This window comes from Typha latifolia, chromosome 6, assembly GCF_019914945.1.
Source record: "Typha latifolia isolate L0001 chromosome 6, TyphaL0001v2, whole genome shotgun sequence".
NCBI lineage: Eukaryota > Viridiplantae > Streptophyta > Magnoliopsida > Poales > Typhaceae > Typha > Typha latifolia.
The window spans coordinates 7,863,431-8,007,609 of record NC_133091.1 but is presented as its reverse complement, the minus strand read 5'-3'; the positions used below and the strand labels follow the sequence as shown (position 1 = coordinate 8,007,609).

The following is a 144,179-nucleotide window of genomic DNA, read 5'->3' as shown; positions in this document are numbered from 1 at the left end:
TTTGCATACCAAGGAACGGCAGAAGAGTACAAGGTGACGCTTGCGAGCTTCCACCTTGAGGATGCGGCGCTTCATTGGTTTCGAGCAGCCAATGCCACTGAGGCTATCGAAACTTGGGCTGAATTTTGCGCCGATATCACACGGCGATTTGGAGCATCGGGATATGAAGACTTTGATGCTCTCCTCTCAAAGACGGTGCAAAAGACCATGGTTGGGTCATACCAAGAAGAATTTGAGAAAATTAGTAGCCGATGTCATCCACCATGGACGGATCAGCAACTTCGCAGCACCTTCATCTCCGGGTTGCGAGGTGACATACAAGTCGATGTGAGGGCTTTAAGGCCTAGAACTTTAAAGGAGGCCTTCAAAGATGCGGTGCTTATGGAAGACAAACATAGGGCCATGAAGATACACTTGAAACAGAGTTGGATGAGCTAAGGAAGCCGCAATCAAGCTCAACCAAACATAGCGGCGGGAAATACTATCGGAGTACCAAGGGTTGCTGCTACAGTGGTACCTCCTCGAGCACCCTTGAAGCCATCCCAAGATGTGAAGTATGCAACTAGAGGTCCGGGACGAGCACTCACACCAGCCCAAGTAGAAGAAAGAAGAGCCAAGGGCCTATGCTTCCGTTGTGATGAGAAGTTTGTACCCGGGCATCGCTGCGCTAAACCGATGGGATCGGTGATGCTAATCGATGGATTGGAGGAAGCGGAGGATGAGTTTGCAGCTGAAGGTACAGATGTGGCTGGACATCAAGGAGAAGAAACTGAGGAGCAACCCGTGGAGGACATGATAGCCAAAATCTCCCTCCACGCCTATTCGGGGACAGCTGCGCCAAAAACCTTGCGGGTAAACGGGGTAGTCAAGAAAACCACAGTGAGAATCTTGATTGACACCGGGTCCACCCACAGTGAGAATCCTTAGGAAGATTGGGCTCGAGTCGGAACCCATGGAAGGGTTCGATGTGACAATCGGAGATGGCACCACATTGCGAGCAGATTTTATTTGTGGAGGTGTAGAATTGAAGGTGCAAGGCCAAACTTTCACATTGGATCTTTATCCGTTGGCCTTGCAAGGTGCCGATATTGTTTTGGGGACCCAATGGCTTCGAAGCTTGGGGCCCGTGACATTTGATTTTACAAGCCTCACATTGATGTTTTGGAGAAAAGACAAGAGAGTGCTGCTAGATAGAAGCCAACCGCTTCTTTCTCGGCGCCCACCTTTCCTTTCTTCTCAGATCTGCGGAGAGCTAGTGCAGAGGATAGTGAGCTGGTCCAACTCATGGAGGAGTTGAGAGAGAACCCCTCAAGCCACCCCGAGCACGAGGAGCGTGATGGGTTAGTACTAGAGTGCGGGCGAATCAAGGTACCCCGGAACGAAGAGCTACGGAGACTATTGATGGCACACTTCCATGATACTCCTATAGCAGGGCATGAAGGGGTATTACGTACCTACAAGCGGCTGGCCCAAAACTGTACATGGACAGCGATGAAGACGGACGTGAAGAAGTATGTGCGTGAATGTCAAATCTGCCAACGAGTCAAATCAGAGGCACTCAAGCCTAGCGGGCTGCTACAACCACTACCGATACCAGAGCGTATTTGGGAGGATATCTCCATGGACTTCATCGAGGGGCTGCCGGAGGTTCGGGGACAATCGGTGGTGTTGGTTGTGGTGGATAGACTGAGCAAATATGCTCATTTTATAACATTGTCTCACCCGTTTTCAGCAAAAAGGGTTGCTGAAATTTTTGTTCGGGAAGTGGCACGCTTGCATGGGATGCCTAGGACGATCGTGTCAGACCGGGATCGCATCTTCATCAGTGAGTTTTGGTCCGAGTTCTTCAGATTGCGAGGGACTCAAATCAACCTGAGTTTAGCTTATCACCCCGAGACAGATGGCCAAACCGAGGTGGTGAATCGCGGACTGGAGCAATACTTGCGATGCTTTGTGGCGGAATGACCAAGGGATTGGGTCAAATTCCTTCCATGGGCTGAGTGGTCATACAATACGGCTCATCACTCTAGCATCGGCATGACCCCCTTTGAGGCGGTTTATGGGCGCACTCCCCTGTCTTGCGTGCCTATGATAGACTCGCGGCGGCCGATAGGACCGAGCTTGACTTGGAGCTTGCTGATCGAGATGAAACATTGAGATCTGCTCAAGACTCACCTAGCCACGGCCCAAAACCGCATGAAGCAAAGCTCATGACAAAGGCCGACGTGAGCGAGAATTTGAGGTGGATCAATTGGTGTTCGTTCGAGCTCAACCGTATCGGCAATCCACATTGAGACCAATTTTGAACCAAAAGTTGGGTTACAAGTACTACGGTCCGTACCGAGTGCTACAACGAATCGGGCCCAGTAGCTTACCGGTTGGACCTACCGAAGGAACAGGATACATCCGATCTTCCATGTATCAGCATTGAAGGCCCAGATCGGGCCTAACCAGGTGGTGGGTTCGGCCTTACCTGAACTAATGGAGGAGGATGGCCCCACTGAACCGGTCCGAGTATTAGACCGTAGGAGAAGACGCCATGGGACCAGATTAGAGACTGAAGTGCTAATTGAGTGGCTGGGCAAATCTACTGACGAGTCTACTTGGGAGCTAGAGTCAGATATCATGGATCGCTTTCCAAACTTCAAACCTTGAGGACAAGGTTGCGAAAGCGTGGTGGATTGATACGATTAGGACTTCACCGACGTCGTCTCGAGCAGGGATTCACTTTAGGAGTGTTTTTTATTTCATGTTTTAGTGTTTAATTTCCATTAAAATAAGTTTTCTGTAAGTCGCGTTCGAACGCGGGTGGAGTGAGTTCGAACATGGTTTGTGAACGGGGTTGTGAACGTGGAGAAGAGAATGTACTGTGCGTTCGAACGCGGTGCGTTCGAACGCACTGTGAACGCCTGCATCGCGTTCGGAAATACCGACAGGCGCGTTCGATCACGCGTTCGAACGCCTGCATCGCGTTCGCAAATACCGACAGGCGCGTTCGATCACGCGTTTGAATGCCTGCATCGCGTTTGCAAATCCAGAAGAGCTAATTCGGTGCGTTCGAACGCGGTCGGCGAAAATTGTGTTTTAGGGTTAATGTGAGTTGTTGGTTAGCCTATAAAAGGATGTGTAGGGCAACCAAAATCATTATGGATTATTGAGATTGAGTTTTGCCTTGCCTCCTTCGTCTTCTTCGCTCTCGTTCTCTCAATCCCCGGCGACGCCGCTTCTAACCTCCCTCGTCCGGCTAATCACCCTAGTCCCTTAGGGGTGGCCCTCTTCTCCCCCTTCGTCCAATCTATCCAACACTTGCCCTAATCCTTCCATCAACCACAACCGTTCCACTATCACTTTTCACCGGTGCCACCACATTAACGCCGGTCCACCACCATCCACCATTACCTAGGATCTCGTGCCTCCATCCACGAATCCAAAATAGAGCATCCTGACGTTCATCCACTAAACGAACGATATCTCGAGATCCCCAACTCCGATTCGCCTGTAACTAGATTTGTTGGAAAGCTCTTTTACGAGGCTACAACATATCAAAATCTCATGTCGATCCGACGACAGCATATTTTGGGATCTAATTTCAAAGTTCCATGCCAGATCGTATCAAGCTGGTATCAGAGCCTTAGCCCCAAAGAGAAGATCGTATCACAGGCAAGGTGACGAAGGCCTTCGAAGCATTGAAGATAGCCATGTCTACCACACCGGTTCTAGCACTACCAGATTTTAGCAAGCCCTTTGTGGTTGAATGCGACGCTTCAGGTGAGGGTATTTGAGCAGTTTTGATGCAAGAGGGCAGACCCGTGACATATATGAGCAAGGCATTGTCAAACCAGTCGTGACAACTATCCACCTACGAGCGCGAAATGCTAGCAATTCTACACGCCGTCACCAAATGGCGACCCTACTTGATTGGCCAATGGTTTACTATCTACATGGACCAGCGTAGCTTACCGTACTTCATGGAGCAACATGTGCACAACCCAGCACAGCAACGGTGGGTCACGAAACTCCTTGTGTATGACTACGAACTAGGCTACAAAAAGGGGATCGAAAACCGAGCGGTCGATGCCCTTTCGTGCCAACCGGACACAAGTGAGCTCACCTCTTTTTTAGCACCAACCTTTCCTCTATTTTTAGATATGTGGGGAACCAATGCGAAGGATCAAATCATGGAGGAGCTTGAGTCAGAGTTCAAAGATCGCTTCCCTAGTTTCAAACCTTGAGGACAAGGTTGTAGAAGCGTGATGGATTGATATGATTTGGACTTTACTGATGTCGTCTCGAGCATGAATACAACTTAGGGATGTCTTTGTCTTTTATTTTAGTGTTTAATTCTAAAAAAAAATAAGTTTTTTATATGTCACGTTCGAACGCGGGTGGAGTGCGTTCGAACGCGCTTGTGAACGTCTGCATCAGGTTCGCATAACCAGAGAGTGCGAATTGTGCATTCGAACGCCGCGTTCAAACGCGCCTGCGAACGCCTACATCGCGTTCGCAAATCCAAAGAAATGCAAAAAATTGTGCGTTCGAACGCGATTGGGTGCATTCGAACGCGATTGGCGAGAATGTATTATTTAGAGTTATTTTTGAATTGTTTGGCTAGTCTCTAAAAGGTGTGGATGGCAACTATGGAGTCATTATTGATGAATTAAGTTTTTGCCTTGTCTCCTTCATCTTCTTCGCTCCTGTTCTCTCGATCCCCGGCGACCCCGCTTCTAGCCTCCCTTGATCGGCCAATCACCCTAGTCCCCTAGGAGCGGCCCACTCCTCCCCTTTTTTCCAATCTATCCAACACTTGCCCTAGCCCTTCCATCACTCATAACCCTTGTACCACCACATATTCACCAGTGCCACCCCATTAATGCTGGTCCACCACCATCCACCATCATAAAGAATCTCGTGCCACCCTCCACGGATCCTAAGATAGACCCCCTGATGTTCATCCACTAATCGAATGATATCTCGAGATCCCTACATCTGATTCGTCTGGAACTTAATTTGTCAAAAAGCTCCTTTTCGGGGCTACGACATATCAAAATCGCACGTCCATCGACAACAGCATTGTTCGGGATCTATTTTCAAAGTTCCGTGTTAGATCCTGTCTAGATCTAAAAATTGAAATAGATCGAGCCTTGGCCCAAAAAGGGGAGATCGTATTATCTACCATCTTGGATATAACTTCTTTTTGCACATGTGGATATTGATATAGCCTCATGTTTGCTGGTGCAGCACTAGGTACAATCTCTATGCGATGGTCCACCGTTCGCCTTGGTGGCAACTCTTTTGGTTTCTCAAACAGTCCAGCAAATTTATCTAATAAATTAGACAACTCTATGGTAGTATCTGGACTCATTTGAGGCTCATCTCATGCTGGTCCTAACTGAAGAAGATAGGCCAAATCACTCGCACAAGGTAGCCCCACCATCAGCTGCATTGCAGGAATCGGCAGAGAACGAATGCCATCAAACCGCACATCTTTGTTTCCTTGTTTAAATTTCATCCACATGGTTCAAAAATCAAATGTGACGGGTCCCAAACTCTGTAACCACTGAGCGCCAAGGACAATGTCCATTCCTCGTAACGCCAATGGATACAAGTCCACAATGATATCGTGTCCTTGCACCCGTATTTTAATAACCTGCCTAAAAAAAAGTAAATAATTTTTGGGCACGACGTGGTCGGCCTCGTGCCCATGCAAGCCACATGAGCAGCTTGCGTGGTGAGGCACCATGCGCCCACTGCTGCTACCGTGGCCAACCGACTGCGGCCAGCTGACCACAGCGGGCCCTGGCACCGCCGCCCTCCACCGCCTCTTTTTCTCCATCTATATCTCTTTCTCTCGGTCTCTCTCTCTCTCTCTCTCTCTCTCTCTCTCGCTGAGGCCGGCTTACCGTCGCCGTCGCCGGAGCCTCCCTCCCCACCCGCTCTCTCTTTCTCTCTATTTTTTTCTTCTCCCCACCCTCTCTTTCGGTCTCTCTCTCTCTCTCTCTTTCTCCTCCTTCCCTCAAACTCTCTCTTTCTCCCCCTTCCCTCAAACACACACTCTCTCTCTCTCAAACTTTCTCTCTCTTTTTCCTCGTGCTGCCACCGGCCTACCGCCACTGGGGTAAGTTCTCTCTCTCTCTCTCTCTCTCTCTCTCTCTCTCTCTCTCTCTCTCTCTTTCTATCTAGCTCTCTTTCTCTTGCCCTTGGGCTCGGACTCGCCAGAGCCGAGCCGCTAGATGGCCACCAGTGGCCGGTGCTTTCCCTGCCGGCTCGGGTCCGCAACCCCCCTCCCTCGCCTCCTCTCTTTCTTCTCTTCTTCTCTTCTGTTCTTTTTTCTTTCCTCTTCCTTTTTTCTTCTTCTTCCTCAGCTACTTCTTCTTTTCTTGTTTTTCTGCAACAGTGCTGGGCTCAGCCTAGCACTGGAGCAGGCCAGTGTTGGACCAAGCCCAGCACTAGTACTAGTAATCCTTATTTTTATTTTATTATTTATTTATTTAGGTATTTCTATCTTAATTAATACAAATAGATTTAGACATTATTTATTTTAATAATAATATATATTCATCAATATGATTATTGTTAATTATAATTAATTAATGATTAATTAGGTTAGAAACTATTACACATAAATATTGGTAATACTTTATTTATTTATTTACTTATATGTATATTAGAAATTTATTTTGCTATCTCACAAGTAGAAATTCTTCTAAATTCTTTCGAGGAAACACAACTAAAAATTGCATTTATTGCCTTGCTATTCCATCCTACTTTTTCATAATCTGTCCTATCCTATGACTCTATCAGTTTTTCAGCAAGTTTATCATCCACCATGTACATTGGTGGACTCCAACCATTCACAACGGCAAACCATACTCGTTCATCTATAGACTTCAAGTAAGCTCTCATCCTAGCTTTCCAATATCCATAATTTGATTCATCTAGGATAGGAGGTCTAATAGATGATGGTCCATGTCTATGAAAATCCATGCCTATCTGATCTCTCTCAAAGGGTGAGAGAACCTGCTCTGATACTAATTGAAAAACCCCTAGACACAAGTATGTATCTAAATACTAATTGAAAAACCCCTAGACACATGCTTCTTCAACCACCCTAGAGATAGGGCATCACAATCCTTATATATGATCTCCAAGATAGAGCCAAATCCAAGTCTTATTCGTATTCACGAAAGTCCAAGATTTTCAAACTTCGTTGGTGCGTTCGAACGTGACCCGAGTGCGTTCGAATGGTATGACTTGATCTCAGGTGCGTTCGAACGGGCCCGAGTGCGTTCGAACGCGACAACTTGAATTCTTCAGGTTGCGTTCGAATGTGTTTGTGAACGCAGCTCTCGGTCTGTGTGAACGCAGTACCCGTGTTCGAACGCGTTTGTGAACGCAGCTCTCGGTTTGTGTGAATGCAGTACCCGTGTTCGAATGCGTTTGTGAACGCAGCTTTCGGTCTGTGTGAACGCAGTACCCGCGTTCGAACGCGTTTGTGAACGCGGTGTGAACTCAACAGCTTTTCTCCAATAATCTTGCAATTCTTCAAACCAGAGATATTCTAGACTTGGATAAAGCTCATACACATGTAAAAATACACTTAGAATATTTTGTACACAATTGCCAACAATTAAAACTAACAGAGACCTTGCCAACGGTAGAGATGGTAGGTTGGTGAAGAGGGAGGAGGGAGATTAGGGTAGAGAGAATAGAGAGAAAATAGGGAGTCAAGAAACCAATAATCTAATAGCGTAATGATTTTGGCTGCAATCTATATATTTATAGAGGCTAGCTAACAAGCCCTAAAAACAAGAATTAACCCTAATCCTAGTGGAATCCCACCGATCGCGTTCGAACATGCAAAAAGCGTTATCTGTCGATGTGAACGTGATGCAGGCGTCCGAATGCGCCTGACCGCGTTCGAACGCGATGCAGGCATTCAAATGCGCCTGACCACGTTCCAACGCGCATTTCATGTTCTCGGTTTTGCGAACCCTGATGCAAGCGTTCGCAAGGGCATTTGAATGTGACCCCTTTCGCGTTTCAACGTGACCTATAGAAATTTTCTTTTAATGAAAATAAATAACTAATGCAATAACAAAAGACTCTAACAAGGCGTATCATGATTCCTTTTTGGTTGCCATCCACACCTTAAGAAGCTAATTAAACAAGCCAAAATAATAATTATTAACCCTAGAAGTAGTAGATTTTTGCCGATCGTGTTCGAACGGGGTTGAATGCATTCAAATGCACAAATTATGTTCTCTATCGATGCAAACGTATGTAGGCGTTCGCACGCGGGCGTTCGAACGGGGTCAAGCATGTTTCAACGCACAATTTGCGTTCTCTCTTGTTGTGAATGCTTGTAGGCATTCATAACCTCGTTCGAATGCACCCACTCACGTTCGAACGCAATCTATAGAAACCTGATTATTCTCTGAATAAAATACTGACACAATAAGAAAAGACACTCGTAAGGTGTATCTATGCTCGAGATGACTTAGTGAAGTCCAATCGCCTATGACCCTGTGGCATCTATGGATCAGACGGAGGCGGACTTGGCATTGATGGATATAGATGCCATATTGAGGAGGTTGCGTACCTATCTTAAACTTGCTCAAAACTGCATAAAGCAAGTTTATGATCGCAACCACTGAGAGCAGGAGTTCGATATTGGCAGTTTGGTGTTTGTGAGGGTGCAGCCGTATCGATAGGTGACCTTGCGTCTGATACGAAACCAAAAGTTAGCACATCGCTACTTTAGTCTATTTCAGGTGTTAGAGCGTATTGGTATGGTTGCATATCGCTTGGAGCTGCCCAACGGGTCGAGAGTACACTCGGTCTTTCATGTTTCATTGTTAAGGGAGCAGATTAGAGATCACCAAGTCATGGGATTGGTTCTACCCGAGCCATTAGAGGAGATAGCGGTTGTGGAACTGGTTCGTGTACTTGCGAGGCGTCGACGACGTCATGGTACTAGATTGGAGATGGAGGTCCTAGTCGAGTGGCTTGGCAAACCATGCGACGAGATGACATGGGAGCTGGAGACAGGCATCTTAGAGCATTTTCCCAACTTTGCACCTTAAGGGAGTCTTTTCTTATTGTACTAGTTATTTATTTCAAAATGCCCTTGCGAACACCTACATGCGTTCACATTAACAGAGAACGCAAATTATGCATTCAAACACAATCGACGATAATCCACTATTTCTGAGGTTAATAATTATCATTTTCTTGCTCATTTGGTTAGCCTCTTAATGTGTGGATGGCAATCAAAAACATTATGCTGAATGAATATTGATTTCTATCTCCTTTCTGTCCTCTCTACCCTAATCTCCCTTCCCCTTCATGCCCTAGTCGTGTGCCATCTCGACATCGGTGTTCTTCTAACCTCCCTCGTCTATCGAGTCCTCCCTCCTCCTTGGGATCTCGACCACTTCTCCACCTTCATTCTTATCCCCTAAATTCTACAAACCATCCACCCTCATCTTCGTTATCATCCCTAACCTTATCATCACCTCCACCATTCACCACCACTATCACCCCCACTCTTGCACATGTTCATCCCAGTTTCACTCTGAATCTGCGAAGGGCGTAAATACCAAAAACATAGATCAAGAAGTTACGGATCGATCACCCTTAGTTTCGTAATTTTAAGACTAGAGAAGAATATCTAGTGAATATTTTTTCTCGATTGCGCGGGCTGCTTTCCTACAACCAATCCAGATCTTGAAAAGGACGTTCTGTTCTTATCAGTGGTATCAGAGCTAGGTTGATACCAATTGTTATGAGCCAGCTTGATCCGATTCGTACCGGTTCTGCACGAGATTTGGGATCGGTAGGTTTAGACACGAATTCCTAGGTACATGATGGAGGTGATGATAGAGTGGAGGCCGAGTAGTTGATGGAGGTGGCTCGACAATCGATGATAGTGGTGGAGGTTTATGTTGTGGATGTGGATGCGGATGCGATAGATGGTTGAAGGCTATGATTGGTCTACAACTATGGTAAAAATTATATGGGAGGTAGAGACGGTTAAGATAAAGAGACGAAGGGAGAGAAGTAGGCTTGCACTATGGGACTAGGGGGATCAACGACAAAAGGAGATTAGAAGCTAGACGAGACCGTGCCAACAGAAGAGGTGGCGCTGGTTGGTAAAGGAGGAGGAGGGAGATGTACAGGCCAACGGCCCAGTTGAGAGAGATGATAGGGCAAAAGCCAATTAATCTTTTATTCCAAGCATGTCTAAGATGCAAGCCATAATGCCCTATTTATAGAGATTAAATCAAAAAATTTAAAATAAATTTAACTAAACTAGTCTTCCTTATCTTCTCGGATTAACCCTTCATTTTGTCGCAGATAGATTCTGAATCTGGAGAAGTCATGAATATCAAAGTTGTAGATTTGGAGGTTGGAGCTTATCCAATTAGTTTGATATTATTTGGATATCTATAGAATATTTTGTGAATATTTTACTGAAATTGTACAGAACTAGATTTAGATAATTAAATAAAATCCTAATATACTAAGACTTTGACTAAACCACATAAGAATAATAAATAACATAACTAGACTTGATCTATCAAGCCCAATGTCTTTTGAGGTGATCTGATATAGTCTGAATTACATCATTTCACCACGCTTTTCCATTCACCTTGTCCTCAAGGTGAGGAGTAGTCCCCATCTATGAAAAGATGTCTCATTAGTAACCTCTAAATTGCCTTCATGATGTTTTGGTGTGGTCTTTCTTGTGGTCAGCATCTGGTCCAAGGAAGACATGTTCGATACCAATTGTTACCGAACTGGTTTGATCCGATTCGTAAGGGTTCTACACGGGATTTGGGATCCGCGGGTGGAGATGATGATGGAGGTGGCTCGGCAATCGATGATGGTGGTGGTGGTTTGCGAATGCGGATGTGACAGATAGTTGAAGGCTATGATTGGCCTACAACTGTGGTAAAAACTATACGAGAGGTAGAGACGGTTAAGAAAAAGAGACGAAGGGAGAAAAGTAGGCCTGCCAAGTAGGGGGATGCAGATCACACGCCCGCGCAGCAGAGGTGGGTCACCAAGCTATTGGGATATAACTACGAGCTGCAATACAAGAAAGGAGTGGAGAATAAGGCAGCGGATGCGCTATCCCGACAACCCGAATCGACTAAACTGGCGGCCCGTCCTGTGCCTATCTTTCCTTTCTTAGATGACATACGAGTCGTAGGAGCTACTGATCCAGATAACTTGAGAATCTTGTAGGAGAAGGAGGATGACCCCACAAGTCATCCTAGAAAGGTGAGCCAAGGCTGATTGCTATTGGACCATGGGCGCATTCGGATACCTGTGGATGAGGCTTGCGACGAAGAGTGATGGAACGTTTTTATTCCATCCCTGAGGCAGGACACGAGGGACTCCTACAGACTCACAAGAGACTACTACAAAGCTATACATGGCCTAGAGTACGATAGGAGCTAAGGGCATTCGTACATGCTTGCAAGGTATGCCAACGAGCAAAGACTGACTAATTGAGGCCAGTCAGACTACTCTAGTCATTGCCCGTGCTAGAGAGGATTTGGGAAGACATCTCTATGGACTTTATTGAGGGCTTACCTTCTGTGAGGGGGTACTCGGTCATATTCGTTGTGGTAGACAAGCTGAGTAAGTATGCTCACTTCTCAGCCCTGGTGCACCCATATTCAGCAAGGACAGTCACAGAGGTGTTCGTGACATTGCCAAGTTTCACGGTATGCTGCATTCGATTGTATCCGGCCAAGATCGAGTCTTCATCAGTGACTTTTGGACTGAGTACTTTGCACTCCAAGGTACTCGATTGAACCTCAGTTCAGCCTATCACCCACAAATAGATGGCCAAACTGAGGTTGTGAACCGGGCATAAAGCAATAGCTGTGGTGCTTTATGGGCAAGAGACCGAGGAGATGGCTCGACTACTTATCGTGGGTTGAGTGGTCCTATAATACTGCATTTCACAACACCATCGAGATGACACCATTCGAGGCAGTGTATGGTAGGTCGCCACCTACCTTGAGGACATACGAACCCAAGGCATCAACAATGAGGACGGAGGCAGAGATGGAGCTAGCTGATATGATCTCCCCTTGGATTAAGGTTTAATCTATCTCGTTTTCAGATCTGGACAAGATCTTGCACGGAACTTTAATAGAGGAGTCCTAAAGATATAGCCATAAGATCGATATGAAATTTTGACAGGTGGTAGCCCTGGAAAAGAGCTTTCCAATGAATCTAATTGCATGAGAATCGGATGTGCCGCGCGTGTTGTGTGGGCGCGTGGGTGTGGGCGTTACAAGTAAACTATTTTGATTGCTCTAATAGCTATGAATATTGTGTACTGTGAATGCAAAAAAAATTTAGAATATGACTCAGATGTTTATAACAATTACATGTATACTAGGTAGCAATACTATAATCATTTGAAACATCTGACAAAAATGATATTGATGAGTTATTATAAGGTGATCAAACATATGATGATGATGAGTCTGATAGAGTTGCAATCGATCCTATCAGTACTTTTGAGTCGATGCTTTAATTGTACAATGTAGATTTGACACAAAATTCTGATGTTATTAATCCAGTTGTTGGCTTGCCTACTTCTTCAAGATAAAAGAGCGGTGATTTGTGTGTTGGAATGTTGTTTATGAACAAAGAGGAAGTACAAATATGTCTAAAGAGAGATACAATTAGCACTCATCATTCATTCAAAGTTAAAACTTCTATGTCTAAAATTTTAAATGTTAAATGCCAACAAAATGGCATATGCCAATGGAGGTTTTAGGCACTATTACATAAAAGCCATTGAATGTGAAAAATTACTAAATATAATGATCCACATACTTGCCTTTATCAATTTTTGAATAAAAACTGTTGGAAATTGGATATAAAGTTTGTCATCCATGAGATTAGTAGGTTTAGTAATGACACATCAGTTAGTATAGCTTAGTTGCAAACACACATCCTTGAGAAGTATTGCTATTAAATTTCATATCGAAAGGCTTGAAAGGCAACCAAAGACCATTGAAGATGTATTTAGTGGTTGGGTTGATTCTTATAATCAATTGCCTTCATTTATGCTTGAATTACAACATAATAATTTGGGTACCATTGTCATGTGGAAGAAGTCTATTCAGATCAACCAAATATAGAAACTTTTAAACGTATGATTTGGGCGTTTTGTCCTTCCATTGAGGATTTTGCATATTGTAGGATAGTGTTAAATATTAATGGCATACACATGTATGGCAAATACGAAGGGACTTACTTATTGTTGTCACCACTTACGCGAATGATAGTGTGTTTCCTTTTGCATTTGCCGTTGTAAAGAGTGAGAATGCTGATAGTTGGGGTTAGTTCCTATCCTACTTGCGCTTTAGGGTTGTACTTCAAAGGGAATGCATATGTTTGATACGATGATGTGATTCAGACTTCACCTAGTCGTCTTGAGAATGGATGCACCTTATGGGAGTCTTTTCTTATTGTGCTAGTTACTTATTTCAAAAAAAATAAAGATTCTATATGTTGCGTTCGCCCGCGTGAGAACACCTACATATGTTCGCATTGATAGAGAACACAATTTGTGCGTTCGAACGCACTCGACCCCATTCGAACGCAATCAACGAGAATTCACTATTTCTAGGGTTAATAATTGTAATTTTTGGCTTGTTTGGTTAGACTCTTAAGGTGTGGATGGCAACCAAAAAGAGGATGATCAATGAATTAAGTTTCTTGCCCTGATCTTCTTCCTCCCCTTCCCTTTCATTGCCTTCTCCCATGGCAGCAATGTAACGCCCTCGCCCGGCACGGGCACGTGCACGCCCACATGCCCACTCGGACGGGTCATACTAATAACCAAATAAAATTGTTAACCTCATAATCCATCATGAAATAAATCATACTAATAACCAAATAAACTTGTTAACCTCATAATCCATCACGAAATAAATCATACTAATAACCAAATAAACCTGTTAACATAAGAATATCCAAGTCCAAAATAATATACACTAGACCACTACAAAATCTGGCAGGACCCACACAGGCCACAATAAACCATCAAAATACAACTAAAACAACCAAATTCATCATAATGATTTTGGTTGCCATCTACACCTTAAGAGGCTAACCAAACAAGCCAAAATGACAATTATTAATCTCAAAAATAGTGGGCTCTCACCGTTCGTGTTCGAACGAGGTCAACTGCGTTCAAAAGCACAAAATTCATTCTCTATCGATGCGAACATATGCAGGCGTTCGCACATGGACGTTTGAATGTGGTCGAGCGCATTCGAACGCACAATTTGCGTTCTCTATTGTTATTTTTGAAAATAAATAACTAGTACAATAAGACTCCAGCAAGGTATATCAGATTAATGAGTTATGTTTCTTGCCCTAATCTTTTTCCTCTCCTTCTCTCTCATTCCCTCATCCCACGGCTCCGCTGCCTCTAGCCTCCCTTGGCTGGTGACTCATCCTAGTCCCTTAGGGCGGCCCACTCCTCCCCATTCTTCAAATCTCTCTCTACCTTCACCTTAACCCTTTCCACCATCCTTAATCCTTCCCCACCACGTTTGTCCACTCATCTGAAGATTCGTTGGAAAACTCTTTTCTAGGGATACGAACTATTAGAATTTCATGTTGATCTGATGGTTATATCTTCAGGAATCTCCTTATAAAGTTTCATGCAAGGTCCTGCCCAGACTTGAAAATGAGATAGATAAAACCTAATCCAAGGGAGATCATATCAAACACATGGTGGGCTGGCCGATCCCTACTAATACGTAGGAATTGAGGGGATTCCTTGGGTTGACAGGGTACTATCGGCGATTCGTTGCCAATTATAGCAAGATCGCTATCCCGCTAACCTCCTTACTCAGAAAAGGAGGGTTTCAATGGACGAGCAAGGTGATGGAGGCTTTCGAAGCATTGAAGGCAGCTATCTCTGTCGTGCTGGTTTTGGCTCTGCCAGATTTCAACAAGCCCTTCATGGTGGAATGCGACGCCTCGTGTGCAGGTATTGGAGCTGGTTTGATGCAGAATGGCAGGCCCGTGGCGTATATGAGAAAGGCATTGTCAGACTAGTCGCGATAATTATCCACCAACGAGCGCGAAATGCTTGCAATTCTACACGCTGTCACCAAATGGCAACCCTATTTGATTGGCCGACGGTTTACTATCCACACGGACCAACGAAGCTTACCCTTCTTCATGGAGCAACGTGTGCACACCATCGGCACAGCAATGGTGGGTCATGAAGCTCCTTGGGTATGACTACGAGCTAGTCTACAAGATCGAGAACCAAGTCGTAGATGCCCTTTTGCGCCAACCGGACGCAAGCGAGCTCGCTTCTTTTTTAGCACAAACCTTCCCTTTCTTTTTAGATTTGCGGAGAGCCAGTGTAGAGGATCAAGATCCGGTCCGACTCATGGAGGAGCTGAGAGAGAACCCATTGAGCCACCCTGAGCATGAGGAGCGTGATGGGTTGGTGCTCGAGCGCGGGCGGATCAAGGTACCCGTGGACGAGGGGCTGCGGAGACTATTGGTGGCACACTTCCATGATACCCCTATAGTAGGCCACAAAGGGATCTTACGCACCTACAAGCGGCTGGCCCAAAGCTATACGTGGACAGCGATGAAGTCATATGTGAAGAAATATATGCGCAAATGCCAAATCTACCAACGAGTCAAGTCGAAGACACTCAAACCAAGTGGGTTGTTGCAACCGCTACCTATACCGGAGCATATTTGGGAGGATCTCCATGGACTTCATCGAGGGGCTGCCAGATGTTTGAGGCCAGTTGGTGGTGTTCATTGTGGTGGATAGGCTGAGCAAATATGCTCATTTCATAGCATTCATGCACTTGTTTTCAGCGAAGAAGGTTGCTAAAACTTTTTGTTCGAGAAGTGGCGTGCTTACATGAGATGCCTAAGACAATCGTGTTCAACCGGGATCGCATATTCATTAGTGAGTTTTGGTCCGAGTTTTTTAGATTGCAAGGGACTTAAGTCAACCTTAGTTCAGCTTGTCACTCCGAGATGGATGGCCAAATCGCAGTGGTGAACCGCAGACTCGAGCAATACTTGCGTTGCTTTGTGGCAGACCAACCAAGGGATTGGGTCAAATTCCTCCCATGGGCCGAGTGATCTTACAATATGGCTCATCACTCTAGCATCAGCATGACCCCCTTTGAGACGGTTTATGGGCGCACTTCCCCTGTCTTTCGTAACTACGATAGACTTGCGGTGTCGGATCGAGCTCGACTTAGAACTTGCAAACTGAGATAAAACCTTAAGATGGCTCAAGATTCTCCTAGCATCAGCCCAAAATCACATGAAGCAGACTCATGACAAGAGCCGATGTGAGCATGAGTTCGAGTTGGGTCAATTGGTGTTCCTTCGAGCTCAACCATATCGGCAATCCACATTAAGGCCGATTTTGAACTAGAAGCTAGGTCATAAGTATTACGGGTCGTATCAAATGCTACAATGATTGATCAAGTGGCTAGGCAAGCCCACTAACGAGTCTACTTGGGAGCTCGAGTTAGATATTATGGACCACTTCCCCAATTTCACACCTTGAGGACGAGGTGGCAGAAGCATGGTGGATTGATACGATGATGTGATTCGGACTTCACTGAGTCGTTTTGAGCATGGATACACCTTACGGGAATCTTTTCTTATTGTGCTAGTTATTTATTTCAAAAAAAATTAAAGATTCTATATGTTACATTCGAACACAGGAGGGGGTGCATTCGAACGCCCTAACGAATGCCTGTAGGCATTCACATCGATAGAGAACACTATTTGTGTGTTCAAACGCGCAAACGATGTTCGAACGCCTGCGTGCGAACGCCTGCATACGTTCGCATCAACAGAGAATATAATTTGTGTGTTCGAATGCGATCAGTGAGATTCACTATTTCTAGGGTTAATAATTATTATTTTTTGCTTATTTGGTTAGCCTCTTAAGGTGTGGATGACAACCAAAAAGAGGATGATCAATGAATTAAGTTTCTTGCCCTAATATTCTTCCTTTGCTTCCCTCTCATTCTCTCCTCCCACGGCAGCAGCCACCACCACGGCGCCGCTGCCTCTAGCCTCCCTCGACCGGCCACTCACCCTAGTCCCTTAGGGGCAACCCATTCCTCCCTCTTCTTCAAATCTCTCTCTAACTTCGACCTATCCCTTACCACCATTCATAATCTTCTCCCACCACTTCCTTACTAGTTCCACCCTTTACTGCCGCCCTACTACCTCCATATTCCACCTAGGATCACATGCCCCCATCCACGGATCCAAAATCATATTCTGATCTAAATCTAGCAGATTAGACTCCCTGATGTTCGCCCATTTATATGAAGATATCTCCAGATCCTGTCGTCCAAATGACCCAAAATTAGATTCATCGAAAAGCTCTTTTCCAGGACCTATCAAAATTTCATGTTGATCCCATGGTCATATCTTCAGGAATCTCCTTCGAAAGGACTTGCACAGATTTAATAACAAGATAGATCAAACCCAATCCAGGGAAGATGGTATCAATGTTTGGTTTTAGATTATCATGCCAGAATTATAGCAGCAATTAATGATGAAAGAAATGGATGGACTGAGCCATTAGCATACCACCACTTTTGTCTCCAACATATGGTTAGCAATTTAAAAAAGGAATTTCGAGATAGGAGTTAAAGAACTATGTTCACATGACTACTTTGCTAAATCATATTTGAAAACTGTGGATGGCCATCAGTAATCACCATCTGGTCGGTCCTCACATTGGCAGAGCAGCGGTGAACAACGGTGGATGACCAATTCAAGCTCGGGCTCGATCTACTGCAATTGCAGAAGGGACCCATGACCCCACTACAAGGGAGTAGTGGCGACATGAAACCTTGGTGGAAAACCCTGACTTATGGATAGCTTCCCGAGGAAGCCAATTGTAGCCGCTGGGGGTCGTGGCAGCGCTGAACCCATGGCCACGCAGCTCAGTTTGTTGTAGTGAATAGTGATATCATGATTGTCAACCAATCATCCCCTATGGTTGCTGTCGACTAGGCTCAGAAGCGGGCACCAAGGAAAGGGCCACGCGGAGTTCAGTGTTGGTAGGGGCTGGATCATCATGATACACTTTGTTATGGTCTTTTTTTATTATTGCATTAGTTATTTATTTTCATTAAAATAAAATTTCTGTAAGTCGAATTCGAACGCCTGCATCAGGTTCGCAAATATAAAGAACGTGAAATGCATGTTCGAACGCAATAGGGCGTGTTTGAACACGGCGTTCAAATGCCTGCATTGCGTTCGCACATACAGACAACGCCTTTTGTGCGTTCGAACGTGATCGGCGGGAATCCTCTAGAATTAGGGTTATTTATTATTATTAGGACTTGTTGGCTAGCCTCTATAAATGTGTGGATGGCAGCCAACCTATCTTCTCTCAACCATAATCTCCCTCCTCTCTCTTCACCAACCTGTCACCTCTAAATTGGCAAGATCTCTCATAACTTCTAATCTCACTCGTCTGTCGAGTCCTCCTTCTTTTTTGGGATCTCGACCACTTCTTCCCCTTTGTCTTTATCCCTTAAACAATATCACCCATCCACACTCATCTCCATTATCATCCATAACCCTAACTTCCACTCCACCCATCACCACCACCATCATCCATAATTTATCATGTTTTCGTCCCAATTTTAGTTCTAATTTGTGAAGGACGTAAATACAAAAAATGTAGATTAGGGAATTACGGATCGATTCCACTTAGTTTCGCAATTTTCTAACTACAGAGAATATATGGTGAATATTTTCTCTCGGTTGCGCGGACTGCTTCCTACAACAAATTCAGAACTTAAGAGAATCAATCTGTAACCTATCAATGGTATCAGAGCCAGGCGAACCTCAAACCTCCATTAATGGTGGAAATAAGGAGACCAATGGAGAGCACATTGACAAGGGAAGACTCAGTCCACAATAACCCTAACCGTGAGATAGATTCCCTTCGAGCGACCATGGTAGGACTGAGTCCACCAACGTCCATGAGTGTGAACATAGACTTGGCGAATGAACTTAGGGACATGTTCCAAACATTGTTGCATAGAGTTGACGCAATGTAGAATGATCATAATGCTTTAAAGGAATATGTATGAATCGATCGGCTTCGTCATCTCCTCAACGAAGATTGGTGCCTCAAAAAGAACTAGTAGTGGGACCACAACAAACCGATACCCCATAGGTCTAGGTGCGACATGTTAGTGTCAATGATCCTCTTTTACCTATGCCTAGACATCATCCCCCACCTCCGTTACAAAACCCAAGACGGGTAGTGGTGGTACCAAAGAGGCGTGCGGCATCGGTGCGCTTCGTTGATGAAGAGGATTGACACTTTGACGATGAGGTTGATGTTACGATCACGCCTTTTCGGTAAAGGGTCGATATCTTCCAATTCTTGATCTGGACTAGATCTGGCACAGAACTTTGAAATAAGATCCCAACATATTCCGCCGTTGGATCGATGTGACATTTTGACATGTTGTAGCCCTAGAAAAGAGGTTTCCAACACATCAAGTTTTAGGCAAATCAAATGTGGGGATCTCGAGATATCGTCCGATTTGTGGACAAAGGTCAGATGGTCTGTTTTGGATCCGTGGATGGAGGCACGAGATCCTAGGTAATGATGGTTGGTGGAGGACCGGCGTTAATGTGGTGGCACCGGTGAAAAGTGATGGTGGAAGGGTTGTGGTTGATGGAAGGATTAGGGCAAGTGTTGGATAGATTGGACGAAGGGGGAGAAAAGGGCCACCCCTAAGGGACTAGGGTGATTAGCCGGACGAGGGAGGTTAGAAGCGGCGTCGCCGGGGATTGAGAGAACGGGAGCGAAGAAGACGAAGGAGGCAAGGCAAAACTCAATCTCAATAATCAATAATCAATTTGGTTGCCTACCACATCCTTTTATAGGCTAACCAACAACTCAAATTAACCCTAAAAACACAATTTTCGTCGACCGCGTTCGAACTCGCCCGACCACGTTCGAACGCATAGTACATTCTCTTCACCACGTTCACAACCCCGTTCACAAACCGCGTTCGAACGCGACTTACAGAAAACTTATTTTAATAGAAATTAAACACTAAAACATGAAATAAAAACACTCCTAAAGTGAATCCATGCTCGAGACGACGTCGGTGAAGTCTGAATCGTATCAGTTGATCCCTTTGGAGATGGTGATGGACGTGCTCGAGGATTTAGAGAAGGAGATCAACTTGCACAAAGGTTCAGACCTGAACGAAGGATCTTTCGCGAACCCCATAAATGCTATTCGGGGAAGAACCGCACGCTTAGATTTTTGAAAATTCCAATACGGTGATCCAATAAATTGGGTGTTTCAAATTGAACAATGCTTTGATTGTCAAGGGACAGCAAAGGACGCAAAGGTCCAGATGGCAAGCTTTCACCTCCAAGGAACGACATTGCATTGGTATCAATCGGTTATTCATGGTGGAGGATTTATCAGTTGGGCTAACTAGTATAGGAGGATTACACGCAGATTTAGGGTAGTAGCATATAAAGATTTTGCTGCCACATTAAGCAAGATAGTTCAGAGGACGACTGTATTAGAGTACCAAGCAAAATTTGAAAGAGTTAGTAGTCGTTGTGAGCCACCTTGGTCCAAACCAACATTAATGACCACATTCATTTCAAGGCTGCGAGAGGAGATACAAGTGGATGTTCATGCTCTATGTCCTACCACTCTTGAGGATGCCTTTGAGAAGGTCATGAGAATGGAGCAAAGGCATAAGGCTCTCAATATGGCAGCAAAAATAAGTTGGGGCAATCGAGAGGGGCAGTTTGCGCCTAGAAGGCTGGCTAGAAATTTTGTAGGTACAAAGACAATGGCTGCTAGTACTAGACCACAACCACCTTTGATACATTCTTCTAATGTTAGAGGAGGCACAAGACCTCCCGTTTGAACTCTCACACTTGCCCAGGTGGAGGAGCAAAGAGCGAAGGGCCTTTTCTTTCGATGTGATGAACGTTTCACCCCCGATCATCGATGTTCCAAACCGATCGGGAGTGTGATGCTTATCGACGGTCTTGAGGAGGACGATGAGATTGTTGGTGATGGAGATTGTTCAGAAAAGGTCCATGAGGAGACCGTGGAGGAGGGCACGGAGGAAGATATCCAAGCTGAAATATCGATGCATGCATATTCGGGTACTTCCGCACCGAGGGCATTGCGGGTAGATTGACTCGTTAGAAAGCATTATATGCATATCCTCATCGATTCGAGGAGTATACACAACTTTCTAGATGAGAGGTTAGTGAGGAGATTGGGCTTGGATGCTCAACTGACCATGGGTTTTGACGTTGCTATTGGAGACGGCATGAAGCTTAAGGTTTAGAGCTTGTGCCGTCGGGTCGGTATATGGGTTGAAATTTTGGTATATCCATTCCCACTGCGAGGAGCGGACATTGTCCCTGGCACTCAGTGGTTATAGAGTTTGGGACCCGTCACATTTGATTTCCGGAGCATGTGGATGAAATTTAAACAAAGATATAAAGATGTGCGACTTGATGGCATTCGTTCTCTACTGATTCCAATGATGCAGCTGATGGTGGGGATGCCTTGTGCGATTGATTTGGCCTATCTTCTTTAGTTATGATCAACAGGAGATGAGCCTCAAATGAGTCCATGTACCACCATAGAGTTGTCTAATTTATTGGATAAATTTGCTGGACTGTTTCAAGAACCAAATGAGTTGCCACCAAGGCGAATGATGGACCATCGCATAGAGATTGTAGCCGAGATGTTGGAGCAAGGCCTCATACAACCAAATCATAGCTCTTACTCCTTGCCCGTGCTATTGGTGCGAAAGAAGGATGGGACATGACATTTTTGTGTTGACTATCGGACACTAAACGCTATCACCGTTAAGGATCGGTATCTCATTCCAGTCATAGAGGAGCTGTTGGACGAGCTAGTAGGGGCGACCAGATTCAGCAAGCATGACTTGAGGGCCGGGTACCATCAAATAAGAGTTCACCCAACGGATGTGCATAAAATAGCATTTTGGACTTCGGACAGGACTACGAGTTCTGAGTGATGCCCTTTGGTCTTATTATTGCTCCAGCTACTTTCAAGGCCTCATGAATGATATTTTTCGGCCTCTACTGCGAAGCTATGTCTTGGTATTCTTTGATGATATTTTGCTGTATAACATGATTGCATTGGAGCATTGACGGCATTTGGAGGATGTGCTGAATTTGTTAAAGCAAAACCAGTTGAAGATCAAGAAGTCTAATTGCTTATGGGGAGTACCACAAGTGGAGTATTTAGGCCACATCATCTCAGCGGAAGGTGTAGCGGCGGATCCTCAAAAGGTGGCATGCATGACCGCTTGGCCCATTCCTACTACCACCACAGGATTGTGAGGATTTTTGGGACTGACCGAGTATTATCGCCGTTTCATTGCCGAGTATGGCAAGATCACTGCTCCTCTCACTTCTTTGTTGAAGAAGAGCTCTTTTAGATGGACGAATGAAGCCACTGCAGCTTTTGAAAAACTAAAAACAACAATGACAATGGCGCCCATTTTAGCTCTACTGGACTTCACTAAAGAGTTTATTGTGGAATGTGATGCGTCGGGAGTTAGCATAGAAGTTGTACTAATGCAAAGAGGGCGTCCTATGGCCTTTCTTAGTAAGGCTTTATCACAAAAATCCCAGCATTTATTGACCTACGAGAGAACGATGTTAGCAATTCTGCATGCGGTGATAAAGTGGAGGCCTTATTTGATCAGTAGGTGATTCATTATCCAAACTGATCAAATAAGCCTTCCGTACTTTATAGGACAGCGTATACACTCTGGCAGAGCAGAGATGGGTCACAAAATTGTTGCGATATGTTTATGAAATCCGATACCGCGGAGCTCACAGCCTATTCTTCTCCTATATTTCCCTTCCTTAACGAGCTAAGGTATGCATGTACATCTGTCCCAGATGTTTTGAGATTGTAATAGGAGGTGTTGGATGATCCGAGGCGCCATCTAGAGCTGGAGAATCGAGGCGGTTTGTTGCTGGACCGCGGATGCATTCGGGTGCCTGCAAATGATATATTGCGGCAGAAATTGTTTGAGCATTTTCACCAAACTCCAGAGGCTAGTCATGAGGGTGTCTTGAAGACTTATAAGAGGATATCTTAGAGTTGCACGTGGCCAGAATTGAGGCAAGATGTGAGGAGACATTTCTATGAATTTCATAGAGCGTCTTTCACTAGTACATGGTTATTCTATTATTTTTGTGGTGGTTGATAGATTGAGTAAGTACGAGCACTTTTCTGCATTGTCACATCCATTTTCAGCCAAGTCACTGGCTGAAATTTTTGTTAGAGATGTTGCTCGGTTACATGGCATGGCACGCACGATTGTCTCAGATTGTGATCGTGTATTTATGAGCGACTTTTGGACGGAGTTTTTCAGATTACAGGGGACTCGATTGAACTTCAATTCGGCCTACCATCTACAAATGGACGACCAAACCGAGGTGGTCAATCAGGGCATTGAGCAATACTTGAGGTGCTTTGTTAGAGAGATGTTGAAACGATGGTTGGAGTTCTTACTGTGGGCAGAGTAGTCTTACAACACCGCCTACCACAGTAGTATAGGCATGACTCCATTCGAGGTGGTATATGGGTGCATGTCTCCGACAATACGTGTTTATGATTCAGTGGCATCTGCAAATCGGAGGGAGGTGGACTTAGCTTTGATGGATAGAGACGCCACATTAAGGAGGTTGCGTGCCCATCTTAAACTTGCTCATTGGCAATTTATGATCGTAGCCATCGGGAGCAGGAGTTTGACATTGGCAGTTGGGTGTTTGTGAGGGTACAACCGTATTGACAGGTGACCTTGCATCTGATGCGAAACCAAAAGTTAGCATATCACTACTTTGGTCCGTTTCGGGTGTTATAGCGCATTGGTCTGGTGGCATATCGTTTGGAGCTACCAGAGGGGTTGAGAGTGCATCTTGTCTTCCATGTTTCATTATTGAGGGAGCGCATTAGAGATCATGAGGTCGTTGGATCAGCTCTACCGAAGTCATTGGAGGAGAAAGAGATCGTAGAGCCAGTTCGCGTGTTCGCGTACTTGCTAGGTCCCGACGACGTCATGGTACCAGATTAGAGATGGAGATTCTTATTTAGTGGCTTGACAAGCCATCCGATGAGGCAACATGGGAGTTGGAAACGGACATCTTAAAGCGTTTCCCTGACTTTATACCTTGAGGGCAAGGTAGGGGAAGCTTGGTGGGCTGATACACCTTATTAGAGTCTTTTCTTATTGCATTAGTTATTTATTTTCCTTAAAATAAAATTCATGTAGGTCGCACTCGAATGTGGAATGGGTCGCATTCTAACGCCCTTGTGAACGCCTGCATCTGGTTCGCAAATACAAAGAACGTGAAATGCGCATTCGAACGCGGTGGGGTGCGTTTAAACGCGATAAGGCGCGTTCGAACGCGGCGTTCGAATGCCTGCATTGCGTTCGCACATACAGACAACTCTTTTTGTGCATTCAAATGCGATCGGGCGCATTCGAACTTGATCGACAGGAATCCACTAGAATTAGGGTTACTTATTATTATTAGGACTTGTTGGCTAGCCTCTATAAAGGTGTCGATGGCAGCCAAATTAATTATGCTATTGGATTATTGATTTCTTACCTCCCTATCTTTTCTCTACCCTAATCTCCCTCCTCCCTCTTCACCAACTTACCAACTCTTGTTACAATCACGCCTCTGGCTAGGGAGCTCTGATACCAGCTTGATACGATCACGCCTCTGGCTATGGAGCTCTGATACCAGCTTGATACGATCTCGCCTTTTTGGTGAAGGGTCGATCTCTTCCAATTCTTGATCTGGACTAAATCTGGCACGGAACTTTAAAATAAGATCTCGAAATATGCTGCCATCGGATCGACATGAGACTTTGATATGTTGTAGCCCCAAAAAAGAGCTTTACAACAAATCTAGTTGCAAGCGAATCGGATGTGGGGATCTCGAGATATCGTCTGATTTGTGGACAAAGGTCAGATGGTCTGTTTTGGATCCGTGGATGGAGGCACGTGATCCTAGGTAATAGTGGTTGAAGGTGGACCGGCGTTAATGTGGTGGCACCGGTGAAAAGTGAGGTGGAAAGGTTGTGGTTGATGGAACGATTAGGGCAAGTGTTGGATAGATTGGACGAAGGGGGAGAAGAGGGCCACCCCTAAGGGACTAGGGTGATTAGACGGACGAGGGAGGTTAGAAGCGGCGTCGCCGGGGATTGAGAGAATGGGAGCGAAGAAGACGAAGGAGGCAAGGCAAAACTCAATCTCAATAATCAATAATCAATTTGGTTGCCTACCACATCCTTTTATAGGCTAACCAACAACTCAAATTAACCCTAAAAACACAATTTTCATCGACCGCGTTCGAACGCACCGAGTTCGCTCTTCTGGATTTGCGAACGCGTTGCAGGCGTTCGAACGCGCGATTGAACGCACCTGTCGGTATTTCCGAACGCGATGCAGGCGTTCACAGTGCGTTCGAACGCACAGTACATTCTCTTCACCACGTTCACAACCCCGTTCACAAACTGCGTTCAAACTCACTCCACCTGCGTTCGAACGCGACTTATAGAAAACTTATTTTAATAAAAATTAAACACTAAAACATGAAACAAAAACACTCCTAAAGTGAATCCATGCTCGAGAAGACGTCGGTGAAGTCCGAATCGTATCAACTCTACCATTGGCAAGGTCTCTCCTAACTTCTAATCTCACTCGTCTGTCGAGTCCTCCCTCTTTTTTGGAATCTCGACCACTTCTTTCCCTTCATCTTTATCCCTTAAAAAACATCACCCTTCCAACCTCATCTCCATTATCATTCATAACCCTAACTTCCACTCCACCCGTCACCACCACCATCATCTGCAATATATCATATTTTAGTCCTAGTTTTAGGGAGATATGGATTGATTCCACTTAGTTTTGTAATTTTATGATTACGAGAAAATATTTGGTGAATATTTTCCCTCGATTGCGCGAACTACTTTCTGCAATAATTTTATGACCTCGTAACAACTATTGTGGGTGACTCCGGCATGGCAACAGCATCTAGGAGGTTTACAAGGCCGGAGGGGTCTCCACCGTTGTCGAAGGAGGGGTTAAGGCCATGGTCTGGATTGGCTCATCCCCTCCCTCACGACTTGGTATTGATGGCTGCAGCTAGCCAGTTTCCCCCCTGGTCTTTGGAGTTGGCAACGCAGGGTGGCTATGTTGAGTCAAGAGGGCTGCCACCAATGCTTGAATAGCCTTTTTCCATTCTCTCAATGCTTTTCTCAGCGGATGCTTTAAAACATGCCTTTGCCCATGCAGGCGGCTCATCATCGACGATTGCTGGTAGTGGAGGGGGCAACGAAGAATCTCTCACAGGAATGGAGATGAGTTCCTAGTCCTCCATCATCACTCCTTCATCTTAAATCGCGTGATAACTATTGTACGAAGAACATCGACTCTAATGCCAATGTTACAAGCTACATCTAGGTCAATCTAGACGTAAGAAAATTGTGATATTTTTGTGGGTGATAGCCTCGGAAGTTGAGGTTCTAATGGATTTGATACGGTTCGGCTAGCTAATCAAGAGGGGGTGGTTCACATTGGGTTCAACGCCCATTGGAGGAGTTATTCATATTTCCCCCTATTCTTTAGCTATTTGCTTTTTGCATTGCATTTGCTTATTATTCATTGTATTTTAGTTTAGATCCTATGGGTCATGTTATTTGATTTGGAGTCATGTATTAGTTTGAGTCGAACCTAACCACTTGGGTTAGGTTGACCGAGTCATAGGTAACCACCTACTTATACTGTGCTGCGCACCAGATCAGGCATGCTTGATTGATTAGACTAACCCCCTTCCTTCCTCTCTCTCTCTCTTTCTGTGTAACACTCGTGTTTTAAAAAAAAATTTAGCGCACACGCCATGCGCGTGCACTCTAACCGCAGCGCACGCGCTCGGCGCGTGCACTGACTCCTTCTTCCTCCTCCCCCACCTCTCGCAGTCAGTTGCGAGAGGTGGGAGAGAAGTACACTGGAGTGGAGTTAACTCCACTCTGTTGCCCTCTCTGCCTCTTCTCTATTTAAACTCCACTCCTTCCCCTCGAGTTCCCTTCTTTCACATTTCCTCTTCCTCGCTCTTCCCTTCTCTCTTTTCTCTTCTAAGCCGCCGAAGTCCCCGTCGCGGATAGCGAGTCACCAGAGCGCCAGCAGCCAACCAAAACCCCCTCATCTCGATCCTCAGGTTAGCCTCCATCCCCTCTTTAGTTTAATTTGAAAATAGCCTAGTTAATCATGTGTAATTAGGATTTATTTATGTCTGCCTTCACCGGAGAAATTTGTCGGCCAGCGACCTCAAGTCGACAACCCACCGGTCCGGGAAGTTTCCCCGCTTCAACCCCTTGCTGTGGGTACCCAAATTGAGTACCCACGGGGCGCGAGGGAGAAGATGCCATGTCGCCTCCCAACGCCAGGTTTCTTTGGCACAAGCTGCCATCACCGGCGGTGGTGTCCTCACTCGTCAGCCTCGACTGACTCACCTCTTCACATGGAAGAGGTGGGTACTCGAGACGAGGGCTTCGAGCTTATCTTTCACTGCACTTGGAAGCTCCATGGCCGCCGACCATGGAGTTCCTCAACTCTCACCATCGGCCACTGGCCGATGGTTCAAGTTCACTTGTGATCTCGTCGACTTGGGGAGCCGAGGGTGCTAGGCTACCGGCGACAGGGATCACCGGCAGCAGCACCACTGTTCTTCTCAAACTTCTTCTTCTCCTCTATTTTTTTTTCTTCTCTAAGAAGGAGAATGAGGAGAAGGGATGGGGGTTGGGTCAACCCCCACCGCACTCCCATCTGCACTGTGGGGGTGGGCCGCAGCCCACGCCCCCGAGCCATTTCCTAAGGCCTCGGTGGACTGGGCTCTAGAGCCCAGTCCACCACCTTAGATTTTGGTGGGCTGCGGTAGGTCCACAGCTCACCTCGTCACCTCTTGGGTCTTGTGGGCCACGGTAGGCCCGCAGCCCACCATCTCACCTTACTGGACTAGGCTCTTGAGTCCAGTCCAGCACACCTTAGAATCTAGTGGGCTGCAATAGGCCTGCAGCCCACCTCCTCACTCTAGTGGATTGGACTCTTGAGCCCAGCCCACTACCTCTAGTCTTGTGGGTTGCAGGTAGATCAACAGCCCACTCTATCTCACTTAAGCATACTAGGCCTTGAGCCAAGCCCAACCATTAACCCTAGACTAATTTATTATTAGTCTGTTTTTTTTTAAGAAAAAAAGTTCTGTTACCTACATAAATGGTAATTAATTAAATTTTTCTCAACCATATTATTAATAAAATTAGGATTTATACATAATAAAATTAGACATTTGAATTTATTAGTCTTTTCATTTATCTTCGACACGTACATTGTAAATGTAATAACTCAAGCCCAAGTTTAAAAAAAAAATCTGCACTGCATGGCACGACAACTCGTGCCATGCAGTGGCAGTGGAGATGGGCGCCACGCGCCCCAAGCGCCGGCCCGGCCAACCTGGCCGAGCCAGCTGGCGCGGTGGGCCCTTGCCGCCGCCGCCGCAGCCCCCTCCCCACCGTTTCTCTCTCTCTCTCTCTCTCTCTCTACCCGCTGCCGCCACCACATCCACTAACGTTGGTGAGCTTCCCTCCTTCTCTCTCTCTCTCTCTCTCTCTCTCTCTCTACCTCTCTTTCTCTCCTTGTCGGCTTTCTCTCAGACCGTTGGAGGATTGAGCCCTCCACGAGAGGCCAGCCGCTGAGTGGCCATTAGTGGCCGCACCCCTCCCCCATGGCCCTTCTTCTTCTTCTTCTTTCTTCTTCTTCTCCTTCTTCTTCTTCTCTTTCTTCTTCCTCTCCTCCTCCTTCTTCCCTTCTCTCCCTGGCTGCACTCTGCAAAGGGTGCTAGGCTCGTCCCAGTGCCCTTGCAGCGCTAGGCGCTGGGCTCGGCCCAACGTCTTGCTGTGCAAGGTGCTAGGCTGAGCCCAGCACTATATACATTTATATATATATATATATATATATATATATATATATATATATATATATATATATATATATATATATATATATGCACAATTAGTTTAGCTTAGTTAATTTAGTGTATTTAAGTTATACAAATTAAATATAATTGTATTATAGTTAGTATATAATTCTAATTATATCATGTTTAGCAAAATACCTGCAATATAAATTATTATTTTAATCCTAAGTAGGTAATAGTAAATATTAGGGTTATGTATGTATATTCTTACATAATTAATTGCAGTAACTTAATTCTTATTTTCCTAATTATCAAAGAGAATAATAGACAGATAAAATATATTCTAAATACACAATTAAATAATATAATTATGATTAATAAATAACAAAAACAAATATAGAAATGAAGAGTACATAATTACAATAAGAAACTATTCTTTTGTCGGGTTAATTTTAATTAATAGAAAGACTGACATATTTGTTATAAATAATTTCAGATCCCGACCCCCCTGTTCAAGACCCTGTGGACCTAGCTATTGAGGCCTGATCGTTATCGTAGCAGCGTGAACGAGTGGTGGTTTGGTATTTCAGTGGTGTGAGTAGTCTTATCCCTTAGACGCCTTTCTCAAATTAGGCTATATTATATATTTATGTACATGCATGTTTTGGCCTCCAGCATGATTATATGATTTTATCTAGAGATGATTATAGTCGAGCATATTTTATCATTCATTCGATTATGCTGATTTAGAATATGAGTACATTGGTGATATATATAGAGATGATCAGAGATAATTTTACTATTATGATTGTTTACCGAGTTGATCTGTAGTATGAGTATGCATGTAATAGATTAGCATGAGTATGCATGTGTTGACGATATAGTTGGAGACTACATTGCATCATTTTCTCTTGATTCCTATTTCACCTAAATTTATGTTATGCATTGACTTGTTATCGTACTGGATATATGCATTTGCTCTGTCATTTCGAAGGAAAGCATGAAATATGATTGATAGGATATTTGATAGAAAGCGTGAAGATACCCGAGTGGGCGCGAGGGTCAGGGCGTGCCAGGAGATGATTGATCGCTCGACATAATCGCGATCCTATTGGCCTTACGTCTGAGGTCGTTAGTCTGTGTGCGCAGCAGACATTCGGACGCATGCCGTTCGCTAGGGCATATGTGGCGAGTTATCCTCACGAGGTTTCTATCAAGTATATAGGTGCTCGGTCTGGATGGATGTTGATACCCTAGCGGGTGGCGGGGTATGGTTATATTAGAGATAATATTGCGGGTGGCGGAGTATGCTCTGAGCCTTTGGACTTGATGTTGAGACCGGGTACCGGGTATTGCACAGCGGTCTAGTATGATGATATTATACCGAGATGTTGGTGATGATCGTGATGTTGAGAAAAACATATGATTTCATTATTATCTGACATACCTGATTATTAAGTGGTCAATATACATTACATATGATTGCATTTGATATCATAGCATTGTCATGGTCGGCATGCATCATATATCATATTTGAGAGAGAGTTATGAGGATCATATGACGCGGTGACCTGTTTATTCATTGTCGAGGATTATGTATTCTTATCAGTTTTGACATGTTATCTATATTTCATTTATGTATTCTTGATAACACATTCATTTACTCATTCATGACATGATACTCTTTCTGATTCATATTATCCAGTACTTGATTTACTCTCTATTTGGCATCACTGATTCGGGGTAAGGTCTATTCACTGAGCCTTTAGCTCATGACTCTCTTTTTTTCTCCTTTCCAAAAACCCAGGTGAACGAGAGAAGTAGGATACTCCCTTAGAGGTCTTACCGGTGAGTGTGGAGTAGAGTGGGGTTAGTGTTATATGCCAGATAAGTTATCTTATCCGATGTACTAGTGGACATCCTCCAAAGTGTATCTGTATCCTTGTCTTATATTTTAGCATGTGACATTGTACTTGTATAATTATGTATATACTACTATTGTGTATATATAGTTGTGAAAAGCTCTTGATGATGTGTTGTGGCCTGTGTAGGGCCCATGTAGGGTTATTTGTATGCTGTTGACAGTTAGACTTGAATTATTCTTAATTTAGAGGTTGTGGATAAAATTATGATGTTGCTACAGGTTTATTTGATTGTTAGTATCTAACCAAATAGTCAGGTGCTACACACGTGCCATGTGGGCTCATGCCATGCACGTGTTTTGATACGATTCGGACTTCACCGACGTCGTCTCGAGTTTGGATTTATTTTAGGATAAGATTGAGTTTTAGGATAAGATTGAGTTTTAGGATAAGATTGTGTTTTAGGATAAGATTGAGTTTTAGGATAAGATTGTGTTTTAGGATAAGATTGAGTTGTTGGTTAGCCTATAAAAGTATGTGTAGGGCAACCAAAATTGGGAATGGAATATTGAGAATTGAGTTTGCCTTGCCTCCTTCATCTTCTTCGCTCCCGTTCCCTCAATCTCCCCGGCGACGCCGCTTCTAATCTCCTCGACGGGCCAATCACCCTAGTCCCTTAGGAGTGGCCCTCTTCTCCCCCTTCTTCCAATTTATCCATCGCTATCTCTAACCTTTCCATCATCCATAACCCTTCCACCATCACTTTTACACCGGTGCCACCCCATCAACACCGGCCCTCCACAATCCACCATTACCCAGGATTTCGTGCCTTCATCCACGGAATCCAAAAACAGAGTATCCTGACGTTCGTCCACTAAACGAACTATATCTCGAGATCCCCAACTCCGATTCGCCTCAAACTAGATCCGTTGGAAAGCTCTTTTCCGGGCCTACATCATATCAAAATTTCACAGCGATCCAACGGTAGGATATTTCGGGATCTGATCTCAAAGTTCCGTGCAAGATCGTAACAATCTGGTATCAGGGCCATAGCACCAAAAGAGGGTTCGTATCAAGCTGGTATCAGAGCCTATAGCCGAGGAAGGATCGTACCAATCTGGTATCAGAGCCACCGTTCCTCGGACAAGCGCTTCCAATGACGACCACCAGATCCATGGCTGCACGGCGTGATGATGAAGAAGAGATTCTCCCAATAGAGGAGGAAGAGACGATTGCGGGGACTTCCACCCGCGGAACCATCCGATCTAATCGGAATACGGAAGAGCCTAGCGTTCTATCCATGTTGGGGTCTATTTCAGAGCAGATGGCCATCAACCACCAGATGATGATGGAGATGATGCGAGAACTACGGGCGCCAAGGGAAGCAATGTCTAACGGGAAGGCACCATCGACCCCACGACGCGAGTCCACCCCCTTGAATCAATCCTCACCGGTTCAGCCTTTGCAACCACAAGAGCCGCTGCTACCACCACCCTATGGGCAGAGGCAAGCAAGGATGGTTACACCAGGACCAGTTGCAGGTGAACCCATCCGACGAGCGAATCACCATGGAGACCACATTGGAGATCAAGATCCATGGGCGGGCCGATACGATCCGGAACCACGGCGAGTTGATCTAAACCGAAGGAGGGATCATCAACCCTTCATGGTGCATCCTCCGCCGGTTAGACAAGGAGAAGAAGTTGAGGAGCAAAACGTGGAGGACGTTATAGCTGAAATCTCCCTCCACGCCTATTCGGGGACGGCGGCGCCAAAGACATTGCGGGTGAACGGAGTAGTCAAGAAGACCACAGTGAGAATCTTGATTGACACCGGGTCCACCCACAACTTCATTGACAAGAGGCTCCTTAGGAAGATTGGGCTCGAGTCGGAACCCACGGAAGGGTTCGATGTGACGATTGGAGATGGCACCACCTTGCGAGCAGATTCTATTTGTGGAGGTGCAGAATTGAAGGTGCAAGGCCAAACTTTCACATTGGATCTTTATCCATTGGCCTTGCAAGGTGCCGATATTGTTTTAGGGACCCAATGGCTTCGGAGCTTGGGGCCCGTGACCTTTGATTTTATAAGCCTCACATTGACCTTTTGGAGAGATGGTCAGAGAGTGTTGTTGGATGGAAGTAAACCGCTGCTTGAACTTTCAAAAGAAAGGGAGCTCGCTTCTTTCTCGGCACCCACTTTTCCTTTCTTTTCAGATCTACGAAGAGCCGGTGCGAGAGGATAGTGATCTGGTCCGACTCATGGAGGAGTTGAGAGCGAACCCCTCAAGCAACCCCGAGCACGAGGAGCGCAATGGGTTAGTACTAGAGCACGGGCGAATCAAGGTACCCAAACGAAGAGCTACGGAGGCTATTGATGGCACACTTCCATGATACTCCTATAGCAGGTCATGAAGGGTATTACGTACTTACAAGCGGCTGGCCCAAAACTGTACTTGGACCGGGATGAAGACGGACGTGAAGAAGTATGTGCGTGAATGTCAAATCTGCCAACGAGCCAAATCGGAGGCACTCAAGCCTAGCGGGCTACCGCAACCACTACCGATACCGGAGCGTATTTGGGAGGATATCTCCATGGACTTCATCGAGGGGCTGCCGGAAGTTCGAGGACAATCGGTGGTGTTTGTTGTGGTGGATAGACCGAGCAAGTATGCACATTTCATAACATTGTCTCACCCGTTTTCAGCAAAAAGGGTTGCTGAAATTTTGTTCGGGAAGTGGCACGCTTGCATGGGATGCCTAGGACGATCGTGTCGACCAGGGATCGCATCTTCATAAGTGAGTTTTGGTCCGAGTTCTTCAGATTGCAAGGGACTCAAATCAATCTTAGTTCAGCTTATCACCCCGAGACGGATGGCCAAACCGAGGTGGTGAATCGTGGACTAGAGCAATACTTGCGATGCTTTGTGGCGGATCGAAATGCTAGCAATTCTACATGCCGTCACCAAATGGCGACCCTACTTGATTGGCCAAAGGTTTACTATCCGCACGGACCAGCGTAGCTTGCCCTACTTCATGGAGCAACGTGTGCACACCCCAGCCCAACAAAGGTGGGTTACTAAACTCCTTGGGTATGACTATGAATTAGTCTACAAAAAGGGGATTGAGAATAGAGCGGGCGATGCTCTTTCGCGCCAACCAGATACAAGTGAACTCGCCTCCTTCTCGGCACCAACATCTCTTATATCTTCAGATTTGTGGAGAACCAAAGCGAAGATCATACCATGGAGGAGATAGAGTCAAGGTGCAAAGATCGCTTCCCAAATTTCAAACCTTGAGGACAAGGTTGCGGAAGCGTGGTGGATTGATACGATTCGGACTTCACCGACGTCGTCTCGAGTTTGGATTTACCTTAGGATAAGATTGAGTTTTAGGATAAGATTGTGTTTTAGGATAAGATTGAGTTTTAGGATAAGATTGTGTTTTAGGATAAGATTGAGTTGTTGGTTAGCCTATAAAAGTATGTGTAGGGCAACCAAAATTAGGAATTGAATATTGAGAATTGAGTTTGCCTTGCCTCCTTCATCTTCTTCGCTCCCGTTCCCTCAATCTCCCCGACGCCGCTTCTAATCTCCTCGACAGGCCAATCACCCTAGTCCCTTAGGAGTGGCCCTCTTCTCCCCCTTCTTCCAATTTATCCATCGCTATCTCTAACCTTTCCATCATCCATAACCCTTCCACCATCACTTTTACACCGGTGCCACCCCATCAACACCGGCCCTCCACAATCCACCATTACCCAGGATTTCGTGCCTTCATCCACGGAATCCAAAAACAGAGTATCCTGACGTTCGTCCACTAAACGAACTATATCTCGAGATCCCCAACTCCGATTCGCCTCAAACTAGATCCGTTGGAAAGCTCTTTTCCGGGCCTACATCATATCAAAATTTCACAGCGATCCAACGGTAGGATATTTCGGGATCTGATCTCAAAGTTCCGTGCAAGATCGTAACAATCTGGTATCAGGGCCATAGCACCAAAAGAGGGTTCGTATCAAGCTGGTATCAGAGCCTATAGCCGAGGAAGGATCGTACCAATCTGGTATCAGAGCCACCGTTCCTCGGACAAGCGCTTCCAATGACGACCACCAGATCCATGGCTGCACGGCGTGATGATGAAGAAGAGATTCTCCCAATAGAGGAGGAAGAGACGATTGCGGGGACTTCCACCCGCGGAACCATCCGATCTAATCGAATACGGAAGAGCCTAGCGTTCTATCCATGTTGGGGTCTATTTCAGAGCAGATGGCCATCAACCACCAGATGATGATGGAGATGATGCGAGAACTACGGGCGCCAAGGGAAGCAATGTCTAACGGGGAAGGCACCATCGACCCCACGACGCGAGTCCACCCCCTTGAATCAATCCTCACCGGTTCAGCCTTTGCAACCACAAGAGCCGCTGCTACCACCACCCTATGGGCAGAGGCAAGCAAGGATGGTTACACCAGGACCAGTTGCAGGTGAACCCATCCGACGAGCGAATCACCATGGAGACCACATTGGAGATCAAGATCCATGGGCGGGCGATACGATCCGGAACCACGGCGAGTTGATCTAAACCGAAGGAGGGATCATCAACCCTTCATGGTGCATCCTCCGCCGGTTAGACAAGGAGAAGAAGTTGAGGAGCAAAACGTGGAGGACGTTATAGCTGAAATCTCCCTCCACGCCTATTCGGGGACGGCGGCGCCAAAGACATTGCGGGTGAACGGAGTAGTCAAGAAGACCACGGTGAGAATCTTGATTGACACCGGGTCCACCCACAACTTCATTGACAAGAGGCTCCTTAGGAAGATTGGGCTCGAGTCGGAACCCACGGAAGGGTTCGATGTGACGATTGGAGATGGCACCACCTTGCGAAAGCGAGATTCTATTTGTGGAGGTGCAGAATTGAAGGTGCAAGGCCAAACTTTCACATTGGATCTTTATCCATTGGCCTTGCAAGGTGCCGATATTGTTTTAGGGACCCAATGGCCGGAGCTTGGGGCCGTGACCTTTGATTTTATAAGCCTCACATTGACCTTTTGGAGAGATGGTCGAGAGTGTTGTTGGATGGAAGTAAACCGCTGCTTGAACTTTCAAAAGAAAGGGAGCTCGCTTCTTTCTCGGCACCCACTTTTCCTTTCTTTTCAGATCTACGAAGAGCCAGTGCAGAGGATAGTGATCTGGTCCGACTCATGGAGGAGTTGAGAGCGAACCCCTCAAGCAACCCCGAGCACGAGGAGCGCAATGGGTTAGTACTAGAGCACGGGCGAATCAAGGTACCCCGAAACGAAGAGCTACGGAGGCTATTGATGGCACACTTCCATGATACTCCTATAGCAGGTCATGAAGGGGTATTACGTACTTACAAGCGGCTGGCCCAAAACTGTACTTGGACCGGGATGAAGACGGACGTGAAGAAGTATGTGCGTGAATGTCAAATCCGCCAACGAGCCAAATCGGAGGCACTCAAGCCTAGCGGGCTACTGCAACCACTACCGATACAGAGAGCGTATTTGGGAGGATATCTCCATGGACTTCATCGAGGGGCTGCCGGAAGTTCGAGGACAATCGGTGGTGTTTGTTGTGGTGGATAGACTGAGCAAGTATGCACATTTCATAACATTGTCTCACCCGTTTTCAGCAAAAAGGGTTGCTGAAATTTTTGTTCGGGAAGTGGCACGCTTGCATGGGATGCCTAGGACGATCGTGTCGACGAGGGATCGCATCTTCATAAGTGAGTTTTGGTCCGAGTTCTTCAGATTGCAAGGGACTCAAATCAATCTTAGTTCAGCTTATCACCCCGAGACGGATGGCCAAACCGAGGTGGTGAATCGTGGACTAGAGCAATACTTGCGATGCTTTGTGGCGGATCGAAATGCTAGCAATTCTACATGCCGTCACCAAATGGCGACCCTACTTGATTGGCCAAAGGTTTACTATCCGCACGGACCAGCGTAGCTTGCCCTACTTCATGGAGCAACGTGTGCACACCCCAGCCCAACAAAGGTGGGTTACTAAACTCCTTGGGTATGACTATGAATTAGTCTACAAAAAGGGGATTGAGAATAGAGCGGCCGATGCTCTTTCGCGCCAACCGAGATACAAGTGAACTCGCCTCCTTCTCAGCACCAACATCTCTTATATCTTCAGATTTGTGGAGAACCAAAGCGAGAAGATCATACCATGGAGGAGATAGAGTCAAGGTGCAAAGATCGCTTCCCAAATTTCAAACCTTGAGGACAAGGTTGCGGAAGCGTGGTGGATTGATACGATTCGGACTTCACCGACGTCGTCTCGAGTTTGGATTTACCTTAGGATAAGATTGAGTTTTAGGATAAGATTGTGTTTTAGGATAAGATTGAGTTTTAGGATAAGATTGTGTTTTAGGATAAGATTGAGTTGTTGGTTAGCCTATAAAAGTATGTGTAGGGCAACCAAAATTAGGAATTGAATATTGAGAATTGAGTTTGCCTTGCCTCCTTCATCTTCTTCGCTCCCGTTCCCTCAATCTCCCCGACGCCGCTTCTAATCTCCCTCGACAGGCCAATCACCCTAGTCCCTTAGGAGTGGCCCTCTTCTCCCCCTTCTTCCAATTTATCCATCGCTATCTCTAACCTTTCCATCATCCATAACCCTTCCACCATCACTTTTACACCGGTGCCACCCCATCAACACCGGCCCTCCACAATCCACCATTACCCAGGATTTCGTGCCTTCATCCACGGAATCCAAAAACAGAGTATCCTGACGTTCGTCCACTAAACGAACTATATCTCGAGATCCCCAACTCCGATTCGCCTCAAACTAGATCCGTTGGAAAGCTCTTTTCCGGGCCTACATCATATCAAAATTTCACAGCGATCCAACGGTAGGATATTTCGGGATCTGATCTCAAAGTTCCGTGCAAGATCGTAACAATCTGGTATCGGGCCATAGCACCAAAAGAGGGTTCGTATCAAGCCGGTATCGAGCCTATAGCCGAGGAAGGATCGTACCAATCTGGTATCAGAGCCACCGTTCCTCGGACAAGCGCTTCCAATGACGACCACCAGATCCATGGCTGCACGGCGTGATGATGAAGAAGAGATTCTCCCAATAGAGGAGGAAGAGACGATTGCGGGGACTTCCACCGCGGAACCATCCGATCTAATCGGAATACGGAAGAGCCTAGCGTTCTATCCATGTTGGGGTCTATTTCAGAGCAGATGGCCATCAACCACCAGATGATGATGGAGATGATGCGAGAACTACGGGCGCCAAGGAAGCAATGTCTAACGGGAAGGCACCATCGACCCCACGACGCGAGTCCACCCCCTTGAATCAATCCTCACCGGTTCAGCCTTTGCAACCACAAGAGCCGCTGCTACCACCACCCTATGGGCAGAGGCAAGCAAGGATGGTTACACCAGGACCAGTTGCGGGTGAACCCATCCGACGAGCGAATCACCATGGAGACCACATTGGAGATCAAGATCCATGGGCGGGCCGATACGATCCGGAACCACGGCGAGTTGATCTAAACCGAAGGAGGGATCATCAACCCTTCATGGTGCATCCTCCGCCGGTTAGACAAGGAGAAGAAGTTGAGGAGCAAAACGTGGAGGACGTTATAGCTGAAATCTCCCTCCACGCCTATTCGGGGACGGCGGCGCCAAAGACATTGCGGGTGAACGGAGTAGTCAAGAAGACCACGGTGAGAATCTTGATTGACACCGGGTCCACCCACAACTTCATTGACAAGAGGCTCCTTAGGAAGATTGGGCTCGAGTCGGAACCCACGGAAGGGTTCGATGTGACGATTGGAGATGGCACCACCTTGCGAGCGCAGATTCTATTTGTGGAGGTGCAGAATTGAAGGTGCAAGGCCAAACTTTCACATTGGATCTTTATCCATTGGCCTTGCAAGGTGCCGATATTGTTTTAGGGACCCAATGGCTTCGGAGCTTGGGGCCCGTGACCTTTGATTTTATAAGCCTCACATTGACCTTTTGGAGAGATGGTCAGAGAGTGTTGTTGGATGGAAGTAAACCGCTGCTTGAACTTTCAAAAGAAAGGGAGCTCGCTTCTTTCTCGGCACCCACTTTTCCTTTCTTTTCAGATCTACGAAGAGCCGGTGCGAGAGGATAGTGATCTGGTCCGACTCATGGAGGAGTTGAGAGCGAACCCCTCAAGCAACCCCGAGCACGAGGAGCGCAATGGGTTAGTACTAGAGCACGGGCGAATCAAGGTACCCGAAACGAAGAGCTACGGAGGCTATTGATGGCACACTTCCATGATACTCCTATAGCAGGTCATGAAGGGGTATTACGTACTTACAAGCGGCTGGCCCAAAACGTACTTGGACTGGGATGAAGACGGACGTGAAGAAGTATGTGCGTGAATGTCAAATCTGCCAACGAGCCAAATCGGAGGCACTCAAGCCTAGCGGCTACCTGCAACCACTACCGATACCAGAGCGTATTTGGGAGGATATCTCCATGGACTTCATCGAGGGGCTGCCGGAAGTTCGAGGACAATCGGTGGTGTTTGTTGTGGTGGATAGACCGAGCAAGTATGCACATTTCATAACATTGTCTCACCCGTTTTCAGCAAAAAGGGTTGCTGAAATTTTTGTTCGGGAAGTGGCACGCTTGCATGGGATGCCTAGGACGATCGTGTCAGACCGGGATCGCATCTTCATAAGTGAGTTTTGGTCCGAGTTCTTCAGATTGCAAGGGACTCAAATCAATCTTAGTTCAGCTTATCACCCCGAGACGGATGGCCAAACCGAGGTGGTGAATCGTGGACTAGAGCAATACTTGCGATGCTTTGTGGCGGATCGAAATGCTAGCAATTCTACATGCCGTCACCAAATGGCGACCCTACTTGATTGGCCAAAGGTTTACTATCCGCACGGACCAGCGTAGCTTGCCCTACTTCATGGAGCAACGTGTGCACACCCCAGCCCAACAAAGGTGGGTTACTAAACTCCTTGGGTATGACTATGAATTAGTCTACAAAAAGGGGATTGAGAATAGAGCGGCTGATGCTCTTTCGCGCCAACCAGATACAAGTGAACTCGCCTCCTTCTCAGCACCAACATCTCTTATATCTTCAGATTTGTGGAGAACCAAAGCAGAAGATCATACCATGGAGGAGATAGAGTCAAGGTGCAAAGATCGCTTCCCAAATTTCAAACCTTGAGGACAAGGTTGCGGAAGCGTGGTGGATTGATACGATTCGGACTTCACCGACGTCGTCTCGAGTTTGGATTTACCTTAGGATAAGATTGAGTTTTAGGATAAGATTGTGTTTTAGGATAAGATTGAGTTTTAGGATAAGATTGTGTTTTAGGATAAGATTGAGTTGTTGGTTAGCCTATAAAAGTATGTGTAGGGCAACCAAAATTAGGAATTGAATATTGAGAATTGAGTTTGCCTTGCCTCCTTCATCTTCTTCGCTCCCGTTCCCTCAATCTCCCCGACGCCGCTTCTAATCTCCCTCGACAGCCAATCACCCTAGTCCCTTAGGAGTGGCCCTCTTCTCCCCCTTCTTCCAATTTATCCATCGCTATCTCTAACCTTTCCATCATCCATAACCCTTCCACCATCACTTTTACACCGGTGCCACCCCATCAACACCGGCCCTCCACAATCCACCATTACCCAGGATTTCGTGCCTTCATCCACGGAATCCAAAAACAGAGTATCCTGACGTTCGTCCACTAAACGAACTATATCTCGAGATCCCCAACTCCGATTCGCCTCAAACTAGATCCGTTGGAAAGCTCTTTTCCGGGCCTACATCATATCAAAATTTCACAGCGATCCAACGGTAGGATATTTCGGGATCTGATCTCAAAGTTCCGTGCAAGATCGTAACAATCTGGTATCGGGGCCATAGCACCAAAAGAGGGTTCGTATCAGGCGGGTATCGAGCCTATAGCCGAGGAAGGATCGTACCAATCTGGTATCAGAGCCACCGTTCCTCGGACAAGCGCTTCCAATGACGACCACCAGATCCATGGCTGCACGGCGTGATGATGAAGAAGAGATTCTCCCAATAGAGGAGGAAGAGACGATTGCGGGGACTTCCACCGCGGAACCATCCGATCTAATCGGAATACGGAAGAGCCTAGCGTTCTATCCATGTTGGGGTCTATTTCAGAGCAGATGGCCATCAACCACCAGATGATGATGGAGATGATGCGAGAACTACGGGCGCCAAGGGAAGCAATGTCTAACGGGAAGGCACCATCGACCCCACGACGCGAGTCCACCCCCTTGAATCAATCCTCACCGGTTCAGCCTTTGCAACCACAAGAGCCGCTGCTACCACCACCCTATGGGCAGAGGCAAGCAAGGATGGTTACACCAGGACCAGTTGCAGGTGAACCCATCCGACGAGCGAATCACCATGGAGACCACATTGGAGATCAAGATCCATGGGCGGGCCGATACGATCCGGAACCACGGCGAGTTGATCTAAACCGAAGGAGGGATCATCAACCCTTCATGGTGCATCCTCCGCCGGTTAGACAAGGAGAAGAAGTATCAAACTAGATCCGTTGGAAAGCTCTTTTCCGGGCCTACATCATATCAAAATTTCACAGCGATCCAACGGTAGGATATTTCGGGATCTGATCTCAAAGTTCCGTGCAAGATCGTAACAATCTGGTATCAGGGCCATAGCACCAAAAGAGGGTTCGTATCAAGCTGGTATCAGAGCCTATAGCCGAGGAAGGATCGTACCATGTTTAGAGTTGGGTGTCATAGTAAACGACTCTAAATGACCATTATTTTTTTAAATTAAGACAAATAATATCTCGGACCTAGAAAAATCAAACTTAAATTCATACAACAAGATAATTAGTTTATAAGTCCATTAATCTTATGTTTATTTTATTTATAAATTATTAGATCTATTATTGTGCGGGAAGGATCTTGAAAATCAAGAAGAGCCGACTAATTAGGAGAGTAAGACGGATTCCAGAAATATCTCAGGCGAGTAGAATTCTATAATAGTCTACGAAAATGCATACTTATGTCATTTCTTATCTATTTTAATCTAAGGTCGTTTATTACTTGTAAAAATTACATGATATTTTATACTTGCATTTAATTGCATGTCAATTCTTACTTGCATTATTTAACACTTAATGCACATGTACGATAGACTCTATGCTTGTTATAATACCGGTTATTTGATGATTATGTTAAATGAATAATAGAAGTCATGGCACCATGTGCACGTATCATTGTTAGTCAAGTCTCAACTAGGCAGTGCCCCTTTCGCTCGCTCAACCCGGGATTAAGGGTAGAGTGTAGTATATATTATTATATTAGCGGTCTACACTTGAGGTCAATAGCTGGTGGAGCATTCAGGTGATTACACTGCCCTAGTTGGAGGCTAGTCTAGTATGATATTAGAAAAGATGATTGAGAGGTAGGGATTGTAGTCCTAGCGGTACTTGAGGACATAGGGTCAGGGCATCTATCGAGCTGTGTGCTCTTAACCACCGTATGTGATGATTCCGCTCTGAGCGATGATTCCGCTCTGAGCGATGATTACTAGAGCGGTGATGATGGGCCTATGATTGGGGTCATTAGTCTGATGGCCACAGACAACCGGTCATATGCAGCGACGCCAGGCATGTATGGGCGATATTATCGCAAGATGACTAGTCCCCCTCGATTTTTTGGGACTTTGTGAGATATGTCTTTGTGACTCGGTTTCTGTGTGGATTTCTATGTAATTAAAACTATAGTGATGAAAGTTATTAAAAGTCATAATGTACACTTTTCTTGACATGTTACGGTTTTGCATTTCTATTTATCATGTGAAATTCTTAGATTACTATTAGATTTTATTTGTTGGGCCCCGTGCTCACTGCCATTTTGGTGGAAATGTTTCAGAGTTGATTATGAAGGATGCGGATATCGAGGAGTAGCAGATTCATTCCTCTATTTTAGTATTTGCTTATTCTATTATTTCTAGTTGGACTTGGCCCCTGCGAGGGTATTTATGTTTTAAAACTTGTGTTGGACTTGTATTTCTAGAGGCTTGTTGAGGCCTGTGACATTATAACTTTGGATTATTTATTGATTTATTATGGTATTTCTAGACTTATCCAGATACTTTGTGAGATTATTTCACTAACGGGTCTCGTGAGAATCACGTGGAATTTCTCCACGTGAGGAACACCTGATTTTTGGAAGTGGGTGTTTCATTCTCTCTCGACCTAGGCCGACCACCACCATGGCCGACCTCCCTCCTCTATCATCCGGCCGCCCACTCCCTTCTCTGAGCACAGCCCCCTTCTGCCTCCTCATCCCTTCTCAATTACCTACACCTTACGCCACCACCTAACTATCACTTCCACCACCTTCCCACCATACCGAGCACCACCACCACTTGACCTCCACTTCCACCATCCAACTCCACCACCATCTTCCCCTTACCTCGATCTACCTCCCTAGTAGATCAATCCCTTATTTTGATGGTCGGATAGAGAGATCGGTATCGTCTTCTACCCCCAATTAAAATATTGATTTCTCTAATGTCGTTAAGTTTGAACTTGCTTTGTAGATTCAGATTCTTTGTCACCTAAGGAGTTCGGATCTATCATCGGATTTCCAAATGAAAGCCCTATCAGTGGTATCAGAGCTCAGCGGACCTTGGACCTCCATTAATAGTGGAGACAATGTTGATGGCATCAAGGAGATCAATGGAGGGCGCATTAACAGCGGAAGACTCAACCCGTGAAAACCCTAATCGAGAGGCCGAGCCCCTTGGTGTGGCAGTGATAGGGCCGAGTCAACCGACACCAGTGAGTATGAGCATGGGCTTGGCGGATGAACTTAGTGACATGTTCCAAACATTGCTGCAGCGAGTGGACACAATGCAGAATGATCATAATGCCTTGAAAGAGTACGTCATGAACTAGTTGGCTTCGTCATCTCCTCGATGAAGATCGATGCCACAAGAAGGACGAGTGGTTGAACCACACCTAACCGACGTCCCACAGGCCCAGGTATGACATGTTAATGTCAATGAGCCACTTTTACCTATTCCTACACAACATCCTCCACCTCCGGTACATAACCCAAGGCCGATGATGGTGGAACCTAAGAGGCACACAGCTCCAGTGCGCTTTGTCGGTGAAGAAGATTGCAACTTTGACGATTATGTCAATCCCTTTGGAGATGGTGTTGGACATGTTTCAGGATTCTAGGAAGGAGGGCAGCAACCATAGTGGTTCAGACCTGAACCAAGAACCTTTCGCGAGCTCGACAATCCTATCTAGGGGAGAACCACACACTTTGACTTTCCAAAATTCCAAGGCGGGGATCTGACGGATTTGTTGTTTCAAGTGGAGTAGTATTTTGATTGTCAAGAGAGAGTGGAGGACGCAAAGGTGAAAATGGCAAGCTTTCACCTCTAGGGGTCGGCGTTGTATTGGTACGAATTTTATAGGAGGATTACACGCAGAATTGGGACAATAGTGTATGAAGATTTTGTCGCCATATTAAGCAAAATGGTTCAGAGGACAATCGTGTCGGAGTACTAAGCAAAATTCGAAAGAGTTAGTAGTCTGTGCGAGCCACCTTGGCCCGAACCGACATTGATGAGCAGTTTTATTTCAAGGCTGCAGGAGGAGATCCAAGCGGACATTTGTGCTCTCTGTCCTATCACTCTTGAGGAGGCCTTCGAGAAGGCCGTGAGGATTGAGCGAAAGCACAAGGCTCTAAAAATGGCAGCAAAGGCAAATTGAGGCAGTCGAGATGGGCGGTTTGCGTCGACAACGCCAGTCGGAAATTCTGCGGGTTCAAGGGCAGTGGCTGCTAGTATAGGGGCACGACCACCTTTGAGACTGTAAGGTTTTTATTTGTTGGCAATTGTGTATAAAATATTCTAAGTGTATTTTTTCATGTATATGAGCTTTACACAAGTCTAGAATATCTCTGGTTTGAAGATTATTGGAGAAAAGCCGTCGAGTTCACACCGCGTTCACAAACGCGTTCGAACGCGGAATCTGCGTTCACACAGATAGAGAGCCGCGTTCACAAACGTGTTCGAACGCAGAATCTACGTTCACACAGACAGAGAGCCGCGTTCACAAACGCGTTCGAACGCGGGTACTGTGTTCACACAGACCAATAGCTGCGTTCACAAACGCGTTCGAACGCAACCTGAAGAATTCAAGTTGTCACTTTGAATGCACTCGGGCCCGTTCGAACGCACCTGAGTTCAAGTCATGTCGTTCGAACGCACCCGGGCCGCGTTCGAACGCACCAACGAAGTTTGATAAAATTGGACTTTCGTGAGTACGGATAAGACTTGGATTTGGCTCTATCTTGGAGATCATATATAAGAATTGTGATGCCCTATCTCTAGGGGGGTTGAAGAAGCATTATTAAAGGAGACTTCTTGAGGCTACATCGGTTCTTCAACTAACAAGGCTCTTCTCATCTACAAATCTTAAGCTTTCGTCTTAAGGGCTATCTAGACGAAAGATCAATCTCGAGGGCTACTAAAGTTAGACTTCAATCATGAGAAGCAGTGAATCGTGGGTTCTAGTGAGCAAGACTGAGAGGAACAAAGTCGTTTGGATCGACGGGTTGTTTTGTTAGTCAGTCTTGTAACTGCTACTATTCTAGTGATTGGTTTTGATCCGAGTTTGGATCCGTAGTTTTTTTCCGCTTGGGTTTTTCCACGTTAAAATCTTGGTGTTCATCTCTGCTTTCGTTTTTAATATTTCATCCAATTTTTACTTAAGCGAACGAGCGAGATCATTGCCTAGTGTTTAGATACATACGTGTGTCTAGGAGTTTTTTCAATTGGTATCAGAGCAGGTTCTCTCACCTTTAGAGAGAGATCAGATAGGCATGGATTTTCATAGAGATGGACCATCATGTATTAGACCTTATATTCTAGATGGATCAAATTATGGATATTGGAAAGCTAGGATGAGAGCTTATTTGAAGTCTATAGATGAGAGAGTATGGATGGCCATTATGAATGGTTAGAGTCCACCAATGTACATGGTGGATGATAAACTTGCTGATAAACTGATAGAGTCACGGGATAGGTCAGACTACGAAAAAGTTGGATGGAATAGCAAGGCAATAAATGCATTTTTTAGTTGTATTCTAGTGATTGGTTTTAATTTGAGTTTGGATCCGTGGTTTTTTTCCGCTTGAGTTTTTCCACGTTAAAATCTTGGTGTTCATCTCTGCTTTCGTTTTTAATATTTCTTCCAATTTTTACTTAAGCGAACGAGCGAGATCATTGCCTAGTGTTTAGATACATACGTGTGTCTAGGGGTTTTTCAGAGACCATATTCCGATGTTAGAGGAGACACAACCGTCTGAACTCTCACACTTGCCCGAGTGGAGGAGTGAAAAGCGAAGGAGCTTGCTTTCGATTCGATGAACATTTTAAACCGATCTCAAGTGTGATGCTCATCGATGGTCTCAAGGAGGATGATGAGGTTGTTAGTGATGGAGAGTATGCAAAGGAGGTCCATGGGGAGGACATGGAAGAGGGTGGAGAGGAAGATATCCAAGCTGAGATATCGATGCATATATATTCGAGTACTTTCGCACCGAGGACATTGCGGGTTGATAGACTCATTAGAAAGCATTGTGTGCACATCGTTATCGATTCTGGGAGTATACGCAACTTTTTAGATGAGAGGTTGGTGAGGAAGATAGGCTTGAACACTGAACTGACCGCGGGGTTTGAGGTTGCTATTAGAGATGGCATGATGCTTCAGGCGGAGAGCTTGTGCCGTTGGGTCGGTATACGGGTGCAAGGATACGACATCATTGTGGACTTGTATCCGTAGGCGCTGTGAGAAGCGAACATTGTCCTTGACACTTAGCGATTGCGGAGCTTGGGACCCGTCATATTTGATTTTCAGAATATATGGATGAAATTTTAGCAAGGAAACAAAGAGGTGCGGCTTGATGGCGTTCGGACCCTGCCGAGTCCAGCGTTGCAGTCGATGGTGGGGCTGCCTTGTGGGAGTGATTGGGCCTATCTTCTTCAGTTAGGACAAATAGGGGATGAGCCTCAAATGAGTCCAGGTATTACATTTAATTTGTCTAATTTATTGGATAAATTTGCTGGATTGTTTGAGGAACCAAAGGAGTTGTGCTGCCAACGCGAACGGTAGACCATTGCATAGAGTTTGTGCCTGTAATAACCCAAGCCCACAAAAAAAAAAAAAACTGCACTGCATGGCACGATGATACGATCACGCCTCTGGCTATGGAGCTCTGATACCAGCTTGATACGATCACGCCTCTGGCTATGAATCGATCTCTTCCGATTCTCAGATCTGGACTAATCTTGTACAGAACTTTGAAATAAGATCACGAAATATGCCGCCGTTGGATCGATGTGAAATTTTGATATGTTGTAGCCCTAGAAAAGAGCTTTCCAACAAATCAATTTTCAGGCGAATCTGAGTTGGGGATCTCGAGATATCGTCCGTTTAGTGGATGAATATCAGGATGCTCTATTTTGGATCCGTGGATGGAGACACGAGATCCTAGGTAATGGTGGTTGGTGGAGGACCGGCGTTAATGGGGTGGCACCGGTGGAAAAGAGGTGGTGGAAGGGTTATGGATGATGGAAAGGTTAGGGCAAGTGTTGGATAGATTGGAAGAAGGGGGAGGAGAGGGCCACTCCTAAAGGACTAGGGTGATTGGCCAGTCGAGGGAGATTAGAAGCGGCGTCGCCGGGGATTGAGGGAACGGGAGCGAAGAAGACGAAGGAGGCAAGGCAAACTCAATTCTCAATAATCAATAATAATTTTGGTTGCCATACACACCCTTTTATAGGCTAACCAACAACTCAAATTAACCCTAAAATACAATTTTCACCGACCGCGTTCAAACTCGCCCGACCGCGTTCGAATGCACCGAATTAGCTCTTCTAGATTTGCGAACGCGATGCAGGCGTTCGAACGCGGGAGCGAACGCGCCTGTCGATATTTGCGAACGCGATGTAGGCGTTCGAACACTATCTTCACCCACGTTCACAACCCTGTTCACAAACCGCGTTCGAACTTACTCCACCCGCGTTCGAACGCGACTTATAGAAAACTTATTTTAATGGAAATTAAACACTAAAACATGAAATAAAAACACTCCTAAAGTGAATCCATGCTCGAGACGACGTCGGTGAAGTCCGAATCGTATCACACGACAGCTTGTGCCATGTAGTGGCAGCAGGGATGGGCGCCACGCGCCCAATCGCTGGCCCGGCCAACCTGGCTGAGCCAGCTGGCGCGGTGGGCCCCTGTCGCCGCCGCCGCCGCAGCCCCTCCCCACCGCTTCTCTCTCTCTCTCTTTCTCTCTCTCTCGGATTAATTTTCATCCCCCTCTCTTTGTCTCTCTTTCTCTCTCTTTCTCTCTCAAACACCCCTTCTCTCTCACTCTACCCGCTGCCGCCGCCACCTCCACGAACGCCGGTGAGCTTTCCTCCCTTCTCTCTCTCTCTCTCTCTCTCTCTCTCTCTACCTCTCTTTGTTGGCTTTCTCTCGGACCGCCGGAGGGTTGAGCCGTCGGCGAGAGGCCGGCCACTGAGTGGCCACCAGCGGCCGCACCCCTCCCCCATGGCCAACCTTCTTCTTCTTCTTCTCCTCCTCCTCTTTTTTTCCCTTCTCTCCCTGACTGCACTCTGCAAGGGGTGCTGGGCGTGTATGACAGCTTGGCCAATCCCTGCCAGATTATATAACTGTCTAGTATAGTTGTTGTGGGCTTGGATATTCATATCTTAACAGGTTTATTTAGTTGATAGTATGATTGATCTTTGAGATAGATTATGTTGAGTACAGGTGTATCTGTGCATGATGGGCCCCGCTCGTCCTGTCGCGTGTACCACACGTGCTGTGTGGGCGCGTGGGCGTGGGCGTGCCCGTGCCGGGCGAGGGTGTTACACAACCTCTTTCAAACTTTTGTAGATATTTATAATACTAATAATTTGCTAATTTGTTGTATCATTGCAACTTAGATTAAGTTCTCTTTAGAGAAAACCAAACAATTTGAATTAGGCAATTCTCTCCTTTTGAAACATTAATTATAGAGATATTGTCTCCGATTAGAATTTTATTGTATTAATTAAATAGCGATTAAAAAGACTTGTATAGAGATTAAACGGAGATAATGGTGAGATAATTATGATTAGTTAAACGGTCACAATTTTATACTTAAACTATGAATTTGTACTTAAACTAGGGATTCTTCATTTCGTATTAAATTGAGTTCGAATATGAAGAAACTTTTAATACAAAATTTATAGATCATGATGCCACCAATCTTATCTAATTAGTTTTATATTATTTTACGTTAGATGTATATCTTATAAATAATTTTCCAAAACTATTAGAATTAGAATTTCATAGTTTAAGTATGAAATTCACTTAAATACAAAAACAGATCTATTTTACTGTAGCCCAAACTAAAACACTTAACTATTAAGCATTTTTATAAGTAAATACCTCATAGGCTAAGGGATGTGAATTATCATCTTAAATATTTTAATAAAAATGCTAATGAAATTATTGTTTTACTTAAGAAAATACTAATCTTATCAACGTTTTACTTAGGGCTATTGTAAAATAGATTCGTTTTGATATTTAAGTATAAGGGTAATCTTCTCTTTGGGGCTAAGGCTCTGATACCAGCTTGATACGATCTCTCCTTTAGGGCTAAAGATCGATCTTTTCTAATTCTCAGATCTGGACTAGATCTTACACGAAACTTTGAAATAAGATCCCAAAATATTCCGCCGTCAGATCGACGTGAAATTTTGATATGTTTTAGGCCCGGAAAAGATCTTTCCAACAAATCAAGTTTCAGGCGAATCTGAGTTGGGGATCTCGAGATATCCTTCGTTTAGTGGATGAACGTCAGGATGCTCTGTTTTGGATCCGTGGATGGAGGCACGAGATTCTAGGTAATGGTGGATGGTGGAGGACCGGCGTTAATGTGGTGGCACCGGTGAAAAGTGATGGTGGAAGGGTTGTGGTTGATGGAAGGATTAGGGCAAGTGTGAGATAGATTGGACAAAGGGGGAGAAGAGGGCCACCCCTAAGGGACTAGGGTGATTAGCCGGACGAGGGAGGTTAGAAGCGGCGTCGCCGGGGATTGAGAGAATAGGAGCGAAGAAGACGAAGGAGGCAAGGCAAAACTCAATCTCAATAATCAATAATAATTTTGGTTGCCCTACACATCCTTGTATAGGCTAACCAACAACTCACATTAACCCTAAAACATAATTTTCGCCGACTGCGTTCGAACTCACTCCACCCGCGTTCGAACGCGACTTACAGAAAACTTATTTTAATGGAAATTAAACACTAAAACATGAAGCAAAAACACTCCTAAAGTGAATCCATGCTCGAGACGACGTCGGTGAAGTCCGAATCGTATCAATAGGGTCTAATTCATTGTAGCCCTAAGAATAACGCTAAACTAAATAATATTTTTAAAAATGCTAATCAGTTCAGTGTTTTTATCGTTAGTTAATTTTTTTTCTTAACTACGAAAAAATTAAGTTAAAGGAATTTATATACATAAAACGATGAACTGATTATTGTTGCAGTTCTTGATTTAGATGCATAGTAAAATTGCTTCGAAAATAAAAGGCCAATTAAATATGCTAAGTGCAGCTCCTTAAGCAGTTTGTATTAATTTCTATTTATATTTTAGAAAAATAAAATAGTTTTTGATAAGTTCGTTCGAACACAAATGAATGGCATTCAAACGTGGTTGTTCGAATGCCTAATCTCGCGTTTGCATATACAGAGAACACATTTTGGATGTTCGAACACGATCAGGATGCGTTCGAATGCACGATGGGAAAGTTGAATTGTAATAGAACTTATTTATGGTTAAGTTGAGTTGTAATAGGATTTGTTTATAATTTTTTAATATTTAGCTAGCCTCTATATATATGGAGAAGCAGCCTCTATTGATTATTGAAGATTTGAATTGGTTTTCATCTAGGGTTGAGCCATCTTCTCCCTCCTTCCTTCACTTTGGTATCCAACCCAAGTTCTCGGCCAAGATTATTCCTCTGTCGCTTCTCCCTCCTCTCTCTAGCAACCACTCATATTTGAAAGCTCCCTTCTCCCCCTTCATCTACTTCGAAGCACTAATCCATCCACCATACCCATAATCATATCCATAACCCTAACCACGTATTCCACATCCATCCAGCTATCTCCTAACCTTCGGTTATTATTTTATATGTAACTTTCTATCTTCTCATCCGATCATCATGATTCTAGTTACGTTGGATTTCTAACTTATAGAGGTACAACATATCTAAATCTCAGATCAATCCAATAATTAGATCGATCCCAATTATCTTCGTAAGTTGCATGATGATTTCTATCTAGATTATTAATTCAGATAGAAACTCATCTTCACCAAAAGCAACTGTAACATTAATCAGCATTTTAGGACCAGACAAAAACGTTGAACTGATTAGCATTTTTACTTAGAAATAAAATGTTGATTAGTTCAATATTTTTATCAGGGCTATAGTAAATTAGACCCTATTTGGTAATAAGTTTGAAGAGTAGTCTACCTTGGTAAAAATAAATTGGAATCGGGCTAATTTGGTCAAAAACTCACAAATTTTCTACTTAAACTATAAAATTTCTTCTTTACAAAAAAACAACTCTTTACAAGGGCAAGGTTGCTAAATCTGAAATAGAAATATCAAGCTTGTTCCATCAACATCACTATTTTACTCTTAAATGAAGGGTACAAAAGTAAATAATCAGGTGATAATAAGATTGGACTATTAGGAAAGCTTATGCGGTAATCACACCCAGCGAAGAAATCGGAAAGTTTGGTGGTGGCCTTATAATATGAATCTACAAAAGGATCCACCACCGACGGGACGGGATGCGTGTGTGATAGTTTTGCTAAGAAACCAGAGGAAGAAAAATACCCTCCCCCTCGTTTTCCCCAAATCATCCATCCACATTTCCCAGGTTTCGATTTGGCACTCAGCCGCATTTGATTTGGCTATTACATATAGAGGCTAAATCTGGCCAACGTCGGGGGATTGAGGTCGCGGAAGGCCGGGAACGCGGTGGAGGGCGACGACGAGGAGGACTGCAGGCCGTGGCGTCGGAGGCTGTCATCCATGGCCGTCTCTTGGTCATCCCTTTTCAGGATCTCTCTCCTCATCCTCCTCGTCGCCGCCATTGTCACCGCTTTCATCACCCTCCCCGTTGAAAAGGTAAGTTGTGTTCTCTCTTGAATGATTCTTTCCTTAATCTTTTAGTCCCTTTCACGGCATGTTGTTATATTTTGGTCGATTTGGGTGCGTTGGTTGTTTCTGATTCTTGTCGCAATGTGTTTTCCTTCTTCGAATTATAAAACTGGGTTCTGAATTGTAACAAGGGAAAAATAACACTTTTGAATCTTGTAGCCAATATTGTGAAAAATTTCTTTTCTCGAGTTTGTAGGGAATTTATTCTAACGACTATTTAATTCTGAGAATCTAAAGAGTGTTGACCTAATTCCTAGGATTAGGAATGGAAAACAAATGTGAAGAAGCAACAGAGAGATGGTCTATACAAGAGTTGTTAGTTGCTGGAATGACTGTTATTGGTGAATAAATAGTTCTATGTATACCAGTTGTCTTTACTAATGAACTACGAACTTATAATTATGGAAGGATGCCATGATGGATTTATCTAAATGACATAAACCCAGATGGTCGGGATAAAAGGAAAGCTGGACATCTTGTCAAACTTTTGTCATGCTCGGGCATGTTGTTTTTATCTGGACTTCCAAAATTCTGTTATTTTTTTCAATACACTCTAATAATGTCAAATTTTAGTTATCCTATTTACACCCACCTAAAAGTGCATAACGAAATTGCTTAAATAAAATGAGCTGAGAAGCATGATTGGCACACTAGAATTTAGTTACATTCCAAATGTGCCAAAATAGATTTGCAATTTGAGTGAACAGCCTGTGATACTATTGAGAATTTGGAATATGGACCAAAGACCACTGTAGAGCAGAATCTGATACTGGTAGTCGGAACGACCAAGTGCCACTTATTGTTTAGAAGAAAGCAAGATTCCAGTCAAATACTTTTCATCTAACTTGGCAAGGGGTCTCATCACAGCTGTCTAACCATTAGTATGACCTTGACCAAATACAGACCTGAATTGAAGTTCACGGCAGCTAATGGAACTGAGTAAATGGGTTTAACCCCGGTAGAAATTCTGTTCATGAAAGCAATGTGTGCACCTGCTAGATATTGCCCGAATGATAATATGATTTCTAAACCTAAACCAAACAAACCCTAAGGCCTCTTTTACTTTAGGAATAAGATCAATTCGAGAATATATATTCTTGTTTGTTATTTTTAAAATGAGATCTTTATTTAAGGAATAACTATTATTGTGATCATTTGTATTCAGGAAGAAGAGTGTAATAATTACTTTTAATGTGATATAAAGTAAAGAAAAGATGGAAAAAATATTTTATTTTTTATGAAATTATTATGAATACCCTTTGACTTGATATAAATTAGGTTGATTGGATAGGTATCAAGAGTAAATTAGTAATTGAGTTAGTGTGTGATATAAAATATAGTTTTGATAACTAGTGTTTGTATTCTAGAATGTTGTTATTATGATGTTTAGCTGTTATTTTGGAATAAGAAATTGTATTCCATGAAGAAAATTTGGACATAGTGGTTTAAATTAATATCTGTTATGGACTGACTAGAGATGATCCGCAACAAGGAAGTGTAGGCTTTGATTAGGTGAATGATGGTAGATAGAGAGGGTGGAAGGAGGGTTGATGGCAGTGGTGATGGTGAGGAAGATGATGGGCAACGATGGCGGTGACGAAAGGAGATTAATTTACTTCTACTCCTAGGTTATCTTATTCTTATTCCTAAGATAAATTCAATGCTAGAATACTTTCTCAATACTTGGATGCCTAATAAGGAGCTCGTCGGTTACAACGAGTCTCACTCGGACTAGCCCTAAATGCTGACACGACTTGAATTAAGATTTGCCTTAAAGGGTTACACGACTTAATTAGACTTGCCTTAAAGACTTACTTGACTTAACTAGACTTGTTTTAAAGGTTGTCATGACTTATTTCGATTTGCCTTAATGACTTATATAACTAAACTAGACTTGCCAAAAAGGCTTACATCATAAAATAATTAAAAAATAAGTAGACTTGATCAATTGAGCCCAATGTCCCCGTGAATTGATCCGATCAGATCCGAATCACATCAATATCATTGTAACTTACTGGTCATACCATTAGATTAGATTACACACAAAAGTGAAAAAAGTTTTTTTACTTAACTCAAAATGTTTTGACTACTATATTACCTTTCAGTTTCTAGTTCCAGATATTAATAATAATTGACAACTAGGTGCAAACCAAATATTTGAATAGGTCCAAACATTAAATTTTTTGTTTTTTTCCATGTTTCTTATAATCTCTATCAGTACTTTTTAAAAGGTTAGTATATACCATAAAATAGATCCCCACTCACATAAAAACTGCTTTTGTAATTTTTTTGTTTACTTATTCATTTGTCTTCAATATAGTATTCTTGGACTTCTCCTTCCTTTCTGGTAGATTTATTCAATAATTATTAGGACTCAAGGACGATTTATATTTCAAAGAGCCATTATTGCTGTACACGTATTACTATTTTTATAAGTCCACTGCTTAATGCTCCTTTTGCTTCTGATATAATTATGGCTTTCTTAAACTCTTACCTATTCTTAGCGATTTTTCTTGCAGAAAAAAACCTATTTTTAGTGATACTATATGCTGCTTTTGGGTTCGTTTGCTTCTTTAGTTTATCATTTCTTAGTATGGCCTTATGCTCTTAATTTCTTTTTGAATTCTTTATTCTGATCAACTCGTCGTGCTAATCAAGTTCTTTGCTGTACTAACGCAATGCTCATTGACTTATTGTCATTTCTATTTTTATGTTTTTGGACAGATTTTGAAGGATTTTCTATTTTGGATCAAGCAGAATGTTGGTCCATGGGGTCCTCTTGTCCTGTAAGTATTAGTGCTGTGCTATGTTTTGACTATAGAAACTGCTTTTTTATTTGAACAACCTTTTATTTGGTGGTTCTAGCAGCTCTAATGAGTAACTGTTACTATGCTATATTGTTTCTTGTTTCATTTCTGACTGACATGACGGATCAAGTTTCCAGTTGAGTTTGGTTGATACTTGATAATCTTATAAATGCAGGTTCCTCACATATATACAAGTTATATTTATATATATATATATATATATATTCCATACTGTGGTAGACCATGAACCTAACTATCTTTAATCTTTTAGTGTTTCTTGTCTGCCACTAATGTCAATCTGTGGACTTTTTTTTCCTCTTCTTCTCCATTGCTCTTTCTTTGTCAACACCTTGCATCATTTGTCGTAGGTACTCCATGTAACATATCTTGATTGGCATTGTAATTTTTTAATTTGAACTTGTTAGATATCTTTTCTTTTTGCCATTAAATTATTCAAATGAAGCGAGGAAAACTCCCAAATCTTTATTATATACATATTAAATATGTATGGATATATTTGCAGTTCTGAAAGCTATTTTGTGAATGCAACATTATCTAGTGCTATGTAGATAAACTGTCAAACTGATACTAAGGATTTGTTACATGCTTGCTTTTATCTTATGTCTTCATTCACTATCAATTGCTAGTATAGAATATCAAATTAATTTTTTCTTGTCTTTGATATCTTTTTACATTTTCCATTGAAAGATGAGACATTCTAATGTGGCAAACTATGTGAAGTAAATTAAGCCATCCTTCCAGGAGGATCAAGGCTTCAGGCTCCTTAATAGGGCTATTGATCATCCATTTAAAGATCCAAATTGTTAAAATTAATTTTTCTTGACTTTCTCTTTCTTGTGCAACAAGTATTTTTGACTAAGCAAGTTTACCATCTAAAAGTCATTCGCATGGAAAATTTTTCAGGACTCAGAGCATTAATTAAGCTAAAAGAAATTAAACAACAAGCTAGATATGTTTGTTAGATATTTTTGGGACTTCTAAATGTGATATTAATCCACAGTTTTCCATCTAGAGCCCCAGGAATTTGGCTGAGTGGTGCTACCTAATGAGTTTTACTCAAATCTCTAAGTCTGTCTCGGGTACATTTAAATACTATAGCTTCGGTGGCCATACCAATGGATGCTCAAGAAAGATGTTTTCAGAACCAATCTAGTCTACTTTTCAAGTAATTGTACATCTTTAATACTGTTCACCTCATTTACAAATGTTGCCATTTCACCGTGATTTATTAAAAGGTACAAATAATTAGGGCAGCATTATGTACATTATAATTGATGCCACAATGTCTGCAGCTCCTTGGAATAGCTAGACCCCATCATGGAAAGGATTGAATAGCAATTATTAGACATGGACCTGCCTAAAAGATGCTCATAGTATCTTAAAGTTTGCCTATTATTATTTTTATTTCTTTCTTATTCAGTTCTAAGTTATCCTTTTAAATTTAAATAAATGAATGCTATTCCACTTTGGCACTAAATATGGCTTGAATAAAACAAATCTGGTTTATTACTTCTTTCCCATCAAATTACCAACATCTAAACATCATATTTGGAGAAGATATATATTTTAAAATTTCGGCAAGAATAGAACAGTTATGAAACATATTCAAAACAAGGCCGAATCTCATTGTTCGAAGATGAAACTAGTAAGATTGCTTTTTTTGACCTTAATTTTGAGGGCGGGGATTTGGTGCAGGCTAATCTGTCCGAGTTAGTCTTGGTAGCCATGGGATGCATGTGTGATGACGCGCCCGGACCAACTCACTCGAGGTCGGCCCATACTAAATCCCGATCCTATTTTCAGACTGTTATAGGCTGAAACCAATCCATTTTGGCCCTAATGTTTTTCTTGTTTCCTTCTTTTCTAAGTGCCAAGACTGGAACCAATTGAAACTGAAACTGAAACTTTGAACCATCATTTATTTGGAACACAACTATAGTCTATATTATTTCTTGATGAAGAAAATCATGAATTTGAGAATTCTAGATGCGAGATTGATGATCAAACACTCTCTCCTCTTAATTACAGGGCTATTGCATATATTCCTTTAACAGTGCTAGCAGTTCCTGCATCAATACTTACAGTAAGCATGATTATCTTATTGTAACTTATAAATATTGAAAAATACTTTTTTATTAACTGTTATTCTTGTGAATTATGATTGATAGTTTGCATCACTTATCTTAGAATATGTTATAATTATGTGGATCTATCAAATTATCATTCTTAAACTGTTCTATTATGTTAATTATTTTTCCTAATCATGTGTTTTGGTTGATTTTTGTACTCGTATTCGATACTACATGAAATGCATCGTATAGTTCTTCTACATACAAACTTGGGAGCAGTTAAAAGTTCTAGATCCTTCATCAATGACAATAATATTGAATTGCACCTAGAACCTATTTGTAGTAAGAAAGTAGGCAAGCATGCAGGATTTAAAGTATTAAGTTTTTGTTTTGTTGCACTGGCTGGGCTTTTGGTGCGTTAATTTTGGTATTTTGTTGATAGCTTCAAGTTTGGTGATTTTGTTTGGAATGTACTGAGAATATTAAGTTTCAGAACTTAAGACAAGCTAAAGGATAAGAAAATATACGCTATGAATAAAAGAGATTATAGGGTATGTCTATTTTGAATTTGATATATTATGCATTAGTTGCTTGCCTTCTCAGCTGCAAATATAAGAATATTAATGTCTAGACGAGAAAAGAAAAGTACACCATTTGTCATGACTTCAAATCAGAATCATGAACAACTATGTACCTCAATAAACTTGAAGAACACGAAGCCTTAACAAAAGAATTATCTAAATTTGCAATAATAAAAAATTTAATATGAATTACTAATTGCCAAATAAATATACTAATTAATAATAATAATAATCAAATGTCACCACTAATGTGTCTTTAAATGACATTCAAGTTATATGTTTAATTCATTATCAATTAAACAAAGCCTTAAAGTATCATGAAGGATTGGATAACTATGTACACATATAAAAAAATATATTTATATAATCTTTTAGCACAACAAAAGAAAAAAAAAAGATGATCAAGAAATGTATCGGAGTCGTATCCTACCGTATTGGAAAATTTAAATTAATTTTTATAATTCAGATACTTCTCCAGTCGTATCCGATACATATCGGACCGTAATCGGTGCTATATTGGTATCTAATACGTATTAGATACTCGTATGGAGGGGCAAACGAAGTATCTGTGCTACATTGGTATCCGATATGTATCAGATACTGGTATGGAGGGGCAAATGAAATATCCTTGCTTCATAGGCTCTTAGTAATCTCTTTTTAATTATATTCCATGGAATTTTTCAGATGTTCATTTTGCTTACTAATTGCTTGGGAAATTGGAGTCGTTAATGTTTCTCCCAAGTCCCAACATGAATTTCTTTTCTACAGTGTATCTCTTTAGTTCTATGCTGTTTCCTGTTTAATCATAATGCCTAAGTTCTAAGTATGCTAATGTGCCAGCTTGGAGGTGGATATCTCTTTGGTTTACCCATAGGCTTTGTTGCTGACTCTATTGGAGCAACAATTGGTGCAACAGCTGCATTTCTCCTTGGCAGAACGGTATGAAAATAAGTTCCACTTTTTATAATATTTCTTTGGCATGCTAAGTAGTATGTTCAGACAATTTCATTTAGTGTAACGATTAAGAGTTATTTAATCCACCTTGTTGCATACTTTCAATTGCGGGGGCCTTTCACACCAGCTGATACAGGTTTTATACATAGTAGTATATTTCTTGATGTTTGATTTTATGTTCTTTTAAATGAAAATGACTGGTAACTTAATGGAAATTGATTGAACTTCTTTTTATAATCTTCTTAAGAATCATACCTCTTTTAAGAGACATTTTCTCTTAGGATTCTTCAACTGGTCAAAGTTCATGTATTATCAATTTGCTGCATTTCACTTGGTAATGTGGTTATGCTGGTTATTCAATCTAGTTTTTGAAGTCAACCTTTTTTTTATTATCTTGTCTTATATCCAAAAGGAGAAAGTGACATTTTTCATGGAGTTTGTTGAAGTAATAATTAAGGTTCCCAGTATCGGGATCGGGATTGGTATCGGCCGTCCAGAAAAACGATACGTATCGGCCGTTCGTATCGGATCAGACTATTTTTTAATTATATAAAATTCTAAATATTATTTAAAAATGCAAAAAAATGTAGAAAAATTTAGAAAAAATGAAAAAAAATAAGAAAACAAAAATTACTCATATATGAAGTCTAAAAATTTTACTCAAAATTTAAAACTTTAATGAATACCTAAAGATTTATCTTTAAAGTTTCACCTAAAGATTCACCTAAAGATTTATCTTTAAGTTTTATATTCTTAATTTTTATAGACCACTCCTGTGATGTAAACATTCGCATAATATCATCCTTGTAGCGCATGATGCTCTCAAAGGCTAAAAAGTGAGTGGCAAATCTAGTGACGCTAGGTTTGATGATCTCCCTACCACTAGTCATTTGCCTGAGTAAATTAAGAACCCAACCATAGTTATATATAAAATTTGTTAACATCTAACCTTTATGTATGACTATTTTAATTTCAGGCTCTTTTGCAATATATTCTAACATTAGATCAATACAATGTGCACCACATGGCGTCCAATATAAATGAGGTTTTTTTATCATCAGTAAATTTTCAGCAGCTTTATAATTTGCCCCATTATTAGTAACCATTTGGACTACTTTTTTTTCATCGATTTCTTATACTACCTCATCCATCAACTGACAAATATAATCTGCATTTTTGAAAGAAAAGAGAGAAATAGAGAAAGAAAGAAAAGAGAGAGAGAGAAAAGGGAGAGAGAGGCATGTGGGTTATTGATGTCCCTCGGGTCGGATTTGGGTCGGATCCGACCTGTTTCGACCGATCCCAACCGAAACAGATCGGGTTTCGGTCGAAACGGCCGAAACCCCAGCCGAAACCAGATCGGGCTGATCCTGATCCGTTTCGGTCGATCTCACTCGGGATCGGCCGAAACTGGAAACCATGGTAATAACCTCACATTGCCTCCATAGGTTTATAAAAAAAAGAGGTCATAGTGGACATATTAGCGACATTGTGGCAGCATTTTGCTCTTCCTGAACTGGAAGTCCTTTGGTTGCCTCATATGGGCAGTGCTATTAGTGTTCGATGCTATGGCATTTTCCATGTACTTATGGAGGCTGCGATTAGCCTTAGCACCTGAAAGTTCTAGCCTTCGAGGTGGTTTTTTTGGTCAACATTATCCTCTTATTGTTTTCTATAGGCGTAATTGGATTAGTTTTGTTAGGCTATTGAGGCTTGAAATCTTTGTCTTTTATTATCCTTTCAAAAGCTTTGGGTTTGTCTAATAAGTCTTTTGACTAATCATATACAAAATAATGGACAACTTTGCATGCATCAGTTCCTCTGGGATGGAAAATCTTGACTCTGTTTGAGATTGAATCCACGTTTTACTTTTATAAGGCCTATTAGTGGCCACTGGCTCTTCAGAATTTGATGTTTTATGTCCACATGGTCTCTTCTAGTGATCAATTTCATTACCTGAGGATCAATTATTGTTTGGTTTGGGTCAAATATGATGAAAATCTGAACAATCACATTAGCTTCAACAGATATAATTGTCTTATATAGACATGAATCTTAATATGTTTGGCCTTTCATCTGCATAATTGTTGTAATTATCCCACCTGAACTTCTGCAGTCCTGCTGCAGAAAACAACGCAGAAAAGGACTAAATTAATGAAACAATTAAAGTGAAAACGCTAATCTGCATAATGATTAGAGAGTTATTAGGAGTATTAGGAATGATAATATGAAGGTTAACTACAACGCTCTAATATTCAACTGTTAATAGCAGTTAGGTCTGACAAAAGAATTGCAGCAGATTGAAAAGAATTATTGCAGAATTTCTTAGAATAAGAAATGAAATTCTATGAATCAACATGTATAACCAATCTATGAAAAGATAGAGTTAAATTAGAAGAGGAAGTAGAGGAATGCAAATACATGAGGTTTGTATTAATGGACTTGCAGTTTAAAACTGATCTGATTGTTTTCCTATTTCATTTGGTCCTTTAGCAAAACTATTTTGAAAGAAAAAAAAAACGCATTTGATGTATCTTGTACTGCTTTATTAATTTCATTTTTTCTGAGTGCACAATTTTGCACCTTAAATGGTGTACAAGATTTTAGTACATATACAATATTGTTCATTAATCCACTTATTTTTTTTATCCCGTAATTCTTGTACAGATTGGGAGGCCTTTTGTTATTTCAAAACTGAAGGATTATCCTAAATTCCAGGCAGTTGCTATTGCAATTCAGAGATCTGGCTTTAAGGTAGGAGTTTGCTCAATATTTTGTTTATACCTGCTTTTAGACAAATCTTTGAATTGATTGATAATTTTATTTTCTAATAACTTCATAGGCATGATATGTATGGGAAGGGCATACGTGAAATGTTTCATATACTAATAGGCTAAGTTATATGACCATTTTCATAAGGAAGGCTGAATACTTATTGGTAGAGTCATGAGGATTTGAGGTGCTTGCTTACAACTTTTCTTTCATTCAGTAGCAGACAAGCACTTCAAACCAGTGTATTTTTAAAGGCGGCTGCCTTGGCGGGGGGACGACCCAATCGCCCTGCCATGCAACTAGGCAGCTTGCTAATGGCGGGCAGGCCGCCATTTGTTTTTTGGCGGGCCTCCTTTTCCTTTTAGTGGCCCGCGTGGCTCGCTTAGTTGTCATAGCGAGTCGGGTAAGGTCAGACTATCCAATGGATAGTGACTAATTTAAAAAAAAAACCAGCTGCTAGCCCTAACCCAAATACCTGACTGATCTCTCATCTTTCTCTCCTTCCCCTCTTGAGCGATGGAAGCGAGCGATTGCAGCCGGTAGGCTTTCTTTTCTTTTTAACTTCTCTTTCTTCTTTACTTCTTCCCTTTCACTCTCAACACCAATGACGACAAGTGATCGCCTTCTCTCCCTCCCCCTTGCTATCTGATGCTTGAAGTTACTAGTGAGAGATTGAAAGAAGAAAAGAAGACAAATATCACTTTTCCTCTCACTAGCTAACAGCCTGGCATGCACCCACTTTGACTAAATGGTCACTAGCATAGAAATGTGAAATGTCCTCTCTCCCCCCTCTCACTAGCTGACAAATGTGAAATGTCCTTCCCTCTCTCTCACTAGCTGGTATGCACCAGACCCACTTTTAGTAATTTTAAATATATTAATAAAATATGTAATGTAAATATATATATATATATATGTATATAAATGTAAATTATGATATTTTGTTATGATTGTATATTACATTTTTAAAATATTTATATAAACTATATTAATATATATATATTATATATATAATTATTATTTTTTATATATTAAAAATACTAAACCGTTTTGGCGCTCGCCTTTCGCATCGGCACTAGGCGATGGGGTGGGTGACTGACTGCCACGCGCTATCACCTTTTAATAAATTGCTTCAAACTTTAAATTAATGTACCAAAAGGCACTTGCCGTATGTGAACGATCACTCCACAACATAGCACTTAGATGGTACACAAGCACCTATATGGTTTAGCATTTTTAATATATAAAAATTAAAAATAATTATAATAATATATATTACTATGATATATATATATATAATTTTTATTAGTTCACCACCAAAATATAAAATAACATAATTACAATTCACAATCATGACCATAATATTACAATCATTATTAATATATAACAAATAACATGCCATGCCATCGTCAGCATGGGGCATGCCAGTGGCACACATTTATAATATTTTTAATAAAATTTTTAGGATATTTAGAAATATTTTTGGTTCTTCGGAATGTTAATCTTTGCTTTTTGTTTTAAATATATGTATTAAAACCTATGTAATAGTGCTTTATCTTTAGATTATTTTTGTAAATGACCTATTTTATTAAAGATAAAATAACAGTTGAATATAAATATTATTCAACAAATAATATGATTGAATACATTCATTAAAATTAATATTAATGATTGAATACTCCATAATATAATTAAATACTCTATAATATAATTGAACAGATAATATTAAGGGATAATTCTTTTCACCCTCTAAATTTTTTTTTAGTACACATGACTCTCTGAACTATCAGAAATATCTCAATTGACCCCTTCCGTTGGGGTTTTGTCATCCATTTTCGTCCATAAGTTATCACGTGGTAATCATGTGACAAATATATGACAGTTTTACCCTCATAAGCATGTGCAAGTCACATGCAAGCTAAGAGGAAATTTTATGTGGACTAAAATATCCCTCATTCTCAATAGATTTTGACCCCTTAGACACCCATTGGCACCCTCATCCTCGTCGTTGTTGCCCTCTTCTCCGAGCCCGCTCTCTCTCCAAATGCCTCATGCCCATTGCCGCTCTTATCCTCCCTATCGCCCTCCTCTCTGAGCTTGGCGTCACCGTCGCCTTCTTCTCTGAGCATGGCATCGTCGTCGCCCTCTTCTCTAAGCCCAGTGTCGTCGCTGCCTTCTTCTCCGAGCCCTCTATCCTCTCTCTCCAAATGCCTTACGAAATCCATCTTTACCACCTCCATATCCAAGAGACCCTTCTCTCCAAGACAATCTGACCAAGACGTAGCTCTCTTTGCCAGTCATCAACCAAGCCATAGCCTCCGAGACCTCCTATCACTGTCGATGGATCGACCGCCTAGGCTTTCATCTCGATCCTCTCCGACAACCGCGACGAGATCAAGCCCATTAAGCTCTTGGCGATGAGGAGAGTGGCAGTGGATGGGCGGTCGGCACGGAGTGCCTATAGTTGGCGGACAGAGAGATCGTGGCACCAGATACTAGCAAGGACTTGGCAGTTCTCGAGCTTGTGGTGGAGGGCTTCGCGCTTTGAGAAGGATACGGCGGCACGGATGGAGAGGAGGGAGGAGGTAGTGGCGGAGCGAAGGAGGTCATTAGTGGTTGTTTCTAGGGTTTGGGTAGGAAGACGACAAGGGGGAGAAGATGGGAGAAAGGGGATTAGAGCATCTCCAATGCTTGCTCCATATTTGGAGCCCAAAGGCTCCAAATATGGAGCCAAAAATGGAGCAAGAGCCCGGTGCACTCCAATGCACCGGGCTCCATATATATTATAATAGTAATATAATATATATTATTATATTAGCTATTTTAAATTGTTTAATAGATCATCTTAGCGTTATTATTTTTTATTAAAAAATATATTGTTAGAAAACTCTCATCGAGATCTTTAAAATAAGATTAATATTCAATAGTTTTAGAAGTAATTTTAAATTACTAATTTTTTAATTAAACGCATCGAAATTACATTACATGTCATTAACTAAAAATATCAAAATTACATTACCTAAAATAAGCAGAAATTAACCAAACATAATAAAATCAATAGATGTTTAATATTCTGGTAAGTTATCTCCGTAGCCACCGGTTATAATTTTGAGTAATTATATTTTAGGATACATAATTTATTAGACTCATTTTTATAAATAATAAAAAAATTTAAATTTAAATTAACTCAAAAATAATTTAATATTAGACTCATTTTTATAAATAATAAAAAAATTAAAATTAAAATTAACTCAAAAATAATTTAATATTAGACTCGTTTTAAAGATCTCGATGAGACCTTTCCAATGGTATTATTTTTGTTAAAAACCGATTAGTAAAACTAATTATATACTCAGTTTAACTAACTAAATTATTTAACAAAGGATACAAATAGAATTAAAATTATTGAATATAATACTTATTGGGTAATTTTGGCATTTTTAAAAAGTTGATATGACAAATGGAGCCCGGCTCTATTTTCATGGTGCGGCTCCAAATTTGGAGCCCCACTATTCATGGCTCCAAATTTGGAGCCCCATTTAGAGCTCGGTTGGAGCTCCACCGGGCTCCAAATTTGGAGTTTTGGAGCCCGGTTGGAGATGCTCTTAGGGGCATTGAAGGTATTTAAAAAAAATATATTTTAGCTAAGCCACAATTATTCCATCATTATAAGTGGAGGGGCAGTTTGGTCAAATCACATATTCCGTCAACAACGCCAGGAGGTGAGATATTTTTGATAGTTCAAGTGGTCAGTATGTATCAAAAGAAAATTTAAGGAGTCATTGTGGAAATGTGTGATAGTTTAGGGAGTGAAAAAGGAATTATCGTTAATATTAATTGATAATAAGAAAAAAAATTTCATCTCACAAAAGAAGTTTGGTAGAAATCTCTTAACAGGCGCAAGAATGATATTTTGTACTATGTTAGCCTTTGAGCAAGATCATGGAGTCACCAATATATCATTGGACTATCGAGAAAAGAATCTTGAGATATATTTATGGTACCCTAGGAAACACAGATACCTTCATACTCTTGGCATATCCGTATCAGATATCATATCAGATACGATACTCGTTGGATACACATTGGGTACTTCCTTAAGGTATCCAATTTTATAAAAATAAAATTAATGTTGTAGATACTTTTTGGATACTCCTGAGATTCCTATCAATATGAGTCAAATTGAAAGAGATTATTACCTTTCATTTCTTATCAAATCTAGAAGGTTTCTTGATGTAGCATAAGCATTGATGGGTTCATGATTTCATTCACGAAGATGAGGGTGTGTTGATATCGTTCACCAAGACGAAAGAAGATTAGCTCAGAAAAAGAAATCTGAACTAAACTCTTAATAGAAAATTCTATTCATGAAGAAAATGATCAAAAGTCCCAAAAATATAGATGTAATTAGTTTAAATACTTGGAACAACCCTCCAAGAATAGGAAAAGCTAAATTAAAGTTCCAAATATAGATCTGCTTTCTCCCTCTGTTGGCATTGAGTGCGTCACCACGTGTAACACAAACATCAATACATATTAAATAAGAACTAAAGATAGTTAAAATAACTAAATGATAAGATTTAATGCTTCTTTGACTCTATTAAGTAGGGTTTGAGTTCTGATTGGGCTTGGGCTGTAAATTGGGCTCCATATTGTTGACTATCCATGGGCTGTTGTTCCCCATCATTCTCCTCCAATTGCAAAGAACTCGACCTCTAGTGATCATATAGGTTGCCTTCGGATGATAGGTGGAGATATTTGCTACATTGAAGGTTTTGGATATGCCCTTATCCATCGGGTAGGTTTATCACATATGCACTGTCATTGATCCTCTTCAAAAATTTAAAAGGACCATAACGTTTCTGCCTTAGCTTGCCACGAACTTCCGCAGGCAGCCTCTTCTTGCGCACATCACCTGATCACCCACCTTAAACACTTGATGCTTCTGATGCTTTTCTACCACTGCCTTGCATTTGAGATTATTCTCCTTCAAGGATTGCTGTACTTCCTGGAAAACCTTTGAATACTTTTCTACTAAAGCAAATGCAGCTGCACTAGAACCTGCACTAGAGGGAAGTTTTACAAGGTCCACAAATGTCTTGGACTCTTAGTATAAGCAACAGAGAAATGACTCCTTCCAGTGGAACAATTAACTAAGTTGTTGTAAGCGAACTTAGCTTGTGCCAAAACAAAGTCCTGTTGGCTCTTCTTGTCTCCACAGATGCATCATTTCCTAGAGAATGGTTCACTTTTGTTCGACCATCGGTTTAAGGACGTGCAGTATTTGAAAACTTCAATGTAGTCCCAAAATTTTTCTATAAAGTTAGCCAAAACGCTGACAAAAATTTGTTGTCCCTATCTAAAGTGATGAAAAGGGGGACACCATGCAAACGAACAACTTTTCTAAAGAACAGCTTGGAGACATGATGAGCATCAGTTGTCTTACGACATCGAATGAAGTGTGACATCGTGAAAAATAATCCACCACCACAAATATAGCATCACTTCTCCTCAGTGTTCTTGGCAAACCAAGTACAAAGCCCATAGAGATGCCATCCCAAGGAGCATTAGGAATAGACAAAGGCATGTATAAACCTGTGTCTTGCGATTGCCCCGTACTTATTTGACAAGTCGGACACCTTTGCACAAACTACCTAGCATCTCCTTTTAAGTTGAGGGCCAGTAGTAACGTTCCTCTAAACCAGCTATGTTCTTGTCTCTTCCCACATGACCGTTCAAGTCATTGGAATGCATCTACCTTAGCAACTTGTCACGTAATGAGTAACTTGGAATGCACGATCTGCTCCCCTTGAACAAATACCCATCTTGGACAAATATTCACCTAAGGGCTGCTTTATCAGATATTTAGCCTAAACATCACCAAAATCTTCATCATTCTGATATAGCTTCTTGAGTTGTTCAAAATTTGAAACTTCAGTAGAAATAGTAACAAGTAGAGTGGCATGATGACTTAAGAGCATCTTGTGATGCCCCATTGAAATTTTGGTCGAAACCGAAGTGCTATGACAGTCCAAGAGCTTAAGTAGTGCAATAGCAAAGTTGGACTCGAGGGACACTACGGCAATTAGGCAATTCTTGAGCTTATTCGCTGCTAGACAAGTCTTGAGTTTATCCGCTACTGGACCGATAATGATAAAGATGATAACTCTTGATCTTATCCGTAGCCTCCCAAATATCTTAGAGAAGACATTTAGGTATTTTAGTAGCTAAGTTTTTTTTGGCTTATACAAAGGCTTGTACATTTAGTTGTAAAAGGTATCTAAAGTTTTAGTGAATGACATAGAAGTGAAAATTTCACTAAGAAAGTTGTTTTCTTTAAGTGTTATTGAAGCCTCTTTTTCTTTTCTTACTTTTACACTATCTTTACTTCGAGGTTTACTTTATATTGCAAAGAAGATGGAGTGTTGTGCGGACTTGCCAAATGATTAAAAAGGTTAAGTCTGTGACAGTCTGCTACTTGATTAGTAATTCCAGATTGAAGCAATAACATAATTTATTCTTTCAAGATAAGCTGCCAACCTAGGCAACATGTGATCAATATGCTTCTACCCACAGAAGTGCTTGAGAGAATGGTGGTCTGAATATCAACATGTGATCAATTAATTGATTTGTTGACCACTTTTGTCTTGCTTCACTTAACTTTTCACTAAAGAATGCAATGGGCTTCCTCTTTCTTGGTGAATATTTTAGCACCGCTAAACTGATCGAGTAAGTTATCAAGCCTAGGGATAGGAAACTGGTACCTCACGGTTATTTTATTGATACCACGGCATCCACACACATCCTCCATCTCTCATCCTTCTTTAGAGTAAGGCAGGCATGACACAAGGACTAATGCTCTCTCTTATGTGCCCCTTTTGTAACTGCCCCTCCACCTTTTCCTTCAAGATTTCATACTCCTTTGGACTCATATGATAATGGAGCAGATTTGGTAGGCTAGCTCCAGGAATAAAATCAATGCCATGTTGAATATCTTGCATTGGAGGTAATTGTGTTGGTTCTGCCATTACGTCATCATATTTTGCCAATAAGCCTTGAAACTCCCTAGGTGCGGGCTGTATAGGTTGCTCTTCTCCCTTTATTATTAGGAGACTACAGGTTTTGGCACTTTTCATGTCTCCACAAACTCATCCTCCCTAAGAGACATTGAGAGCAATGCCTTCTCCATTTTTGGCGAAGTGTTCTCTCGTTGATTTGGAACCACAACTATCTGCTTGTGATCCCAAGTGAAAGCATAGGTTTTGTCCCTCCCTTTCTGAGTTGCATCAACATCAAATCGCCACGGTCTGCCTAATAGCACATGGCATGCATCCATCTCCACAACATCACACAGAACTTCAGATTTATAAGTCTTTCCCAAGGACAAGGGCAAATAACATTGTTTTGTAATTTTCATGCTAGGCCCCTTCTTTATCCAATCAATGCTATAGGGGTTGGATGCCGCCGTGTTTTAAGCTTGAGATGCTCAACAAGGCTTTGTGAAACCAGGTTCTCACAACTGCAACTGTCAATTACCAGCTTACACATTTTGTTAGCCACGGAACATAAAGATCCATTTGCATTGTGTCTCTTCAGGTTGTCTTGGAGTGTATAACAGCCTACTTACAACGCACACCACTTCCTCACCATCTTCCTCGGCCACTTCAAGCCATCATCCTCCTTGGCTGTTTCTTTGCCATCATAATCCTCCTAATGCTCCCGCTGTGTGACATTGGCAAACTTTCGTCTAGGGCAATTACTAGATCTATGCCCTATTTCATTGCACTTGAAACATCGAATTCCCTTTGTAGTACTTGCTTCTTCTTTTCCTTTGGTTCTGACTTCTTAGATTCAGCTCTTTTACCCCATGAATCTACGGTTTTGGTTTCAGCTCTACTTGATGAAGCTTTGTTATTGGGGTCAAACTGCTGGTTCATGGGACTCTGGTGTTTTCTTTGGTTGCAAGATGCATTGTGCCCTTAATGCCAAACACTGAGCTTCATCAACCGACCTATGTTTTGCATGACCAAGCGATCTTGAACACCATAATTCAGCCCATTTACATAACATGCAACTTACTGGTCTTCAGTTTCATTCACATTACATCTAGCTTGCAATCGTACGAACTCTTTGGTATATGAGGAAACTGAATGTGTACCTTGGTAACAATTTTAAAATTGTTGGAAAAGGGTTTGCTCATAGTCAAACAATAGAAAACAACCCTTTGAGAGTGCATCTGAACCCAACTCCAAATAGGGGGCTGTCCCCTTGATCTCAGTAGATCTTGGTGACGTTGCCACCATGCACTGGCACCTCCACATAGTTTGTAGGCTACAAAGTCTACCTTGCGTCTAGGCTTAACTCTCATAATTTCAAAGAAACGTTCTACTTCATATATCCAATCATGAAATTGTTCAATGTACCCCATTGAATTAGGGCAGGTCAGCCTTCATTTTGTAGGAATCACCATGCTAAACTCCATTCCTTGCATGCGGTTTGAACTCTTCTTCCAATTACTCTTCATTTTCATCTTCCAAAGCATTATGTGGAGGAATAGCATTTTCCTTATGTAGGTTCTGCCTTCTCCATGCTTCCATGGGTCCTGCCCGTTGGGCTTCTGGAGCTGGAGTGTTGGTTTGCAAACCTCTAACAAGTTTGTTAGCATTTTAATGCTCTTAGTCATCTCTTCTACATGTTGCTCCATTTTTGTAAGACATTCTCCATCTTCATACTTGCGGTGCCATCTCAAGACTCGGCTCTAATACCACCTGGCGCAGCACAAGCATTGATAGGTTCGTGATTTCATTCATGAAGATGAAAGTGTGTTGATATCATTTGACAAGACGAAAGAAGATTAGGTCAGAAAAAGAAATCTGAACTGAACTCCTAACATAAAATTCTATTCATCAAGAAAATGATCAAAAGTCCCGGAAATTATAGATGTAACTAGTTTAAAATACTTGGAACAACTCTCCAAGAATAGGAAAAGCCAAATTAATGTTCCAAATACAGATGTAACACAAACATCAATATATATTAAATAAGTACTAAAGATAGTTAAAGTAACTAAATGATCAGATTCAATGCTTATTCAACTCCATTAAGTAGGGCTGAATTCTGATTGGGCTTGGGCTGTAAATTTGACTCCATATTATTGGCTATCCATGGGTTATTGCTCCCTATCATTTCTCTTTGTGAAAAGGTTGTGCTTGCTTGTTTATTTTATGATCTATATTAAGAAATCATGTTACAATGGTCAATTTCTCCTTATTAATAGATTAAATTTGCTTGTTCATTCTACACCATATCAATAAACTATGTAATATATTGGACCTTTATTGTGAATGGTAGTTCTTTTAGTGGATAAATTGGGGACCTCTTTATATAAAATATTATACGCAACAATAATATATAATTCCATAATTAAGAAAATAAAGGTACATAAGTTCACTAATATATGTTTAGACATAAATATATATATTTGAGCTATGTATCCTTAACTTATCGTATCTTTTATTTTCAAGATTTATTGTATTGGCGTATCTGTATTCTATATTCATATCCATGCTTCATGGGTGGTATTTTAGATGTAGATATTACTTACAAAAGTGTTAAAAATTTATGCTTAGTTGGCTATTTTGATAGTGATTAAGGTGGAAACATTGACTGTAGCAAGAGTATTTCTGCTATATTTTCAATGTTGGCTTTAGTGCAATCTCATGGATTTTAAAAATGGAAGACAAAGTGATACATTTAGTTAGGATCTTTTCTTATTACATTAGTTGTTTATTTCATTAAAATAAAAATTTTATAGGTCGCGTTTGAATGCAGGAGGGGTTGCGTTCGAACGCCCTTGCGAACGCCTACATCAGATTGGTAAATACAGAGGACGCGAAAAGTGCGTTCGAACGTGGTCGGGCGTGTTTGAACGCCTACATCGCGTTTGCACATACAGAGAAAACCTTTTGTGCATTCGAACACAATTAGACACACCCGAATGCGATCGGCGGGATTCCTCTAGAATTATGGTTACTTATTGTTATTAGAACTTGTTGGCTAGCATCTATAAATATGTGGATGACAGCCAAATTCATTATGCTATTGGAATATTGATTTCTTGCCTCTCTATTTTCTTTCTACCCTAATCTCCCCCTCCTCCTCTTCACCAACCTACCACCTTCACCGTTGATAAGGTCTCTCCTAACTTCTAATCTCTCTTGTCTGTCGAGCCCTCCCTCTTCTTTGGGATCTCGATCACTTCTTCCTCTTCATCTATATCCCTTAAATAACACCACCCATCCACCCTCATCTCTATTATCATCCATAATCCTAACTTCCACTCCACCCGTCACCACCACTATCATCCGCAATATAACGTGTTTTCATCCCAATTGCAATTCGAATCTGCGAAGGGCGTAAATATGAAAAACGTAGATCAGGGAGTTACGGATCGATTCCACTTGGTTTCATAATTTTCTGACTATGGGAGAATATTTGGTGAATATTTTCTCTCGATTGCGCGGACTGCTTCCTGCAATAAATTCAGATCTTGAAGGAATTGTTCCGTAGCCCTATCAAGTGGTATCAGAGCCTATCTTTTGTTACCGTAGAACTTATCACAAAGTGAATCTATCTACATGGAAGTGAAGTATATTCTCTTGATGTTGGCAAGTTTTTAAGTATTATGCCTAAGGTGGATTTTAAAAGAACTTGAGCATATTCAGAAAAATGGAACAAAATAATTTTGTGACAATAAATTACAATTGCACTTGCAAAGAACCCGGTTTTTTATAGCAAAAGTACACATATTTGGGTCGGGTATCATTTCATTTGAGATTTAGTCATAGATGGTGAAAATGAAGTCAAGTACGACAACACCCAAGATCAATTAGCGGACATATTCACAAATCAAAGAACCTTGGTGTGGAAATGATCTAGCTTAAGAGGAGAATGTTGGAAAAGCTAGCTCGTTTGACTAGTCAATTAGATTAATTGACAAGTACAGAATTTAAGGATGATTAATATGGTTCTTTAGTTTTGAGGCGAGCGTTGATCTTCTCTATATCTTGGACTTATGGCAACCTTTTGTGTTCTCTAGGAGTTAGAAAATGAAAAGTCATATGTGGTTTACGAAGAGTTATTTTTGTTATTCTAAGAATCATATGTGGTAGACCAAAGGTCATGTAAACCACTATATATATGCGGTTTTAATTCTATGGGATGCAAGCAAGTAGACTTTACAGTGTTTTTTACTATGTTACCTTGTGATATAGTATCAAGAGAACAATTTTCTTCACTTCAGTTATCTACTATGTTTCTTCTAACAGCCTTTCCATCTTTTTGCCAAATCTCTCCCGATGTATACTCGTCAGCATCTATTACCTTTGCTTTCATAAGGCAGAGCCTTATTGTTGTCTTCTGGCCTTAGCTTGCTTAACTTTTTTTGTTTCTTAGAAATTTATTTCGAATTTAAGTAACCATTTATGGGTTCAAGCAATTTTGACTTTCTGCCTCATCCCAGATCTAACCAAAAACTGAGCTGATTGCCACCTTTATCAGTTATTAACCAAAAAATGCTATATCTGGTGTTACTTATATAAACAGTTAGAAATTGGTTGGTTTTGTCATGTTAAGCAAGTGTAAACTTTAAAAGAACTATCTGATTTTGTCATTTGTTTAGAACTTCTCACTTTACTAGCAAAGATAATCTCATTGCTTTTTCAAAGAATTGTTTTGACAAGTTATTTCAATTATTACGCCCTTTTGATTATCCTTTGAACAACTGGCATTGATGAATTGTGATATTGATTTAATCTTGAGGATTTTGTTCTTATTCAATTCAATATGGTTTTACATCTTTGTAAGGGAATTGTATAAATTATAGCCTAGAGTTTGCTATAATAACTAGAGTATGCAACAAAAAATTTGCATGCTTTATTCTTACGTATTATGTTTTTGTTGCATGTGTTATTCATACTTAAGTTGTTTTCCTCTTAAACCCTAGGCAAATTGATCAAAAGGAAGTTACCAGGGCATTACAGAACGCCATACTTAGAAGCAGTGATGGTCGTGCTAGTGGCACGGGGCGTGCCGAGCGACACGCGTCGGCACGCCCCGGCGTGCTAGTGGCACACCCTCCGTGCCAGTGGCACACATTTATAATGTTTTTAATAAATTTTTTAGAATATTTAGAGATATTTTTTGGTTTTGGTATATCAATATTTGATTTTTTGTCTAAATATATGTATTAAAATTTAAAATCTACATTACAATATTTTATCTTTAGATTATTTTTGTAAATAACCTATTTTATTAAAGATAAAATAATAGTTGAATATAAATGTTATTCAACACATAATATGATTGAATATATTAATTAAAATTTATATTAATGATTAAACACTCTATAATATGATTGAATACTCCATAATATAATTGAACACATAATAACATTCAATACATGATTGATCATTCAATATATAATTGATAATAGTTCAATAATTAAAACTAATATCTAGTTGAACGTAGAATGACGAGGATCAAAGACTTCATTTGCTGGCATAAAAATAACACCAGAATGTTGTGTTAAATACTGTCGATATTCTTCAAAACTCATCCACTGATAATATTGCTCGTTATAACATCTCACGTACTCTTCATACAAATAAGAATTTTGTAATTCCTCGATGATATGATATAAATATTGAATATGCACGAGAACGACCAGCACCGGCACAGGCACAGATATACCATAAGCATATGCAGATTGTAGATATGGAGTATAATAAGAGTGTTGCGGCTTTGGTAGGTGTGATTGATATGATGGTAATGATGATGAACTCATATCATCCTGTGGGCGCACCTCTCCTAATGTCCTGCTACCTATAGACTCAAGTCCTTTCCTCATTTGACTGTAATCATATTGAGCTTGAGATAGTGCCTTTTTTTTCTTTTGTCTCTGATAAATTCGGTTTTGTGGTTGTCTAGGTCTGGCAAATGAGTTGTCATTCTAATTTAAAAAAATGACAAATAAGTTGTCATTTAAAAAATGACAAATGACAAAAGTTAATTGATGGAAATAAGAAAAAGTAAAAAAAAAATAGGTTTCACATGTCATATCATGTTTGTTAAAAAAATAAGTAAAATTGATTTGACAAATATTTGGTGGAAATAGAAAAATTAAAAAAAAAATGTCTCTACATTGGCACATGACCGGCACGGATCGGCATGGCACACGTGCCGGTCGGCACGCCTCGGCACGGCAAGTGCCAGTCGGCATGGGGCGTGCCGACCGGCATGTCCATCCTTGTTATAAATATAAAATTTTTGTATTTTTTGTAGAACTTTTATAATAACATGGTTGTTTTGCAGCTTGGTCCTAAAAGGCTGAGATGTTGATTTACATTCTCTATTCTGTGATATATAACTAGTTTTCTTCAGCAACTTGTCCTTGCATGATGTGTTAATTTCTCTTTCCGCTGTCTGCAGATCGTTTTGCTACTTAGGCTTGTGCCTTTACTTCCATTTAACATGCTAAATTACCTGCTATCTGTTACACCTGTTGGCATTGGAGAGTACATGCTGGCCTCTTGGCTTGGGATGATGGTAGGCTTATTTTTCTCTTATTACATCATAGATCTTCAGTTTAGTTCAACTGCAAAGTACATGAAACTATACCTTGATTATTTTGACTGATAATGGATAGATACTGCTGTATCTTAAAAGTCATGTGATAGAGTATGTACTTCATCATTTTCTTACCAGCATTATATTCTACTTTCAAATTTATAATTAATATGCTTCATTCATACTTGTTTGACCAGCATGTATGTGATCATATCTTTTTGTTGTATGTTTTTATGTGATTCATTCTTTATCATTTAATGACAACTATTCTCCTAGTTAGACAACAGTCAACATTTACAGGACAGCAGGCTCCTCCATCATTATCGTAGTTATGGTTTTATTTTAGTATTGAGTAATTAAGGTGCATTTTCTTCTAGTTTTAGATTGATATACTATGTAATCAGTTTTGTATCAATTCTGTTATCCACTTTATGAAATCTGAAACATAAAACTTGTTTACTACAGTTCTATTTTACAGAGAAGGGAAAGATGAAGTGGCATTCAAGTCATTGCTATGTTCAAGGCTAATCAATTTGAAAAAAAAATAATTGAATGATATTCCTTTGTTTTTTGCCCTTTTTTCATTCCATCAGATTCCAAATATTTGAAACTGAAATTTAATCACATTTGCATTAGTAGAATTCATATTCATTACAAAAATGGTTGTTGATTATATAGCTTTGTCTTACACAGCCAATCACGCTTGCATTAGTATATATTGGAACAACCTTGAAGGATCTAGCTGATGTGACACATGGATGGGGTGAGATTTCCACAACTCGTTGGGTAAGTTTATTAAGCTTCTAACTATCACAATTGCTGCAAATGCATCCTCCTGCACTTTTTGTTGTTGTACTTTTCTGGTTGTCTCAACCATCATTCTAGTGAATGTTATAAATAAACAAACTGTTATGTCCTTTTTGATCTCAGCTTCTTTTCTAAATTATTATATGCTTCGTTATGATCTTCTATTTTTCACTTGCTTAAGTATATTCTTGCACACAGTGGTGAATTTCAATTCAAAGCTCATATATTACATATCTTGGAGCTATTAATCTGTTCTTGCATATTAGGTTCCTTGAGAGAGAACATGTTCAATTTGCATATTGGGTTCCTTGAGAGAGAACCAAGAAGCTAGTGAAGCTGATTAACTTAGTTTTGATCATGGATGTTGTGTTGATGCTAATGCAACACATGGCATTGGTAGTGTTGACGACACCTCGTGAAAAGGCTTTTGGTGAGGGAGAAAGTGATGGAGTTTGTTTAGAAAGGTGGCTAAAAAGAGGGAAAGAAAGATGATAGGAATGAAGTTTTACACCTCCACCCTCGAACTAGGTTACACAACTATTAGAGTTATTAGTCATTTTTATTCATTTATTTAGATACATGGTGGCCTTGCATTAATAGGGCTAAAGTTCCCTTTTCAATCATGCACAATACATTCTTCATGAAATCCTATCTTCTCTCTTCTCTTTATCCCGTTCTAGGATTAAGGCACTTATTGTTTCATTGTATCAGAGCTTCCCAATCTCTAGGGACCTCTTTTTATGTTGTATCTCTCCTCCAACAACCTCTCTTTCTTACCGCTCAAAATCCCTTCTTCTAAAACCGTCAGTCGCATTATCCTCTCGCTCTGCCGACTTGTTGCAAAATTCTCTGCCTCCTCGAGCTAGCCAGCAGCTGCAGCAATTGCAGCAGCTGTGAGTTTTCCGACCTCATTGAGCTCGAGAGCTGCCGCTGACTTCATACAGTCTCCTTGCTGCCTTCCCCTCGGTCGAAGTCAGGGCATCTCATCGTTAGCTTTATGGCCTCCTTGAGCTCGGTGGAAGTCAGAGCACCCGTTGTCTTTTTCTCCCTCGGTGCGAGGCCCCCTCTTTTTGCCATCCTTTGCAGGTGCATCAACCACTGCAGAAGCCATAACAACCTACAGTCGCAGCTGCAGCAACAGTAACAACCACAGCTGCAGCAGCCACAGCAACCCACAGCTGCAGCCGCAGCAACAGTGGCAATTGAAGATGCAGCAGCCATAACAACCCACAGCTGCTGTTCTCTCCCCTCTTCTCCATAACAGCAGCACAGCAGCCTCTGCAACAGCAACTGCAGTTGTTGGTTCTGAGCAGCCTCTGCGGTCTCGGGTCTTCAATTCTGCAGCAGCAGCAACACTGTTTTCAGCAAGTGCCAATCAAGTATTCGACGAAAGTTTACTGTGTCGAGCTCTCTTTTTCAGCAGTTATGTTTTTAGCAAGTGTTCACCAATTTTTTTGACGAAAATTCACTGTGTCTACAACCCTCAATTTTTCAGCAGCACTTTTCAAGTTTCCGCTCACCAAATGTTCGACAAAAGGCTTGAGTAGGAAAATTCTGAATCACCCTCAAGTTTGATAAATTGCCATATGTTCCAATGACATCCCATGTTCCAGTTAGTTGTGAGAGCGTGTTCTTAATTTGCTTTCTACTTATCACTCAAAGTGACTGGATCACATGGGCATCATCTATCAACATAGTCCTTTGCGAACGACACCTCCTCTGGCACATTGACGACATCTCTGTGGGGTGTGCACCCTCTCGCGCTGTCATCCAAACCACCACTGTGACCTTTGCTGAGTTTGATATGCCCAAAAATGTTTAGCTAGAGTTTTCTTCCCTTGAGTATGCAGGGTGGGCTCTGTGTGACATAGAGATGATATGCACCTATCTCATCCTATAAGTCGATCGATCGTTTTGACCTCAGCTTTACACATTAGCTTCAACTTAGGCTGTTTGGGCTCACGTCAATCATCAATTTGTTTAATCAAGTGTGATCCATAGGTTTTAGCTCCATCATGGCACCTAGGAGGCTAGACAACGTCAACTCTCCACCCAAGATTTTTATGCTAGCATGGCTAACATTTGGCGTGAGCTTACGTTAATAAAGCCTACTCTATGCCCCTCTAACTCGGCGACTACATCACCACGACGAAGATCGGTTGATGGATTTCTTAGTTGCTCTATGTTTAAAGTTTCGGGATCTTACTCGTCGCTTGTTGCAAAGTCCCCCCTATCTTGAGCTTAGATAGTGCCATCATAGAGCTACAAGCTGAGGAGCTTAGGCAGCATCTTTTGCCTTCTCAGTAGGTCTGCCTACTTCACCTAATGTTGCCATAGATAGTGCTGGCTGCTGCTCCTACTCTTCTACTTGTCATAACTGATATTTTCGCTACTGCTTGCGTCACTCATTTGTCAAAATGAGATCATCACTCAGCATGCCTTATGTGCACTCATAACGGTCATCCTAGTCATCTTGCTGCTCGTTACTATTGTCTTCATATTAGCTCGCTCCTTGCTCTAGCGAAAGGGAATCAAGCTAGGACAAGAGTCATCACTTGGCTTATTGACTGCTGCCCCAAGCACTTGCCCATCTAATTTTTCCATTGGTTTCACTATTAGTAGTGCATAGCTATAGCAGATTCAACAGCTCATTCATAGAGCTCTTAGCTTCACTAGCGCCTCTATTTCTATCTCTATTATGACTAAATCCTAGATCTTTGATTCTAGCACCTCATATCAAATGACTGATGACTCCTCTATTTTCACTAGTATCACCTCTGCCCTTATCGCCCTTCCTCATGTTCACATTGTTGACCGGACTTGTTGCCCTATCACGGATCCCACCTTTCTGACTAGTTACAACAAGTGTTTTTTTTCTACTTGTGTTCTGTAAGATTTGTCTACAGGTCAGAGAATTGTCAGCTTCACCTTTCTCCATCTTGTCACGGTGCTTGTCCCATTGCTCCTTTTCTCATTTTTAGACCTATGGCATTGACGTTTAGGTAGTAGTCATTTTTCCTATTTGTCTCCATATACCTGTTGTAGGTTGGCGAAACATTGGGCCCTTCCTTTTTCCTTTTAGTGAGAGTATTGCTGATTTCCCTTTTCATATTATGAACTTTAACATTTGGGGCTCTTCTTCCCTTCATGTATTGGTTTTCTCTATTATGCATTTTATTGATAATTTCTCTCGTTTCACCTTAGTTTACCATATGCATCAGTGTTTTGAGGTGTTGCATCTATGACGATTTATCTTCTGTGGTTCATAATTAGTTCGATTGATCAATTAAGAATTTTTGGTCTAATGGTGCTCGTGAAAATCTTCCCTCTAAGTTTTGATCTATTCATGCTTCTGCCAACACCCTACCTCAATAATTAGGTTCCTATACTCCTGTTTAGAATGGTGTTGCCAAATAGAAGCATCGTCATCTTCTTGAGACCACTCGTGCTCTTCTCTTTAAGGCTTTTGTTTCTAGCTTTTATTGTGTTGCGACTCTTCTTACTGCTCATCAATCTAACGTTGTCATCTATCCTTGCTAGTGTTACTCCATACAAGCACCTTATGTTGCTTTACTATCTTGTGGTTATCTTCGTGTCTTTAAGTGCACTTGTTTTGTTCTTCTTTGAGGTGAACGCAACAAGTTGTTCCCTCGAAAAGCTAAGTGTGTTCCTAAGCACAAAGACTTATTATTATGACACTTTTGCTTGTCGTCTTAGGACATCATGCTATGTCACTTTTCTAGAAGCAATACTCTTATTTATCTCTGATACCTTGGCTCCCTCAAACTTATCCTTTATGGATCTACTTACCTTTATCCTATCTTTCATTCCTTTGGATTCCCTGGTCCTATCGCGCTATCTTCTTCTCATACACTTGGTACTCCTCTACCCATGGGCACTCCTTTTATTACTATTTCTCTCTGCCTCTCTAAACTGCTCTCTCATTGATTCTCCTAGCCTTTCAAGAGGAGTACTCTCCACCCATGATGGCCCTGCTTTACTTTTACACTTACAAGCTGTGTTCCCCTCCTATAGTTGAGCCTTCTTCTCCTAGTAGTTATTGTCCAATCATCTCATCCTCTATCGTGACGGTTTTTATACCTGCTTATGCTATTCACAATGTGAGTGTCACCTTCTCAATTGTTATGGTTTTCTAATATCTTTTGCTATATGCTCTTCCTAGTTTTACACTTTCCTTGTAACTATTAATATCCTTTAACCTATGTTCTATCGTGAGACCGTCTAGGTTTTAGAGTAGTAGCTGGCCATGACAGATGAGTTTTAGGCCCTTTAGGAGATGCATACTTGGGATGTTGTCACTTGCCTGCACAATATCGTGCTTGTTAGCTGCAAATGGATTTTCAAGATTATGTATTGACCTGATGGATCTATTGCCAGATACAGGGCTTGTCTATTTGCTTGAGACTTCATTCAGGAGTATGGGATAGACTATAAGAAGCCCTTTGCTCTTGTTGCTCAGATGACTTCCGGTCGTTCTTTTTTATGCTGTTGCTTCTAGTTGCTAGCGGCTTCTACATCAAATGGACGTAAAGAATGTGTTTCTTTGTGGTCTTCTTGATAGGAAGTATACATAGATTTGTTGTCTAGTTTTCTTATTCTTCTAGGCAAAATTTGTCGATGACAATTGCCATCTATGGGCTCAACTAGGCTTCTCATGCCTAGTTTGATTGATTTCTCAGTGTTCTCAGATACTACGAATTTCAATAGAGCCCCGCTTAGTTATCAATGATTTTACAGTCTTCTGCTTAGGACTGAGTCCTCTTTCTTTTGTATGTTGATGATATGATTATCACTTGAGATGACTTGGGCAGTATTCGCTCTCTGAATTATCATCTTTGGCCCCAATTTGAGATGAAGAACCTTGGTTTTTTTCGGTACTTTTTGGATATCAAAATTATTCATTCATCTCACAATCTTCTGCTGTCCTAGCATAATTATAATACAGATATTCTAAGTTGCCACTGTCATCGATACTTATTTCGCTGCTACCCCAATTGAGCTTCATATGAAGCTTCCCCCTAACGACTGTCAGCTTCTTCTGGCACGCGTGGCGCAAGCGACAGGTTGGGCGGGGCTCGTCACGCACAGATACTCTTCTGTGCTCATATAATTATGACATCATCAAATAAAATCTCGACAGGACGGACAAGGCCGGAACGCACAGATACACCTGTACTCAATATAATCCATCTCAGAGATCAATCATACTATCAATCAAATAAACCTGTTAACATATGAATATCCAAGTCCACAACAACCATACTAGACAGCTACATAATCTGACAAGGTCTACACAGGCTATGACAAACCATCAAGATACAACTTATAACCATTAATACATGAGTACACTATAATTCGACATGTATTATACAAATCATCGTCTGATACAATCAAGTACAAATATAACAAACAACGATACAACTCAATTTCTATACAAATTATCATCTATACCTTCTCGCACTTATAGCTCACCTTATCGTTTTAAAATATCTTCTCAGGATATCTCAAGTTACTATCACATACCACATATCTAGAGGGGTTAGAAAAGAAATAAAGAGTGTCCTCAATAATATATAAATTAAAGGTAGATATCATGCCATAACTAATAAAAGTATATAATTCTCGACAATGAATAAACAAATCTCCATGTCATACCATCATCATAACTCTCTCAATATGACACATATGATACATGCCGACTATGACCATGTTATGATACCAAATGCACTCACATATGATGTATAATGACCACTCAAAAATTAGGTATATCAGATGATAATGAAATTATATGCATTTCTTAACATCACAATGATCATTGATATCTTGGTAAAATATCATCATACTAGACCACTGTGCACTGTCAACATTCGGTATCCGGTCTCAACCTCATGCCCGAAGGCTCAGAACATACTCTGCCATCCGCAAAGAGTATCTTAATCATAACTATATCCTGCCGTTCGCTAAGAGTATCAATATCCATCCAGACCAGGCACCACACCTTTCTAGCTAATAGAAACACGTGAGGATAACTCGCCACATATGCCTTAATAAATGACATGTGTCCGAATGTCTGCTGCGCATATAAACTAACGACTTCGGACGTAAGGCCACAAGATCAAGACTACGTCGAGCAATCAATCATCCACCAAACGCGTCTTAACCCTCACTCCCACTCGGGTATCCCTACGCTTTCGATTAACTATCCTATCAATAAGATTTCATGCTTTTTTTCTAAATGATAGAAATATGCATTTTATCCAGTACTATAACAAGTTATGCATATTAGGAATTTAGTTAGAATATGAGTCAAAAAAGATATAATGCGATGCAATTTCGAATCATACATCTATTACATGTATACTCATACTAGTCTATCACATGCATACTCATGCTAGAGATTATCTGGATATAAAATTATAAAACTATAGTCATCTCTAATCATCTCTATAGATCACCAATATACTCATATCCCAGATTAGTCTAATCAAATGCATGATAAAGTATGCTCAACTGAAATCATCTCTAGATAAAGTTATAATCATGCTGGAGGCCAAAATATGAATATACAAAATTATATAATATATCTTAATTTGAGAAAGAGGTCTAGAGGATAAGACTACTCACAGTCTGATCAAAATATATGAATCACGTATCCCTCACATCCGTTAAACGAGAGTCAACTCATCGCTAGCAAGGTCTACGGGGATCTTAAATAAGGGGTTCGGGATTTGAAAATATTTAAGTAATATGATGTTAGCCGTTTATCCCATTTAGAATTCATTGGTGTAAAATATAATGCATTTAAATTTTATTAAATAACTGGGTTTACAATATATATATATATAATTATGATAATCTTATTCTAATTATATATTAGGCATATAATAATTAATCTCTTTAAGCATGAAAGAATCAGATATACAATAATATAAATAAAAATACATGTAAATAAATACAATAACTAAGTACAATTCAATTATTTTGAAATTACTACTCTTACTAACTAGTCACTAGTTATACATAAAATGATTATTATCCATTTATATAAAAATAATTATCATAGCTTAGTATTTCATTTTATATAAAACAATATATAATAATAAAATGCTAAAATAGTAATATACAATATAAACATGAATATTAGATTATTATCAATATATCTATATATATTAGTCTAATAACAATGTATAGTTGTAGCTATATTTATATACAGATACTAATAATTATAATTAATCAATTATTATACTAATTATACTTAGCTAAAATTATATTAGTGAGTGTAAATTATCAAAATAATTAATTATCTAAATAAACTAATTTACCTAATATTAGAAAATAATTATATAATTAACAGAAAAGAAAAAAAAAAAATCCTCTTTGCCACTGCTGCAGCAAGAGAAGGAACTGAGAAGGTAGAAGAAGAAGAAAGGAAGAAGGAAAGAAAGAAAGAAAGAAAGAAATGAGGAAGAAGAAAAGAGAAAGAGGAGGGGAGCGCGGACCCGGGCCGACAGGGAGGGTATCGGCCGCTGCTGGCTAGCCAGCGGCCGGCCTCTTGCCAGCAGCTCAGCTCCGGCGAGCTCGAGCCTAAGGAAAATAAGAGAGAGAGAGAGAGAGAGAGAGAGAGAGAGACATAGAGGGAGAGGGAGAGGGGGAGGGGGAGGGGGAGGGGGAGAGGAGCTCACTAACGCTTGGTGGAGGTGGTGACGGTGGGTTTCGGTGGCGGCACATCCATGAGAGAGAGAGACCGAGGGGAGAAGAGAGAGATTTAGAGGGAGAAAGAGGCGGTGGACGGAGGGCTTGGCGGTGGCGAGGCCCACCGCGCCTGGGGGTGCGTGGCGCCCTCAGCTTGCCTTCCACTGCATAGCATGTGCCATGCACCAATTAATTTTTATTTATTTTTTAAGATAGGTTGTTACACTTCGTCTACTTGACCACTACCTAGCCTGATATCTTTCATATAGTTGGACTTGTTACCCAGTTCATGCAAGCTCCTTGATTTGCTCCTATAATAATCTCATGTGTATTCTTTGATAACTTTGTGGCACCATCGACCACTCTCTTCATGCCACCAACTTCCATCTTGGCACTGCAGGTTTATTCTAATATAGATTATGCTGGTGACAAGTGATTAGGAGTTTACTACTATTTTGGACAATTCAGCAATATTTTTGAATTTTGAATTCCCTCTCATCTCTCTCTCTCTCTATATATATATCTCTCCGAGTCGAGTATACCACCTCCACCTTGACTCGCAGCTTTGGCCATGACCACAACCGGACTTTCTCTTTGACGGACTGTCCCCCTCACTCCTCGATGCCAGCCCACTCTCTTCCTCCTCGTCCTTTTCACCCATCTCCACCATATCTTAGATCTACAAAACTCCATTAAAATTCTTTTGGCAGAACTAGCCTGATAACTACCCGAAAGCACCTATCACCACTTCCTCCTTCCAAATGCCGGCCAAACCTCCAGCACCGACCAGATCCATTACCCTGAAACATGCCCATGTCATTTCTTAATCATAAACCTACCTAAGCTTCCATTACAACCAGGAAATCCAGATCTAAGCCCTGATCTAAATCGAAACCCATAAAAATTCATATTCTATTGTTGCGAATCGATCCCAAAAGTGGTTCATAACAATTTTCGTATCAGAGCTTCTAGTCCTTGGTGCACTTCCCTACATGATAAGGACTAGATCTATGGCTCAGAGAAGAGAAGAATGTCTCATTTAGGAGGCACCCAACCATGGCCAGTAGGCCACCCCTCCACCGGCGGATGGACCCCACCGCGGGGAGACGACACTAGCGACTCCTTTCGGCATTCCGATTGTCAACCATACTGATATAGCCATTCTCATCTAAGCTCTCATCACCGGCACCACAGAGAATGGTATTGAGGAGGATGAGCGGGAAGCAAGATCGGATGATTGAGAGCATGGATCGGTTGATGCCGGAGAGCTCCAACCGTACAGCGACACCGGAACCACCATGAGCTCAAGCGGAGGCACCTCCATGGTGTGAAGTCCTGCTGCCCACACCTATGGACATTAGGCTTGAGCACGAGGTACCCCATGGACCAGCCATGGTGGAGCCGATTTATCGTCTGACACAAAGTGGGCGCCAACCAATGGTCGACCCTGACAAGTGGGCAGATTTTGATTGTGACGACTATCCTTCTGTCAACCCAGATCAGAGGAGACCCTACCACAGATATGAATAGCACCCTCTTGCTGTTTAAGGAGGCTTAGGACTAAATCTAAATCGAGAGAATGCGATTTGGGGATGATTCACTCGAGGGGAGTTTCCAAAATTCAAAAGCAGAGACCCAATGGATTGGATCTATAAGGCTGAACAATATTCTCTTGGCAAGGTACTCCTAATGATCAGAAAGTTTTACTTGCTTTTATTCATCTTGAAGAAACAGTCCTTCGGTGGTCTCGATTGGCGAATACACAAAACGAATCTGAAATGTGGGAAGAGTTCAGTAATGAGATCTATCAGCGGTTTGGTACATTCGGGTACGAGGACTTCCACCCTTCTCTGACCAAGTCCATCTAGAATTTGGCAGTAGATGTCTACAGAGATGAATTTGAAAGAGTTAGTGGAAGATGTGTGCTGCCATGGTCAGATTTATAGCTGAAGTCCACGTTCATTGTAGGCTTGCGGTGTGATGTATGAGTTGACGTCAGAGCGTTGCGGCCTAGCAACTTGAAGCAAGATATCGAAGATGCTCTCCTAATGAAGGAGAAGCACGCAAAGCTGAGGGTGATTTCAAGGCCTAGTTAGACTAGTAGAGATGGAAGGACTGTAGCAGCTTGGCCACCCCAAAACACAGCCAACCTGGCGGCTGCTCCAATCGGGCTGAGGGCACAATTTCGGGTGTCCAACGACACAAGGATTGCTGGATCTCTAGATGAGCTCTCACACCAGCCCAGGTTGAGGAGTGAAGCACTAAGGGTCTGTGTTTCAGGTGATTAAAAATTCACACCTGGTCACCGGTGTGCAAAGTCAAAGGTAACTGTGATGTTGATCGATGGACTCGAAGGTGCTGAGGAAGACTTTGTGGATGAAACTCTAGATCTAGATGCTGCAGGAGTTTAGCCTCACGAGGAGGCTGAGGAGCTAGAGACCAAGTGAGGGCGGAACTCTCACTCCACGCCTATTCTGGGGTATCTTTAGGAAAAGCATCGCGCGGATTCTTGTTGACTTGGGGAGTATACAATTTTTTGGATGGCTGGCTGGTCCGGAAGCTTGGATTTGTGACCGACCTATTGTAGGGATTAATGTCTCTATTGGAGACAAGATGATGTATGCAGCGGTACGCAATTGCGGGTGCAAGGCAACCAATTCAGCTTGGATTTGTACCCTATCGCCTTGAGGAGTGGACGTCATCCTTCGCACTTAGGGGCTGCAAAGTCTTGGGCCCGTAACATTTGATTTCAACGAGCTATGGCTCACGTTCAGGCTCAATGGGAGAAAGGTGTGGTTGGATAGAATTTGGTCGAGCAATTGTGCAAGTTTGCAGCAGATGACTGTTTTGTCGAGCCTACAAGACGTCTCCTATTTGATACAACTGGCTCCTACGAAGGTGGAGATGAATCGTGGCTCAGGTATACTTGATGATCTGTTGATTTGCTGCAAGAGTTTGCTGTACTGTTTGAGGAACCAAGAGGACTACCCCTGCCCCGCGAGAACGATCGCATAGAGATCGTTCTAGGAGCTAGGCCCGTGAATGTTCAGCCATACCGCTACCCACATACACAGAAGGTCTCAAGGCTGATAGTGGAGATGCTCTATTAGGGAATTATCTAACCGAGTAAGAGTGCATACTCATCGCTCGTCCTACTCCTGAGGAAGAAAGATTACACTTGGAGGTTTTGCGTCAACTATCGGGCGCTCAACGCCATTATTGTCAAGGACCGGTACCCAATACCAGTGATGAGGAGTTGCTGGATTTGTTGGCGCGAGCGGCTTATATTAGCAAGTTAGATTTGAGGGCTGGTTACCACCAAATTAGAGTTCACTCAGCGGACATCCATAAACAACGTTTCAAACTCATGACAGCAGTTACGAATTCCTGGTGATGCCATTCAACCTCACGAATGCCTAACAATGTTCCAAGGCCTTATGAATGACATCTTTCGGCTGCCTTTGCACTAGTATGTTTTGGTATTTATAGTCGAATATTGCAAAACCACTTGCGGCATTTGAGAGAAGTCTAAATGTTTAGGGATGAGATGCAAGTGGAGTACCTTGTGCATATTATTTCAGCGGATGGAGTTTCAGCCAACCCTGGGAAGATAGCATGTATGGTTGGTTGGCCTCAACCGAGGACCCCTCGCGAGAGGCACGGCTTCTTCAGTTTGACGGGGTACTATCAGTGATTTGTGGCAAATTATGGGAAGATCGCTGCCCCTTTCACAGCGTTGCTAAGGAAGGACGGAGAAAGCCACGATTGCTTTTGAAGACTTGGAGGAATCGATAATTTCAGCCCCTATTCTGGCTCTACTTGATTTCAGCAAATAGTTTATGGTGGAGTGCGATGCATGGGAGGAGGGTAGACCTATTGCCTTCCTAAGCAAGGGTTTGTCGGAGTGCTCACAGTAGATATCAACTTATGAGCGTGAGATGATGGCAATTCTGCATGCGATCAGAAAGTAGTGGCCTTATTTGATCTGGTAGCACTTTGTTATTAGGACGGACTAGAGGAGCCTACCATACTTTATCGAGCAACGGGTGCACACTCTAGCACAACAGAAGTGGGTGACAAAGTTGTTGGGGTATGACTACGAGATCACCTACAAGAAAGGAATTGAAAACCGGGCAGCCCATGCACTATCGTGCCACCTTGCTGCCGGCAAGCTTGTGGCTTTCTTCGCACCCGTTTTCTTTTTCTTGTTGGACTCGACGGAGTTAGTATTACTGACCCAGATATTGTATGTTAGTTATAGGAGGTAGTAGCTGATCCGACGAGCCATCCTGAGATTGATGCACGAGATGGCTTGTTGGTGGACTGGGTGCATTCGGGTGCCTGCGGACTCGGTACTTTAGACTCGTTTGTTGGAGTATTCCCACGACACTCCCACGGCAGGTCATGAGATGTCTTGAGGACATTTAGGAGGATGCCTCATAGCTGTACCTAGCTGGTATAAAGATCGACGTGAAAGCTTATGTGTAGGCTCAAATTTGCCAACCGGTGAAAGCTGAAATGTTGAAGCCGATAGGTTGCTGCAGCCTTTGCTGATTGAGCAGGTGTAGGAAGCTATTTCTATGAATATCATTAGATAACTCTATGAATTACATCAAGGAGCTGCCAAAGTCCAGAGGCCATTCGATGCTCTTTCTTGTGGTGGATTGGGTGACCAAGAGCATTCACTTTTTGGCAATGACGCATCCATTTTCAGCCAATACTATCGCTGAGGTTATTGTTCGGATGTCGCCAAACTTCATGGGATGATAAGGACTATCGTTTCAAATTGATATGAACCGAAATCAGCCCAGATCAATCTTGGGTGAGGAAGACAGACTACGCAATCTGAGGAGAATATTCGCCAAATATTGTGCCGTCGTTAGAAAATTATGAAACTAGTTGGATTTGATAATTAACTTTTTGACCTACGTTTTTGGTTTTTACAGCATTCGCAGATTCGGATCACTGCTAGGGGTAAAATACGGTGGAATCTCGGTGGAAGGGTTGGTGATGGTAATGGTAGAGATGAAATGGATGTGGGTTGCGATAGGGATTGCTCGAGGGCTATAGGGTGAAGGAAGAGGAAGGAGAAGTGAGTTAGTGTCCTGTCTGCGAATGGTAACCGGCGTAGATGGTGCACGTCTAGGGCTTAAGAGTGGGGGGAGAAGCTTTCAGTCTAGAGGGGAGAAGAAATGACAACTTGATAATTTCATTCATAATCCCTAATGAGGCTGCCATCCACGTTATATATTGGTAGCTAACTTAGCAAAAGCAACCTAATAATCTTGTCCTAATATAAGCACCCTCGTCGAGTGCATGCGAACGCACCTGAGAGGCGTTCGAACGCGCTTTGAGCGGTCTCTGTATTTGCGAATCCACTCAGGCGTTCGAATGTCCTTTCCTGACGTTCGAACGCACCTGCCAGAAACTTTATTTTCTAAGGAAAACTAAAAATTACACAAGATATTGCACCATAAGTCAAATCCTAACACAAATCATGACTGCATCTTCATCAGCGACTTCTGGACACATTATTTCAGATTCGTGTATCCATGCTAAGCCCATGGCATTAGCTATCGTCCAAGGATTGAAAGATTTCACTTTTAGTTGTATTTACTCCTGTAGCCCTTCGATGAGGCAACCCAACAGCGCTGACTCTAGCCATTCATAAACTCTCGAGGCTAGTTTCTCGAACTCGTCCCGGCATTCACTGACGATTCCTATTTGCTGCAACTTGTTGAAGTCTTCATCAAAGATATCATATTCAAACAGCCAGAACCTTGATGTTAACCACCGAGTAAACTCCGACCAATCTATTAATTGGTTTATCTTTTTAAAGCACCGGATTCATTGTGAAGCCTAATCCTTTAGGTGGAACATGGGAAGCCTAACTCTCTTACTGGCTGTGTTCCTTCGTAGACGAAAAATTGCTTTGTCTTAAATATCTAACCTAACAGGATCTTCCCCCAAAAACTTCAAAAAGTCTAGACGGGTGACTCAGTGTTGAACTCCCCAAATCTGGATGCCCTTAACTGCTCTAGCAGGAGTGGCCTCTAGCCTCCCCTCCATCCTGGCCAGCATCTGATCCTTCATCTCCGTTATGTTTTTATTTAATATGTATGGCTTCTTCATGCTCCAATTCTTATTTGCTTGTGGACGAAGAGTCAACTCTAGTGCATTGAGATGGTCCTCAACCAATGTCACCTGTGTCTTCGACATCCTCCCAACTTTGCTGGTAAATATAACAAAAATAATTTGAACAAGTCTTAGCTTGCTACTTTCTCTTCTTTCATCGCCTATGGTGCTATCCAAAATGCTTGTGCCATTGTCATTTCCTCATGTTCTAGATGTTGAGGTAGGGCAGGCTGCAGCATGCTTGAGTTTCATGCTTTTTTTTGGATCTATAAATTTGTACTTTAATCAGGTCAGTCAAGCTTGAACATATTGAATTTTGTGCTCTGACTAAGGCCATGACCAACATGTGGTTTGCTCACGTCTATGCAAAATATGAAACATACTTATAAATAAAGGATTCTTGACAAGATCTTTAGTGTATAAGTCCTTTTATGTATAAGTGTTCTTACTTCTTAATGCTTATGTCAACTATATTGTTGATCTCATAATTACTTAAGTTATCTTTATATAGTTTCATCCTGATAATTATTTTAACTCTTCTGTTTTCCTTAATGGTTTCAGGTTGTCATAATATCGGGATTTATAGTATCTGGTAAGTGAATTTTCATATTCAAATTTTTTTCTTTTTTCATGCTAAATGCTGGCTTTAAAGTATCTTTTCATCCGTTTCCCTGTGAAGTAAGATTAAAAGAGCTATCTTCCAATGAAAGAGAGCAATGTCATGTGCCTTTTGATATGTATCATTTCTAAGGTATAAAAACCATATGATTACTGTATATTAGGAGAAATACATGTAGAAGCATTCAAGACCATCTTGAAAAATAGCCTGAGATGGGATTTGTGCATTTGAAACATTTTTCTTCAGTAGAACAGTTTAGGAAAGCAACCCAGAATCTGTAAAGATTCCTTTATATGAACAGTTTGCATAAGATAAAGTGTGTTTATTAGAAATTGGCATTGATCAGTACTAAGCATCCTGAAACATTTTTCTCAGTTTGAATGGTTTACGAAAGTTACCCAGAATCTTTGAAAAATGACTTATATGGATGATTTGCTCAAGATAAATTGTGCTCATTAGATATGTCATATATCAGTATTGAGTATATATATAAGGCCATAATAAATAAATAAAAAATCCTAGTGCACGAGGCTCTTGCTTATAAGGAAGGGGAGATGTATGCAGCAAACTTTTTGGATAATTATATTTCTGTTGGGAATACTTCTATTTACATAAGAACATATTGTTTAGTATTAGCTACTTGCAGAGCTTGTTCTTCCTAGGCAACCATACTCTTAGACCTTTAGATCTCTTATATCTCCAGTGCTTTCCTATTAAATATAACTATGTTAGGTCCTTTGTGCCTCAGCTGTTCAATCTAGAAAAGGTTTGATATAAAAAAATTGGCTATAATATTGGAGCTTCTTACTTGTTCCTATCGCTTTTGAAATTTCAGTTTGATAGACCCACTGTTTTTAAAGGCGGCCGTCATGGCAGGGCCGCGAGCCGGCCGCCATGGCCATGCACCTAAGCAGCCTACTGCCATTAGCAGGCCGCCATTCCTCTTCTTCTTCTTCTTCTTTTCTCTCTTTTTGCCTCAGGAACCCACTTTTCTTTTTCTCTCTGTGCTTTGGGAGCCCACTACTTGTTTCAAAGCATTGTGGGCTCCCAATGTAAAAAGGAGAAATGGTGAGATAAGTTGTCATGCTATATATATATATATTTTTTTTTTTTTAATAAAAATGTATATATATATATTAATTTGTAATTTTTTATGGCTGTAAATTACTATTAAAAAATTCATATATGCTATATTCATAAATAATATATATCATATATAATTAGTTTTTATTTTTTATATATTAAAATGTTAGATCATCTTGGTGCCCACTTTTCGCCTTTCAATACACTGGATAGACTAGAGTATTCAAGAAGTTGGGAAACTTAAGTGTGAAAGGCAACCTGAAAATGACAAATATTAGAATATGTCCTATGTAGTTATACTATACACTAATCCCCTGTATATCCTCTGGTGTTAGGGGATGCGAAGGATTAAACAAAAGAAATAATTAATGGGATTTTTTATCCTATATATCTTAAAGGAAATGAACACCAACTGAATTAGTGTCGCACCCCACTACTACTACACTATAGCAGAAGGGGATGGGGACTGGTCGCAACCTACTGAGACTATGCCCAGTAGAGTCCAAGACCTACAAAGCACCTATCACAATGTTCTATCTATAGAAAATAGCATAGATACCATATTAGCGCAACTATAAATTTAGTCATCTCTTTATTAAATAAAACTTGATGTCTAATTTACATTAATTCCCATAAATGGTCTATACAATGCCATATGTACTAGTTTTGACTTAGAAATACAAGCCACATGGGGCTAACAACTATCCTTAATTGGTAGGATACAAAATAATACAACTGTCAAAATCATAGTTTTAAGTTTTGGTCGATCCAGAGTGGGATCGACTGAAATTGATCAGGAAGCCAATCCCGATCCAAACTGGTTTCAGCCTGGTATCGGCAATCCATTTCGGGTCGGGATCGGTCAAAACCGATCGAAATTAGGAGAGAGAAAAGGAGAAAGAGAGGGAGGATAATAAGGATAAAAAGAGAAAAAAAGGAGAGAGAGAAAGAGCTCGTTAGAGGGAGTGAGAAAAGGAGAAAATACCTCGTCGGAGCTCGTTGGAGAAGCATCACCGGAGAATAATTGGAGAGAGAAAGACTAAGAGAGAAGGGAGTCGGTGAGGGAGAGGGAGAGTTAGTGGAAGAGATCGAGAGAGGAGAGAGAATCAGAGAGGGAGAGATCGAGAGAAGGGAGTCGGTGAGAGAGAGTTAATGAGAGAGGGGAGTCAGTAAGGGAGAGGGAGTGGTAGTAGAAGACTGAGAGAGGTAGTGGGAGAGTTAATAAGAGAGAATTAGTGGGAGTGAAGGAGAGTTAGGTGGGAGAGGATTAATGAGAGAGAATAGGAGAGGGTTTAATAAGAGAGTTTGTGAGGGAGAGTAAGAATTTCTTTTTATTTGTACGAGGGAGAGTGAATGGTAGAAAGAGAAAAATTAAAAAAATAATATTTATTTTTTATTTTTAGATTTATATATGAATAATTTATATTTATATCTTATTATTATTATTTTTTTAAAAGTTTAGAATTTTTCTGTAATTTAAAAATTATTTTAAAATATAAACCGATACAGACGGTCGATAATGCCGATACTGCTAATACGGCCGATACATATTGTTTTTTTAGACGGCCAATTTCGATCTCGTTTTCGATACTTGAAACCTTAGTCAAAATGACATAATTACTAATGTGTTATCCAAAATAATATAGTTGAGAGTCCCGTTATGTCCTCACACATCTTAAGATACATTTGGAATGGGGAGAATAACATAATGAGTTCGCAGCTCAGCTCAATAAGTATTACTATTTTAAAAATCAAATATACAATAAAAACTATGCCAGAGTATGCGAATAACCGCAGTAGCAAATGAAGCTTCAATGCACAAATCCAAATGCATGTTGTATAATCAATACCACGTCGTACATTATATAACTAGGATATAGTTAACATTTCAAATATATATATATATATCAACTCAAGTAATATCAATTTAGAAAACCATGGTTAGTATCACCCATTGATAGGCCAATTCCATTTTAACTTCGGGATACCAGAGTATCAATCTATTGGTCCCACCGATAGAGCCCGTCCCTAGTAATCCCCAAGGTAACAGGGTCCGTCCCATTTATACTTTAGGATATTAGAGTTTTTGGATTTCTATCCGTGTAATCACATATTAGTATTCATCTATTAACCAACCAGTATAATACATGGTTCTAGTCAAATGCCTCAAATGATAGCATTCAAGCTCATAATCTATAACATATAGCTTTAGAAAGCCTCCAAATATCGAGTTCATATCAAGCAGAAAATCAACAAATATAACTCTTTCAAAAGAACAAATCTCTATAGTGCATTCATACAAATACATATATCAAACTAGGTCATCTGTAGAGCCAACTGGCAACATCTATATTGAGCAAAGCATATAAATGAGTACCAAATAAAGAACTCATATAAACCAACTAGTCCATATCCCATAGCTCAATGATGCTTCACATAACTTTTTAGTTGCATAAATAGGAAAACCAGCCTTACCCACAAGGTATAAAACATATTTCATTTATTTAAATACACTAATAACAAAACCAGCCTTACCTTGATATCTATATAATTGTCCACAAGAAATACCCATCCGCTTAATCATATCCAAGGATGGTTGTCCCATAGGCATGGCACGTGCCACGACATTTGTCGGCCGTTCCACTAGAGAGGGAAAGAAGAAAAGGAGGCAGACTACTCACTCACCTTCACTCTTCAACCTCATCGTCATCGCCGCTTGCTGCCGAGCTCGTCGTCGCTCATCGTTCGCGTGCCAGAGATCGTTGATGAAGCATTGCTCGCATTAGCTGCTTCGATGCCGATGCCCTAGCTCGAGGAGGAAGAAGAGCTCGAGCGGGTCGGGTGCGCGGGTTGAATAAAAATACTTAAGTTATAGATCTGAAGTCGCTGATGAAACAATTGGGGAGGGAATCAACCCATGGTTATCCTTGTAATATTACATAACACTATTAAGGAAGCACACGAACATGAAACAAAGTACACGAGATGACGAGATGCATACATCTAGAAGAGAAGGTTGACGATAGTATATTAAGGGATTAGTCTTAAGTAACCATTGTGGAATCAGCTTTTAAGATGTAAGTGTAGGTTCATCAAGGTGGCCGTGGTTAGCAAAACATGAGTTCTCAGGTGTGGTTATGTTCTACTGAAAGTCGACACGAGGTGGATGAGATGAAGATAAGTTTGACAGCGATGGCTGGGTGGGGTCATGGAGGCCAAGAGGGTCGCAAGTGGCTGAGAGGATAGTAACGTGGGTTGTGGGGTGGGTGGGCTTCGTGCTTAGCTCGGATTGAGGAAGGGCAGTTCATGAAAGTTGAAAAGAAAATGTTAATAAAGGGAGAGTTGGTGGTAACGGGTGAAAAATGATAAGTTTGGGCACTTTTGCATCTATGCCCCTTAACTATATAAAATTTTAAAGCAATCCACATATGAAGTGTTATGCTATTTTTCTTTTTCTTTTCTCTATTCTTCTCCTCTCTCTAACTCTTAGAGTTACACCAACTTACTGTTGATTCCTCATTTGAGAATTTGCTCACCCTTATCTAACTTACTATGAGGTGTCAAGCCATCACAATTAGCTAGGTGGTAACTTTGTCATGCCTAACATTAGTTAGATAGTAGCTAGATTAATAAATAACTAAGCATAATAAGTTTACTAAATTATATTAAAACCTAAAAGAAAATCGTTCTAAATCAATAAGACACTAATTTAAATAATTAATCTTTACCATGGAATATAAACTCAATTAAATCACTAGTCAAATCTTAGCTATCTAGTCATTAACACAAGAAATCTAGTTTTGCACAACATGATTGAGAAAATGCATTCATTACTTCAATTCTTGTCATGCTTAACTAGTTCTTTTAGACCTAATAATACGATTGCAAACTTCGAAGAATGAATTTTCTTATCTAGTCTAAATAACATGAAGAATACCAAAACTACTTCAAATGTGTCACTAGAGATAAATCTAAGATTCATCAAAGATTAAGGGTCACCACATTCTACTATTGTTAAAATAAGTTTTGTCCTTGAAACTAAGTAATTGCCACTAGATATCATACTATATATATATATATATATATATATTGTATAAGGATATCACAATTAGTTATCGTTCTCTTAAGTTCTACCACTATTTTACATATTTTGGACTTGTTTGCACTCTTGTTATGAAATTGCCTCCATTTTACACATGCCATACTAGATTCCATTAGTCAATATTTAATAAAGAGATTGAATTATTTGATACAATGTTCTTTTAAAAAAAGTATATAAACTTCTAAATGTTTCAAAGAAGTATTATCCCAAAATTATTACCATGGCAAATGCAACTGTATTACATCTGTCTAGTATATTGATAATCAGTTACATACTGGGCCCCTAAATTTACCACATCTAATTTTTTTTTCAGCCTTAATTATAAAAGCAGTGTGATTCCTAGCCATGCTTTTTACTCATATTCTTTTAGATTAGTATAAATATATGATGATGATGCAATGACTATAAAGTTATAAAGAAAATAAATAGTTCATACTAATTATAATACTAATTACCTAAAACTACTGAAGAGTTTGTCTTGCGCTTTTGTTGAGGAGCATAAGATCAAATAAATATAGTGAAAAATGGTGAAGAAGAGGAAGAAGAGAAGAGAACAATGATTGAACGAGAGTTGAACGCATGTATTAGGTTTTGATGCGTGAAAATGGAAGGACAACGCAGAGGAAGAATAGGAAGGAAGGGCTTGATGCGTGAGAGAGGAAGTTGGGATTTGATGGTGAGGAGAGAAAAAATTGAAAGAAAAAAAGGGGTTTTGAGCTGTTATAGTTTTAATCAGATGGTTGGTTGGATTAAGAAAAGAGTAAATTTAGTATTATGAGTAAAAGAGGCCCAAAAATGTAATTAAAAAATAAAGGAATTCATATATGCCAATATGAAAATTGATGGGGCTTCTTTATGCAAATTGTCCTAGTTGCTAGTTCTCCTTCCTTAAAGAAGCTTAGTATTCAACATTATCCTAGATTAATTAAACAATATTATCTGCAAACAATCCTACACCTTGCACCATGAACCATGTAATCTTATCTTGAATATCCTTAGTTAATTAATCCATGACCAATGCAGACAAGGACTTCATGTTTAATATTGATGCAAGGCTATTGTCACTGGAAACTTGGTCAACTCTTCACAAAGGACCCTCATGTTAGTTGTGACTACATCATACGTCCTTGATAACATCAATGTACTTACTAACATTGATCGTCATGTTGACCAACACGTAGCCAGCACATGCCGTGTTGGTGAAGTGCCAAGCGCATGGTACTCTCCCTTTCATCTCCTAAACTTCAATCTATGGTAGTGTAGGAGTTATTTGGAGGTGGAGGAGGCCAGAGCACTTGGGGCGATGAAGGGGTGTCCGAGATGGATTTGTGTGTTGCCAGGGTTTGAGAAGCCTGGAATGCTGATGAAGATCTAATGAAGTGGATCGTTTTTCTTAAAGTTAGGCTTTTGGACCCGTTTATAGCATCTTTTACTTAAGTTAGATCAGCTAAGGAATATAGAGAATGTTTCAAATCATGGCCCCTTCTCTTCTTGCCATTCCACTCCATTAGGATACGGCACGTTGACAGGGTATGCCTAGCACGTGTCATGTTGGCTGCCTCTCTGTAAGTCGTGCTTCTTTCTCCAACATTTTTCACCGCTTGTCTCACCAAGTAAAATAGTTTTTGCGTTCATCTCCTTGGCATAAAAATAGTTGTTTCGCATCTTAATCTGTGTTCAATTATTCTTTCCAAGATTTTCATAAACACTCTCTTTGTTCTCTTTCTTTCAAGGATATTTGGGGTTTCATTCATGCATTTCTAGTAGTCATTTTTCTGTTTTTTTTTTTTTTTTTTTTTTTTTTTTTTTTTTTTGAAGTTTGAAGGAATAGTAGGGCTAGATTTGTGGAAGTTGCAGACTGAATGGGCCTATATAAGATGTTCAATCACTTCAGGCCTATTTCTTTGTCAACTCCTTAAAGTACCATCAATAATAAGAATAAGGCTATACCACTTCCCTTTCCGGTGCTAAACGAGAACCTTGTGCACTGTGCACCATGAACGTAACATGATCATGTAGTCAACACAATGTTCTCTTCCTCCTAATTCTAGTATTTTTAATATGTGATGATATATTTTTGTTTCTAATATCATTCTTTCGTTGGCCATGTGGTTCTCTGCAGCTATCCTAATGATATGCGTAACAAGAGTTGCAAAGGCATCTTTAGAGAAGGCATTAGCTGAGAACCCTGAGGTGGAGAATATCTTGGTCACACCTCAATTGCCTGTCGTGTCTGCTCAAGCCTCAGGCCTACACCAACCTCTTATAATCAAGATTGACCCTTCAAACGACGATCATGAAAAGTAAATTCATCAGTTACATGTAAATTCTCTGGCTTTCTAAAATTCTCCGAATCTTAGCAGGTTGTGCTTGTGTTAGTTTACTTTACTTGGATCCATAAGACACTAGCATGTGTGCTAGCTAGTCTCGTTCTCAGATAATGTAGCTATGTTTCTTGTTACTTCACACAACTTGAATATCAGATGTCCTGCTTTCTTTTCTTAGTGGAATGCAATTGTGATTTAGCTCTTCCTTTCCTAGAGTTGTCTGTAATTTTAGAATGCTCATTCTGGAACGTCAGAAATTCTTAATGTGATGAATTGCAGCATGTCCGAAAATGTCGTGCTTATCTTCTCCTTTTCTAATCTTTAGTTGAGGTAACCCAGTGTTATGCAAAAAGCCTGTATATCCTGCATTACAAACTGGGGAAGTTTTTAATTCTACCAGGCGTCTTGGTTCAAGTATCTACTGTTTTTGTTTATCTTGGTTCTTGGTTCTTGTTCTATCTTGCAAACAGAAGTTTCATTTCTAAATCGATGTCTTGAAAAGCACACGCGTAGCACATAGGTTGCAAGATCTAATATATTAATGTGCTGAAAATATATTATGAAAAACCCTTAAACACAAGTATGTATCTAAATACTAGGCAATGATATCACTTGTTCGCTTAAGTAAAAGTCTGAAGAAATATTAAGAACGAAAGTAGAGATGAACGCGAAGATTTTAACGTAGAAAAACTTAAACGGGAAAAAAACCACGGATCCAAACTCGGATCAAAATCAATCATTATGATAGTAGTTGTTATAAGATTGACTCACAAAACAACCCGTCAATTCAAACGACTTTGTTCCTCTCAGTCTTGCTTGTTAGAACCCACGATTCACTATTTCTCATGATTGAAATCTAACCTCAGTAGTCCTCGAGATTGATCTTTCGTCTAGATAGTCCTTAAGATGAAATATTAAGTTTTTTAGATGAGTAGAATTTTGTTAGTTGAAGAACCGATGTAGCCTCAAGAAGTCTCCTTTAATAATGTTTCTTCAACCACACTAGAGTTAGGGCATCACAATCCTTATATATCATCTCCAAGATAGAGCCAAATCCAAGTCTTATCCGTACTCACGAAAGTCCAAGATTTTCAAAACTTCGTTGGTGCGTTCGAACGCGGCCCAGGTGCGTTCGAACGAGCTGACTTGATCTCAGGTGCATTTGAACGTGCTTAGGTGCGTTCGAACGCGACAGCTTGAATTCTTTAGATTGCGTTCGAACGCGTTTGTGGACGCTGCTCTCGGTCTGTGTAAACGCAGTACCCGCGTTCGAACGCATTTGTGAAAGCAGCTCTCAATCTGTGTGAACATAGTACCCGCGTTTGAACGCGTTTGTGAACGCAGCTCTCGGTCTGTGTGAATGCAGTACCCACGTTCGAACGCGTTTGTGAACGCAGCTCTCGCTCTATGTGAACGCAGTACCCACGTTCGAATGCGTTTGTGAACGCACTGCGTTCGAACGCGTTTGTGAACGCGGTTTGAACTCAACAACTTTTCTCCAATAATCTTGCAATTTTTCAAATCGGAGATATTCTAGACTTGTATAAAGCTCATATAGATGTAAAAATACATTAGAATATTTTGTACAAAATTGCCGACAATTAAAACCTAACATTCTCCCCCTTTAGCAATTTGTGGCAAAACAACTAGATTACAAGATATTACAAGGAATTCAAAATGAGCATTCAATAAGTCTAGAAGATTTAGCACTTCAATTCTGCAAAAAAAAAATATATATACTAATTCAAGATCAAGTGAAAATAATTTGAAATGAATAATAATCCAAACACAAGTTATCAAGCAAGCAGTTCAGAAGTACTCAAGCAAAGTTATTATGCAGTAAACATAAACTAGTAAACTCCCCCTATGCCAGTACGCTCCCTACATCAGTAAACTTCTAAACTCACACACACTCTCCCCCTTTTGACACAAATGCCAAAGACCAGGAACTCGGAGGGAACTGACGATGAAGAATCGACAACACAGAGTCGAGTACGGTCCCCTGACGAGCTTGCTCAGCTCGTAAATCATTCACGACCGAATGGAGGTCCTGCACCTGAGTGTTAAGCTGATCAAAACGGTCAAAGAACTGTGGTAATTCACCTTCAGTATGAGATGAATCATCGTCGAATGGTCCAGCGGCGGAAGAGGAGGACGGCTTGAGAGGAGACGGCTGATCATGAGCTTGACTCCGCTTAAGAGTTATCCGATCCAACGGTTTTTGCGAAGTAAGCGAAGCTTCCGAGGCATCCACTTGCACCTCACTCTGAGTGCACAAATTGGTAATAAAAATGCCAAACGACAACCCTTCACGAGGCGCTTTTTTCTATGCAGTTGTCAAAATGGAATCGTATATCACCGTAGCCAAATCAATAGAAACCCTCGACATCATCGCATGAAGGAGGAAGGCACGATCTGGACTAATACTTGAATGTCGAGTCTTGGGGGTGACATTGTACAGACAAAACAGGTGAAGTATGCGAGCTACTGATGTCAGTTTCGCATGAGGCATCATGTTTCCTTTCCAACGTTCCCCTTTGATTAACACAGTACTAGCATAATCTTTGACATCAGGAAGCGGAGCAGACGATGGATACTGGAACTCGCCATCAGGAAGTTGGAGTTCAGCACAAATAACATCAGAGTTCAAGTATATCGAAACCACACGGATAGTAGAACGTATACAGCGTTCCAAAACCATGGCATTACTGAAAAATTCCCTGACAACTTCCACATATGCAGTCTCGCTCATCCGACACACGGATAACAATCCTCGCTCAGTAAAGATCTGTTCGATCCCTAAGGCAGAAAAATTAGAAATGACCACCGGTCGTTCGTAGATAACAGGTCGAGTGCCAAAATTATGTTTATATCGCCCTGCAGCCATAGATGTAGAAAACTTCCGAGCCGAAGTAGGCGACGAAGGCGGCCTTGGTTTCTTGGAAACTACAACTTTCCTAGGCATTCTTGAGAAAGAAACGAGTTGCAAGATTCAATACATGCCCAAAGCAAACAAAAAGATAACAAGAAATCCAAAAAATTCTAGAAACCATAAAGGTCCTAAATGAAATCCATCTTCCACTTGAAAATACTAAAATATCACGTTCAATTGCACAAGAAACATCAAGATATTAACTTTAACGTGATCAAAACTCGAAAACGCATGAAATCAATCAAGATCAAGAGACTTAATTGAATAAAAAAATAGAAAATTTGATGGATGATCATACCTCGCAAAAGTGAAGAAAAAACTAAAAGATTCGGCCGAAAGACGCTAAATCCGGAGGAGAATTACCTTCTAAAAGGTTTGTAGTGAGAAATTTGATGAAAAAAACCAAGATCTTGAAGATTTGAGAGGGAGAAAATGAAAGGTTTCTTGGGTTTGGAAGATAGAAGATGAAAACCCTTGGGTTCATACACAATATATAAAGAATCCTCGAGTGTGTTCGAAGGCACCAGTCTGCGCGTTCGAACGCGCCAGTCACCGCGTTTCAACTCAAAAATTTGCGTTCGAACGCCCTTTTTTTTAAGTAAAAAGTCTAGGAAAAAATTAAAAATTTTTTTTGGAGATGCACTTCTAGAAATTCAAAATAGATTCAAGACATAGAATATGACAATCAAATGAAATAAGTCATACACATATCAATCAAATCATCAAAGGCATATTATAATCAATTTTAATGCATCACTCAAAATTAAATTAATTTTGATTGATCATAACAATATGCATATCCAAGTTGAGCATAGATAACATGAAACATTCTTCTTAAATAAACTTTCCTATTTAAACAATGATACAACACAGTAATCAAACCGATTTAGTATTTAAATTTGCACTTTTCGACTTATTCTCCATAACAGAATAGAAATTTTTTCTGTAATTTTTTTTATATACTTAAACCATATAGGTGCAATGATGGCTTTCATACATGAGTAGGTAGCTCTTTTTTTGTAGTACATATCAAACAATGTGTAAGAAGATATTCACATATATTAAATTTTTTTTTATTTAATTTGCAAGCAATGTACTGAGTCAAACTGGACTCTAAACAAGATGACTTTCACACTAACTCATTGTAGCCCTTTTCATTGATCTTTTATGAATACATTTGTGATGACTAAGCATGAGGTCAAACTGTGCAAATCAAAGTCAATAGTGAGCTATTTAAAAAAAATATTTCATGATGTCATGCTCACTCAAGAATATACACACATTATGAGTGCATTAAATTCAGTTTAATTATCATAGAAGTCGAGAGAGTGAATAAATCAGAAATGATACAATATACTACAAGATGACAAAATTGACTATAATAATTAATAATCAAGAGAAAAATCATATCTATATGTCAAGAGTATATTATTGAATTTAGGAGTGCATCATTTTTTTATGACAAAAACTCTCGACAAATCTAAAACTAAAACCAAAGAGAAAATTTCAGAGTAAAAGAAAACCTAAAAAAACGAAATGAAATAAAAAAAAAACACGCAAACCAAAACAAAAAAAAAATAATCCAAAGCACAAATCCCTAGAGAAGTATGAAGATACTCAAATCCAAAGCAAAATCATAATTTTATCCACAATATCTAAACTAAGAATAACTCAAGTCTAATTGTCAAAAGCATACAGATAACCCTACCTAGGCCCCACACAGGCCACAACACATTATCAAGAGCTTTTCACAACTACATATACACAACAGAGGTATATACATAATTATACAAGTATAAAGTCACCTACTAAAATATAAGACAAGGATACAGATACACTTTGGAGGAGGTCTACCGATACATTAGATAAGATAACTCATCTGGCATATAACACTAACCACACTTTACTCCTCACTCACCGGCAAGACCTCTAAGGGAGAATCCTGCTCCTCTCAGTCACCTGGGTTTTTGGAAAGGAGAAAACAAAGAGAGTCATGAGCTAAAGGCTCAGTGAATAGACCTTATTCCGAATCAGTGATGCCAAACAGAGAGTAAATCAAGTACTGGATAATATGAATCAGTAAAAGTATCATGTCATGAATGAGTAAATGAATGTGTCCTCAATAATACATAAATGAAATATATATATATAACATGTCATAATTGATAAGAATACATAATCCTCGACAATGAATAAATAGGTCATCACGTCATATGATCATCATAACTCTCTCTCAAATATGATATATGATGCATGCCGACCATGACAATGCTATGATATCAAATGCAATCATATATGATGTATATTGACCACTCAATAATCAGGTATGTCAGATAATAATGAAATCATATGCATTTCTTAACATCACGATCATCACCGACATCCCGGTATAATATCATCATACTAGACCATTGTGCACAGTCACCACTCGGTACCCGGTCTCAACAGTATGCCCGAAGGCTCCAAGCATACTCTGCCATCGGCAAGGAGTGTCTCAAATATAACCATACCCGCTAAGGGTATCAACATCCATCCAGACCGGGCACCCCACATAGTTGATAGAAACCTCGTGAGGATAACTCGCCACATATGCCCTGGCGAACGGCATGTGTCCGATTGTCTGTGCGCACAGACTCAACTGACCTCGGACATGGGCCACGAGATATCGCATAACAGTGACCGTAATCATCACTCCAGGCAGCCCTAACCCTAGCACCTACTCGAGTATCCTCACGCTTTCTATCAACTATCCTATCAATCACATTTCATGCTTTCCTTCTAAATGTCAGATCACATGCATATATCCAGTACGATAACAAGTCAATGCATAACAGGAATTTAGATTGAATAGGAATCAAAAGAAAAATAATACAATGTAGTCTCCAACTATATAGTCAGCACATGCATACTCCTGCTAGTCTATCACATGCACACTCATGCTAGAGATCATCTCGGTATAAAATCAGAACAGTATAATCATCTCCAATCATCCCTATATATCACCAATGTATTCATATCCCAGATCAGCCTAATCAAATGCATGATAAAGTATGCTCGACTGAAATCATCTCTAAATAAAGTCATATAATCATGCTGGAGGCCAAAACATGCATGTACATAATATATAATATAACCTAATTTGAGAAAGAAATCTAGGGGATAAGACTACTCACCACCACTACAAATACCAAACAACCACTTGTTCACGCTGCTACGATAACGATCAAACCTCGATAGTTAAGTCCACGGGGTCTTGAACAGGAGGGTCGGGAGCTGAAATTATTTATAACAAATATGTTAGTCTTTCTATTAATTAAAATTAACTCGACAAAAAGATAGTTTCTTGTTGTAATTATGTACTCTTCATTTATATAATTGTTTTGCTATTTATTAACCATAATTATATTATCTAATAGCGTATTTAAAACATAATTATCTACCTATTATTCTCCTTGATAATTAAGAAAATAAGAATTAAGTTACTACAAATAATTACGTAAGAATATATGTACATAACCCTAATAATTACTATTACCTACCTAGGATAATAATAGTAATTTATATTGCAGGTGTTTTGCTAAACATGATATAATTAGAATTATTAACTAACTATGATATAATTATATTTAATTTGTATAAACCTAAATACATTAAATTAACTAAGCTAAATTAATTGTGCACATATATCTATCTATATATATATACATATATAATATATATAATTGTATATAGTGCTGGGCTCAGCTCAGCACCATGCACAGCAAGGCGCTGCGGGTGCTGGGCCGAGCCCAGCACCCCTTGCAAAGTGCAGCCAGGGAGAGAAGGGAAGAAGGAGGAGGAGAGGAAGAAGAAAGAGAAGAAGAAGAAGAAGAAGAAGAAGAAGGAGAAGAAGAAGAAGAAGGTTGGGCCATGGGGGAAGGGTGCGGCCACTAGTGGCCACTCAGCGGCCGACCTCTCGCCGACGGCTCAATCCTCCGGCGGTCCGAGAGAAAGCCGACAAAGAGAGAAAGAGAGATAGAGAGAGAGGTAGAGAGAGAGAGAGATAAAGAGAGAAAGAGAAGGAGGGAAGCTCACCGGCGTTAGTGGAGGTGGCGGCGGCAGCGGGTAGAGAGAGAGAAGGGGTGTTTGAGAGAGAGAGAGAGAAAGAGAGGAAGATGGAAATGAATCTGAGAAAGAGAGAGAGAAAGAGAGAGAGAAGAGGTGGGGAGGGGGCTACGGCGGCGGCTGCGGTAAGGGCCCATCGCGCCAGCTGGCTCGGCCAGGTTGGCCGGGCCGGCACTTGGGGCGTGTGGCGCCCATCTCCGCTACCACTGCATGGCACGAGCTGTCGTGCCATGCAGTGCAGATTTTTTTTTTTTAATAAACTTGGGCTTGGGTTATTACAGTTCCAGTGCTATTATTTTGTGTGCAACTAACTCACGTATAAAATGATGTCGAATATCAATATGTTTTGTACGCGAATATTGAACAGGATTTTTCGATATATTAATAGCACTCATGTTGTCACAATAAAGCACCATAGTATCATGTTCAATGCCGCAATCTTTGACCATCTGTTTCATCCATAGTAACTGAGAACAACAACTTCTCGCTGCAATGTACTCGGCCTCCGTAGTAGATAAAGATATCGAGTTTTGTTTCTTACTGTGCCAAGCAACCGGATTGTTTCCAATATAAAAATATCCACCTGAGGTACTTTTTCTATCATCACATGAACCTGCCCAATCAGAATCTGTGTATCCAGATATGATAGCTCCCGAGTCATAAGTAAACCAGATACCCAAGTCAACTGTGCAAACTCCTTAGCTAAAGATTGACTCATTGCCCCGAAGACAATGTCATCCACATATATTTGTGCCACAACTAAACTCTTGTTCAACCGTCTAATGAACAATGTCTTGTCCACTCCCCCTCGAGTGAACCCCGCATCCACTAAAAAAGTAGTCAACTTCTCATACCAAGCTCTTGGAGCTTGTTTTAGCCTATATTTTTCAGTTTAAACACATGAGAAGGAAATTTTTCATCTTCGAACCCTTTTGGTTGTTCCACATAAACATCTTCATTTAGAGTACCATTCAAAAAAGCTGTAACGCCCCCGCCCGGCACGGCACGTGCATGCCCACGCGGCGCACGCGATAGGTCGGGCGGGGCCCGTCCCACACAAATACTCTCCTGTGCACATATAATCATGACATCATCAAATAAAACCTGTTAACCTATCCATGATCACATAATCCATCACCAAATACATCATACTATCAACCAAATAAACTTGTTAACATACGAATATCTAAGTTCATAATAATATAAACTAGACCACTACATAATCTGGCAGGGCCCACACAGGCCACAACAAACCATCAAGATACAACTAAACAACTGATACACGAGTACTATAAATTCTAATATATACTATACAAATCATCATTCGATACAATTAAGGCACAAATATAACAAACAACGATACAACTCAATGTCTGGTTAAACTATCTTCTATACCGTCTCGCATCAATAGCTCACCTCATCGTCACTCTAAAATATCTTCTCAAGATATCTCAAGTCGCTATCACGTACCACAAATCTGAGGGGTTAGAAAAGAAGTAAAGAGAGTCATGAGCAAAAGGCTCAGTGAATAGACCTTACCCCGAATCAGTGATGCCAAACAAAGAGTAAGTCATGTACTGGATAATATGAATCAGAAAGAATATCATGTCATGAATGAGTATATGAATATATCCTCAATAATACATAAATGAAAAGTAGATAATATGTCAAACTGATAAAAGTATACAATCCTCGACAATGAACAAACAAATCTCCATGTCATATGATCATCATAACTCTCTATCAAATCTGACACATGATGCATGCCGACCATGGCTATGCTATGATATCAAATGCAACCATATATGATGTATATTGACTACTCAATAATCAGGTATGTCAGATAATAATAAAATCATATGTGTTTCTCAACATCACGATCATCACTGACATCTCGGTATAATATCATCATACTAGACCACTGTGCACAGTCAATACCTGGTACCCGATCTCAACATCATGTCCAAAGGCTTACTCCGCCACCCGCAAGAGTATCTCTAATATAACCATACCCCGCCACCCGCTAGGGTATCAACATCCATCCAGACTGGGCACCCATATAGTTGATAGAAACCTCGTGAGGATAACTCGCCACATATGCCCTGGCGAACGGCATGTATCCGAATGTCTACTGCGCACACAGACTAACGACCTCAGACGTAAGGCCAACAGGATCGTGACTATGTCGAGCGATCAATCATCTCCAAGCACGCCCTAACCCTCGCGCCCACTCGGGTATCCTCACGCTTTCTATCAACTATCCTATCAATCACATTTCATGTTTTCCTTCTAAATGACATATCATATGCATATATCCAGTACGATAACAAGTCAATGCATAACATGAATTTAGGTGGAATAGGAATCAAGAGAAAATGATGCAATGTAGTCTCCAACTATATCGTCAACGCATGCATATTCATGCTAATCTATTACATGCATACTCGTGCAAATCTATTACATGCATACTCATGCTACAGATCAACTCGGTAAACAATCATAACAGTAGAATCATTTCTGATCATCTCTATATATATCACAAATGTACTCATATTCCAAATCGGCATAATCAAATGCATGATAAAATATGCTCGACTATAATCATCTCTAGATAAAATCATATAATCATGCTGGAGGCCAAAATATGCATATACACAAATATATAATATAACCTAATTTGAGAAAGGCGTCTAAGGGATAAGACTACTTACCGTCTGATCAGAAGCTACAAACCACGCATCTCTCACGTCCGTCAGGTAACTAAGTGACTCTCATCGCTAGCAAGGTCCACGGGGTCTCAAATAAGGGGTTCGGGATATAAAATATTTAAGTAGTATGATGTTAGTTGTTTATCTAATTAGAATTAATTCAGTTAAAATATAAAAGTTTATTAGATTTAGAATCACTCTTCTTTATTTTTGATTACATAACTAGGTCTATAATATAGATACGATTCAAATATTATAATTCTTTATTATTATAAAATGTTAGTTATAATATAAGGAGAAGAGGCCTGTTTCCTTTTATATAAGTGTATTTCTAAATATATAATTATAAAATAAAATAAAAGGCTAAATAAGTATAGAGGTGGTCTAATTTTAATTAATTTTATAATTCATACACTATCTTGCTTAATTAGGGACAACGCAGTCTCTACTCAATAAAATAATAAATAAATAACTAAATAAACTTAGTATTTTATTTGAAACACCCAAACCTCCAAATACACGTGTAAACCGCGTGGGTAAATCCTCCCACGCGGTACATCACATGACCTGTCAGTACAAGGATTTCACAAGGCACACAACCGCATAAATTCACCATAAAACTCAACTAAAGGAGTCCGGATACAAGTTCCACAGGCCACAACAAGCCTTCCAAATATACATCCAAAATATTATGTTAAAGTCCAAAAAGATACAACGTCATCATCATACCCTCGCAGGGGCTTAATACAACTACGTACGTACTAAAAAAGAAAGAAAGCGGCTACTCCTCGCTACCCGCACCTGCGTCCCCTAGCTCTGAAATAATATGCCACGAGGGTGAGCTTACAGCCCGGCCGGTAGGATTCATACAATCTAAAATAATGACATCACAGCTGTATATCCAATGTATGCCTAAATTTGCTAACGATAACGACATGCGTATTTAAAATGACTTACCACAATTTACTAAGTCAATGCAGTTGATAAAGATTACCAATCACTATCTTGGAACATGCTAGTTTACCAAACATATTATGATCAGTTCACACAGATATAAAGTTTGAGACAATCTCTTATTCGTACACATCTCAATCATAGGTTTACATGTTATGCATAGCAATAAAATAGCAGTCTAGTCATCTCATGTCTACCAAAACAATAATCATACTTATCATCGCTCACCGAGTTATTCACCACACAGGTAAATACTCCTACAAAACAATCATCCATCATCACATACATCGAGGGGGGATATATACACACCTAGCGGTAATGTCACCTACACGTGTATGGCGACACTACATGTGACCGGTTGTCTGTGGCCATCAGACTCAGGACCCCGGTCGTAAGCCCATATCTCACTCTCTCTAAATCATCACCGCCCTCGGGGAGAATCAGAGCCCTCGGCTCATCAACGAACGCCCTAACCTGCGTCGTCGGGTACCGCTAGAGTTATATCCCCGCCTCACAATCATATTCTTCTATCATTATAATCTAGTCCCGACTATGCGGTATAACTACCCGAATGCCACACAGGCTTCCCGACCTCAGGTGTAGGCCGCTAATAGTATAGACATATATGATACACTCTGCCCTTAACCCTGGGCTGAGTGAGTAGGGGTACTGCCTAGTCAGAATCCGACTACTAATGATAGGTGGAAGTGATGCAGTGTTTATGCGTGTATAAAGCATGTTATAGTCATCATGATCATTATAGTCCATATCCACATCAATCATACATCTATGCAACGGTATACCATACAGGACACATGTAAAGCATTATCATACACATTATTTTTCTCATGATACTATACTGAACAGATTATAAATAACTACATATGCAAAAGATATAACAGGGAGTACCAACTGCATGCATTAATACTGACATTTCCTACTGTATCATGTTATTCTAGATTTGTATAACTCTACTCGCCTGGGAGGTCTCCACGGTAAGGTAAAACTCGTCAGCTAGTCCGGTATCCCAAAATCTTCCTCACGCGGTGTCAATCCTATTAATTCACGCAAGTAAAGTCATTAGCGAACTACTAGAATTAACTATCTTATTAGCACATTTATGTTTGGTACGAGTCAAGGGCATCCTAGGAATCTTATATTATCCCAAAATTAAGGATCAGGCTAATCAAATTAGGTGAAAATGGTAAACAGGGTTACAGGGTCCAAATGGCCCCAAATGGGCTAGGCTAGAGACAAAAGGGGGGTAGGCCCAAACCCAACCCATAAGCAATAGGACCTTGGTGGGCTGGGGGCCCAGCCACAGCCCACCAAGGTTGGAATAGTGGGCTGCAGACTGCAGCCCACTCCTGATGGGCTAATGGGCCGTGACTGCAGCCCACCCGGATCTAAGGCTGGGTGGGCTGCGGCCTGCAGCCCACCCAAACTGGCTGGTGGGCTGCGACCCGCAGCCCACCCCAACTGGGTTGGTGGGCTGCAGCCCGCAGCCCACCCCAACTAAGCCGGTGGGCCGCGGGTGCAGCCCACCCCAGGGATTAGTGGGCTGCGGTGGTGTGCGGCCCACCAAGGGAGGAAAATGGGTGGGGTTTAACCCCCCACCCCTCCACCTTATCTCCTTCCACCACCGATGGAAGGAGGGTGAGGCGAGGGAAGCGCCCCGAGGCTGCGGGGACGCAAGGCTGCGGCGGCGCGGCACGGGCGGCGGCGCAGCGCATAGGACAGCGGCGGCACGGCACAAGGCGGCGGCGCGACACGGGGGGGCGGCGGCACGGCACGAGGCCGGCGACGCAACGCAGGGACGGCGGCGCAGCGCAGAGGCGGCGGCGGCAAGGGTCCGGCAAAGCACGAGGCCGAGGAGGGGAAGGAGAAAGAGGGGAAAGGGAGGTTTACCGGAGGGGGCGGGGGTCGGCGAGCCGGCGGCTGTCGGCGGCTGTCGGCAACCACGAGGGAGGGAGAGAGAAGAAGAAGAGAGGCTGCGGTGAGCGTGGAAGGGATAAGGGAGATGGGGGGAAGGGTGGCGTGCACGGCAAGGAAGGGAAGAGAAGAAGAAAAGGAAAGAGGGAGGGTGGCAGGGTGGCAGGCCAACGCACGTGCTCGGCACGTGCGTCGGTCAAGGAAAAAAATATATTTTTTTTTATTTTTTTTATTTTTTTTATTTTTTTTATTTGGGGTGTTACAACTATCTCCAACAACATGGAATTTCGCCCTCGAAATTACGCACCTGAGTCGATAAATAAATGAGGGTAGGTAGACTGAATCTCTTCCTCAGGCTCCCATGTAGCTTCCTCTACTCCATGATGCCGCCAAAGGACCTTGACCAGGGTACGACTCTTCTTCGGAGCGTCTTCACGCATCTATCAATGATCCGTCTTGGTTGCTCCTCATAGGACAAGTCCCGATTTATTTGGATAGGTTTTCCCTCAAAACATGTGACGGGTCATGTAGATACTTCCTCAACACCGACACATGAAATACATTATGAATGCGTGATAGCTCGATGGCAATTCCACCCGGTAAGCAACCGGTCCTATCCGAGCCAAGATCTCATAAGGGCCTATATAACGAGGGCTCAGCTTGCCCTTCTTCCCAAACCGAAATACCCCTTTCCATGGCGAGACCTTGAGGAAAACTTTGTCCCCGACTAGGAACTCTAGGTCTCGACGTCGACGGTCAGCATAACTCTTCTGTCGACTCTGGGCAACCTGTAAGTGTTCCCGAACCTTCCGCACTTTGTCCACGGTCTCCCTGTATCAGCTCCGAGCTCTCTATCTTCCGTTCCCCCACTTCATCCCAGGCGACGGGTGTCCGACATTTCCGTCCATATAACGCTTCATAGGGGGCATCCCAATCTTTGGAGTGATGACTATTATTATAGGCGAACTCAATTAGGGGAAGGTGTCGGTCCCAACCGATTCCGAAGTCCGCAGGCGAGGCACGTAGCATGTCCTCCAAGGTCTCGACCGTCCGCCCGACCGGCCGTCGATCCGAGGATGATAGGCGGTGCTAAATTGCAATTTGGTACCCAAGTGACTTAGCAAAATGATGCCACGGCCTAGAGGTGAACCTAGGGTCACGATCGAGGTAATGGAGACCGGTGCCCCATGGCGAGCAAAGATCTCATCCCGAAACAAGGTGGCTCGATGATCCATAGAATCGGTGGTACCGGCGGGAGGAAATGAGGCGACTTCGTCAATCGATCCACAATCACCCATATAGAGTCCTTTTTCTTCAAGGTCTTGGCGGACCCACCACAAAGTCCATGGTGATATGCTCCCATTTCCACTCAGGAATAGGTAATGGCCTGAGTGTCCCAGCCGGCCTCTGATGTTCAATTTTGACTTGCTGACAAATCAAGCATCGAGCTACAAACTCTGCAATGCTCTTCTTCAATCCTGGCCACCAAAAGTATCTACGAACATCATGGTACATCTTCGTCTCCCCAGGGTGCACACTGTAAGATGTCTGGTGGGCTTCCTCTAAAATCTCCCGACGGAGTCCGCCCACGTCAGTACACACAGAATCTATCTCCAAACTTCGGGGTTCCTACCCCATCAAGGCAAAAACCCTTTTTACCCGAGTCTCGAACTCTTTGGAGGACTTGCGAGAAACGGGGTCTTCGCCCGTGCAACTCGATCCTCTCCGCTAGAGTCGGCCTCACAGTTAACGGGGCCAGCGAGTCCAGTACCCACATCTTTGGCTACGATGTGCACATCCATCTTCTGCAGTTCTCGAAGGATGTCCTGGCGCTTGAGTAATCAAACTAGCCAAATTCCCCATCGACTTTCTCGCTCAAGGCATCCGCCACTACATTTGCCTTCCCGGGGTGGTAGTTAATAGTGCGAGTCATAATCATTCACCAGCTCAAGCCACCGCGCCTGTCTCATGTTCAGCTCCCTCGGGTGAATAGGTACTTCAAACTCTTGTGGTCGGTGAAGATCTCGCACTTCTCCCCGTAAAGATAATGCCTCCAAATCTTCGGGGCGAACACTACCGCCGCTAGCTCCAAGTCGTGGGTAGGGTAGTTCCGCTCATGGTTCTTGAGCTGCCCTGGATGCATAAGCGACAACTCCGCCCTCCCGCATGAGTACACAACCCAAGCCCGAGTATGAAGCATCACGGTAGACCAGTAGCCTCCTCCTTTGCGAGGAACTACAAGGACGGGTGCGAGATGTAAGTCTCTTCTTCAGCTCTTGGAAGCTCTCCTCACAATCATTTGTCCATTCAAAACACCGATCCTTTCGGGTTAGCTTAGTGAGGGACCGGCAATTTTCGAAAATCCTCCCACAAAGCGCCGATAATACCCGGCCAAACCCAAGAAACTACGGACCTCCGAGACGGTGCTCGGTTGCCTCCAATTGAGAACAGCAGTGATCTTGGATTGATCAACCCGGATGCCCTCTCCTGAGACCACATGCCCAAGGAACACCACCTCCTCCAGCCAAAAATCACACTTGGAGAACTTAGCAAATAACTTTTCTCTCCTTAGCATCTGCAGTACCAAACGAAGGTGTTCTTCATGCTCCTGTTCTGAGGCAGAGTAAATCAAGATGTCATCAATGAATACCACCACGAACCGATCCAAGAAAGTGCGAAAGACTCGGTTCATCAAGTCCATAAAGATAGCTGGTGCATTGGTCAAGCCGAAAGGCATAACCAAAAACTCATACGGCCGTCACTAGGGTACGGAAAGCGGTTTTGGGATATCCGCTTCCCTAATCCTCAATCGATGATACCCGGATCTCAGATCGATCTTCGAGAAGACGCGAGCTCCACGCAATTGGTCAAACAAGTCCTCAATGCGAGGCAATGGGTACTTGTTCTTCACGGTCAGTGATTGATTCTTGCCGATAATCAATGCAAAGGCGGAGGGTACCATCCTTCTTCTTCACAAACAAGACTGGAGCGCCCCAAGGAGATGAGCTAGGACGGATAAGTCCCCTACTCAGTAGGTCATCAATCTGCTCTCTCAATTCTTCCATCTCCTTCGGAGCCATACGGTAGGGTGCCTTGGAGACTGGTCCCGCCCCCGGGATCAGGTCAATGATGAACTCAACTCCTCTGTCTTGGGGAAGCCCCAGAATGTCCTCAGGAAAAACATCTGGGAACTCTTGCACCACTGGTAAGTCAGTCATGGTTTGGGTCCCAGCTGACTCGATAGACATGATTGCCACCAACTGTGAACGGTCCACCTGTCGATCCTTACACAATCGACACTCCATGCCATCATTAAGCTGTAAGATGACCTCCTTGCTGTAGCAGTTGATACTGGCATGGTAAGCGGCTAACCAATCCATCCCCAAGATTAGGTCAAAGTCCTGCATCTCGAGGGGTAGGAGGTCTGCCTTAAAGTCCCACTCGCCAAAAGTCAAGGTGCAAGAGCGATAAACATGGCGGACTTCCAGGAAATCTCCAAGTGGGGTGGCTATGACTAAGGGTTCCACAAGAGGTCCCGGCGCTACATCCACATTTTCCAGGAAGGATGTAGAAATAAAGGAATGGGTGGCCCCGGGGTCAAATAAAATCCTAGCAGCGTGTGCAAATAAAATCATAGTACCTGCCATTACGTATGTAAGCCTTAACAAAAAAATAGGAAACACATTTTCCACAATAGGTAGATTTGCACATACTTAGGAAGGGGGATCTAATATTATGTATGAATAGGACATACGTAAAATTTAAGACATGCTTAATTTACTCGGTTACCTGTGGCCACGTCATTGGATGCTTCGGCATCCCGTAGGGTCATAGCAAACACTTGGCCGGTACGTCCGCCCCGCCCTCTGCTAGGAGGTCCCGATCGCGCGCCCCCATGACCCCTACTCGCGGCAGTACTGGCTCCCGACGCTCCAGATATAGCAGGCGTGGTAGGAGTGGCCGGCGCCCGCCTACTGGGGGACTTTGCGTGCGGATATGTCCAGGACTCTCCACTTTGGAAGCGGTGTAACGCGAGCCCCGAGGCAGTCACGAGATATGTGACCCCTCTTGCCGCAAGCAAAACAAACCCGACCCTCAGGAGTAGATGGCCGTGCAAAACCACCACTGCCCGCACTGCTCAAGACTGCTGCTGACCGCCCGCCACCAACTGAAGGTCGGGCCCTACTCGGCCCGCTTGAACCCTGAGGGCTGGATCTACTCGGGGTAGCACTAGATCCCGCGCCACCCGCATAAGGGTGACACCTCGGTCGTAGGAAGGTCCCACCAGAATGGCCTCCACGAGGACGCCCATCAAAGCGGCCCGTACGACTTACTGCCCGCTCCTGATGTTGTGAGCGCTCCTCAAGTAAGTCCCTCTCTGCTATCCCGGCATTCTCCACCGGCCCGCATATGTCGGGTTCTTCACCATGTTCACCGCTTGCGGATCTCGATTCGGAGGCCCATCTTGAACTGGTCAGCCCTAGCAGTATCATCCGGTATAACTCTAGGGCAGAAGCGGGACAAGGCATTGAATCTGTCCTCATACTGAGCCACTGTCATATCCCCCTGCCTCAACTGGGTAAACTCCCTCGTCAGCTCGAAACGCAAGGATGCAGGGAAATATTTCTGGTCGAAGGAGTCCGAAAATGCCCTCCAAGTGATGTACTCCCCAGCAAGGCGATCTGGCATCAGGCGCTCTGTGGCTCTCCACCACTCTTCCGCCTCCCCACGGAGAAGGAAGGTGGCAAAGGTCACCTGACGACTCTCCGGGCACTCAAACGCAGTCAGGATCTTCTGTACATCCACCCTCCACCTACTTGCCTCCATGGGGTCTGTCGTGCCGCTGAACAAAGGGGGGCTAAGCTGCATGAACCGGTTCAGCGACCAGGCGGACCCACCTCCAGTCTGCTCAGCCGGAGTAAAATGACCTGGCGGCTCCCTCGGTATGTGCATCCCAGACATGGCTACCGTGCGCTCTCGCACTAACTCCTCGATGAGCCTCTCTTGCTGTCTGACAAGCTGTCCCAGAGCCTCAATGCTAGCTGAAGCACCGACTACTGGTTCGTCGACAGGGGCTGGAGCCCGTCCACGACCAGTCGCACGAACAGACCGAGCACGTCTAGGCGGCATTCCTGCTAAGTTCAAAGCAGTTTAGCTCTTAATTTGCAAGTATAGCGCAAGTCGTGAGTGACTATATTATTCATTACTCCTAAGTATTCATTATTATTATCCATTTCCTATGTATTTGGATGATATATAGGAAGACTTGCCGGATTTATGGTGAACCTAGGCTCTGATACCAAGTTGAAACACCCAAACCTCCAAATACACGTGTAAACCGCGTGGGTAAATCCTCCCACGCGGTACATCACATGACCTGTCAGTACAAGGATTTCACAAGGCACACAACCGCATAAATTCACCATAAAACTCAACTAAAGGAGTCCGGATACAAGTTCCACAGGCCACAACAAGCCTTCCAAATATACATCCAAAATATTATGTTAAAGTCCAAAAAGATACAACGTCATCATCATACCCTCGCAGGGGCTTAATACAACTACGTACGTACTAAAAAAGAAAGAAAGCGGCTACTCCTCGCTACCCGCACTTTGCGTCCCCTAGCTCTGAAATAATATGCCACGAGGGTGAGCTTACGGCCAAACAGTAGGATTCATACAATCTAAAATAATGACATCACAAATTTGTATATCCAATGTATGCCTAAATTTGCTAACGATAACGACATGCGTATTTAAAATGACTTACCACAATTTACTAAGTCAATGCGGTTGATAAAGATTACCAATCACTATCTTGGAACATGCTAGTTTACCAAACATATTATGATCGGTTCACACAGATATAAAGTTTGAGACAATCTCTTATTCGTACACATCTCAATCATAGGTTTACATGTTATGCATAGCAATAAAATAGCAGTCTAGTCATCTCATGTCTACCAAAACAATAATCATACTTATCATCGCTCACCGAGTTATTCACCACACAGGGTAAATACTCCTACAAAACAATCATCCATCATCACATACATCGAGGGGGGATATATATACACCTAGCGGTAATGTCACCTACACGTGTATGGCGACACTACATGTGACCGGTTGTCTGTGGCCATCAGACTCAGGACCCCGGTCGTAAACCCATATCTCACTCTCTCTAAATCATCACCGCCCTCGGCGGAGAAGAATCGAGCCCTCGGCTCATCAACGAACGCCCTAACCTGCGTCGTCGGGTACCGCTAGAGTTATATCCCCGCCTCACAATCATATTCTTCTATCATTATAATCTAGTCCTGACTATGCAGTATAACTACCTGAATGCCACACAGGCTTCCCGACTTCAGGTGTAGGCCGCTAATAGTATAGACATATATGATACACTCTGCCCTTAACCTTGGGCTGAGTGAGTAGGGGTACTGCCTAGTCAGAATCCGACTACTAATGATAGGTGGAAGTGATGCAGTGTTTATGCGTGTATAAAGCATGTTATAGTCATCATGATCATTACAGTCCATATCCACATCAATCATACATCTATGCAACGGTATACCATACAGGACACATGTAAAGCATTATCATACACATTATCTTTCTCATGATACTATACTGAACAGATTATAAATAACTACATATGCAAAAGATATAACAGGGGAGTACCAAGCGCATGCATTAATACCGACATTTCCTTGTATCATGTTATTCTAGATTTGTATAACTCTACTCGCCCGGGAGGTCTCCTTTGTAAGGTAAAACTCGTCGGCTAGTCCAGGTATCCCAAAATCTTCCTCACGCGGTGTCAATCCTATTAATTCACGCAAGTAAAGTCATTAGCGAACTACTAGAATTAACTATCTTATTAGCACATTTATGTTTGGTACGAGTCAAGGGCATCCTAGGAATCTTATATTATCCCAAAATTAAGGATCAGGCTAATCAAATTAGGTGAAAATGGTAAACGGGGTTACGGGGTCCAAATGGCCCCAAATGGGCTAGGCTAGAGACAAAAGGGGTAGGCCCAAACCCAACCCATAAGCAATAGGACCTTGGGTGGGTGGGGGCCCGGCCACGGCCCACCAAGGTTGGAATAGTGGGGCTGCAGATGCATGACCCACTCCACAATAGGCTAATGGGCATGACTGCGGCCCACCGGATCTAAGGTGGGTGGGCTGCGGTCGCGGCCGCGGCCCACACCAGTCTTGGTGGGCTGCGGCCCGCAGCCCACCCCAACTAAGCTGGTGGGCTGCGGTCTGCAGCCCACCCCAAGGGATTAGTGGGCTGCAGTGGTCTGCAGCCCACCAAGGGAGGAAAATGGGTGGGGGTTTAACCCACCCCCACCCCTCCACCTTATCTCCTTCCACCACCGATGGAAGGAGGGTGAGGCGGAGGGAAGCGCCCCCGAGGCTGCGGGGACACGGGGCTGCGGCGGCGCGGCACGGCGCGGCGCGGCGGCGCAGCGCGAGGGACAGCGGCGGCACGGCACAAGGCGGCGCGCGACGGGGGGGCGGCGGCACGGCACGAGGGCGGCGACGCAACGAGGGACGGCGCGCGGCGCAGAGGAGGCGGCGGCGGCAAGGGTCGGCACGGCACGACGAGGCCGAGGAGGGGAAGGAGAAAGAGGGGAAAGGGAGGTTTCTCGGAGGGCGGGGGTCGGCGGCGCGGCTGTCGGCGGCTGTCGGCAACCACGAGGGAGGGAGAGAGAAGAAGAAGAGAGGCTGCGGTGAGCGTGGAAGGGATAAGGGAGATGGGGGGAAGGGTGGCGTGCACGGCAAGGAAGGGAAGAGAAGAAGAAAAGGAAAGAGGGAGGGTGGCAGGGTGGCAGGCCGACGCACGTGCTCGGCACGTGCGTCGGTCAGGGAAAAAAATATTTTTATTTTTATTTTTATTTTTATTTTTTTTATTTTATTTGGGGTGTTACATTATTTGTTGCAGAATAATCATAAAATTAATAGAAATACTTAAAATATATATGATGAGGGTATTAGAATATAAATCTAATAATTATAATTTACAAATCTATCTATTAATCTAATAGATATGTAAATAAATAAATAAATATAAGTATTACCTATATTTATACCTAATTAATCATTAATTATAAAAATTATCATTAATAAAATTATATTGAAGGATATATAATATTATTAAAATAGTTAATGTCTAAATAATCTATTTGCATTAATTAAGAAGAAAAATACCTAAATAAATAACATAAATAAACTAATTAATAAATAAATTAATTACATCTGCCATCAGTGCTGTAGCAGCCCAAAACTGTGCAGAAAGAAAGAGGAGGAGCTGAGGAAGAAGGAGAAAAAGAAAGAAAGAAAGATAGAAAGAAGAAGAAGAAGAAGAAGAAGAAGAGAAGAGGAAGAGAAGAAAGAGAGGAAGTGAGGGAGGAGGTTGCGGACCCGGGCCGGCGGGGAGGGCACCGGTCGCTGCTGGCCAGCCAGCGGCCGGCGCCGACTGCTCGGCTCCGACGATCCCAACCTCGGGCAAGAGAGAGAGAGAGAGAGAGAGAAAGAGAGAGAGAGAGAGAGAGAGAGAGAGGGAGAGAGAGAAGGAAAGAGAGGGGGAGTGAGAGATCTCACCGGCGGCGGCGGCGGCTCCAGGGAAGGTGCCGATATAGATAGAGAGAGTAGAGTGAGAGGGTGGCCGAGCGAGAGAGAGAGAGATAGAGATAGAGAGAGAGAGAGAGAGAGAGAGAGAGAGAGAGAGAGAGAAGGCGGTGGAGGAGGAGTAGTGGCTGCGCCGGGGCCCACCGCAGCCAGCTAGCCGCAGGCGCGTGGCGCCCCACCAAGCTGCATGAGCAGCTGGCATGGGCACGAGGCCAGCCACAGTGTGGCCGGTCGCGTCGTGCCCATGAAATTTTTTTTCTTTTTGGGATTGGGTTGTTACAAAAGCACTTTTAACATCCATTTGAAATAATTTAAATTTTAAATGACAAGCAATAGCAAATAGTATACGAATAGACTCTAATCTAGCAACAGGAGCAAATGTCTCATCAAAATCTATACCCTCAACCTGAGTATATCCCTGTGCTACTAGTCTAGCTTTATTTCGAACTATATTGCCATGTTCATCACTTTTATTATTGTAAATCCATTTTGTTCCAATGACATTCACATTCTTAGGTCTATGAACTAAATACCAAATATCATTCGTAGAAAATTGCTCTAATTCCTCATGCATAGCATTAACCCAAGAATCATCTAACAATGCTTCATTCATATTTTTAGGTTCAAAAGATGTATAATAAGTAAATGATACCTCACTTTGGATTTGTCGTCTTGTCTTAATTGGTTTATTCACGTCTCCGATCACTTGTGACAGTGGATGATTTGATTTCACTCTAGCAGATGGTTCTAGTACGTTGCAGTCATCTTTGTTCATTTCAACTTTGTCCTCGTCCTGACTCTCAATTTCCAGATCAAGCTCCTTTCCAATTTCTTCGTCATATGTATCTGCAGAAACAAAAATAGGAGTAGCTTCAGTTATATCAGTCGTGGATTCATCTATCATAACATTAGTAGATTTAATAACAGTAGAAGTATCAAGATTAAATACTCTGTAGGCTCTGCTATTATTAGAATACCTTAAGAAGATGCCTTCGCTACTTCTAGTGTCAAATTTAGTCAAATATTCTCGATCACACAAGATATAGAATTTACTACCAAAAACTTGAAAATATTTAACACTAGGTTTCTTACCTTTCCAGATTTCATATGTAGTCATTTTTGTACCTGGTCTTAGATAAACACGATTTATCACATGTACCGCTGTATTGACTGCCTCTACCCAAAACCATTGAGTAACTTTTTTAGCGTGAAGCATAACCCTAGCCATTTCCTACACAACTCTACCCAAAACCATTGATCCGAATTTGTTTTCCAATTTGACACGAACCGCACACTATTTTTGACATTTCTTTCATCTTAGGTAGTACTCTTACCACTTCTTATTTAGATAGAGTAAATAATTCTTTGTGATTCACATGTCCAAGACGTTGATACCAAAGATCTGCAATGTCGAAAGAGGCACTATTACATTTCAATTTATGTGAAGTTCCAACAACATAGTAATTATCAGATGTTCTAGACCCATAACATATAACATTACCATCATGATCTAGAATAGTACAATCAGTTTTGGAGAATTTTACCTCATAATCTTCATCACAAAATTGACTGATGCTTAGTAAATTTGCTTTCAAGCCCTTAACGTAAAGAACATTTTCTAGAATAGGAACTCTCGGAGAACTTACTTTTCCTTTAACTATTACCTTGGATGAATTACCATCTCCGAATGTCACAACTCCCCCTTCATACTTTTCGAGATTAGAAAATAAAGACTTATCACCCAACATATGTCTTAAACAGCCACTGTCTAAATACCACAAATTAGAATTTAAAGCTTTCAAGGCTGTATGCACAACATAACATTTCAAATCACTTTTTTTGACCCATATGGCTTTTGTTTTCATCCCATAAATGAAAGCACTTCTAGGTTTTTGCAAAAATTTGCATTGAGGTCGAATATGCCCTAGAATGCCGTAGTGATAGCATATCGAAACAAACTCTTTTCTACTCACCTTTTGTCGAGGAGTGTGACTAAAGTTTACCTTTGGTGCCGTTGATGATTCACCTATTTGTAGATTCAACTTAAGTTTAGAAGCATTGGTAACATATCCTGATCATCTGTACTATTAGTATCAACAATAGAGTCAGTATTAAGTAGAGAAGAGGCAAAAGCTACAATGTTTTCTTCGTCTTTTTTAGAATTATCATCAGATTCATCTGAGTCATCCTAAGTAACTTTCATAGCTTTACCCTTCCTCTTAAGACGATTAGGGCATTCTTGTGCGATGCGTCCAAAACTAGAACATTCAAAATATCGAACTTTATTCTCAAAATTCTTATTTTTCTGTTTGACATTGTTTTTGCTTACCTCTGTATTCGCAAAATTCTTAGTTTTCTCGAGCAGAATCATTTTTGTTTACCAAGAATAAAGGTTTTGGCTGTCATGTTCGAACATAGGGAAGTTGTGTTCGAACGCCTGCATACATTCGCAAATAAAGAGAATGCGATTTGCCCGTTCAAATGTGAAAAAGTCGCGTTCGAATGCCTCCGTGTGTTCGCAAAATAGAGAATGTGTTTAGCCCGTTCAAACGCGCATCAACCCCATTCGAACGCACTCGGCGAGAATGCATTATTTCTAGGGTTATTTCTGGTTTGATTTGCTTATTATGTTAACCTCTAAATATGTGGAAGACAACCTTATCGTGGTTATCGAATGAAATCGAATTTCTTCCACCATTATTCTCCTCTCCTTCTTCTTGTTCCTTCCTTCCTCGGCTTTGTCACCTCTAACAACGTTGATTGGCCTACCACCCTAGACCTTTAGGGGAGGCTCTCTTCTCCCTCTTGTCCTACTCTCCCTACTTTCGCATTAACCCGATCCATCATCCCTAACCTTCTATCTCCATCATTCCTACCGGTGCCACCCCATTACTGTCGGTTTACCATCGAGTCTATGTCTCCACCTATGGATCTCAATCCCTCAAATCTTTCAATCTCCATACACTATTTTGACAATATCTCTTGATCTAGCTATCTAATTTGAGTGAAATTAGATTACATCAATCCAACGGTTAGATCTATCACAAAATATCTCAAACATTCCATACAAGTTTATATACATAACTAGTTGCGAGTCAGATCAACTCTTTCTAAGAGGAGATCATATCATGACCTTAGCGTTAACAATTCAAACAACATTGGGGGGTGCGTTTGAATGCCTCCTCTAAATATAATTGTCTACACTCTCACGCAATGGTATTCAAACATCAAAACCGAGAGCACTTATTCCTCAACGAGGGCTATAGCATTAGAATACCAATACTCGAGAGCACTTATTCTTCGATGGGGGTTGTGGTGTTCAAACACAAAAATCTAATAGCCTTATTCTTTGATGGGGCTTTGGCGTTCGAATACCAGGAATGGTTGTTCGAATGCCATAGCTCGAGACTACTACTACTAAAATGAAGATCCTAATAGTAACTAGGTTTGACTCAACGAACCTGATGTCGCTTGTGAATGACCTATTCGAACCCGACCATATCAAACCCATAACTAGGTGGACTCGTGAAAGAATTCCCTCACACCTACCTAACTTCAATGTCTAGAAATTATTAAAAACAAACAAGATTAAGACCCTTACCAGAAATTACAAAACTCGCAAGGGGAATGGGGCGATTGCACCCTTTTGCCCGCTCCGGCCCCCAGCTTCCCGCAATTCTAGTTCTCTGTAAATTTTACAGAGGTACACACAAATAAGAGCATTTGTGTTGGTATACATGCAAAAAGACTAATAATTATGCAGCTCAAATTGGAGCTTCAGAAATGCACGTTGACAATGTTGTTTAGTGATCAACTTGAGAGAATAAATATAAACCGCTGTACGCAGTTGATACCACTCGTTGCAACCTGTTTCTTTTTCCCCCAAGTTTGTGTTTTGACTAAATTTATTCTAGGCGAGAGAACCCTACAATTCCGTCTTGGTCTGCATTGGATTCCACGGTAATTAATCTAATTTCTTGTCCGATATGATTCTTGTCCAACCATTACTCAGATCTACTTGTTACGAGTCATGTGCTTAATAAGTCAAAAGAGAAAGAACTGTTAATTACAGATATCTATATGTACTATGTTATAGAGTGAGTACCGACTTAGTGAATTTATAAAGAGAAAGGTATATATATATATATATATATATATATATATATATATATATATATATATATATATATATATAAGGTTTATTAGCTTAAGAATGACCATTTCCTGTGTATCCTCAGATCATATTGATAAGATAATTGTACAGCGTGCGATACTATACAAGAGAGAACTTAAATAATTATAGGACCATTTTTAGATAAAACCCTACTATTTTAATTAATACTCTGCCATTAAGAATTTTGTAACCGACTCTTTCTTTTTTTTCTATAATTTTTAGATAATATTTTGAGTTAATTTAATCCAACTGTTTTTAAATAAAGGATATCACTAAACAATATCTCGTAAAATATTAAAATTAATTTCTGAAATATCTATTTAATAATTAAATAAATGTTTTTAGATAAGATGATTAGGTTAGGAAGAGATTTTTGATATGGTGGGATGAGCTAGGGTGAAAATGACTTAAAATGGATTTGGTTTAGTATGGATCTAAGTTATAATTTTTCAAGGGTATTTTAATAATTTAATAAGTAAACTATATATCAAAATTAATTAGTCAAAATAATAATATAGTGTTTTATGAAAATTATAGAAAGAAAAGTGTGTTATTTAAAAATTTCTCATAATTATATAAGATAGATGGGAATAATTTTTTTTCTCCTAAATTGTTCAGTACATTGCAGTAAGTTGTGTTGGTGCTTTATATTTCATATATAAAGATTATATATATATATATATATATATATATATATATATATATAATGCTTACGCAATTCATTTCTAAGTGTGCATTTCACGCGCTAATTAACTATCACAATATACAAGTGGGTTGCTTAACAAAATTTCTTAGCATCACTTGCAAATTATTTTAGGTCTACAGGATTCCACTGAACTTAACAACTAACATAGTCAATAAAAAGAGTAGCAAAAATCAACGGCCGTCTGAGAGGCACTCAACGGCGTTCCCTTTAAACGGGCTTGACGGCATATCCTTGGCGGACGCTCTGGCAACGAGCCGTTGCACCAACCCTTGAATCCGTTCTTCGTTAGACTGCGTCAGTAACCGCTTGCCGCCGAATGGCAGCGACTCCACTGCTCTCTCTTTCAGCATCAGCTCCCCGGCCTTTCTAGCACCTTCCAACTTGTCCTTCTCTTCCGTTCCGAAGCCGTTTGCCTACCCGAAACGCCGTGACACTCGCCATAAGTAAGTTGGACTAATTTTTACAAATTTTCCTAATTAGGAAAGGAAAACTTGCAGAATAGTGTTCACCTGAATCCTAATGTAATCTCTGGGATTCCAACAAAAGGCACTGGCGAGGAATTGATCAACGGTGTCTGAGACGCCGTCGAGCACTATTTCCAAGAGAGCCATCTTCGAGCATCTCCGCGCCTTCTCGACCGGTCGAGCCGACGAGCCACTTCCGAGGGAAAGGAGGACAAGGTCCTCTACGCCGGCGACGGTGGGGAAGTCGCGCTTGTTGTGTAGCACATGCGTGACGGCGACGGCGGCTGGGTTGTTCAAAACGAGGCCACCGTCGATGGCGACGCACAACGTCTTCCCGTCCACGGACGCGAGCCGGCACGGCTTGAAGAGCCCCGGCGTCGCCGACGTGGCGCGACACGCGCGCCAGAGTTCAAAGTCGAAGCTCGCCGAATCGGTAGCGCCGGCGCAGGAGAATACGAAGGGGGCGGCCGTGTTGAGGTCGTAGCACGGGATCAGGATCGGCTTACACGTGTCCTTTAGGGTTAGTGCTCGTCCCTCGGGGTTCACGAACGCCTCGCGGAGCACAGATTCCAGGCTTCTCGACGAGAATTGAGTTCTCCTACGGCTGCGGAGGAGGGGGAGTACGCCGGTAGGCCGGAAGAGGCGGCGGAAGCGGGAGAGGAGGAAGTCGACGGCGGCGCTGGCAGAGAAGAGGGGGCGGCCGGAGGAAGGGTCGGCGGCGGTGATCATGGCGGCAAGGATGCCGCCGAATCCGGTGCCGACGATGACGTCGAAGAACTCGGGGATGAGGGCGTTGGGGTCGCCGGAGGAGGAGCGCAGGCTTCCCTCGAGGTGGACAAGCGCGGCGCCGGCGGCAAGGCCCTTAATGCCGCCGCCGCCGTCAATGGTCAAGATCCGCGTCTTCTTCTTGATCACCTCCTCGGAGGAAGAGGGGGAGGACCAAGTATTGCTGTTTCCCCACTCCATTAACCATCTCTTCTCTAGCTTAGAGAAGATCTCGAAGGTTAGTTTGGTCGCCTCCATCGTTCCTCTCTCTCTCTCTCTCTCTCTCTCTCTCTCTCTCTCGCTGCTAGATAGTCGCTAGATGAGATGAGGGGAGTCTGTGAGTGAGGAACGATAACTACGAAGAAGGAAAATGGAAGGGTGTCGAGGAGAAGAGGGGCAGATCGCATTCAGAGAGATTCGCCCCAGTGAGCGAACAAAATGATAACACTAAAAGGCGAAGACAGCAGTGACAGTAGAGAGAGACGTCACGGCCTATCTGTTGGGGACATAAAAGCCCGTAATTTCATTTCACTATTCGTGTTGAGTCTCGACCATCGCACTACTTGGTGGCACTGGGAAAGAGGAAAGAAAAAGAGGAAAGAGAGAGAAATTAACGTCTTATACAACTTACAATTCCTTGTGTAATTTATTCGTTTCATTAATTACGTGCAACTGCAATAACTACTCTCTCCTCCGTACGCATATATACTCATATATACTACATATCGTGTATTCATTTGGAGAATACCAGGACGATCAAGATTCGACGTGATCGAGCACTGTGATACTCTACGTATAATACGTAAATGGTTTTCCGCTGTATGGTAGTTATCAGCGGATCTCGAGAGGGAGAGAGCATATCATGCGTTCCACGTGAGAGGTTTACCTGGCAGGAAGTCTGGGGCCGCGTTATTGACCAATCCGGTCCTATGAAAATTTTATTTACTAAAATAAAACACTCACGTCCTAAACATTTTTTTTTTAAAAAAATGTCAAATTTTGGTTATTATTTCATTAGGAAGCTCTATAAGTGAGTTTAACTAGAGGTGATTATCGGAGAGGCCTACTAGCCTGGACACTGTGTCCTCCAGCCGACCCACGAGTAGGTTGAACCGGGCTAAGTACGAGCCGAATTAGAATAGTCTAGCTCATTACCGTTCGTCAGCATATGAGAGAGCGGGCTAGCTAGGCTAGGCCGGGCTTAATGTGCCTGTTAACTTCCCTTTCTCCCTACTTCACTACATTTTAGCTATGTAATTAGACATCAATCGAGATTCCAGCATACTACCATATTCTAAGTAAAACCTTTTAACATTCCACTCGAATAAATCAATGTCGACCATCCATATATTCAAAGAGAACCATTAGTCCAACTAAAACTCCAATTGCCATAGAAAAAGTTAATTACAAATTTATAACTCATAAGAGGAAGCTAATCTCCATTCTTTTAATTCACTATTCAAGAATCAGTGAAGAGACAAACAAGATGAGCTGGTGGCTCTGGTGCACGGTGCACACTCAGTAGCTCCTCCCCACAAGTCCACGGAAAATCATAGAAGAAGAGTAGGAAGAAACGGAGAACTCCGGCGAGGTGGGACAGAAAGCAGCCATTAGTGTCTCGTGGGAGCTTCTAGAGTTGAAGAGACCAAGTAGGCAGGGAGAGGTGAAGGTCGTAACTGGTTTGGCATCCGTGCTCTAGATGATAGAAACCAGAGAGAGGACTCCAATGCTCCTCCTTCGCCATCCACTTCTCCTTCATCTTCCTCCACGAAGGTGGCAGCAAGGACTCCTCCGACCCTATCGACCTCGACGCTAAAAGGCCCTCACCTCTCCTCCTTTAATAGCTCTGCGCGGTTGCAACTCTGCCCCATAAACTCATAAACCCTAAATTTTGATCTAATTGAGTATACATATTATAAGAGTAACGAATTTAGACCATCGGATGGATAAAGATTGAAGGCTATGATCTGATTGACTGAGTAGATCACAGGTGAGCTTTCAGATCGAGCTTTGGGGTCAGGCCAATGGGCAAGCTTTTGGGCTGAGCCAGGCTTAGCCCAGTCCAAACCCGACTAGGCACGGATGGGCTAGGTCATTTGATCAACTCTAAGTCTATCTGAGAGGGACCCACAAAAACCATATATCATATGCTTGTGCATCCACATAACAACCAAATAGGAGAATTTCATCTCCTAACTAATGCCACACCAAATCACAATTACTTAAGTCGTTCACTTTAGGAATAATAAAATTGCTTATTCCAGAATATCTCTTCTTATTCTAGAATATCAGCCAAACATCATAATAATACTATTCCAAAATATTACAACTATTCATCAAAATTACATTTTAAACCTACTTTTATATAATGATTATTTTACCCTTCGATTGATTGTAGTCAAATCCCACTTCTTGTTAACTCTCCTATCTCCTCTCTCTCCATCTTCTCTCATACGATGCAACTGATAGAGAATGGGATTCTCGATCTCATCCACCATTTCCCCTCTTTCAATCTCTTCCAGCATCTCCCCTTTCTCGTTCTCTTCCAACATCTCCCCTCCCTTGATCTCTGTCGAGCTTCCCTATTTGCACTGTTCACGTACTAGTGCTAAGAAAATGACAAGCAGTAGTGATCATCAAAGCGGACGAGCACTTGGAAGTTGCGCCAGTAAGGCCTCGCTGGTCGTTGTAACAACAGCTCCATTAGTTCAACCGACAGAGATTTCCTGTTGTGAAGACCTCTCAGACCAAGGAAAGGCTAAAGTGAACGATGTCGTACGACTATTACTAAGGTCGCAGTTGTTCGACATACTTACTACAGTCCCACAAGATTGGCGCAGGGGAAGAAATAGATCGATCTGGTAGATTTAGTTCCAACAACGACAACCTTATCTACTACTAGAAGAAGTCCCTCCGACACTTCCGCTGAGCCAAAGTAAAAAAATTTCAACGAAAAATCTCTATTTTATAGATCCGATGATTAATTGCAATTTTTTTCTATTTGATATTTTACTTACTATCATCATAGTGAATAGATCTATTTTGATTATATATATTTCTGTTATATTTTACCATCTGAATTTTATTTGTGATTTAGTCAATTTAGTTGGATGTTAAATTATAAGTACTGCCTATGTGTAGCACTGTGATATTTTCCCGTACAAATTTTTATTGACAATGTGGTCATTAGGGCTAAGATGCCAAAGAAGAAAAATGGTGCATTATCAAGTACAAGGCATGATAATTGGACTGATGAACACGATGCTATTTTATTGGATCTCCTTCGTCAACAACATGACGCAGGGAGAAGGAGTGCTAAGACCTTCACAAAAGATGGTTGGAATAGAGTACACATTGGTTGGGTACAAAAGATAGGTGATGAGATAAGTAGAGAACAAATAAAAAGTAGATGGAAAACGCTATGTAGCATCTTCAAATAATACAAGGGGCTAAAAGAGAAAAGCGGATGGGGTTGGGATGATATATTGCACAAGCCGGTGGCACCTAATGATGAAGCATGGTAAGAGATAATAGAGGTATATATTTATTTTAGTATTTATATATCAATTTTATACATTGAATGGATAAATATATGCTTCTAATATGTATTTTTGAACCTTTGACACTACTACAGGCAGTTATGCTTTTGCCCCGAACCAATCGTTTGTGCAAACAACAATTGAAAGTAGTGATTCTTCTGATACACCAATACTGAATGAAGTTAAATTGGAACATGACGACACCTTGTAGTGTGGTTATGGCATGTTCAAATTAAACTTTACTACCAATGAAGAGACTTCTTCTAGGAGTAAAAGGCTACATCAAAGTGGATCAGGTAGGTGAGGTAAGAAGAAGTCAACCCCTAGTGATGATACATGCCAAAAATTGGCAGAAGGCCTTTAGAAAAAAATAGAACAAATGATAAAACTGTGAACTATAAGTTGGAGAAGATTTCTTTTGAAAAGATGAAGTTTGAACAACATACATGCCGTATTCAGGACATACAAGAAATTATGTCTGTAGCACAGCAACTTTCTGGTATGGGTATTGATAAGATCATGTTTCTTTTAGAGGCTTTGCTATAAGAATAGAGCAATTTTTAAGAGTCTACAATCTGCTGAGGCTCGAATGGGATGGGTACATATGAAAATGGGCTTGCCACTGCCGTCTACTTTATCTGCTCCACCAGATGCTGCTAATATTGGCACTAATTTGCACAACAATTTTAACATTCAATTTATGGATTAGATTAACATATGACATTTCTCTACTTGTACGTCCATATATTATTGGATTGTCATGTTGTAGTACTAATTATTTGTTCATCAGTAGAGAGTTATATATGTCTTTCAATATTTGAATTAGCAGTTTAATTGATGATTTTTTTTTCACTTGTTAATATAGAAAATATCTATTTTTTGGTTTATTTGACTTGTAATATTTTGACATATGCAAGTAATCTAATTATGCTCCTTTATTTGCAGGAATTTGTGTACATAGATTAGTTTGTGTGTGGGGAATTGCATCATTGAAATCTAGCAAAGAAGGTAAGATATGTATGATTGTCTTTAGTACTATAACTACTTGTGATATTCATTATTAAATTTACTTGTTAATCGGCAAATATAGGAAATTACTCACATGGAATCCAATCAAGAAGAAGTGGATATGCATTATAATACAGAAAGTAGCCCATCAGATACTGAACTATTAGTTAGTACTGTGAATACAGACTCATGAATATCAGATCAACATGATGAATTTGTAGAACAACTTGTAGAGGATATTAGTTCCTCCCACCGTAGGCTAAACCTAGGCCTTGCAGAACTAGGCCTTTTACTAGCCAAGATCTTTTGACTAATATCTTATGTGGTCATCCAAATCGTTGTATTGATGAGTTTCGAATGACTGTGAAAACTTTTACATTATTACGTCAAGCCTCAGAAGAAAGAGGTTTAATTCAAAACACATAAATCTCGACCAATGAGCAACTAGGTATTTTTTTAGGCTTAATTACACTTTGCCCCCTCTATACTTTGACCATGTATCACTTTACTCCCCTGTACTATGAAAGTGTACAAATACCCTCCTATACTTTTGAAATGCTATAACCCCTTAGAAGTCGTTAACAGAAGCTGTAAAATTATGTTTCTAACCCTTTATAGTTGGATGGAATTATTATAATTTATTAGCTTAAAGATTAAATTACATATTTACCCTCACCTACCACTAATTAGACAACTCTGCCTCGCACGGTCACATTGCCCACATTGTTAGTTTTGAGAGAAGAAAGAAGAGAGAAGGAAAGAAGAGAGAAACCCTTTTTCTTCCCTTCTAATCTTGTCTTCTTCTTTTCTTCTTCCCTTCTTCCCCTCTTCTTCCCTTTAATCTGCCATTCCTATCACTTAAACTTTTCCCTCTCAAGGATGTCAAGGCACTCAAGCATCGGAGAAGACACAAGAATGCGAAACATCGAGGAGATCGAGCATATCAGAGAGTTTGTAAGGTTTGTCCACTTAAATTTCTGCTTTTATAAGGTGTAGACTTTCCTAGAGATATATTGTAATATCAATATCTTGGTCCCCACCCCAAATTTAGGGTTTTTCGAGGGCTTAGCGAATACTCTATACTCCGCCTATCTTTGTTTGCTCTTCTTTTCAAGCATGTAGAAAAATAGGATGAAAACACTTAAGGCTTGGTGAAGAAAATGGACTGAGAAAAAAGAGTGGAAGCCATTTTGTAGATCATCTAAGGAAGGAGATGAGGGAAAAATTGTCTAAAACATATTCTTTTGACCAACATGAGAGTAATTTCGTCTATATGTAAGTAATCTACTGTTCACGTACTTGTCACATGAGTTTTAACTCACAAAATGCTAACATATGGATTTAGTTGTAGCATTTCAAAAGTATAAAGTATAAGGGGTATTCGTACGCTTTTATAGTATAGGGAGGTAAAGTGATATAGGTTCAAAGTACAAGGGGGTGAAGTGTAATTGAGCCTTTTTTTAAATTGTGTAGCACACGGTGCATCAAATAGAACTCTTGCTGAGAAATTTCAACACTCAGGAGCCACTATTAGCCAATATTTTAATGAATTTCTTAATGGTATTTGTGCTATGAGTTATATTTTTATTCAACAACCAACCCATGATGTTGTTGTTCATCCAAGGATTGCGTCAAGTTCTTTATTCTATCCATACTTTACGGTAATACAAATTATTATTATTTGTCTTATTATTTGTTTTATCATGTTTTCATAAAGATGATATATTGTTTAGCTAATTAATAATTATATTGTAACAACCTATCCTAAAAAAAATAAATCTGTGTTATGGGCACGACGTGGCCGAACACAGTGTGGCTGACCTCGTGCCCATGCAATGGTCTGCGGCTTGGGGGTGCCACGCACTCCCTAGCGTCGCCGCAGCCAATCGGCTGCAATGGGCCCTAGCGCTGTTGCAGCCACCGCCAACCCCCACCGCCTCTCTCTCCATCTTTTTCTTCTCCTCTCTCTCTCTCTTTCTCTCTCTCCCACTGGCGACCCGCCACCACTGTCTGTCGTGCTACCATAGGTGAGCCTCCTCCTTCTTCCTCTTCCTTCTTCTCTCTCTCTCTCTCTATCTCTCTCTTTCTCTATTTCTTGCCCCGGGCTTAGGCTCGTCGAAGCCGAGCCGTCGGCGAGAGGCTGGCCGCTGGATGGCCACCAACGGCCAGTGCCCTCCCCGCCAGACCATGTCCGCAAACCCCCTCCCTCACCTTCTCTCTTTCTTCTCTTCTTCTCCTCTTTTCTTCGTCTTCTTTCTTCTTTCTTCTTCCTTTCTTCTTCTTCCTCAGCTGCTTCTTCTCTTCTTTCTTTTTTTTCTACAACAGTGATGGGCTCAGCCTAGCACTATAGTAGGCCAATGCTGAACCAAGCCCGGCACTAATAGTAGCAATCCTTATTTTTATTTTATTATTTATTTATTTAGGTATTTCTTTCTTAATTAAGACAAATAGATTTAGACATTATTTATTTTAATAATAATATATATTTATTAATATGATTATTGTTAATTATAATTAATTAATTATTAATTAGATTATAAACTATTACACATAAATATAGGTAATACTTATATTTATTATTTATATCTCTATAAGATTAATATATAGATTTGTAAATTATAATTATTAAATTTATATACTAATATTCTTATGAGATACATTTTGAGTAATTCTAATAATTTATTATATATTATTATTTTGTAACAAATAAAATACTAGGCTTATGTATTTATTTATTATTTTATAAAGTAATGATTACATAGTCCCTAATTAATCAAGATATAATTATTATTAGGTTTTTATCTATATTTATATTTAAATTTAAATTTATAATTAAAAATCTAGCTAGTTATAAAGATAAGTAGAAATTTTAAAACCTACTAAATCATCATTTATTACATGAACAAATTTTAATTAGATAAACGACTAACTTCATGCTACTTAAATATTTTCAGATCCCAAACCCTCTTATTTGAGACCCCGTGGACCTTGCTAGTGATTTGTGATGATTGATCGATGGACGTGAGGGATACGTGTATTGGGTCTTCTAATCAGACGGTGAGTAGTCTTATCCCCTAGACCCCTTTCTCAAATTAGAATATATTATATATTATGTACATGCATGTTTTGGCCCCCAGCATGATTATATGACTTTATCTTGAGATGATTTCAGTCAAGCATATTTTATCATGTATTTGATTAGGCTGATCTGGGATATGAGTACATTGGTGATATATAGAAATGATTGGAGATGATTATACTGTTATGATTTTATACTGAGATGATCTCTAGCATGAGTGTGCATGTGATAGACTAGCAGGAGTATGTATGTTTTAGATACATGATTGGAGACTACATTGCATCATTTTCCTCATGGTTCATGTTCCACCTAAATTCCTGTTATGCATTGACTTATTATTGTACTGGATATATGCATATGATCTGGCATTTAGAAGGAAAGCATGAAAGGTGATTGATAGGATAGTTGATAGAAAGAGTGAGGATATCCGAGTGGGCGCGATGGTTAGGACGCGCTTGGTAGATGATTGATCGCTCGACATAGTCGCGATCCTATGGCCTTACGTCCGAGGTTGTTAGTCTGTGTGCGCAGCAGATATTCGAACACATGCCGTTTGCTAGGGCATATGCGGCGAGTACTCCTCACGAGATTTCTATCAGCTATAAGGGTGCCCGGTATGGATGGATGTTGATACCCTTAGCGGATGGTAGGGTATGGTTATATTTGAGATACTCCTTGCGGATGGCAGAGTATGCTTTGAGCCTTCAGGCATGATGTTGAGACCGGGTACCAGGTATTGACTTTGCACAGTGGTCATGGTATGGTCATGGTCAGCATGCATCATGTGTCATATTTGAGAGAGTTATGATGATAGTATGACATGGAGATCTGTTTACTCATTACCGAGGATTATATACTTTTATCATTATGACATGTTATCTACTTTTCATTTATATATTACCAGTAGGAGATGAGCCTCAAACGAGTTCAGGTACTACCATTGGATTGTCTAATTTATTAGATAACTTTTCTGGACTGTTTGAAGAGCCACACGAGTTGCCACCGAGGAGAGCGGCAGACCATCGCATAGAGATTGTACCCGGGGCTACATCGACGAACGTGAGGCCATATCAGTATCCACATGTGCAAAAAGAAGTTATATCAATGATGGTTGCTAAGATGTTGGAGCAAGACCTCATTCAACCAAGTCATATCTCATACTCATCCCCCATGCTTTTGGTGCGAAAAAAAGATGGGACATGTCGTTTTTGTGTCGACTATCGGGCACTAAACGCTATTACCGTTAAGGACCGGTATCCCATTTCAGTTATCGAAGAGTTGCTGGACGAGCTTGTAGGGGCGACTATATTTAATAAGCTTGGCTTGAGGGCCGAGTATCATCAAATTAGAGCTCACTCGGCGGATGTGCACAAAATTGCATTTCGGACTTCGGATGGGCATTACGAGTTTCGAGTGATGCCTTTTGGTCTCACCAATGCTCCAGCTACCTTTCAAGGCCTCATCAATGATATATTTTGGCTTCTCTTGCAAAGGTATGTCTTGGTATTTTTTGACGACATTTTGGTGTATAGTAGGACTGAATTGGAGCATTGGGGGCATTTAGAGGATGTGCTGAATTTGTTAAATGAAAACTAATTAAAGATTAAAAAGTCCAAGTGCCTATGGGGAGTACCACAAGTGGAGTATTTAAGCCACATTATTTTAGCAGATGGTGTAGCGGCGGATCCTCGAAAGGTTGCATGTATGACCACTTGGCCTATTCCTACTACTACCACTGGATTGAGAGGATTTTTTAGGCTGATCGGATATTATCGACGCTTCATCGCCGGATATGGCAAGATCGTTGCTCCTCTCACTTCTTTGTTGAAGGACTCTTTTTTATGGAAGCCACTTCAGCCTTTGGAAAACTGAAAACAACAATAACGACGGGACCCGTTTTAGCGCTACCGGACTTCACCAAGAGTTCATTGTGGAATGTGATGTGTCAGGTGTTGGCATAGGAGCTATACTAATGCAAGGAGAAAATCCCATAGCTTTTCTTAGAAAGGCTTTACCACAAAAATCTTAGCAATTATCGACTTATAAGAGAGAGAGATGTTGACAATTCTGCATGCGGTAACAAAGTGGAGGCCTTATTTTATCGGTAGATGATTCATTATGCGAACCGATCAAAGGAGCCTTCCATACTTTATGGTACAGTGCATACACACTCTGGCACAGCAGCGATGGGTCACAAAATTGCTGGGATATGATTATGAAATCTAATACAAGAAGGGAACAGAAAATAGAGCAACGGATGCACTATTGCGCCAACCCGATATTGCCAAGCTTACAACCTATTCATCTCCTACCTTTCCCTTCCTTGACAAGATGAGCTATGCATGTTCATCTAACCCATATATTTTGAGATTGTTGCAGAAGGTGATGGATGATTCGGAGCGCCATCTGGAGTTGGAGAATCAAGGCAGTTTGCTGTTGGACCGCGGATGCATTCGAGTGTTGGAGCGTATTGGTCCGGTTGTATATTATTTGGAGCTGCCGGAGGGGTCGAGAGTGCATCCTGTCTTTCATATTTCATTGTTGAGAGAGCACATTGGAAAACATGAGATTGTTGGATTGGTTCTACCGGAGCCATTGGAGGAGATAGAGATCGTAAAGCTAGTTCGAGTACTTGCTAGATGCCGACAAAGACATGGTACCAGATTATAGATAGAGATTTTAGTGGAGTGGCTTGGCAAGGCATCCGATGAGGTGACATGGGAGCTGGAGACTGATATCTTGGAGCATTTCCCTAACTTTTCACCTTGAGGGTAAGGTGGGGGAAGTGTGGTGGGCTGATACACTTAGATATGATCTTTTCTTATTACATTAGGTGTTTATTTTTATTAAAATAAAATTCCTATAGGTCATGTTCAAACGGAGGAGAGATCGCGTTCGAACGCCCTTGCGAACGCTTCAATCAGGTTCGCAAATATAGAGAACGCATATTGTCTGTTCGAACGCGGTTAGGCGAGTTCAAATGCCTACATCGCATTCGCACATATAGAGAATGTGTTTTGGTGCGTTCGAACACGATCGGGCACGTTTTGTAACGACCCTGCCTGGCACGGGCACATGCACGCCCACGCGCCCACACAGCATATGCGGCGCACGCGACAGGTCGAGCGGGGCCCGTCACGCATAGATACTCTCCTGTGCACATATAATCATGACATCATCAAATAAAACCTACTAACCTATCTATGATCACATAATCCATCACCAAATAAATCATACTTTTAACCAAATAAACTTGTTAACATATGAATATCCAAGCCCACAATAATATACACTAGACCACTACATAATCTGGCAGGACCCACACAAGCCACAACAAATTATCAAGATACAACTAAAACAATTAATACAAGAAAACACTATAATTCGACTTGTATTATACAAGTCATCATCTAATGTAAAAGAGTACAAATATCAAATACTGGTACAACTTAATTCCTATATAAACTATCACATATACCATCTCACATCTATAGCTCACCTCGTCAATGCTCTAAAATATCTTCTCAAGATATCGCAAATCGCTATCACGTACTAAATATCTGAGGGGGTTAAAAAAGAAATAAAGAGAGTCATGAGCAAAAGGCTTAGTGAATAGACCTTACCCCGAATCAGTGATGCCAAATAGAGAGTAAATCATATACTCGATAATATGAATTAGAAGGACCATCATGTCATGAATGAGTATATGAATGTATCCTCAATAATATATAAATGAAAAGTAGATAACATGTCATAATTGATAAAAGTATATAATCATTGACAAAGAGTAAACAAATCTCCATGTCATAACATCATAACTCTCTCTTAAATATGACACATGAAGCATGCCGACCATGACCATGCTATGATATCAAATACAACCATATATGATGTATATTGACCACTCGATAATCAGGTAATCAAATGATAATGAAATCATATGCATTTCTCAACATCTCAGTCATCAATGTCAGCTTTATATGTCATCATCATACTAGACCACTGTGCACAATCAACACCTAGTACCGGTCTCAACATCATGCCCGAAGGCTTAGTGCATACTTGAAACATTCACTTCCAAAAATTACGTGTTCCTCACGTGGAGAAATTCTACATGATTCCCACATGACCTGTTAGTGAAATAATCTCACAAAGTATCTGGATAAGTCTAGAAATACCATAATAATTTAACAAATAATCTAAAGTTACAATATCACAGGCCTCAATAAGCCTCTAGGAATATAAGTCCAATACAAGTTTTAAAACATAAATATTCTCGTACGGGCCAAGTCCAACTAGAAATAATAGAATAAACAAATACTAAAATAGAGGAATGAATCTGCTACTCCTCGATATCTGCATCCTCCATAATCAGCTCTGAAACATTTCCAACAAAATGGCAGTGAGCACGAGGCCCAGCAAGTAAAATCCAATAGTAATCTAAGAATATTACATGATAAATAGAAATGTAAACCCGTAAAATGTCAAGAAAAGTGTACATTATGACTTTTAATAACTTTCGTCATTATAGTTTCAATTACATAGAAATCCACACAAAAACTGAGTCACAAAGACATATCTCACAAAGTACCATAAAATCGAGGGGGACTAGTCATCTAGCGGTAATATCGCCCATACATGCCTGGCGACGCTGCATATGACCGGTTGTCTATGGCCATCAGACTAAGGACCCCAGTCGTAGGCCCATCAACACCGCTCTAGTAATCATCGCTTAGAGCAGAATCATCTCATATTGCAGGTTAAGAGCACACAGCTCGATAGACGCCTTGATCCTGCGTCCTCGGGTACCGCTAGAACTACAATCCCTACCTCTCAATCATCTTTTCTAATATCATACTAGACTAGCCTCTAACTAGGACAGTATAATCACCTGAATGCTCCACCAGCTACGGACCTCAGGTGTAGACCGCTAATATAATACTATATAATACACTCTACCCTTAACCCCGAGTTGAGTGGGTGAAAGGGGCACTACCTAGTTGGGACTTGACTAACGATGATACGTGCACGTGGTGCCATGACCTCTATTATTTATTTAACATAATCATCAAATAACAGGTATTATAAACAACCATAGAGTCTATCATACATGTGCGTTAAGTGATAAATAATGCAAGTAAGAATTGACATGTAATTAAATGCAAGTATAAAATATCATGTAATTTTTACAAGTAATAAATGACATTTGATTAATACAGGTAAGAAATGACATAAGTATGCATTTTCGTAGATTATTATAGAATTATACTCGCCTAGGATATTTTTGGAATCCGTCTTACTCTCCTAATTAGTCGGCTCTTCTTGAATTTCAAGATCCTTCCCACACAATAATGGATCTAATAATTTATAAATAAAATAAATATAAGATTAATGGACTTATAAAACTAACTATCTTGTTGTATAAATTAAGTTTGATTTTCTAGGTCCGAATATATTATTTTGTCTTAATTTAAAAAAAATGGTCATTTATAGTCATTCACGTTGTAAGTGTCGAAGTTAATTGAAAAGACTAATAAATTCAAATACCTATTTTAATTATGTATTAATCATAATTTTATTAATAACATGGTTGAGAAAAATTAAAATAATTACAATTTATGTAACTAACAGAATTTAAGAAAAATAACAGACTAATAATAAATTAGTCTAGGGTTAAAGGTTGGGCTGGGCTCAAGGCCTAGTGAGCCTTATGTTGGAGAAGTGGGCTATGGGCCTACCCACAGCCCACCAGGCTAAAGAAAGAAAAATAACTATAGGAGTGGGCCTTGGCCCAACATTGTAGTTGCCTAGGTTTCAGGTGGGCTGGGCTTGAGAGCCCAGCCCATTAAAAATAGCTAAAGAAAGAAAGATAACTATGGGGTGGACTGGGCTGAGCCCAAATACACCCTTAGATACAAGTGTGGGCTGCAGCCCACACTGTAAACCGGGGTCGGGTGGACTTGGCTCACAAGCCCAGCCCACAGCTAGCTACGAGCGTGGGCCGCAGTCCACCCGTAGGCTATAGAAGTCGAGTGGACTGGGCTCTCGGGCCCAGTCCACAACTGGCTATGGGCGTGGGCTACGGCCCACCCGTAGCCAACACAAGTCAGGTGGACCGAGCTCACGGGCCCGATCCACTATTGGCTACGGGTGTGGGCTGCGGCCCACCCCGTAGCCAACCCAACTGGTGGGGGTTTGATCAACCCCCACACAGTTCACTGGCTAGAGGGGGCTACTGTCGGTGATCACCATCGTTGGTAGCACCCCGCTCCAGCAACTCCTCCCTAAGTCGACGAGGTCCACTTGGGTGTAGGAGTGATTTGAACCACCGGCCAAGTGTAGCCCGTGGTGAGAACTGAGGAACTCCATGGCCGGCGGCCATGGAGCTTCCTAATTCGGTGCAAGGTGGGCTCGAAGCCCTCATCTCGAGTGCCGACCTCTTCCATGTGAAGAGGTGGGTTAGTCGAGGCTGACGAGCGAGGCCACCACTGCCGGTGGTGGCCACTTGTGCCTAAGAAACCCGACGGTGGGAGGCGACATGGCATCACCTCCCTCGCGCCCCATGGGTACCCAATTTGGGTATTCACAGCAAGGGGCTGCAGTGGGAAAACTTTCCAAACTGGTGGGTGGTCGACATTTGATTAATATAGGTATGAAATGACATAAGTATGCATTTTAGTAGACTATTATAGAATTCTACTTGCTTGGGATATTTCTGGAATCCGTCTTACTCTCGTAATCAGTCGGCTCTTCTTGAATTTCAAGATCCTTCCCACACAATAATGGATCTAATAATTTATAAATAAAATAAACATAAGATTAATGGACTTATAAGACTAACTATCTTGTTGTATAAATTAAGTTTGATTTTCTAGGTCCGAATATATTATTTTGTCTTAATTTAAAAAAAATGGTCATTTATAGTCATTCACATTGTAAGTGTCGAAGATAATTGAAAAGACTAATAAATTCAAATACCTATTTTAATTATGTATTAATCATAATTTTATTAATAACATGGTTGAGAAAAATTAAAATAATTACAATTATTGTAACTAACAGAATTTAAGAAAATAACAGACTAATAATAAATTAGTCTAGGGTTAAAGGTTGGGCTGGGCTCAAGGCCCAGCGATTGATCTGATGAAGAAAAGATGAGGCACTGCGTAGAATCCAGGCGGTGGAGCGTCCATAAACTAGGAAACGATCTGCTCTGATACCAAAGCTGATGTAGAACAACGTCTTGATTGTAGAGTTGAGAAGAAAAAGTAGGAAGAAATAATCAAACCTGAGGAATCCACCAATCGGGGTGTCGAAATCCACCAACGTTGGAATCCACCAACAAACACTCAATAGGCAAAAGCTCTCAAAATATTCATTAACCCATAAAAGATGATTACAAGCCTTTATATAGGCCAAATAAAGTAAAAGATAAAAGACAAGATGAAAAAATAGCCCTAGAAGGTGACTAGTCACAACCCTCGTTAAGCCAAAGGGCCACGGGTGCAGCCCTTTTGTGCTTACGAGAATAAACGTAACAAAAAGTGGTGTCCCCACCAACTCTACCGGGGTGGAAGAAACTCAACCCAGTCGAGTGGCTCGGATAGTACTCCAAAATGTCAGGGTCAAGCTGCTGTAACTCCTCGCGAGTGATCCACGTACAATCAGACTCTGGTCGCCCGTGCCATCGAATGAGAAAATAGTGAACCCCTCCTTCTGTAGTAGATGTTATTTGATCATTTAAAATAGCGTCTATCTTTTCTTGTGATGTGGATGGGAAAGGAGAAGTGGTAGGTGGCACAGTAGGGATGTCTAGAAGGGTAGTAGATGTAGCATAGGGTTCGGTGGGGATGTGCATAGGTGGATGGTAGGCTGTTAGATCCTCAATATTAAAAGTACAACTAATGCCATAATCAGGGGGAATATCAATGACATAAGCATTAGCACCAACACATTTCAGAACTTGGAAAGGTCCTGTACTACGGGCATGCAACTTCTAAATAGCTTTCGAAGGGAATCATTTGGGTCTGAGGCGAATCATAACATGATCTCCAACATCGAACTCCTTGGCACGTTTGTGCAAGTCGGCATGTAATTTATACTAGTGATTACTCGCCTCAATTCGCTTAGTGATCTTTTGATGCAAAGAATGAACATGATGTGCAAATATTTCGGCAGACTCAGAGACTCTAGAATGAGATGACATAGGCAACAGATCTAGAGGTTTGCGTGCTTTAAAACCATGAACAACTTCAAATGGGCTCATGCCAATAGACCTATTAATGGAGTTATTATATGCAAATTGGGCTATAGGAAGAATGGCATCCCATTTTTTGTTATGATTACCCACGAGACAGCGCAAAAGATTTCCAAGACTACGATTAACAACCTCGGTTTGACTATCGGTTTGAGGATGATAGGCAGTAGAAAATTTTAATTTTGTGCCAACCATGTGCCGTAAGGTTTTCCAAAAATAGCTCATAAATCGAATATCCCGGTCGGAAACAATAGTTTTTGGAAGACCATATAACTTGACGATATGGGCAAAGTACAATTTGCCCACTTGTGATGCATCAGAGGTCTTAGTACAAGGAATAAAATAGGCCATCTTAGAGAAGCAATCCACAACCACGAGGATTGAATCATGTTTTCTAAATGTGCGAGGCAAGCCCCAGACAAAATCCATACTAACATCCTGCCACGGGTGATCAGGCACAGGTAACGGAGTGTAAAGTCTGGTGTTTTGTTTTCTATGCTTTGCTAACTGACAAGTCCTACATTGACCAACTAATTTTGCGACGTCACGTTTGAGACTTGGCCAGTAGAATTGGCGCTTCACTTCCTCAATGGTCTTATCACGTCCAAAATGACCCGATAGACCGCCGGCATGGATCTCCCAAACAAGGAAGTCACGCACGGACGTACGGGGAACACAAAGCTTGTTAGCCTTAAACAGGTAACCGTCTTGGAGGGAATAACTGTCCAAAGCTAAGTTCGGATCAGTCAGCAAAGTGAGAATGATTTCGCCAAAGTCCGGACAAGTTGTATAATCTTCCTTCATTTTGTCAAACCCAGTGACTTTGATGCTAATGGCAGACATAAGGTAAACCCTTCAGCTAAGCGCATCAGCCGCCTTATTCTCAACCCCAGCTCTATGTTTGAGTACAAAAGTATACTCCTATAAGAACTCGATCCAACGAGCATGTCTCGAATTTAGTTTCTTCTGACAATTTAGGAATCGAAGAGCTTCGTGGTCGGAATAAAGCATGAATTTATGTGGAAGTAAATAATGGCGCCAATAGCGTAAAGCTTGAATAACCGCATAAAATTCCTTATCGTAAGTGGAGTACTTTTTCTTAGCCTCATTTAGTTTTTCACTGAAATAGGCAACAGGATGGCGTTCCTGGCTAAGGACACCGCCGATCCCGATGCCTGAGGCATCACATTCCACCTCGAAAGCTTTAGAAAAGTCAGGAAGACGCATTACAGGCGCTATTGTCATTTTCTTCTTAATCTCTTCAAAAGCTTTATCTGCTGCCTTACTCCAATGAAAATCTCCTTTCTTCAAGCAAGTAGTGATCGGCGACATGATAGTACTAAACTCTCGAATGAAAGTGATAAAAAGTAGCAAGGCCATGAAAGCTATGCACATCATGAATATTCTGTGGTTTCGGCCAATCAACTTATTTAGTATAGGAGCAGATTCGTCGGATGATAGAGTGAGGGTAGTGCTCCCAACTTCACGAGCCACCAAGGCAAACACAATAGAGCCTTGGTTTGCTTCCTTTTCAAATTCTTTAGAATTTATTATGTGCAAACCCTTTTTACTTGGAGCATTTTTCTTGTTATCTTTATTAATTATTTTAGGGCACATAGGATTTATCATAATCTTTTTTCCTTCAAAATTAAAAGAGCACGAGTTGGAACGCCCAAAAATAGTTACATCATGATCAAATAACCAAAGGCGGCCTAAAATAATATGCCCTACATCCATCGGCACAATGTCACACCACATATCTTCCTTATAAGAAAGGAAAGTGATAGGAACGAGGCATCTCTCATTTATAGCAATGGAAGAATCATTTACCCAAGATACCTTATAAGGATTCGAATGAGGTGTAGACTTTAATGCCAGGCGAGATATAACTTTAGAAGAGACGGCGTTAATACAACTCCCACTGTCGATGATGACTTTGTAATCTTTAGTCCCACATTTAATGTAAGTGTGGAATATTGCATTCCTTCGCCAATCATCGATCTCTCAGGGTTGCGTCAAAGCGCAATGAACAACACCAACAGTATGGTCTCCATAATCACGATCTTCATCACTATCTTGGACATCATTAGGGTCAGATTCATAAACTTGTTCATCGAGCTCATTTTTCTCGATAATGTCATCCTGTTCCCCAAGATAAAGGTTCTTTCGAGGACAGTTTGAGGCTACAAGACCAACTTGTTGGCATTTGTAGCATCGATAGGGGTCATTAACAGGTGCAGTTTCATGGAGGGCCCCCTTCCCTTTGTCAGCTTGGGTAGGTGTGGCAGTTTGGGTAGTTTTGGTAGGTACTAATGGTGGTGGAGCTTTTACGCCAACAGGTGCGTAACTAGGAGGGGTGCGTCCAATTGGTCGCCTAGGCAATTGTTACCTATTAACCATCTCGTAGTTCAACGCAAGAGTGTAAGCTTGGTCCAAGGAGGTAACCTCCCGGAAAACTAACTCTCTTCGAATGTCGTCGTTAAGGCCACGCCTAAAATGACTCAGTATCATCACAACATTACTCCTCAGCATATATTCCTCAAATTGGGAGACATAATCACTCACATGCCTATTTCCTTGTTTAAAATTATTCCATTGATCCAAAGGTCACCAAGATAAGAATGTGGCAAATATTTTTCTTTTAATTTTTCTTTCATTTCAGGCCAATGAATTATGAGAGGTTGGTTTCGTCGCACTAATAGTTGTTCTATACTTTGCCAAAATAGTTTGGCCCGGCCGACTAGTTTCATTTGGGCAAATCTAACGCGTCGGTTTTCTGGTAGATCATACCACTCAAAGAAATGGTCCATCTCACAGAGCCAGTCAGTAAATATAGCAGGATCTAAGCGACTCTCAAACATCCACCTTAATATTTTTTATAATTTGATTGTCATGGTTTTGAGATACTCTAAAGGCGACATTGCCTCTAAACCCCCTATTATTTTGAAAATCAAATATATCTTTACGATAATTTTGCCTATGGGGTTCACTCTCAGGACCTCTCTCATGGTGAGGGTAGTATGGAGCCTGTCGATGGGTCTCG

The 144,179-nt window shown here is 41.6% G+C and overlaps 2 protein-coding genes and 1 pseudogene across 3 annotated transcripts; 1 reads left to right on the top strand and 2 right to left on the bottom strand.

Moving 5' to 3' along the window:
• Positions 1-51,812: 51,812 nt before the first annotated feature.
• LOC140790424 (uncharacterized) lies at positions 51,813-98,053 on the top strand. 2 transcript variants are annotated; one of them, XM_073140511.1, is made up of 10 exons: positions 51,813-52,227; positions 54,985-55,046; positions 56,784-56,857; positions 57,117-57,171; positions 58,579-58,677; positions 61,360-61,446; positions 74,953-75,069; positions 75,784-75,876; positions 90,307-90,337; positions 97,672-98,053. In XM_073140511.1, the coding sequence occupies exons 2-10, from the start codon at positions 55,029-55,031 to the stop codon at positions 97,854-97,856; spliced, it is 759 nt and encodes a 252-aa protein (XP_072996612.1). In that variant the 5' UTR covers positions 51,813-52,227; positions 54,985-55,028; the 3' UTR covers positions 97,857-98,053. The 2 variants fall into 2 exon arrangements, with proteins under 2 accessions (XP_072996612.1, XP_072996610.1); XM_073140509.1 differs by lacking the exon at positions 56,784-56,857.
• A 26,039-nt stretch (positions 98,054-124,092) lies between these two features.
• Positions 124,093-125,733, bottom strand: LOC140790195 (probable inactive patatin-like protein 9). The gene is made up of 2 exons (XM_073140162.1): positions 124,534-125,733; positions 124,093-124,437 (listed from the first exon to the last, which is right to left on the bottom strand). The coding sequence occupies exons 1-2, from the start codon at positions 125,509-125,511 to the stop codon at positions 124,195-124,197; spliced, it is 1,221 nt and encodes a 406-aa protein (XP_072996263.1). The 5' UTR covers positions 125,512-125,733; the 3' UTR covers positions 124,093-124,194.
• A 17,407-nt stretch (positions 125,734-143,140) lies between these two features.
• LOC140790569 (uncharacterized) overlaps positions 143,141-144,179 on the bottom strand; it is a 19,744-nt pseudogene continuing 18,705 nt past the window's right edge.

What these genes read in the sequence shown, in the direction of transcription:
- LOC140790424 (XM_073140509.1), top strand. Translation starts at nt 52,132, where the DNA reads ATGGCCGTCTCTTGGTCATCCCTTTTCAGGATCTCTCTCCTCATCCTC. An exon ending in TTCCTGCATCAATACTTACA is followed by an intron (nt 57,172 to 58,578) that starts GTAAGCATGATT and finishes CTAATGTGCCAG; the next exon opens with CTTGGAGGTGGATATCTCTT. An exon ending in CATTTCTCCTTGGCAGAACG is followed by an intron (nt 58,678 to 61,359) that starts GTATGAAAATAA and finishes ATTCTTGTACAG; the next exon opens with ATTGGGAGGCCTTTTGTTAT.
- LOC140790195 (XM_073140162.1), bottom strand. Translation starts at nt 125,511, where the DNA reads ATGGAGGCGACCAAACTAACCTTCGAGATCTTCTCTAAGCTAGAGAAG. An exon ending in GAGATTACATTAGGATTCAG is followed by an intron (nt 124,438 to 124,533) that starts GTGAACACTATT and finishes CGTTTCGGGTAG; the next exon opens with GCAAACGGCTTCGGAACGGA.